This window comes from Pteronotus mesoamericanus, unplaced genomic scaffold, assembly GCF_021234165.1.
Source record: "Pteronotus mesoamericanus isolate MK-2021 breed Mesoamerican mustached bat unplaced genomic scaffold, CSHL_Meso_final contig_50, whole genome shotgun sequence".
Classification (NCBI taxonomy): Eukaryota; Metazoa; Chordata; class Mammalia; order Chiroptera; family Mormoopidae; genus Pteronotus; species Pteronotus mesoamericanus.
In genome coordinates, this window is record NW_026555186.1 from 37449151 (window position 1) to 37593329 (window position 144179).

The 144179-nt window shown below is 35.1% G+C and overlaps 3 protein-coding genes and 1 non-coding gene across 10 annotated transcripts; 2 read left to right on the forward strand and 2 right to left on the reverse strand.

Annotated features, from left to right (window-relative positions):
- Positions 1-1260: 1260 nt before the first annotated feature.
- TMEM161B (transmembrane protein 161B) lies at positions 1261-73153 on the reverse strand. Of its 5 annotated transcripts, none has more exons than XM_054578575.1 (12): positions 73011-73153; positions 52366-52469; positions 39755-39838; positions 37601-37698; positions 33839-33995; positions 13244-13395; positions 12675-12735; positions 12021-12161; positions 9306-9419; positions 4636-4810; positions 3506-3602; positions 1261-2357 (listed from the first exon to the last, which is right to left on the reverse strand). In XM_054578575.1, exons 1-12 carry the CDS (start codon positions 73011-73013, stop codon positions 2080-2082), a joined length of 1464 nt encoding a protein of 487 aa, XP_054434550.1. In that variant the 5' UTR covers positions 73014-73153; the 3' UTR covers positions 1261-2079. The 5 variants fall into 5 exon arrangements, with proteins under 5 accessions (XP_054434550.1, XP_054434551.1, XP_054434553.1 ...); XM_054578576.1 differs by lacking the exon at positions 73011-73153 and adding an exon at positions 48087-48114 and having other exon boundaries at positions 52366-52430; XM_054578578.1 differs by lacking the exon at positions 52366-52469.
- On the forward strand, positions 46754-46863 carry LOC129074772 (U6 spliceosomal RNA). Its single transcript, XR_008529576.1, has one exon. It is a non-coding gene; the product is annotated as a U6 spliceosomal RNA (small nuclear RNA).
- Positions 73154-86372: 13219 nt separating the features above from the next.
- On the reverse strand, positions 86373-86954 carry LOC129074464 (transforming protein RhoA-like). 3 transcript variants are annotated; one of them, XM_054578276.1, is made up of 2 exons: positions 86826-86954; positions 86373-86765 (listed from the first exon to the last, which is right to left on the reverse strand). In XM_054578276.1, exons 1-2 carry the CDS (start codon positions 86952-86954, stop codon positions 86373-86375), a joined length of 522 nt encoding a protein of 173 aa, XP_054434251.1. The 3 variants fall into 3 exon arrangements, with proteins under 3 accessions (XP_054434251.1, XP_054434252.1, XP_054434250.1); XM_054578277.1 differs by having other exon boundaries at positions 86373-86546; positions 86799-86954; XM_054578275.1 differs by having other exon boundaries at positions 86373-86954.
- A 17806-nt stretch (positions 86955-104760) lies between these two features.
- On the forward strand, positions 104761-105489 carry LOC129074465 (chloride intracellular channel protein 1-like). The gene is given in 2 exon segments (XM_054578278.1): positions 104761-105158; positions 105161-105489. Coding segments are annotated over 2 exon segments (723 nt in total). The 5' UTR covers positions 104761-104764.
- Positions 105490-144179: the final 38690 nt, after the last annotated feature.

Below are 144179 nucleotides of genomic sequence, written 5' to 3' on the forward strand. Positions count from 1 at the left end.
CAAAACAACAACAAAAAGAAAACCTCAAAACTAAACCAAACTCATTAAAGTTCAGCTTGTGTAAAATCAATATACTTAGGGAGAATTCAAATTTAAAAAGAATGAATCAACAGTATTTTAAAATTCTATGTCTCTTTCCCCACAACAAATCCACTGTACAATCTTTGAAACTCAAAATAATAACTTTAATAATAATTATTCTAATGTACACAAGTTCTTTAATAAAAATGGTTATACCAGGTGAGATTCTTTTCAAGTTCAACATATAAAAACTTTCACATACAAAATAAATGTTATACTTTGCTGTAATCTCATTATAAGATACTTATTTTACTGATTCTAATGTATTTCAAGATTTATATGGAATGCTCTTTCGGAAAATACACATGGAATATTTTTAGGCTATATCCACAATTCATTTGAACCAAACCCAACTTAAGCACTTATTATTCAGTCTTTTAAAATATCAGATATTTCCAAAATATTTAATCTACACCAAAATACAGAAATTTGCTGTACTGAGATTATTAAAATAAAAGTGAACCACATGCCTTTAAAGTATTTTCAAAAGGAGTTTCAAAATTGCTTTCAATAGTAACAGCACTAAAATATAATATATAACCTCTAAAGACAGTTATATGGAAGACTATTTATTTATAAGTTCTAGTATTTGTTAGAAAAAATAAATCTCTTTATCTAAATTCATTCCCTTTATTACTGTAACCCCTCACTTTGGGTTTTAGATGTAAAAAGCATTAAAAAGAATTTTACTATTTTTTAAATCAAGTTTTTATTAATTTTATTTTTATTTTACATTTTTTCAATCAAATGACCTCAATTTCTGAACTATAAAATACAAACTTAACATTTCTAATTCTGGGCATTACAAATGTAAAACCAGTCCTATGTAACATAATTTTAAATAATACACACAGACTAGTTCAGAGTGGATAAGATTCTGATTCTTTTTTGAAACTGACAAAAAAAAATTTCATTTGGGATAAATCACGTATTTATAAACTATAACTGCTCTCACACAGGCAACACAAATAAATTGCTTGCTCAGATAAACTTTCAAAATGTATTTTAATTTCATTCCAAAAAGAAAGAAAATTTCTAAATCAAAGACATCTCATTTAATAATGTTTTAACATACATTCAGCAACTTAAAACATTAACAAGGATCCAATATTTTCATCTTTTATAATCTCAATATATTATATATTTAATATATAATATATACAATACATACAGGTAGTCAGCAGGATTACAAAGTAATTTTTTAAAAGTCTGATCAATATTGATAAATATTTTTAGATTATTAAAAAGAACTATTTAAGGTCATAAAATAAAATAAAATATGGGAGGCCCACACCTAACAGCAAGATTGCAAATGTTCATCTAGCCAGTCATTTTAAGAGATCCCTCAGGTTGTACAGAATACATTTTAAAACAATATTCTTGCTACTCTCAAGCAGTAGTACTTGTAGATATTAAGCATGTACATCTCCATTAAATTTAAAATTACTATGCAGCTTTCTTTACTGTAATATACAGTAGCTATATTTTCTCTTCTGTTGGATTTTTTTGTTACTGTTGTTTGAAGAGTGACTAATATATTACCAGCAGAAGCAACTTTTAGCTCCTTTAGCTCCTCTAGAACATGGCTCAGTTTAAAGAGTGTTCTACAGGCAGCCACATGAGTATTAACAGTACCTTAATACCATGAAGAGCAATCAATAACTGGAGTCATACGAAAAGCTTCAAAGACTGTTTCAGAGGTTTCTGTAAACCAAGGTAATCAGATGTATTACCCTTCTAGATAGTCCTCTCACATCAGTTAATAAAAGGAGTTAAAATTTCCAATGCCACAGTATAGCGCTTAACAATCCATTCTGTAATTTTACATATTATACCATTAATTCACCCTGAGAACACAGAGGAAGCATTTCAAACAAGATATTCTGGTGTTTCTTTTTTCCTTTGTATTTGCTTTCTTCTGGTTTTTGTCAGCCCCTCAAGGGCACACACGTTTGAATCCAAAGTGTGACTTGGATATCCTTTTTTGTTAACTGAGATTCATGCCACAGTGAGATACTGGTGATAAAAAAGCCCAAAAAGGCTTGTAGAAAAGAGACAAGCAGCAATCCACCAGGTAAGAAAAGACAGAAGTCCGCGAAAGAGCAGAGGAGTGAAAATGTTTTTTAAGCTGCTCAGTGCCACTGTTATTTGTGTAACAGTTACCTTCATCTTCTCATCAGCAGATGGTAATTCAGAATGAACAGAATTGGAGGATAGACTATTATCCACTGGCAAGGGAGAGACAGATTCTGGATAAATGCCCCAGGAATGATTACCTAGAAAATTTAAGACAAATAAACTTGAAAAGTAACTAATTTCAAAGTTTATTAAAAATATTGAATTCTTTAACTTATATTTGAAATTAAGAACAAAAATTTTAGTGGCACAACAAATTGTCCTATGTTAAAAATAAAGTAAAATAATAATCTTTTGACATACTTGGAAAAAATTCATTTACCTCGACCAAACTGTATTGGGCCTCATCAGTAAAAGTACATATAAGAGCTACAAGTCTAATTTACTTTTAATAACTGCACTAAAATATTTTAAAATAATAAAAATGTTTTTCCTTATATAATACATGAATCAACTAGCTCTACTGGAGGGACAGATTCAATAACTTCTTAGAAATCCTTTCTTCCTCTAGAATATCAGAATAAATTTCTTTCTCAGAAACTATGATTTCAAAGTGAGAGACTATTAATAGCTTCTAGAAATTTTTTAATCATATACTTTCCAATGCTGGATAGGATATGAATCACACAATTTACAATTGAGCTACTCCTTTGTTCGACAGATTCCCAAAAATTTTCATCTATAATCAGCTCTGTGGTCTACTAAGCCCACCCAAATAATGCTTTTAGTTCCTTTGGCTTCTTAAACTCCCACATTGGCACCAGGGAAAATGATCAATACACTAATGGATAGTTCTTGAATAACACTACACAGGGACTTGATATTTAGTAAACAGACTTATAGGAGAACTTTTTTCTTCCATGGAGAAATCTTTACTTTTTCAAAGTAAGTTATCTAAGAAGTAGAACTCACTAAAGGATTCTGTAACTCATATAAGTTTACAAGTACATTGTAATAATTTAAATATTAAGCTCTAACAAAACCTTAAGTAGTCCTTTTACAACACATAACTCAGATCAACAGTGCTCACTGAAGCTGTTCAGTACATTTGGGAATTAACCTTTGGTAAATGACTTTTACAAGTAAAGCATAACATAAAACCATATGGACCTGAGTTTTCAGACTCAAAATGACGCATCATCTTTTCAAGCTAGAAGTTTCCCATTCTTTCCTCTTCAAACTTTTAAAGAAACAACTTTAAGAGGTATATTTCTTTTTAGGTAACAAGAAGCATTATCAATTACAGGAGAAAGCCAATCATGTTTCCCAGTGGCCAGGGCATGCCTACCTAGTGTTTTCAACAGCAGAGTTGTGTGAAGCAGCATTATCAGAGGTGCCACATACTGCAATGCAATGACACAAAGGTAATAGAAGACTCGAGCCACCTGCAACCAACAACATTCTTAAGTGTCTAGTATGGCTGACATGTTATGAGTGAATTACACTTTCAAGTAATTGTCAAACTGAGTTGTTTAAAAGATAAATAATCCTTTCGTGGAAAAGAAGCTAAATGGTAATAAGTTTGTACTTCATTATAAATGCCCCCAAACTGACTTCAGAAAAGCTCAGTTTGAAAACAAGCTTTTTAAAATGTAAAAATATTAAAATAATTTCCTTAAAAAAGTTCTTACATAAATCGGAGAAAATGACCACTAAAATTCAAATGGTATATATTCACTTACATTTCAAATATAAAACAAAATGATAAAATCTCAAAAGACAGACACCTGAAAAAATCAAACTAAGTAACAGTAACAAGCAGAGTCATATATGGGCATAAACCCCTCATAAATAAAAGCTAACTCCCTATCCTCTCTGGGCATACTTGACCTAGGTCAAATTATACAGAACAAAAATAGATAAAAAGAAAAACACTCCTGTCTTATAGAGTCAAAAATAGGGGCTCTAACACCAAATCTCTAAAAAAAAAAAAGGACATGACAGATCACAGGTCCAGTTCACTATAATGGTAGATGGGTTCCTAGCACTTTTCTTCTCTGGAATCCCTATTAAGTTAAATATTTACGTGTCATGTTCAATTCTTAGGATAATGTTAAACGGAATAAATTTAGTTGCTAAAATTAGTATTTCCTACTCTTTAATTCATAAAGGCTGGACAACATATGTAATGTCTTTCAAATCAATTAGAGGGTTTCATTTTAACAAGCTAGACATACCACAGCCTTACACCACAAAACTGTGTGACACTTAAAGCACTTAAGGCAGGAAGAGGAATTAACAGCCTTTCTTCACTTAGCAGCAAAATCAGATCAAGGTCTCTTTGATGTCTGTATAAAATCACCCATCTATTTATAATAAAATACTATAAAATGACAATCTAGTAAAGGAAATGAAATTCTTTTCTTCTTATAACATACTATTTGCTATTTTTCATTTTAACTGTAGCATAAAACTTACCATTTTCTGTAGCTCAACTGTGCTTATTCGCCCTGCTTCTTTCTTCATCTGATCCACACACTTCTGGGCTAAGTTTAAGTACGCCTGCAGGTGACTACGCATCATGGCCAACCGCAAAGCACACAGCAGAATTATTAACCAGAGTCGCAGAGTATCGAACGTAGCTTCTGTCATTCTACAGATCAAAAAGTTGACATGGTGATCTCAAAGATCATATTATGCTAGCACGCTAGTTAATGTTCACCATATAACCTATACTTAGCTGCAGTTGGAGATATAAAGCAAAAATATCCCACTCTGCTGCACACTTACCTACATAGTACTTTTACTTGCATAAAACAATCAGATAGACAAATGTATCATGACAGTAAAGTAGTAACAGATATTTAAAAACAAAGAGTAGAGCAGTACTTGGGATCCCTTTCTCTATTTACCCTCCTCCATGGGGGAAAAAAATTGGCTGTGAAATGAAAAGAGAAGTTGGTGCTCTTGAACTGGAGGCTAGGAGAAAGAAGGAAGGAAACCACTGGAGACTGCCTGTGGAACTATCAAGTCAACGACTCATCTACAGGCAAAAGTAGGTTTTCAGTTGTTTGCATGGAAAATAATACGATCAATAAATAATACAAGAATAAACTCTGTGCTTTGTGTACTCAACTGTAAACGTACTTTTCCCCACCCTGTGATATGGATAGGGTTTTCTCTGATCAACTGTATATTTGGATAAGATATTTCATCTGCTGAGTTCCTCTTTGGGATCACTGGAAAAATCAAAGTTCTGATACATCAGAAAGAAATAAGATGCTTCTGACTCCTCTCCAAGACACGCAACCTGCTATCTGCTGAAGCTGGCTCAGTTTCTAAGCAATTTCTCAAGGCTAAAATTAGGACTGTTGGTGAGACGTACCCTTAGGACATTTTTTTCCAGAAACTAGACCACTGGTGAGGGTTCCTTAAAGGACTTTAGAAAGAAGTAGTAATCTCTGATGTTCTTCTGAGGTTTAATGTTCATAAAATACCACGCTTTCTACTTTGGTAAAAGATCATATTGTAATTCGAAAGTAATGACTAGACCATGTCGGGCATCTATTCTAATCTCTAGCACATACTGGATACTTAATATATATATGGCTGTTGAAATGTGTGTAGTGATTTGTCAGGTAGGATCTGGAACATACAAGGGTCTCCCTCATATTTTTAAGACCATGAGGACAGAATGGTTGACTTTAAAAATCCACATGGAAAAAGGTAAAACACCTTACTTTTCCCCCAAACAGGTCCTATTATCACCCCTTCCCTCTGTCTAGTTTAAGCACCTAGAAATGGAATTTAAACTATAACATAGGAGAAGCTGCCTGGGGATATGAAATTGAAGAACAGTACAGGAAACAGAAAAGGCAGGGAAGATGTGAAAGTGTATAGTTTGTTTGAACCATTTATGAAATGGAGGTCAGAAGCGGGGATTGAACAGAGGCTTTACTATGTACGTTCTCTTTTGGTTTCTTTTTTACCAGGTCATAAGTGCGCATGGATATAAAAATCACAGTGGAAAAGCACAGTTAGAAAGGATAAAACTTTTTATCCACATATTTCCATTATACTGGACAATAAGAGTTAGGAGACAGTCATCTGAGACAGAACACAAGACGCAAGAATATCTACAGTGCTACAGACCAGCGGTCTCCAACCTTTTTTGGGACCAGGGACCAGTTTTGTGGAAGACAATTTTTCCACGGGCCAGGGTGTGGGGAGACGGTCTGGGGATGATTCAAATGCATTACATTCAAGCTCACATCCTGCTGTGCAGTCCGGTTCCTAAAAGGCCCAGACCAATATCGATCTATAGCCCAGAGGTTGGGGACCCCTGTTATAGACCATACTGTTTTCCCTGGAGTTGTGCAACAAGGAGGCTTGACTATAGCATCCTGACAACTGCTATTACACAGACTTTGAGGGTAACAAATAATGGGAATGAAGGGAATAGAATAAAGTAGTGAATAAAAAATATTTCTCAGTTTATGAGTTCAGGATTTAGGATGATAGTCATTAAATAGTACCTTCTAATTCAGATTATTTAACTTCATAAAGATTTGATAAATTGATCTAATGGGGTATCTCAGGAAGCTGCCTGAGCCAGGGTAAAACATATAGGTAAAGAACAGGCAGAGACATTTCTCCAAATTCCTGAAGTCATTATAGGCTTCACTGTATATGTTCTCCTTTGGTTTTCTCCTTATGAGATCATGAGTACAAACAGTTTGCCCACATTTTATTTTTTTGATGCTAAATCAGAACACATGGATGAATTTAAATATATTTTTGGGTTGAAACACCATTATAACACTTTTCGCTTCTGGCTACAAATAAAAGACCTTTCCATAACCATTTAGTCCATGTAACAGGTGAAAAACCTGCCACCTGCTTTCTTCTTCATCTGATTTTCTTTGATTGATGGACAGACATTCTTTTTCAAGCTACCAAATGAACTTTGGATTTTAAACGAAAATTAAAAATCACCTGTCTAATCATTTAATGTAATGGTCTGACAAGTAGAAAATAGGATGGAGCAGAGATAAGGCTGTAATTTTGTTTGAATTGCTTATGAAAAGGGTCAGAAATAGGGATGGAACAAAGAAAGCAAAGTTATAGGAAGAGGATCCTTAGTCTTCATGCACAATAAATTTTTCCTATAATTTAATAAACACACAAGGCCTGTATCCCCATTTCCTTTCAGCATAGTTTTTGCTACTAACCTGTACAAAGTTTAGTTAGGTTGAAACTGGGAAATGAATATTGGTATAACCACTAAATGCTTTACATATACCAAATCTGACTGAATAACCTTAGCCAAATTATTTAACTTCTCAGGCTATTACTCTATCTATAAAATGAGATGAGAACAGCAATCACACACAGAATTACTGTAAGAATGAGATAAAATATGTAAAGCATCAATACTCTGCATAATATCTGGTGTATGATGGATACATCATAAATGCTATTTTCCTGTTTTCTTTATTAAACTAAGGCAAATACAAAATTGGAATATATAATAACAAGAGTGTAAAATCCAACTTCTATGATCAAACTTCAAAGAAAGACTGGGGATGCTTTCAGAGCCAAAGATATGAGGTAGAAGTTTCTCTGAGATTTTGGCTAGAACCCTAGGATTCTTAGGATACACTTTTTAATTTTTCTCAAATACAAGCAAAAGCTTATTTAGAAAGTTGCGGAAGTAGAAGTCAGCTGTGGAAGAAGTGAGCCAGCTGGGCTGTGTGGGCTCAGGACACAAGTTACAGGAGCTAAAGCATGGTCTTTGGAGCTTAGGAGATAATATATCTGAGGTGTATCTGAAGACAAAGGTAATATATCTGAGGGAAGAAGAAAGGAGAAAGGTGGGGGCATGCTTCAGAAGGGGTTGGCGGGGAGGAGGGGAGGTGGAGGAGAGAGAGAAGGGGAACTTTTAAATAGTGAATCTGTCAAGTTAAAATTACTATTAAGGCTTACTTGTGTGGGGAAATAACATTACAAGTCTACGGCTACTTCCTTAGTTCAGTAAGATTAACTCTTTTAAGAAAGTTATGGTGGCCACTGATTAAATACTCCAAGACAAATCTGTACCAGGATCTAAAAGAAATACATAATATAAAATGCATAGCATGGAGTCAATGATGAGTCAAGGTTTTCTATTTTAATTTTGATGAGGCAAAGCAGTGAAAAGAACATTTATTAAGCACTTACTTCTAGCTGGTTGCATTACACGTGTTCTTTCATTTAATTCCAATAATAACTTTGTGAGGTAGATACTATTATCTTCATTTTCCAGATGGGGAAACAAGAGGCTCAGCAAAGATTATTTAACTTTGTCCCTCAAGAGACAGCTTCAGTGGAGATGGAACTGGGGTGTAAACCAGCTCTGTATGATTCTTTCTATTATTCTAGCATCACTTCACAAGGCTAATGAGTTAACATATCAAGTACAGTTATTAATGCCTTTTAATAAGTTGTTTCTATGTATTCTTACTTTCTTATGTTAAAATATAGTTGTCTAACTGGGGAAATATGACCTAAGATTAGATAATAAGGTTAAGGCATTATTTTTAAATTTTGATAGGTGTGATGGTAATATTGTTATGTAGGAAAATGTTCTTATTTCTTAGAGGTACATACTAAAGTACTTGGCAGTAACAATGTTGTATCTCTAATTTACTTGAAAAACTACTTCAAAATCAAAACAAAAGAAGGGTGAAGGAAATATGGAAAATGTTAATAACTACTATGCAAGCTTCATATATGAATTTCAATTTATATTATTTCTTCTCTATGATATTCATAATTAAAAAATAAAAGAACTGCACAAAGTATCTTTAAAAAAGATACAATGACAACAGGAAAATGTCAAATAACAACTGGACAATAAGTGAAAAAACAGAAAAACTTACAAGTGTATGAAACAATGTTAATGCAGGGTAATAGTCATTCACATTCATTAATAAATATTACAAAGAATTAAAAAATGGCCTGTAGTTTTAATTTTATAGCACATCTTTTAGTATTTCTATTTTTTTAAAAATGGTGTCCTAATATTCTCCTTAAAAACTTAAATACAATATAAAACATTTTAGATTATATAATGAAACAAAAATTATTCCTCAAATACGCATACTTACAAAGGGACACTTTCTTTACCCAACGGTGGGTTCATAATATAGTCTTTGGTGATTGGTTTTACCCAGAGCAGAACCATAAATAAAGGTGCCAAGAAGTTGATATGAAGTAATGTTCTGAAAGTATGTAAGAAATAAACATAAAAATCCAGAAACAAGATACACTAATAAACTACAGATACTTGGGACTTATAAAATGAAGGTAAAAACTTATTTTCAATATTCTACATATTTAAGGTACTACTGTCACCATTATTTTATATTTATCACTATCACTCAACAATGATTTGAACCATTATAAAACTACTTCATTGTCTTAATTTTTCAGATAAGAACATTTATATCCAGGAAAGTTAAATGACTTGCTCATGGCAATATTACAGGTCAGAGGCAAATCTAGCCCTAAAATCTAAATCTGTTCACTTCTATTCTGGTGTCAACGATCCCCTCCCTGATTTAAGACACAGATATTTAAATGATTCTCTAACTTTACATAGTCAATGAATCCAAAGAATTTTCAGTATCCAGGAGTCCTCTTTTGATACTTTTCAGTGTTGCTGAAACAAAATGCCTCATTATTTACAAGTAAGAGATGGTGATTAGCAAGGTTCGTAATACTGGAAGGCATACAGCAGATAGAACCTATCACAACAACTTATAACGGAAGAATCTCTCAATATGTAATGATCATGTGTATCATTTTAAGTTGTTAAAATCATAAAGCATCCATGTGTTTTTATTTCTTCTTGGCATATTATAAACATAAATGAAATTAATTTCCCTACCCTTTACTAACTAAGTGAGCTCTAACTTCACTGTTTCTGGTAACCGTTGTCCCGAATTTGTTCCCTACAGAGATAGATGACTAGTAGGGAATTTTTCTTATTTTAGAAAAAAGACAAATTCCTCAGATTATTTTATTACTTGGTACTGCTCTACCAACCATGCTGGAGGGCTAAACTGCAAAGTTTTAAATACACACACACTTTAAAATAATCACTACAGTGCAAATGATAGTAACCTATGTGTGGAACAGAGCTGGGTCTGGGAAACACCTGACAGAGAAAGGTGAAACTCTGGTTCTAAGCTCTGGCATTAGAACAAGTACTCGTACTTGGCCATGGGGGTGAGGAGAATGCTGCTCTTTGTGCCAGTCATACTAGTCTCACAACAGAACTATCTCGCCCACACCCCTGTATCAGGCAAAGTGCTACATCGCAAAGGGGGGTGGGGGAGTACAATAAACTGAAAATAAAACTCCAAATCATCAACGTGAAAAATCTTAAAAAGAAGCCATATTTTACAGAAAAGAAAACTAAAATGTGCCACCACCCCCATCCCAAACCACCATTAAATGTTTTAAATGTTTTTATAAAGTGATTCTTTCATCCCACAGGCTGGGTAAACCATCGGGTGTGGGGGAAGAAAGCAGCAGTATTAGGTATGCAGTGTTGCTAGGGAACACTCTAGTATTAAGGAGCAGCCCACAGCGGTTTCAGTAGCTGGTGAAGGACTCCCCTCCACCCACCCTTTCAGCTTATTTAAATCATAACACTGGGGTTAGTGGACTGAAGTGTGAGTGTAGAGAAGGGGGAGAACCAGGTTTTGTTTTTAAAAAAGCCATTAGAGAGACGGATGGTGAGAGAAAGGCAGGACATAGCCAAGAGCACGCTGAGCAGGAGAAGGAAAAAGAGGGATAAAGGAGTATGTACTGGGAGGTGAGAATAAGTACACACACACAATGCATATGTAAAAAAATGGAGGTAAGGAAAAAGCCAAAAACACTGTCAAAATTAAAGTACAGGAAAACGATATAAGTAAAAGGGATGTGCATGTAAAAATACTAGAGAACTGGCATCATTAAGTGTGGGGTTTTAAAGAAAAGAAAGGTTAGGAAATTATCACTCAGAAACTTAATGACTACAAATACATATGTCAAAAAAGGACTATTCTCAACTTGGGCTCCGACTGCAAAACAAAAAGATGAGGTGAGAAGGTGGACGTGCATATGACTGGAGATATAAGCCTGCCACTCTGCCAAGGTGGTGTCTACAGCACCAAAAAAAGTATCTATGATGACCACAAAGAATATAGTAAATAGACTTTGAATGATAAATAATTTTCAAATATGGTTTCTCCATGTGAGAACTAAAATAGAATTTGATAGTTAAAAGTAGTCTATGATATTTGACATTGTACGTTAGTTATAATTCCAAAAATAAAACAATGTATCATTTTAACAAGAGTTGTAACAAGTACCTCTTATGCACAGATTTTACTTTCAAAAATTTCCTATATATTTTAAATAAAAATACTAAATTATTTAAATAAAATAAATTATTTAATAAATAAATCAATAATAAAAATTAAAAAAAATTAGTTTAAATAAAATATTCCATAGATCCTTAGTTGAGTTGTAGAGATTACAATATCATAAACTGACCCGAGTTAAAAGGAATTTAACATAAATAATGACATTTCCATTTTAAGAGGTAAAACATTTTAGCAATTGATGCTTTAATTTTAAACATCAGGACTTAAAATTTGGAAATGAATAAAAGAAACTTGCTTATAGTAGAAAGAGGAAGTAGTGTGACATCAAATAATTATTTATTAATTTTCAATACAATAATTTATTATTTCATCACAATAATATACCTTCATTAAGATGGAAAACATATATTTATCTGCATGTGCTTATGTACATTTTCCGCTTACTGTGTAATTTTTTCTGTTGTCAAATTGAGGGCATCCAGATGCATTTGAGCCAGGCGTAATCCAGGAAATGTCAAAAAGGCCCCAATGAGTGAACAGAAAATAGCCAGGAAAAATTTGAAAGTAAGTTTTGAAACAGGACCCCTAAAAATAAAAAATTTTAAAAGCTGATTAATTTTTTAAAATTAACTTTCTAGAAAGTTTTCTTTCTTCTAATCAATCATTTTTTTTAAAAACCACAGTAACAGTAATAAATAGTAAACTTCTACAAAAAGACTGTGCTTACACTCAATTATCTATAACAGATTTTAGTGAATTATAAAAACTATTAACTAAATCAGGCATCTCTTTAGCCACATTTGTAACAATCCAACCTACATCTCCAACATAGAATTTGATATGTGACTCAGATATAAACTAAAGTTTAATCTCTAGGGGTAGAAGAGTTAAATCAAATCCAAGTAAAAATCTATGAAAGATACTAACTTCATATGAACGTAAAAATTACAAGAAAGAATATTTCTAGAAGTGACAGTCCAATTTAAATAACTCTTTTCACTGATTAAAAACAAAGAACCACTTACAGTAAATCTATTTAACTAAAATCAGAAATATTTACATTTGAATAACGTTTTATTAAAAAAAAAAAAAACTTACTGAGATTCTAAGCCTTGCTTTTCAAGAAACTGCATCGCACTGTCTGAAAAATTTGTAAACCCTGTAGGGAAAGAAATTACTCTTAGGTAAAATACAAAATCTTTCTTTGGAAATAAAATGCTAGAAAACAGAGCATCTTAAATTTTGAAGTGACTACTTTAGCTCTTTCATGTGCTAATTAGTATGCCATAATGCAATAAAATTTGGTTATTAGCAGAAAGTCTTTGAAAAACATCCCTTTGATATTTGCACATTCCATGAGTGTGCATAAAATTTGCATTAAGATTTGCATGTTTATATGAGTAAATTTTAGCATTACAGAAACTCATTTAACTATAAGAAAAAAATGGGGAATGAGCAGCATTTCTGAAGGGTAACAAAAAACTTAGCTAAAGCAAACAAAAAAAGATCTTAAGAATAATAAAGGTTAATTATTTATTACATTACAGAATATGCACCTCTAACCTATTTTTAAAAACATATCTGCTATAAAAGTTACTTGAACATTGAAGTAAAAAAATATTAACACTAGATAAAGCAAAACTGATTTGTAAAATTGTATGCATTACCTGTTTCGAGTCCAAATTCCAGATAGTTTTCTGTTACAATCAAGACTGCCATTGCTTTCACGAAGAAAAAGAATCCAAAGGTAACACAGACTGATCTTTCACCACCATCTTTTACTTTAAAATAGTGTGTAGTTAATGAAAATAGAACTTTGCTGCAGAAGGAAAAGTTCAGGAAAAAACCACAAATAACTCTGTGGGAGTTAAACACAACCATCTTCATAGGACTTGAATTTCAATAAAATCTGACAACATTTATTTTGATTCAACATGCTTATCTGCAAGGTGCTCTTTGGAAAGAAGTGAAAAAACTAATGAAAATCTGAATAGTTTTCTAGAATACAGGACATAAAAACGAAGCAAACCTATGAAGTCCATAACATTTATAACTAATAAAAAGTGCACATACACAGATTAAGTTGTAATTAGGAAAAGAACATATTCTTAGTTTTTCTGACTCAAATTTTACTAGTAATTATTATAGTACTTTTATGACAGCTTATCAGTGACATGAAAAGCCACAATAGAGGTTATATTAAGGAGCTATCTTTTATTGGGCAGCTTTATTAAGTAATTTATATTTAGATTAAACATACAAACACAAATCATTGAAATCATGTGTAAATCATTCAGTAACTCAAAATTTGAGAATTCCTAATAACTACCGGTAAACCGTGATATAAAAACTAAGTATCTGGTTCACCATTTGACAGTATGATCAAACTAAAAACAAGATCCAGATCAGTACTCAAAAACAGCCAAGGTTTAACATGAAGACCTCTTAAAATTTTTAAATATTTTAATTTTACATGAAAATATTAAAGAGATCATTTTATCTGAACTCTCCCTCACTGACTGATCAAATCAAGATCAGATCAGTGGATGATCCAAACTAGAACCCAGATTTCCATTATACCAACTAGTTCTCCTTAAAAGCATAAACCCACCAAAAAAATAAGGTGCTTGAAAAAAATTAAAAAATTAAAAAAAAAATATATATAGAAAAGCATCTTTTACATAAACTAAATGTCAAGCATGGAAAATAATAACTGTCATAATAGCACTTGCTGAGTGCTCAGCATTACCAACTAACTCATTTCATCCTCACATTAGCCAGCTATTATCACCACTTCATAGATTAAAAAGAGAACTCTGGCACAGACAGGTTAAGTAACTTGTCCAAGATCACACAGCTAGATTAGAGGCAGTGGGATTTTAAAGTCTAGCCAGTCTGGATTCAGAATCTGTTCACTTAACAATTTATTATACTACCTCTACCAAACTGTATGCAGCATGTAAGTAACATGGTAGTTTAGCAGTCACACACAAAATCTTTTATAAATAGAGCTACCATGACAGAAGGATTTCAGTCTCACAATCAGAAGAATCCTTACCCAGGAATGGCTGGGCAAGGGCAAGGACTCTTGTTTTTACTTAAAAGGAAGCTGTCCTTTGTTGCACTACTTAAAAAGGGTTAACATAGTTATTCCCATTCTCTATTATTGTATATTACCTAGGAAACTGGACGTAAATCGAGAGTCCCAGCTGCTTCTAGCTATGGCACCTACCCTAAATTAGGCAACTTGGGGGTATGAAAGGCAGATGACTTTTTGGCATCTTTCAAATGGAAATAAATCACTACTAGAATGTACACTCTATGATACCAAAGATTCTTGTCTCTTGGTCACTGATGTAGTCAGAGCACCAAGAAGACTGCCTGCCACACAGTAGGTACTCAAACAGTAGGTGAATAGATTTTGCCATACAAATAATATTTTACACAGTAGTTTAGGTAAACTGAAATAGTACTAATTGTATACTTTAATGGTAAATAGACCTTTTGAAGAACAATATCAAAAACAATACTGTTTCCCCGGGTCAATATACTCAAAGTAGAAACAATATAGGAAAGGTTTTAGTCTAAGATCTGTTTTTATCATGGGTAATACAAAAATACAAAATCTTTTCCACTTATGGTTATAAATTTAAAGGATTTCTGGGCGTTACAAAGGCTAAGGCTTTGGTCGATGGCTTTAAAGGCCTTTAAAATGTCAATTAAAAAAAAAAAACAAAGTACTGCCTTGGCTGGTGTGGCTTGGTTGGCCGGAACATCATCCCATACACCGCAAGGCCACCAGTTTGATTCGCAGTCAGAGTGCACGCCTCGTTAGTGGGTTTGATCCTCGGTCCAGGCACTTATGGAAGCAACCAACCAATGTTTCGCTCTTATATCTGTTTCTCCCCCCGGAAAAAATCAATGATCATGTCCTCTAATAAGAAAAAAAAAAACCTGCAAAAAAAAAAAAATGACAGAGTACAGGAATAGCTCATTTTTACACTATTCCTGGGGCAACCAGGCTCTCAGAACAGTGTATGATGGGAAGTATCTTCATTAACAACCTTTAGTCAAGCACTTCTTTTTTCAGTATCATCCCTTTACCTGCCTTTCACTGTCTTCACCCCAGTTACTTCCACTCTAGCTAAGCTCCCTATCCCACAAATCTCTCTGCTTTTCCCTACATACTGTAAGATAAGTACTTCCTCAAATTATTTCCATAATTACTTATTAACAACAACATTTCCTTGGAAACAGTATGGTCTTGTATGCTACATTATAGACCAAATGAACTTTCATGGGCTAATCTTGCCCTCCTGCACAGAGGGGGTCATTTAGTTTCTCTTAAAAAAAAAATTGTTTTATTTCCAAGCAATTTAGAATACAACCTATATGGAGGTTTGCAGTACTATCTAAAAATTGCTGCACCTGGAAATAGTTTCAATTTTTTAATATATTTATTAATAGAATATTATAATGGTATTACTTACAATGCTAGGTTTTATAAAGTACCTCATTTGCCTCAAAGAGAAGACAAAACCAGGCAATGAAAAACTAGATATAACCTCTGAACTTCTTGATTAAAAAGACCGCTGCATGTTTTCATATTTGCTCTAATAAATAAATACTTTAGAATACATATAACCAAAAAATACAGAGTTTCAGCATATACCTTCTGAAGATATTTACCTAGTATGATACTTTCATTCTAAATGTTTTATTATATTTACCATCACTCAGGGTATATATATACATGTGTCCAATATTTGAACAAATTACTTCTGTAAGAAATGAAACTAATAAACAAACAAATGCCACTGGTTTACAATTACTACCCTTACCAAATATTGAGCACCGTAACACAAGGTTATCTTGCTCAGTTTAACTCTGCAGTACTGTCTATATAAGAGTATAGAAATCTGAAACTCTACTAAAGTAAAAAAGCTAATATCCACATAGTATAAGTTTTCACTGAACATATTTGTGAATCTTTTCCCTATTTTGTCTAATAGCTACTAAATACTTTGTAAGCATAAGAGTATTCCGTCTCACTGCAGAAGTTGGCATGATTTTGTTATACTGAGCTTAAGTAGGACTGTCAAATTAATAGAAGGATATCAATTTCAATTAAAATGATTACTGGGGATTTAGCAAAGCACATTTACTTTCCATGTTATTTTAAGATGTAATGAGAATTTTTAAAAATTTTTCTACAACTTAATCATTGCATACATCCTACTACCATTTTCCTCCTTTTCTATATGAATATGATTTGAGAGTTTCTGTATTTTTGCTCTCACATCAAAAACAAATACTGGTAGTCTGTAGTTGCTTCAAGTAAAAAGACTTTCCAAGGGAAAAAAAATTATGAATACTATATATCTAAGAGAGGACTCTGCCAGCCTTCAAGAGTCTCCAGCTAGGGGAGAGAAAAGCGAGGCCCTGCCCCACCATCCGTGCAAACCCATTCTGTTAACTAGGTGAAAAATACATGGGTTGTAATGACAGGAGCCAGCTGTGCATATAGGCAGAAAAAAAGGGTACAATGCATTAATCTAAACTATCTTACATAATCTAAGCTTTTGTAATAGTTTTCTAGTTAACCAAGATAATAAACACACTGTATTTTAAATTTACATTATGATGTATTTTTTAGCAGTTCAATTAATAAAGAAAAATTACAAAGTTAAGAATTCTCTGCTAAAACTATTCATAGCAAAAAATAAATCTACACAATTATTTTAAAAATTAAGCAATTTAAAAAGTATAACCTCATTTTATTTATGATTAATAAGTGATATTAATCATTTCAGTGAAAGTTGAAGCCAGATAAAGTGTAAAAAACATAAAAGTAACAAATAAAAAAATCTGATTTTTAAATAAATAGGACTATTGGAACTTTTCCCCATGTAAATCGGAGTCCGTTATAATGATGTAGAGAATCTATCTCTGAGCCCTAAGTTTTCTAAGCAAGTTAAGAACAATTTTACATTCTTAAAAGAAACTTCATCTAACTTTCAACATTCAAGATGCAATTTACGAAACAAAACAGTTTAAGAAGAGTGGTGGTAAGAGTCTAGAATAGAGATGCTCAAAATTTTCCCTTCAGGATATTCTAAATCCAATGTTCCTTATTTCTTCTCCAAAACTTAAAAATAAAGAAACAAAGCTGGTAGTCCCTTTTACTAATATCACACAAAAGGCTCATCTCTTTCCTGGCATTGTAAGGGAGAGCTTACATATTGGGAGACTAAGGGGAAAAAAACCCTAAAAAAACAAAATATAAACACTCCAGAACCACAACTGAACTGCTTCTGAGACCTAGCTATGACCTCTTTCATTGCCTGGAGGCCCTAAGCCCAGATTGGAAAAACACTGCTTCATTTTTACTGAAAATGGATACTGGATCTATAACAGCACATCATTTACTTACACTAAAAAGCAAAATAACATCTTAAGCCAAAACTGATATCAAATGGCCAAAATGTAATTTCTCAAATTTTATACCCACTACCAAACACTATTACCATAGAAATAAATTACAAAACATGTCAACACTAAAATTAAAAAAAACCCCTCACATAATTAGATGCAACCTTATCCATGAAGCATAATCTTGTTTACATCATTAATACTTTAACATCCTACACTACAAACGTCTAAATTGTTATAATTCCTGCATCCTCAATTCATATTGAATACTGGATAAATCTTAAAATCAAGTATTTTTTGAATCCCATAAAAGAACAGAACCTTCTCATAATCCACAGTGTAAAACACACATAAAATATTCTGTTATGCAGTACTATCATCTGGTTATGCCCATATGTTTAAGCTTTCACTTAATAGTTCCTAAAACTCCATCTAAACCAGAATGGTGTTATTTACCATCTCCTAAATGTAACAGCTATACTGTCTTGGGTCATAACCTATTATCAGAACAACCCTCTTCCCTTCCATCTACCTAATGAGTTTTAACTCAAGCTCTACATCCTTCATGAAATTTACCTTGACTTCTCCATCCCAGACCATTATCTTCTTCTTCTGAACTCACAGCACTCATTACTATAATCTACTTGCCAAGCACATCATACTGTAGTGTAACAGAGTTGTAAAGAAAGCATTATCTTGATCTAGAGTGCCTGGAGGAATCTTGGTTCTACTCTTACTATGCAATCCTCCATATGAAGTACATTCATCTTTCTTTGTTTCCAGTTTCTTTATTTGTAAAATGCAACTAAATACATCCACCACCTTAGAGGCTGTTTTGAAAATTAGAGATCTTAGTAATTCTCAGCAATAACTTGATATTTTCTATATAATTGGATAAAATACCAAACTTCTGATATCAAAAAGTAACATGGAAATGTACACAAGGACAAAAAAGCTAAGTTAATTTCACTCTGGATATAATTCTTAATTGTGTTTCAATTTTTAACCTTTCCCATGAAAATGTAATCTAAGAGGTACAAGATTCTACAAAATGCAGCAGGGTAGTATAAGCTGAAAACAGGTATGAGTTGTCCTCCTCAGAAGTAGAAACTGGATTCCCAGCTCCCCACTCCTATTACTTTCCTGTGCAGCCAACTCCACTCTGACAAACTCTGGTAACAAACTCCACTCTGACTCCAGCAGAAGTTTAAGACTCAGCCTCTGAAGAAACTGATTCTAAGGTACAGCAGATTTTAGATTAAGGCAGCTGCACTCAAAACAGAAAAATAAAGTGAAAGCCAACATACTCAAAGGTATATTCACATATGAAACACGTTCAACAGGCAGGAGATTAGAGACTCTCCAGACTCTCCTGTACAGAAACTAAAGGTCCAAAGAAAAGGCCAACAGGTAATGACATTATGGGCTACCTAAAACAAAAGCAGCATCAGCATACCAAATCATTCTTCAGTGAAGCTAACCAAGCTCTACTTACATATAGTTTCCAAACTGCTTTTTAGTGTCTGACTCTTAGATATGAAAGACAAGAATCCCCAGACATTAGAGCAGGGATCAGAAAACTTTCTGTAAAGGACCAGACAGTAAATATTTTAGGCTTTGTGGGTCATATAAAGTCTCTGTAGCATATATTCTTCTGTTTTTTAGTTTTCTAACAACACTTAAAATTTTTACAGCCATTCTCACATCAAGAGCTGTACAAAAATAGGGTGCAGCCCAGACACCGAAAGCCATAGTTTACCAACCCCTGCATTCCAGCATATTTTATGTAAAAGACAAAAAGAAGAGCATAGGGCAGGGAGACGCAGTGGGAGGGAAGTAACTTAGAAAGAGATGATGAAGGCAGCAGAAAGTATCTCAAATAGATACACACAGGTTGTTTATACATAGATTATGTATGTATGAGATACATCTATATTTCATAAAGCTCAACAAAGATAAATTCTTCTTCAAGATACTATGGAAAAGCAATGGTTATATATTAAAAAATAAGTTCAGAAAAATTAATAGGACAAATATTTTAAAACTAATTTTGAAAGATAAAATTGATGAAAAGTTCCATCAAGCAGAAAGGGTATTAAACATGGGAGGATCAGTCCAGGAGGTAAACCATCTGACTAACAAAAGATAAAGAAAAACGGGGCGGGGGAGATTACAGAAGGAAAGAAATTTTCACACACAATAAGGAATAATTTCCTAACTCAAAGTTTTTAAGTAAAAGAGCCTACCAAAACGCCAGCACAAAGAATGAAAAAGAAAAAAAATTCCCAAGACACATGACTAATAAACTTTCAGAAACTCGTTAAAAGTAAAAACTTCCTGAGAAGAAAAACAATGCAAAACAAGTCAGATGCAAAAGATTAAGTATCATGACATTGTATTTTTTTAGGAGCCACTTTTGAGGTAGAGGACAATGGAACAATGTCTTCAAAATTATGAAGAAAATATGGACAACTTAGAGAGTACAGCACTTAGGCACTTTCAAAACTCTGAAGTCTAAAACTAGTTAGAATATAGTTGCCTTACATGCACTTTGGCAGAAAGCTCTACCAAAACATTTGAACAAACCAAATCAGAGAAAAACACTGACTCCTGGATACTGGAGACTGAACTTGGGAGAAAGGTAAAGGAGATTCCTACAAGGACAACAACGTAAGTCCCAGGATAACTGTATAGTAGGTCTGAAGAGCAACCAGCACAGGTAAGTCAGACAATGGAGGTGTCCATGAAGAGTATCCATTTAGATTAAAAAAATGAAACTAATACTAGTTATAAGTGACTTTATGCAAAACTATACTGAAAACATAGTGGAATTAATGACAAAGAAAATTAAAAAACTGCAAAAGAAGCTATACCTTATAATGTGCGCGCGCGCGTATATATATATATAAATAAAAGTTTTATATATAAAATAAATAAATAATATAAATATTAAATATTTATGTATTTAAAAATATTTTTATAAAATAAATAATATAAATAAATCATATATATTTTATATATATATATAAATAAAATCACCAAATACTGATTTCAGCAAAAATTGTAAAGTTTAAGAACATAACGGAGAGGAAGCACAGATGATGGCATAGTTTAAAAAAAAATTCCTTATCTAGCACAACTGATGAAACAGTAGTACAAACATTATATTTTAAAATATGAAGATTTTTGAAAGCCAGAATTAACTACTAAAATAGGACTGGAAGAAGTGGTTTTTAATATAACACTTCTAGTACTTTTTGTCTATATAAACTATGTATACATATTACTTGATAAAAAGTTAGCATTTTAGAAAAACCAATCTATATTTTAATAAAGTTTTGATCTACAATTTACTCCTCACTCTAAAAAGGATATTATATCCTAGAGTTTAACAGAACCCAGAGTACATACAAATTCACAATGTAGAAAGCACAGTAGTATGCTTTTACTAATCTTTTCAATCTCATGCACTGAGATTATTTCCACATCCTATGAATTAAAATAAGATTTTAATTCAAGATTAAAATTTCAGTTGGTCTAACTTGGAGCAGTACTAGTTGAAATTGTTTGATTTTCCAAAAGGAGCTCATAAGATAGAGCACTCCCGTTCCCACCATATATACACCACTACCTTCTTTGGATGAAGACCAGCCTTTGGTGTGGTTGGTATTGGTTCATTTCATTTGCCCCATGACCTCTTCTGTTCCACATTAAAGTATCTACTTCTCATTATCAGTCATGATTTGTTTTAAAAATGGAACATTTCGTTATGTTCAAGTAAAGAAATGCACGCAGAAATACAGTCAAGGTTTTTTAAAAAATTGTGTTTTATTGTTTATGCTATTGCAGTTGGCCCAATTTTTCTGTTTGCCCTTCTCCAATCAGCACCCCCAGTCCCTTAGGCAGTCCCCACACCATTGTTCATGTCCAGGGGTCATGAATATAAGTTCTTTGGCTACTCCATTTCCTATACTGTACTTTACATCCTCTTGGCTATTCTGTAATTACCTATATGTATTTAATCCCCTCACCTCTTCACCCATTTTCCCACACTTCCTTCCAATCTGGCAATCATCAAAACATTCTTCATATCCATGATTCTGTCCATTCTTGTTTGCTTAGTTTGTTTTTTAGAGTCAATTGTTGATATGTATTTTTTTGCCATTTTGTTGTTCATGGTTTTGATCTTTTTCTTAAATAAGTCCCTTTAACATTTCATGTAATAATCGTTTGGTGATGATGAACTTCTTTCATTTTTTGTCTGATAAGCTCTTTATCTGCCCTTCCATTCTAAAAAATAGCTTCGGTCGTCGGTCCCTGCTCTTCATGACTTTTAATATTTGCCAATTCCTTCTAGCCTGCAGTTTCTTTTGAGAAATCAGCTGACAGTCTTATGGGAACTCCCCTAAAGGTAACTAACTGCTTTTCCCTTGCTGTTTTTAAGACTCTATCTTTAACCTTTGGCATTTTAATTTTGATGTCTTGGAGTAGGCCTCTTTGCACCCATCTTGTTTGGGGCTCTTTGTGCTTCCTGGACTTGCCTGTCTATTTCCTTCACCAAATTAGGGAAGTTTTCTTTCACTATTTTTTTTCAGATAGAGTTCCAATTTCTTGTTCTTTTCTCTTCTCTTTCTGGCAACCCTATCAAACAAATGTTGGAATGCTTGAGATTTTCCCAGAGGCTACTTACACTATCCTCACTTGTTTGATTCCTTTTCCCCCCTTTTTCTGACTGGTTGTTTTTTTGCTTCCTTATGTTCCAAATCACTGATTTGATTCTTGGCTTCATCCCCTCTACTGCTGTTTCCCTGTAAATTGTTCATTTCAGTTAGGGTATCTTTCGTTTTGCCTGGATCTTTTATGCTGTTGGGGTCCGCCCGAAGTTCCTTGAGCATCCTTATAACCAGTGCTTTCAACTTTGCATCTGATAGATTGCTTATTTCCATTTCATTTAGCCCTTTGTCTAGAGTTTTGATCTGTTCTTTCACTTGGCCATGTTTGTCTCCTCATTTTGGCAGCCTCTCTGTGTTTGTTTCTATTAGGTAGAGCTACTTTGACTCCATGTCTTGGTAGTGTGGCCTAATGTGGCAGGAATTCTGTAGGGTCCAGGCGGCACAGCCTCCCCTATAACCAAGGTGGGTATTTGAGGTGTGCCCTTCATATGGGCTAAATACACCCTCCTCTTGTAGTTGCACCTTGACTGCTTGTTAGCAGGTCAGTGGGAGGAATTTAGCCAGCCCAGTCAGCTGCAAGAACTAGCTGTGACCACTGACACCGACCTTTGACTTCTGTGGAGGATCAGCTGTGCATGAGCAGAGTGGTGGTGCTTCAACGTGGTCTGTAGCTGTCCACTCGGTGTATAGGCTCTGGGGTTTCCCATGTGGTGAAGGCCAAGGTTAGCCCGACTTATATTTTGCCTGGGGCCACCCTGAATGAGCTATAAAGCAATCTGAGATGGCTGTTACTTGTGCTGGACTTGGAGATTACCAAGTGAAGCCAATCTCTGAATCTACGCTGACTGCTGTTAGTTCTGGGCCTGGGATCATCTAGCAAGAGGTACGGAGGCTGGGGACTTACTGAGGCCAGCTGTTGCTTGTTTGAAGGCTTAGGAATTTGTGAAGCATGAGCCAACACCAGTCACCCATATGGAAAAGTCATGGTTAACAGTTTAGATAGGCCCTTAAGTAGGACAGGACAGAGTCTCTGAGCATCTCCAGGGTTGGGCAAACAGTGTTAGCCAGGCTGATGGCATTTTAGATATGGCACCCACCTGCCAGCTCTGTGGCTCTGCGGGGAGAGAGCTCAGAAAAAGGACAATGGCCTCTGTCTGCCCTTCTCTCTGGGAGAAGGCTGTGCCCCAGCTCCCGCCTTCATTTCAAGCACTTAAGTTCCTTCCTATATGCCACTGGTGCCTCAAGCAGCTACCCTGGTGCTAGAGCTCAGAGGGAGGAGACTGAGTAAGTCCCTATATGGGTTCTTTAAGAGGAATTGCTTAGGACTCCAGAAGTTTCTCCCACTCAATCCCCACTTGTTTTTGCAGCCAAAAGTTATGAGAACTTATCTGCCTGGCACTGGAACCCTGGGCTGGGGGCCCTACGTGGGGCTGTTAACTCCTTGCTCCCAAGATATCCCTCCTAAACTTTTATCCACCAAACGTGGGTGTGGTACTAGCCCATTTTGCATCTCCTTATCTCTGCCCTTCCAACCAATCTGGATGGATGTGGTTTCTTTAATGCCGTGGTTGTTGGACTTCCATTCAACTCGATTTCTGATGGTTCTGAGTGATGGTTGTTCTACAGTTTAGTTATAATTTTGATGTCATCGAGTGAGGTGAGCTGTGTTTACCTATGCCACCATCTTGCCTGGAAGTCACAAAGGTTTTTTTCATTTATGTGGAACCCAAACATTAATGCAGTTAACATAATCAAGCTGGTAAAAATAATTGCAACACTTAATTTGGATATTTTGAGTATTTGGTTATCTTCTGCGTGGTATAATGCTATTATCAATTAATGTCTCAATTTGATCGCTATCAACCTCAACTGGTCTACCAAACTGTAGAGCATTGTCCGGCATAAAATCTCCAACACGAAACTTCATAAACCACTTTTGACACATTTAACCAGTCACAGCACCTTCTCCATACACTTGCACAATCTTTTTTTTTGTATTTCAGTTGTGTTTGCCTTTCTTGAAATAACAAGAGCATAACATGCCAAAAAAGTTGCATATTTTCTTTCATCTTTAATATTAAAATGGCTACACAAAACCTCACCAATTTTGATATTTTTTAAATGCATGCTGATATGGCAGCTATACAATCTAATAAAATTGTTTTAAATGAAGTTAAAGACAACTATGTGCTACTAGAGCCATCTTATGGGAAAAAAGGAACAAACTTTTTGGCCAATCCAATGCTATAAGAGTGGATTTAAAATAAAATTTCTCTAAGAGCCATTTCATTTGAGTATGTTTGTTCATAAATTGTCCGCAATTTCCAATTAGACAGACTTATTTTTCACTTTTATAAATACAACCTGATAATGTTTATAAAATTTGATAAAATAAGGCTTGTGTATTTACCGACATGTATAACAAAAAAACACTAGGTAAAATCATGGCATTTATTTATAGTTATGCCTTAGTCGAAATAATGGGCAAGTACCTTCACTGTGAGTAAACTTTCCCCACTATATCCCTCTGTTATTATTTTCGCAGATCATTCTGTAGACTTTCATAAAGAATGTTATTTAGTAAATACTCAAAATTTCATATGCAAATAGTAATTTTCTTTTTATTTAATAATTTCTGCCCCTATTAATGTGTCAATCTTAGATGAATGGACCACCTACCTACTTTAAATGATAACTTATTTTGCTTTATTACAAAATCTCAACCCTTAAATAGAATGTTAGTGGTAAGAAAAACTTTTTTCTGCTACATGGCTGATTTATTTATTTCCTTACCCAATAACGTACTTTTTGATTTTAGAAAGAGGGGAAAGGAGGGAGAAAGAGAGGGAGAGAAACATCGATTGTTTGCCTTTTGCATGCGCCCCAATAACGGACCAAATCTGCAACTTAGGCCTGTGCCCTGACCAGGAATCAGATGTGTGACACCCACCTAACTAAGCCACATGTGCTACGTGGTTGATATTTTTAAAGGTCTAATTTAATATCAACATTTATTGCAACTTGTATTTGGCCACAATTTATCAATGCAAATACAAAAACCACAATAGGAAAGAAAAATCACGGACAGTTAGAAAGATTACTCAGTGGGAAGTATTTTAAATATACTTATCTTCAAGGTGAAATAAGAGTTTTCAAATGATCAACAGGCTTAATATTTAGTTCTAAAATGGCATTTCTCTCAAAACTAGGATAACATAAGTAAAAAATACTTATCAAGTCACTAATATATTTTAACTTAGTTTGTATTTACTTTGCTTTAAAGGCCCTATTCTTGTATTAAGAAAATGTCTTCTATAACATAACATTTTGTAATTCAAGATGCTTTATCAATGCTTTTTTGAAAAGCAAAGAAATAGGACAAGATCATATTCTAAGAAATATTCTGATGCCCACAGACAAATCTAATAGTCTCCTAAGGAATAAACACAGAGGTTTTCAGAAGTTTCTCCGAATTTCACAAAATTAACCATTATCTATTAAAACAGATCACATTTTTACTCAACTAAGTGATCTTCATGTAAACTGAAAGTTTTTCTACACTATTAAAGGTTATATTCTTGTTTTTGCTACAACTAATAATTTAAAAAGACCTGTTTTTTTCCTATTCTGATGGTTAAATCTCCCATATCTATTTTTCCATAAGAAAAGGAAACTAAAATACCCAAAATACATTGCAGTTTCTCTGCAAATAAACCTAGAAACTATTATCAAGAATCTGCTACAGTGTATATATTGAAAACCAACAATAAGTACATACTTGTTTATGACCTAGCAAGTAAAATCCTTTTAAAAACAATTTAATCCTGTCTTCCAGTGTTAAAAAAAAACAAACAAAATAACCCTCACTTGGATAACCTCTAACTGAAATATTTTTCATATTTTCTTTCAGATAATGGTTTAATTGGTATATTTTAGTTAAAAAGAAAAGAAACAGACCTAAGATTTTCTCATATACAAGCTAAAAACTACTATGCATATGTAAAACCCATATCACAAGAAGCTTATATCCACACAGCCTCAACTTAGCCAGATTGTGGCAGAAAATAAAAGCTAAAGAGTTTTGAAAGCATAATACACAGCCTTTATTTAAAAATAAAAGCATGCAAGCAAACAACGCAAAAACCCTATTATCTAATTTCCTGGATTAAAATAAAACAATAAAGATTACCCTTAAATTTTCAGATTCAGAAGGAAAATAATCACTACCAAGCTAAAAAAAGGGCCATACATCATTATAAATTAATAAACAGAATCATAATCCTACCTCCTAAATAAGTTCCCTATGTAACCCTAGGTTTCTGATCTGAAAGGCAAACCAATTTGGGAGCATTAATGTCACAGAAGATGTCCAAAAGTTTATAAAAGAAACAAAGCTTTGACACCACATGCTATGTACAAATTTTCAAGACAAAACAAGTACCTTAGCTCAGATTCAATAGCTTTGACTGTTTCTTTTTCACTAGGAGACTTGATACTTTATGAAATTCACTTTAGGATATAGTGTTTTGCTTTTCTTATTACTCTAAAGCAAAACATTTTTCTAAAGTAAGGATAGAGTAATTTAGAATATTTTAAGGAATTTAGGAAAGGTGATTTACGCATGCTGTAGTTGTATGTTTCCTTCAACAAACCCATATAGCATTTAAGTTACAGACCTTTAATTTACAAATCTACACATAGAACTGAATATTTAACACAGAAAACCTCAGAATTTATTTCAGTTTAAATCATTCACAACTTTTTGCTTTGTATAAAACTTGCATGTCTGGAAACCAAAGCAAATTAAAATTTTAAAACATAGCCCTGAAAACATACATAATAGGGTTTTGTACCTTAAACCATCCACATTGTAAAATACAAGTGCTGTGAAAATGTGACTAATGATCCAGTTCTTTAACCAAATATAATAGAACTACTGAGAAGCTTTATCTATTTGTAGAATAGCTTTCTTCTCACTCAAGTTCACGTAATTGATTCAATATTACTGCGTGATACAGCTTATTCCTAAGAGAAGGGTCTTTATAAAATTGAATGTAGAGTATTTTAATTTTTAAAAGTTCTACTTCCACCAAAAAATGTTTTCTTCAAAATCTACTTTTACCCTTTCACTTATTCTTTACCATAAATTTTTTAAAAATATGCTTCACATTATAATATCAGGAGCACTTCTTCAGTGTCTAAGACTTCGTGGGCCATCATACAAAAATGACAATTACTGCAGCTGCTTAACCCTCACTCTGAGGCTTTCTTTACTCTTTACCTTCCCAATATCATGCAACTTGGCATAAATGGAATTGGAACATAAAGACTTGGTCAACTAGATGGTTAGAATTACAAATGGGTAGGAGAGGGTTAGTTTGGGTTTAGGAGTAAGATTGCAAGCAGGTTTGATAGCTGAGATGCCTGTACCACTCAGTTGAAGCAAAACACAGGGCTGGAGACAAGAGGTGCTATTTTATGTCCCAGGATTTAAGTAGTACACACTTTTTAAAAGTCATTCTCAGACTTTTAGAACTTTTAAGATTCTGTAAAAATTGTGGGTGTTGTCACACAAAAGTATGTCAAATAAAACTCATGGGAAGATAACCATGTAAATAAAACATTTTCTTCTTCACTGTTAAGGTGAAGTTTTATGTGTCTAATTTAGGGACCACTTTAACAAAGGACATTTCATCAGTAACAACAGCAGAGAATTTCTGAATCAACCGATTCATGTGTGACTGCAATTAAGTGAGGCCATTGTCCTACGTAATCAATGGATACATGTGTTTGACTAATAAGTTGGCACAGACAGTAAGAAAGTAAAGAGAAGACACATAGAGGTCACTGCAGCTAGACTCTGCTCACAGGCTATGAAAGGCATACCAGATACGTTATAATAAGATAAAAGATAGGCTATAAACAGGCTCCTCCTTGGAATTAATCTGGGTTTCTAGCATTTAATTCTAGTTCCTGCATGCCGTTGAAGGACGTAGGTCACTTTTTCACATGGTACAAGTTTGAAGGAAAATCACATACCCAAACACACACACACAATTTTACTTTCCTTCTTCCCCACACCTTTTGTTGGAGGGTCAAAATTGGCAGAAAATAGCTTGGATTCTAAAGCCCTTCAGCCCTTTCTGTCCTCTCTGGGACAGACAGACAGCTACTAGATTCTTGCAGGGATGCTATTGTCCGGTGCCTTTCCCAAGTACACTACTTAGGTAACTAAGCAGAGCCAGTTTAGTGCTGAAGACTGCGTGGGACCTTTGCTCTCAGGTTACTAGGCATTACTGAGTGAAATGAAAGATGAAATTTATTCACACAATAATTGGAATAGCTATTAAGCACATTTTTCTAATTTCTCTGGTGAGTATTAAGGGCAATATATATATACGTTAAATAAAACGGAATATCAAGAATATGCATTTTTATGCAAATAGCATAGATACTATTTTAATATTTCTATACACCATGAAGAAATGAAGATAAGAATATTCCATAATAAACAATATTTCAGAACATGAGGAGTCAAAGTATAAAAAAATTAATGACATATCGTACTAATTATCAAGTTAAAATATTTTTAGTGTGATTCACATGATCTAATGTCTAGAGATGGGTCTTTATTCTGACTAAAGAGTATTTTCACATATTTAATACTATAGAACTAAATAGTAATATTTTAAATGCTTGAATTTAACTTGCTCTTGAAATTAGTGTAACACGGCATGTTTCTCTACTGGCACACATGATCAGTATGTCTACCCAGTACAATATACACTTTGTAAAGATGTTGACTCTTCAGGCCTTGTTCCGGCTCTTTTGGTCTAAACTATACCTAAATCGATCCAAAAGAGTCAATAGAGAAATAGAACAGTGGTGTTGAATGTCAAATCATATCACATAATTTAAATAAAATTCTCTTACAGCTTTAAAACCGGGTTAGCAGTCTCTGGTTGAATATAAGATGTAAGATACGCATTTACATTGCTTGCTCACAAACTCTGACTAAATAAACCACATAAGAAGGAAAGTAAAAATCCCCCAAAACAAAAAATAGGAAAAGAATTGAAAGTAGAAAAGATATTTCAACAAAATTTGGATGACACTAAGTCTATGGACAAGCCATAACTGATTTAGGTTTTAGCTTTCTTTGCGATGCTGGGTCTACAATAGGAAGAAACCAGTAAAAAGACAATTCATTAATAATACACCTTGGAAGTCAGGAATTGGAGAGAGCAAGTACCTCTGAAAGCAGGGTTGCAGAATGGATGGAAACAGAATGGTTTGCTGAATGTCTACATGAGTAGTAATTAGACTTCCCAGATCTTCTGTTTTGCCTAATCAAATAGTTTAGGTCCTTCCCCAACTCTGGCAGAACCCAGCAGAATTAAGGTTAAACCAGAAAAGACTGGGCTTGGGAGCAGTAGATAAAACTCAGGGTAACAATGAAGAGCTGAAAACAGGGGGGCAGGGAGAGGCATTAGTACATAGACTAACTCACATTTAAATTACTGCCTGCACACTGAATGCTGAGTCTCTTGAGTCTTTTTCCCCAATCAGCTCCCACAATGCTGGCTCTCAGGCTTATACCCCACAGATGGGAAAATAAACAGTCTTTTTCTGGAGAAAATGATAGGCTCAACAACCTGCAAAAACTGATATTTAGAGGTTCCTCCAGGAACGCTGTCAGGTCTCCACTCATCATCCAGTATAAAGTCTACCTATCAGTAAGCTCCAGTCACTTGCACAAAACTTCCAATTTTTCCTTACCACCTTCATGAATATAAACAAAAACTCAAAACTCATGAGAAATTTGAGAAAATCTTTAACATGACTGTGATTAAAGCAAAAAGAGGGACTCAAGATAAATAATGCAAGGTTTGAATTAAAACTTGAAAGATATTAATATCCTTAGAAATAGAGTATACATATCCATGACACATAAATGCTATAAAAATGTAATATTCAGACAAAAACTGTAAAAATAAAAAAAATAATAGTTGATACAAAAATTGCAACAGAAAGTTTAAAAGAGAAAATTAAGAGAAAAATCAGAATACAGTATAAAATAAATAGAAAAGGGGAGATAAGAAATTAAAAATTCATTCAAAGAAATCAAACACCTCACTAACAAAATTTCCTGAAAAAGACAGACAACAGAATCTTAACCAAAGAGACGATATAAACCTATGGATAAAAATTGCAGATTTAGCATATTTGCTTATTTTCGTCCTCTCCCCAACCACACCAAAATGACTGTAAAAGAACGCTTCTGTTTTGAAGTAAATACAGTAAATGAAAGAAAAACAGTAGTAAAATTGTGGAGGCTACAAAGCAGGTAAACATGTAGTAAATGACCAAACAGAATGAGGAAGCTTCATCAGAAAGCCAAGATGCAGTCTGATTTTACTGCAGAACTCCAAAAGGAATAAAAAACTGGTCAGACAGGGGTTAAAGTGTGAGTGTGTCAGTGGTGGTATTAGGAAAAAAACACTACTAAAAATATATACATATATTTTAAGTAACCATTTAAACCTTTCCCTGCATGAAAGAAGTCTAGAGACGCACGGTTTGGAGAGGGTAATAAACAGGAGCTTTTCTGGCCTATCCAGATGATTCAACAACTTGCCTCACTATTTGCTCAGAGCTTCTAGTCTTTTTGTGCCTCACACTTAAATACAAACAGCCACAAATCACCAGATCTCTCTAAGGAAAGTCTTTAGCATGAGAGACAGCAACTAAACCAAACCAAAACTTAGAGGAAAAAGATACTTGGCATAAAGAAAACCTTGACAAAATTTATGAGTATGTCAAATACACACAAAACAAGGTAATCATAAAACAAGTAGGATTCCATAAAGGTAAGAGGAAAAAAGATAGAAATAAGATCCCTTAAAAATTAGAAATTAGAATAAATTAAAAACTCAACTAAAGGATTGGAGGTGGTTGAGAAAAATCTCCCAGAAAATTAAATATAAAAATAGAAACAAACATAAACATACAAGAAAATGAGTTTTAGAGAACCAATCTAGGAAATCCAATGTCTAAACAATCAACATTATAGAAACAGAGAAAATGAAGAAAAGGAAATAACTCAAAATAATTCAAAAAAATTTTCTAGAAGACCACAAGTTTCCAGACTGGTGAAGTCCCAGCACAATAAATGAAAAGAGATCCTCAACAAGGCACATAATAATAAATTTTAGCACACTGGGTAGCTGAAGAGGAGATGTTAAAGGTTCACAGGAAAAAAATACATGACATACAAAAAAATTTCAGAAATCAGACTGGCAAACTAGAATTCTTACAGAGCAAGAATGGAACTTTTCAAAGACAATTAAAATAGTACCTTCCAAATTATTAAGAGAATTTTAAACCTGGAATTCCATTCTTAATCCAAGTATCAATTAATACTCAGGTAGAACAAAAATATTATCAGGTGTGCAAAGTCACAAAAAATGCATTTCCCATGCAACCTTTCTGATAATAACACTGGAGGATATGATCCACCAAAATAAGAAAATTAACCAAGCAAGAGTCAGATATAAAATATAAAACAAAGAGCACCAATTCAAGAGATGCAAAAAAGAATACCTAAGAAGTAACTGGTGTTTCTTGGGGGATATGTATTAGTTGGGAAGGTTAACCAATGCAGACTAGGGCTCCAGAAGAACGCTCTCCAAGAGATGTAACTGACATACTACTTGATGTTTTTGAACATACTGAGAGATTTATACAACCAGAAAAGTCTGAGGCTGAATTAACAGTATGTACAAAGATTAACAATGCAAATGAAAAATTAAGACAAATATTTATCTGTGAATAGAGTCTACATGATCAGAACATAAACACTAAATATTGTTCTTTTAAATGACATTACTATACTCAGAAGACGAGGAGAGTGAGAAATGATCAGTGGTAAGTGACAACCCAGGGGGAGGTGCAATGTCCTCATTTCCAGAAGAAATAATAATAGTAAAAGCCTGAAACTGAAATTAAGCCGTGGTTTTGTATTCATATGGAAATACAGATGTGAACACCAAAGAGAAAGCGGAGAAGTAGCCTCTGGAGAGGTGGAAATGAAGGAGAGAATATTTAATTTTAATAAAAATAAGAAAAAATAAAATTATTGCCCAGTAGTAAAGAAAATGAGTTTCCATATTTAAAAGCTAAACCTGAAACATTAATGAAACCTCAAAGCACCAAATGGATAAAGAAAAAGGCTTCTAGAGGGTATAAGAGGGCAAGGGCAGCATATGCCAATCGCAAGAGGGCAGTCGATCTCTCATCTTCAAACTCTGAAGATAAACTATTTCTTTCTTAAAAATTGTGCTGAGTCGAACTATTAATTGGCTATGATGCAGCAGGGGTGGGGTGGGGTGGGCAGGAGGTGTTAGGTAATTTCGGGCATGTAACATGTTTTTTAAAAGTGCCCCCCTTTCTAAGGACACTATAGAAGAATACACTCAGCCAAAAGAAGACTAAACTGAGGAAGAGGAGATTATGTGATCCAAAAAGAGGCACAGGGAATTCTTTTGAAGACAGTGAAGAAAACTCCACGATTAAGAGATATGTAGGAAGTTTAGAGAACTGAGGGTTCCAAGTGTTGACATATCCTCTCTAGGAGGTATTTCCATGGAAAAACAAAAATAGAAATGAGGTATATGAACTACTGAGGTATAGAATTCTAAGAATGAGAATAAAAAATTGTTCAAGAAAAGTAATAATAATGCTTAGCTATAAATATTTCCATAGATGTAACTAAAACCAATGACTGATTTAATTTTAAAAAGTCTCTTTACTTTCTTGAAATAGAAAAAGAAAGAAAAAGGAAGGAGATGGAGCAATAATATCTAAAATTAAAGAAATACCATTATCCCGTAACATTTAAATATACAGAAAAAATCCCAAGAGAGGTAAAGGTGGCTCGAAATGAGACTGAGGATAGGAAAGGAAGGCAACTGGCTTCTTTCCTTGCATTTCAGTTTTTAAACTATTTACCTCTACTTTGAAATTTTTTCAATTAAATAAAGAAAAAATTCTCTAATGATCTAAAATCTTTTTCAAATCAGAGATGAGATCTAATGGTAGCTGTAAAATGGAAAACACAAATTCATAAATTAACATTAATAATGTTTTTAAGGATACACTGCAAAAGACAAAACAAGCAGGCACCAGACTAAGCTGATATTCATTTCCTGTGTGGGCTTCATAAAATTGTAGTAGACTTCAGTTACTAGATATACAACTGTAGCAGCCACTGTGAAATCCACCAGCCACTGGTATTCTGGAAAGTAATGCAATGCTGAAAAATAAAGGTTAAAAACAAAGTTTTACTTTCATAAACAGCTTAGAAGATTCAGCTATAATTAACTATAAATATGCTAGATATTAATTCTAGTTGGTGATTTGCAACATAAGGATTAAAGATATGAGAATCTAAAAATGCAGAAAACAGATTAAGAATGTTGGCATTTAAAACTAAATTTTAATACCACATAAATTAAATAATTAAAATAATCCTGCAATGATTAGCAATAATTAAATTGTTGTTAAAATATATGATTGCAAAATGAGCTGGTCTTTTCTTAGTTGATTAGCTATTTTTTACAGACATTATAAATCAAGTTGGTTTTTTTTTTTAAAGAATCTGAGCTGTACTTCAGAACAGTGATTTTCAATCTTTTTAATCTCATGGCACTCATAAGCTAATTACTAAAATTCTGTGGCACACCAAAATATGATTTTGCCCATCTGACCCCCCCCATCAAAAAAAGAATGATTTTTGATTTTGATTCATTCATACCAGATGGCTACTGTTGTTTGTATTAGCTGTTGTCATTTTTTAAAATTTGAAAATTTAAGGGAAAAGGGGACAGGGTCCCTTCCTAAATAGTCAGGTACTGCACGTTTTCAAAATTCTTTCAGCACACTGTTGAAAATTGCTGCTATAGAATACAACCTAATGTAGACTACTACAGTTTTAATTATATTCATTTCTGTGAAGAATGCTAAACTTTGTTAGTTATTTACTGCTCTAATGGAAGGTTAGTAATTTTTGAGTTACTGCAGATTAAAATAATAAATTAAATAAATCTACTCTTTAATAAATTATCTGCTCCTGCAAGAAAAGCTGATGAACTACGTATTTCCAATAAAACCATACCCTTTCAACAAACTATTTCATTCTTAGGGGTTCACATTAAAATTAGCCTTCTCTGAAAATAAATATGACTCCATCTCTCTTTTCAATTCATATATTCTGGTTTACTTCTGCCAGAGTGTAGTCCAAAATATCAACATCATTTTATAGAAGGCTTCCTAAAAATGTGGAAATAAATCACATTATAAACATTAATTTGTATGTTCCCACTGGCACATAATAAAACAATCTACACTGCTTTCAAAAAATTTTAGTTGCAAAATGTAATACCTGAGGCTATTTTAAAATCACACTGAAAAATATTTTTAAAATACCACTCAAAATAAGACTTATTTAAAATATCAAAAATGAACTAACCAAACTTACATCATTTCTATGAGGTGGAGAGCAAAAATTACAAATTTTTTTATGAACGAGTAAATTTTTTATTTCCTTCAAGTTATTTTAATTGCGCGCGCGCGTGCGTGCGTGCGTGTGTGTGTGTGTGTGTGTGTGTCTGTGTGTGAGTATGATGTTCAGGTTCTGAACATCAGTATAAAAAATTTACCCAGAAGTGGTTGGAGGATTCCTATCCTCCCCCCCTCTAAAATCAACTAGTTAAGCCTTCTGAATAACTTTCTGGAAGAAGGGTAGGGAAATGGATGAAACAGACCTACAGGGATCTATGTATCTAAAGGTTTTCAAATTTATTAACTGAAGTAAGTGTTCTAATTCTCCATGTCTGCCCATACTCACAGATTACCTCTGGGGAATTTAACAGCAAACTGCCAAGTGACATTCAAATGTTCTTATGTTCTTTATGAGGAACTTATAATAGCTAATATAAATTGAGATATACTTTTAAGATAGTTATACAAATAAAAATAATATATACCTTCAGCAAAAGTGAAAATTATACATATTCTTCGCTATATATTTAATCCAGGTATTCTTCTTTTTGTATTCAGTAATATAATTATACACCTGACCTTTTTATAGGATATTGGAATTAAAAGAAAACTTAAGCGTTTATCAAGCCTAGTAATTTCCATTAAGCTCCTGAGAGTACCTAGAGTTCAAGCAGAAAATCCTCTACTTTTACCTAAACACACATACACAGCATGGATTCATAAATAAATATACCAATATAAACATAAAGAAACCATCTCCCCCTTATTCTGAAGAACTGAAATGCTCTTGATATTTTGTGGCCAATTGTTAAACTTGTAGCACTGGTAATTAGTTGTCAAAATTGTACAAGTGAAGCAAATATCTGATTAAGCTATGTTCTGAAGCCACAGTACCCTAACTTCAATTTTTAAGTTCATTAACAGTCTAGTTCTTACTGACTGTTTTTACCATGTTTCGTGTATAATCCTGGTCAAGTTATTTAACCTCTATCTAATGAGTTTTGTTTTTTTATAAAGCTTGATAATCGTTATATACCTCATAGAATTGTGAGGGTAAGTTCATACAAGTAAAGCACAGCAACAGCTGATAAAATATGGAATTTTAAGCTATTATTAAAGCTAATTAGCTAATAATTATTCAGTAAAGATTAGTTATTAGTAAAAGTGACAAAAATCTGTACATAGAAATCAGGATATGTGTATGTATCCTTGTATTTATACATGTCTGTGAACATTTTACAGCAAGTAAGCATACATATAGGATAGTGAAACACGTTACAATAAAAAAAGTCACAGTACTTTCAAATTTTGCATGAAAAATAGTTTAAAAGAAAAAAATGACATAACCAATCATAATGATACTAGACAACTGACTTAAGTTGTTTCTCAATGACATTTCTGGGTTCTAGGACACCCTTTCCCCATATAGGCATAAAATCTTTGTAGATGTAGAATCAACTTTCCAATATACTGAAGCCACTCTGAATCACAAAATAATTCTACAGTATACAGATGATATATGAATCTGAAGGTTTTTCTGGGGTGGTATGATTTAACACAAGAAGGGCCAAATTATATAGTGATACTTCATACAACACTACCAAAAGTATGTTTTTAAAAAAATGTTATTTTAACTCCTCGCACAATGTAAACCATTAGTTCTCACACCTCCTCAAAAATCAGAACCACTTTGAACATTTAAAAATATATAAATTCCCAGAACTTACTTAATATTTACTGAATCTCCTAAGTATGAGAATTCTTTATTTTTATAGAGCTGCTCAAGTGATTCTGTTTGAAAACCAGTGTTTTAAATAACATATTAATGCCTTTCTCTTCTAGGATCAAAATAATTTCATTTTAAATTTAAAATCATTAGTTATTATGTAAATTAGTTTATTATTCTACAACCACTTCCTTTTCTACTAAATGTGAGCACAAATTGAATTACTGTAAATATAGGTGATTCAATACAAATATACAAATGTATTTCTGCAAGCCACATTATAAAATAAACAGACTGGGATAGATAGCAAAAAATCTAAAATTCAAAATAATGAAAACTGACTTTGATCTCAGCATAGACAGAGACTGTGTAATAAATGTGTATAAATTAGCCTCCCCTGAAAAATGGAAAAAATCATATTTACTATAAGTTATGTGAATAGAAAGAGAAATACAACTCAAGAAGTCATTTTGAGCTTCAAAGCTCTGACAAAGACTTTACATTCTATCTAATAAACTTAAGGATTAGAAAAACAATCAAAAAGTCTAGCCACAACAGACAAAATGAAAGTATTTTCACTAGTATAATGTAAAGCTGAGATTTACAGAACACTTTACCAAGATTCCCCTTACCAAAAGTATCCACTTCTGTAACTGACTTTGTTTCTAGATGAAGGTCAATGTCCTTTGGAATGGTTAGTGGCTTACTTTCAATGTGACCATTATATTTCCTATAAAAATCAGACAAGTGACACAAATAACAAGTTACCTACATTGTTATCCAACTGCTTATACCAAAGTAATTGCAAATGAGGTTTTAAATTTCAGAGTGAAAAAGAAGCAGAATTTCTAAATTTCATCAAAAAGAAGGTAAGGTACTCAAAAGTAGTTTTTAAAAGGGGGACTACAAAATGTGGATGTAAATTATTATGTGAATATACAGATTACCAGGAAAAGAGTTACATACATTAGTGACAGGAATAAAATCTTAATTGCTAGCTTAGCATTGCACCCATTTCTCCTGTCTCTTCTGTAGACTTAAAGACAGCCTAACATCTCTTTCTTTAGGAACAAGAGTAAAAGTAAATGAAGAAAATGCATTTCTCTTTGAAATTACCATGTGCACATACACGTACATGAACATCTGTCACTATAAACAAGTCAGAGTTAAACAAATATATTAAGATTTACGTGCATGAGAAATTGAGAGAGAAAGGCCAACTTAAAGTTGCTTTTACTAGAAAACACGGATGAAGGAAAACAACAGAATTCTTCAAGTGCACACAGGTGTATCACTCTCAAATTTACTAATTTTTAAAGACATTTTGAAAGCAATACACTAAGATTCAATAACATTAATTACAATACCAGAAAACAATTTTACATTTATTCTTAAATAAAGATAAACTGGGAAAACCTCAGTAAAAATATTAATTTGTTAATAAATCAAGTAATTACTGCTACCAGGAACAAGACTGTCATTTAGTGCATCTTTTCTTAAATACAAAGCATTTTCAAGATATAAAAATTACTGTAAAAGAACAAAATTACTTACTACAAAGCATACAATAAGAATTAAATGTTTGTAGAATAAGTACTATATTATATAACTAAGTGTTAGAAATGTTGAACATGGTAGCTATGACTAGACAAAGCTGGAATAGCTAAAGGAGATGTAGAAACTAAAAACTAATCTGGTTTAAAATCCTGACTCTTAATAGCTACATGAACTTGCTCAACTCATTTAACATCATTGATCAACAACTTCCTCATTAGTAAAATATAAATTAAAATAATAGCCAATATTTGAGGACGTATAAATTAAGTGAAACTATAATATTAAGCAGGAGTATTTTTATAAAGATAACAACTGGAATTCAGAGAAGGAGAGTTTATACTTAATCTTCCAATGAGCTGCAAGATTTATTTGTAATTATGAGTGAAAAAGAGAATGATAGTGAGATCAGAAGACAATCTTTTCAAATTTCCAATTACATACAAAATAATCATTAATGTTTAAAGAAATGTTTAAAATTTGGTGACAGTTTGATCTCATTGACATTTTATAATATATTAGAATAACTGTTTCAGGTCCTGAGAAGTCCTCCTCACTCCCAAATGAAGAATCTAAAACTAAGGCCCATTCAAAAACGCTAATTAACAAGCCCTTTCCTTGAGAATTCAATTTCAATATAGATATAAAAAATTTAAGCTACAAGAACCTTTCAAAATTAATTTGGTCCTTCCATTTCACAAATGAGGCTGCTGTGGTCCACTCATGAGATTAACAGTTTTCTTCATAAACTTTAAACATCAAAATAATATTCAGCAGCTGAATGGGACCCAAGAAGTTATACTGTCCACCCCTTTTACTTAAAAAAAAAATGAGGAGACAGAGGTCAATTTTCCCAATACTACAATAATGAGTCATAGCAAAATGTGGGAAAGAACCCAGGCCAACTGGTATCTTTAAATGACTTGCAGGGTAAAGACATGGATTATTGGTCTCCCCTGATCACTGCCCACTGAATATTAATATGATGGCTCTACATTCTCATGATTGAAACACAGAGAAGAGTATGGTTGACTATTCTTAAGTAAAATAATTACTTTTGTGCTTATATATTAGATTACTACATATGGGGTTTTCTTAAAGGGTGATTCAGTATTATTTTAGATCATGGACTTTGATCTCAAATCTCTCAACTGTTTATGGTGTAATCAGTAAATGTTCCTTTAACCATTGTGTCAAATATTTAACACTAGAAAGCCAACAATATAACTTACCTATCTTTTTTGCTTTTCCCCTTCTGCTGCTTCCCTGCGAGAATTCTTAATTCTTCTTCGGTGGGATGTTGATACCATCTTAAGCTAAGAAAAGAGAAATCCTTTAAAACAAAACAATTAAAATCACCAGAATTATTCACTTATTCTACAACTATTTATTGAGTGTCGTATTTGTGGAGACACTGATGGGAAGAATCGGGTGAAAAACAGATACTGCTTAAACCTTAAAAGGATTTATTTAGATTCAAATCCAACACACACCAAACACTTAGTAAATAGATGCCAGACCCTGAAATGCTGTTTGTAGGTACATTTCTTACAACTAACAATGTATTAATATATATTAAGAGGATATAGGCTTACTACTGAAAGTAAGTAGAATAAACTGCAGGAAAACTGGCAGCTGCACATTAAAATTCTCTACCCATCCCTTCATTTATACAAATGATGTGTGTCTTAAAAAAGAGTCCTTTGAAAGCCCCCCCAAAATACAAGTCGTCTTTGCTTTGCTTTTTGTACTTTCTTTAATTTAGTTGGAGAATTCTCAAATTTTACGTGTATGAGAATTAGAGTAGATCATAGTTTAAAAACCCTTTTACTCTTATCTATATATATATATGTGACCCTCTTCAGTTATGGTTCCAACACAACAGGATGTATTCATTCCACCACCCAGTGAAAACATCCAAGCACATCATTTATTCATTCCCAAGCACTCACGTGTTCAGTCTCAGCTAAACCTATCAGCCAGCCACCTAAATGTGAGATTCAGGTTTTATCTTTAATGTGCCCCCTCTCCACGTTATCATTAATCCCTTTTTTAAATTCTTAAAAGTTCTAAACTTGCCAGCTCTCCTGAAAGAACCTTAGTTCAGACCTTCACATAACATGTGTTCCCCTCTAGCTCTCATTATGGCAAAACTCTGCAAATGGTCTTCTTGCCTTCCTTCTGGACACTCTCCTAAGCACATTCTGATCCCCCCTTTAGTTATTTTTCCATAATGCAAATCTTATTAAGATATATGCCTGTTTAAATCCTTTCCAAGACTCCTCACAAGGTAAAGCAGTGAGTACAGCAGATAGGCAGGAACTCTAAGGTCCTGTTGTCATAAAGGAGAAACATACAGTTGTTAGTATCGCTAGACCTTGCAATTTTTCAATTACAAAAATCTAGATTCTTAAAGTGAAATTAAAAGCCAATTTAAAAAAATATTAGCAACTGATTTGCTGTTTTTTTTATTGTGAATAAATGTTTTTATTTATTTTTTAAATTTTATTTTTTCAAATACATTTGTCTCTGCCAATCCCCCACCACTTTCCCTTGACCCCTCCCTCCTTTCCTCCCTCAGCTCTTCCCCTTTGGTTTTGTCCACGAGTCCTTGCTATATGTTCCTTGACTTTCCCCTTCCCTTCCTTGTCCCGGCCCCCCCTCCCTCCTTCCCTCTTGTCTCTGTTGATTTCACAGGAGAACTGACAATTTGAGAAATGACTGGAAATTTGATGTTAAAATTTTTTTAGCTATAATAATTGTAATTTTTAAAAGCTCATATATTTTAGAGATACACACTGAAATATCTATGAATGAAACAGTATTTGCTACAAATAATATGTTGGAGGGTGGAGAGATGAAGAGGAACAGAGATAAAACAAATCAACAACCAGCTATTAATTGTTGTAAGTGCATAGGAGCTCATGATATTCATTATATATGCACTATATTATTGTCTACTCTTTGTATATATTTGAAAATTTCCATTAAAATTAAAACAATAAAGTCCAAACGCATATGTGGTTTTTGACCTCCTGTTTCCATAGCATTTCTGGATTCCACTGCTATCTACTTCACTGGACTCACCTCTAACAATTCCCCTTTTGAACATGCCATTCTGCCTAGATTAAATGACATTTTATTTCACAACTGTTTCATTCCTTGGTGTTTTGGCATATATTCTCCTCTCTGCTTGTAAACACCTACACCGCTATGTGGCAAATTCCACATTTACCTTTTACTTATAAGGCAGTTTACCTGTGCTATAATAAAGAATGTATCTGGTCATTGTTTATAGTTCCTGGCACACAGCTTCAAAAGCCCTTGGAATTTCCTGAGTAACAGGGGATGTCTTTGTTACGCTGAGTAGATTCATGGTTTGCCTACAGACAGCTCCAGGTTGGAGACTGGTCACCAGAACCATGTGAACAACCATGTGAAGGAGAGGGAGCCAGAGATTAAGTTTAATCATGTGGTCAATTACCCATGTGTCTAATCATACCTCTGTAATGAAATGTCACAAAATCTCTGGTCACTGAGGCTCCTGAGCTTCCTGGTGGGTCAATACACTAATGTGCCCAGAGGGTGAGATACCCTGACTTCACAGGGAAAAACCATGAAAACTCTGTGCTCCTTCTAAAACCTCATCCAATGTGCAATCTTATAATAAAGCTGTAATCATAACACTTTACTAAACTCTAGTCATTTTGGCAAACAAGTAAATCTGAGGGGGTTGTGAAAAATGCCCTAATGTGTAGCGAATAGCTGATTATCCAAGTATGGGTAGCCTGTGTATCCCAAGAACTTGCAGCTAGCATCTGAAGCCTGGGTATTCTTTTGGAGGACTTTGTCCTTAATCGGTGAGGTCTGTGCTAGCTGCAGGTAGTTAGTGTCAATATTTAACTGCAGTTTGTACCAGACCAGTCAGGTTAAAATGGAATAGTCCACTAACGGAAAAATTCTTGGAATAAAGATTTTATGTGTATTTCTTTGTTTTTGTATATTTCCAAACTAGCACAGTTACTGGCAGACAGTAAGTGATCAAAACAAATCTCTGAACCAAAATGAATTCAGTTCTCCTCCCAGTTTAAAGATTTTAAAATAAGCCCTGGCTGGTGTGGCTCAGTGAATTGAACACTGGCCTGCAAACCGAAGGGTCGCCGGTTTGATTCCCAGTCAGGGCACATGCCTGGGTTGTGGGCGAAGTCCCCGGTAGGGGGCGCATAAGAGGCAAACACACGTTGATGTTTCCCTCTCTCCCTCCCTTCCCCTCTGTTTAAAAATAAAAACTTTTAAAAAGATTTTAAAATAAAATATGTATACTAACCAAAAAGTCCCTAAACTATAACTAACATGGGTGAAGAAGAACATCCTGAAATTTCTAGTTAAGTCTAGAATTTTAATTTACAGTCAATTCTCGTTATTTGCGGTAGTTATATTCTATAAAGTTGCTGCAAACACTGAACCATTGCTCCTAGGGGAAATAACAGGTTTAGGTTCCTGAGAGCATCTGGTAGTAACATTTCATCAACCAATCAATACATAATCTTGTTTTATGTGTAGTTTATGTTTCAAGATACCTTATTTAATATATATTGTTGATTCATTAACACTAAATTCAGAGCTAATAGTGCTGTAACTCATACCTGAACAAAGCTTATCTAATAATTGTAATCATAAATATTGGATTTTATTGAGTTCTATGAATATTTGTAGCAAATTTTCTCCATAAGGCACATGATAGCCCTCTTGTGCTTAGGAACACCAGACAGCATTTCAGTACTGTGCTTGCGGGTCATTTTAAACAGTGGAGTTGCCAATGAAAAGCAAAAATGTGAAAACAGTGGCACTGATACTATACCACGAAAAGGACACCTATTTACAATATGAGAGGTGAAACAGTAAGGACTCACTTACTGGGAAAATGGGCACAAGGTCATTCAAATTTCTCCCCATTATGCATGTTTATTAACTACCCAGAAAGTATCACAACTATTGATTTTGTGGTGCTTTAATGAATACACTTTACATATAAATTTTAGCAAGGAGGCAAATCACAAATATAGACTTCACAACCGATGAGAATTGAGTGCATAACACTTAGAAAAACATTTAAATGAGCAATAATTCATTTTATAGACTACAATTAGTTGTTTAGTTTTGAGAAATAATAGTGCAAAAAAACTTTTAGTATAGGAAAACTTAGGTCACATTTAGAGTCCTATAATAATAAAATATTTTAAGACTCTTTTATTTCCCAGGTACCATTTTCTTTTTAAATAAGCCCAAGCTTGCTTACTTATGTTTTGTGAAACCATTTTTAAAAATGCATTGGACTTATTACACTTCTTACAAGTCAGGCCATCTTCATTAGGAATAACTACTGTTCAAAACTGGAATTTAAGGATGCTGGGTGCTCTTAGGGCACTTCCAGTTCATTCGTTTGTTTGTTCATTCGTCCATTCATTCATTTATTCATCAGACATTTATGGAGCCCACATACATACATTCATTCATTCATCAGACATTTATGGAGCCCACTGTGGTCAAGTACTCTACCAGGCAGTGGAGATATAACCATACACAATAAGGTCTAAGCCCCGCTTTCCTGATGCTTATATTTCAGTTGGGGCAGAATTTAACCAATATAAAAAAAAGACAAAAACCATAAATTGGATACCATGCAAAAGAATCAAACAAGTGGTGACAATGAGAGATATAAACCTTAAGTTTCAGTTAGAAAAACCTCTCTGAAAGGACACTTCCCAGCAAGCTAAAGGATGAGAAGAGTGGAAGGGAAGAGCATTCCAGGAGGATAACATGTCCAAAAGCACAAAGGCATGAAAGAACATTCTGAGGCAGGAGATAGTGAGGAAGGAGGAAACTCCAGCGGTGCCCCAGGAGATACAGAACATGGAAAAAGGGTGGATACCCTGTCCTAAGTCTGGTAGTTTCTGCATCTGGAGAAGCATTGAATCCTAGTGAATCAGGACTGCCCCTGCGGAAGATGCTACCTGACCCCTACTTCATTATAATGAATTAGCATTGTGGGACCCTCTTCCCAGCAGCCAATCAAGGAAAGGAAGGACCACCCTAAGGAATAAAAGTCCTCTAGCCCCTGAGTTCCTCGCTCTTTTTTTGCCTGCCCAGCTGCTCCAGCTGCCCCTGCTGCTTGCTGCTGCTGCTGCTGCTGCTGTTAGGCTCTTCTCCTTTCTTCTCTACTCCACTCTGCTCAGAGTTGGCCTGTTCCCATGTTCTGTGTGGCTTAATAAATCTGCTTTTCCTCGCTTTCTGCTATAAACTCTGTGTGTTCGGTTCAATTTTTTGTCCGCGATCACCAAGAACCTGGTTACCTGTGCCCACCTGTGACAGTTTCAGTAACCAAAAGGCCAATGGCACAATAGCACCATGTACAAGAAAAAACATGTGACAGAGTCTAAAGAGAAAAGGGAACAAATCAGGCAAAACCTCCAGGGTCATGGAATGGAGTTTAAATTTTATGCTAAAGTAATGGCCTCAAGGCAGGAGGAAAGACTTGATTTGCATTTTAAGATCTCTACTGCTGCTCTGTGAATTAAGGGGAGGAAAGAATGGCAGAGAGATGTATTTTGGACAATGAATCAACAGGTCTTGCTAATGAACTAAAAGGCAGGAAGTAAAAAAATCGTAAGGAATGAAGGATAATGTCTACATCTCTAATTTAAGGAAGACGATTGTACATTTTCTAAAGTAGAGGAAGAAATCAAGAATTTAAACATGCTGAATTTTTAAGTGGCTATGAGACATCGACTGAAAATTTCGAGAGGTTAACTATATCAGAGTCTACAACTCAGAGATAACTTGAGGTCATTACATAATTGTGGTTTTTAAATCTTAGAAATTAGTAAGATCACCTACAGAAAAAATAAAACATGGTAGAAAGCTAAACAGTTAATAACTGAGAAAGTAGAGTTTATGAAAACAATGCATGAAACATATCTGGCTATAAAGGAAATCAAAGGGGGATTTTGGCTCTTCTTTATTTGTTGTTGTTACTTTTAATGGGAGATATTTAAAAAAAAAGATTTTACTTATTTTACTTTTAGAGAGGGGCAGGGAGGGAGAGAGGGAGAGAAACATCAATGTGTGGTCTTGCTTCTCAAGCCCCCCCTACCAGGGACCTGGCCTGCAACCCAGGCATGTGCCCTGACTGGGAATCAAACTGGCGATCCTTCAGTTTGCAGTCTGGTGCTCAATCCACTGAGCCACACTAGCCAGGATTTTTTGTTTCGTTTTGTTTTCTTTTGTTTTTTAAAGTGTGTGTGCTAACAGAAACAATCCCCCCAAAATGAAGCAGTTGACACATAAGAGAGAAGTAGCCAAAGCAGCAGTTTGTGAGAAGGTTAAGAAAAATGGGGGTACAGAGCACAAGTGCGGGAATTAAGCCCTGACAGACAAGATACTTCCTTCACAGACAAAAATTAAATTACATAAACATAAAAAAAAAAAGGGGTTGTACATGTAACTTTGTGGATTTGATCACCCGAAGATAAGTAATTGGCTCAGATTTCAAGAGCTTAGACTAAGGCTGAGGCAGTCAGGCATAATGTTGGAGGAGAAAGGATTTGGGTTGCAGAAGTCGTCTATGAAATGGAGCATACAAAAACTGCCAGGCAGAATGGAGTGGCCATCTAAGGTCTGAGATCATGAATTCAAACTAAAACTTAGAAGGACAACTGCATAATTTTTATTTCAAGTTAGTAATTTGTACACAGTTTAATTCCATATGAAATGGTTCCCATCTACGCTAAATTCTGGTCTCAATTATGCCTTCCCTTTCCTGTTAGTTGGTATGTCTATCTCAGCAAAATGATTTGCAATATGCTTGAAACTGCTGCACTATGCCTTTCTAATAGGGGATTGGCAGACAGATACAAAAGTTATTACTTTAGATTCTATGTAGCAGTTAATAATGGTTACAAAAATACAATTAGAGAAAAATGCTTTATGTTAATATTAAGCAAAAGGAACACGATGTAAAACTGCACATACAATATAATCACAACCATGAAGGTAAAATATGAAAAGATTAGAGGGAACTATAACAAAATTTACACAGTGATTATCTTTGGTTAATGGGAATATGGTCCATTAACTCTTCTTTCTCTTTTTTATCAATTTACCATCATATTCTACATCACAGACATGTGTTGTTTTTGTAATAAAAAATGTTTTTTAAAAATAAAAATTAAGTGCACACTTCAACAGCACACACATACACTAAAACTTGAGGGATACAGAGAAGAGTAGATGGCCCCTGAACAAGGATGAAACACAAATTCATGAAGTGTTTCATATTTAAAAAAGTATTAATGGGATCTCACTAAAAGAATGAACCTCTAGCATTTTAGCTAAATGTGTATTTTATGATAATTCAGTGGCTTTTTCTCTTAAATTTGGATTGTCAGCAGTGTCTCAGATAATATTATACACCACACAGTTATTAGAATAATTTTTAAATGATTTTCTTGTGTAAACCTCATATAAAATTCAACTAAAACAATAGCACTGTAGACAATAGCACAAGAGACAAATGTATTTGAAAAAATAAATTAAAATAAAATAAAAAAATAAAAATAAAAGCTGAGAGAAAAGAAAAAAAACAATAGCACTATAAAAAATATGTAATGAAGTATAGAACGTACTGGCGCAAACTCTTTAAAAACTTTAAGTAACAATGTCATTTAAAGTAAACCACTTAACATTTTTTCAGAAGCAAAAAATTGAGAAATTTAAAATGGAAATCTGAACATGAACAAATACAGAACAACTTAGTATTCACAGCAACCTAAAAAGCTTTAATACATAAATAATCATACAAAACTCTATTTCAGGGTACACCACATAGGTCACTAAAGACGGCTTTAGTCTCCATTTTAAATCTCCATAATTTTGACAAGAGGAAAAAAAGAGAAAACAAATACTACTTAAAACTTAAGAAAACGTTTCAGTATAAGTAGCTAAAAGACTGTAATACAAATACAGTCTCCTGTTAATAACTGGTATTTTAATAAAACATCGTAACATTCTGGAACTGGAAATTAAGACAGCTAATGCAAGGAGAGCAAGGACTCAGGCATTCCACACACAGGGCAGCAGCTGAAAGTTTAAACCTTTCCCTTAGGTCACAGGTCCCACCTACTGCGCATTTGAATAGTAGGTTTCTCTCACCAAAGGGAACTTGCAGATTGGTGAACCAGGCAACATGCAAAAGAGAACAGGCAGAAAGGGAGCAATTGAATATGAAGGTGTTGTTACACACTCTTTACCCAATATTGAACAAGACAAAAATCAAAATAAATCAGACCATGTCATTTTCAATAAGGGAATATGAAGGGAAGGAGTCGACCAAAGTGAGACCTAGGGAGGCAAAGGGATAGAGAAAAATGCGTAAGGTTTGAGCTAAACAATCAGGAAAACGGAGAGCAGGTTCATCAAAGAAGCTATTAAGTAGAAAAAGCAGAACCCTACTCCTCATGCAAAACCCACTATTCAAATGTACAAAGAATATAACCTATCACTTACCTCTCCATGGAAAGAGGGGCCAAGCAAACTTCAAAACAAAAAGGAACTCTAATTACAATAGAAAGTAGAATACTTTGGCTACAAACCAGTGGTATGCTGAACTCATAAACAGCTAACATGTTTAGGTGATCTAAGCAACTGTTAAAACAAGTGTTCCTTATGTTAGGGAAAGCAGTTCACACTAAAAGTACGTAAACACCAATTTCACAGGAGTTTTCTTCCTTTTGGGGAAGGAGGGAGAAGTAGGGCAATCTGAGAGCACTAGGCTCCTTCACAGTTGAGTTTTTCAAGGTCACAGCTGAGACTTTCATATTCACACATTATGGGCAAAAGAAACCTTAAGTTCTTTTTAAAGCAAGAATCCCTTCAATAATATGACAGTCATATAAAAAGACATGAAAAAAAGAACCAACAATATTTTCTAGTAGAAAAGTATTTCCCTATTTTAAAAAAAAACTGTTACAATGGAAATATAAAATGTTTATAATTTAGTAATGTAGAATTAGGTTAATTTCAAATAGTGAGAGGTACAATTTGAATATATAATACTTCTTAAACTCTACTTCATACTTAGCATGCTTTTGGTAATCAAAATCAATGCTGATATGCCTGTTAATTTAGTTTAGGACTAAAAGTGGCTATGTAGCCCTACAGAATCCATAAAAATACAGTAAGTAAAGAGAAACCATACAGTACTTATAACCTGAAGAGTATCTTCTAAAAGGCCAAGTACAGCTAGGAAAACAGGTAGAAAAAAGAGAATCTTAAATAAATTACTCTGGAATCTGCTGAGAGAAGTTACAGTGGTTGTAGAAAAGTTCACCTTCACCAAATTCAAATCTCTTTTCAAGTATGTGAGTTCCAAGGCAAGGTCTTGAGTGGATGAGCAATCAAAAATCAAATAAACAGTAGACTGTGTCAGACTTCTAGGATAAGAGGCCCGGATCAGTTTCATTTTTCACTATGTAAAGGTGACGAAAGTTAAAACTTTGTTTTCTCATTTGTAAAAATGGAAACAATATTACATACAGCAGAGGACAACTAGATACTCACCAATCCTGCGTTCCAGGTAAAAACGAAAATTGCATTTCCTAGCCTCCTTTGAACTTTGGCCTAAACGACTCACAGGGCGTACAAGCTTATGTAACGTGGGCAGAAACAATACATCTACTTTTAAGCTTGGCTCCTAGAATCTCCAGAAAGATGCACAGTCCCCACCCTCTATCTTGATGTGACAACTGGCACAGCATCTAACACAGGACTTGAAGGTAGCAGGAGGAACAGTGGTGCCACGAGAAAGTTTACAATCCCCAAGTCACCACTTGAAGGATAACTGAATCCTTTAGATGCCATTTTGTGAAGGATCTACCCGGTGAGCCGCCCAACCACTCTCTGATTCCCCCATTCGACCCTTACTCCATCTGAGAAAATGGAATGAGAAGCTTTTACTAAATTCACACATGGAGATTTCTGAGGCCATAACATACCCCAAATACATCTCCTCTCCTACCTAGCTCAGGGTATACAGAGCCAAATGAGAGAGCAGAAACAAAAATTTTATCAGGATGAAGTTTTGTAACATTGTGCAAATAATATTAATGGAATTAAACCAGACTAAAGACTATGCAGTTTTTTAAAAAACTACAGATTTACAGCAGTAATAGCAATATATAAATGTTATTTATCGAGAGCTAGAAAACTAGTTAATTTTTTCATACTAAAAATCACCAGGCTGCTAATTTACAAGCAAAAATGTTTATTCCTTCAAGGTATTTACTTTTTTAGGAAAATGGCGGGTTTATTCATTAAATAAACAAAATAAAGAATCAGGGGCCTCTTCAAACCCCCCATTCCAAAAGAGAAAGAGGTCGATGAGATATGGACAAAAATTAATTTATGGAATAAAAAATGAAGTCATGATCTTAAAGAAAAATACAAAATTTACAATGTGAAGATATTATACTATTGGAATAAATATTAAAATGATATATACAGAAACCAAAAAGAAGTTTCTTCTGTTATACTCATGATTGACCTATGTGGTTAATACACAGAGATTAATGCACATCTACTCACTTAAATAGTTCTATTAAATAGTTCTATTCAATATAATCACTCCCAAGCCATCCTACACTATTCACAATTTAAAAATTCCTCATGATCCTCTTAAATTCCTTCAAGTATTTTAGAGATAAAGAATGCCCTCCGATCTTTCTTTCTACAACTCAGCAGCATGACATGGTTTAAAATGCAAACTGTATTTCTAATCAATAAATGTTTACATAAGCAATTTAAAAGAGATTTTAGATATTCTCAATATTAGAAGTTTCATATCATATCACGAAAGGTTTGTAAAACAGTAATTGTCCCTAAAGGGTAAAATCAATTATCTTATTCAGTGGAGTTAGGAAACAACATTTAGTAATTTGGCTTCATGACCTAAAAATTTCAGGATTAACATTAAAGAAAGGGGATGATCTTAAAAGCACAAAACAAAAGAGAAAGGAAATGTACCTACACAAAAGAGTAAATATTACTAGAAAATTCTGATGGGTACACTTACAACCTGATTTGGCATTGAAAAGGGCATTAATTAACATTAATTTGATCTGTTGACAAAAGCAAATCAGGAATATCTAAAAAGTCAACTTCATGTTTTTTAAAGGTTGAGTTCCCTCTCAAATTGGGGGTATGTATATTTATTACACATACTCATAAAAAAGTAGTGATTTTTAAATACATCATTCTAATATTAACAAAGAGAAGAGAATCAGGTTAAAATCTTTTAGCTTTTACCTGTGAATGTTTTATAGAAACAAGTGAAAAAATCGAACTATGTAACAACACAGACATTACCTATAGGCTTCAATGGGACAATGCTGCAAAGATCTTCACAGCCAAAAGAGATCTAGAAGTCTCACTGGAGACTCCTCATAAACAGAATCTAGAAATGTGATTCTCAGTAGAAAATAAGCTACCTTAATGCATTTTATCAAATTTATTAATTCAGATTCCATTTATTTAGAATGAATAATAATTTACCCAGCTGATGTTTACTCTTTCACAATCTATAGCAAAGGATTTTCCTAAGCAAAAAAAGTAAACAAGATTACACAGGGCATAACCCTACATAGTTAAAAACTAGTTATAGTTGATTGATTTCTTTTACTTAAAAAGAGCTGATAGATGCTTTCAACTTAGTCATTATTCATTGTGCTAATATACATTTTCAAATGACTGTTCTCTCACACTTTCTACACATAGATCAGTGTTCAAAAAATTTTAAAGAATCTGAATAATATTTTTCTATAAATACTGATATAGAAAAAGTATACGCATACAAATATAAATAATTAAAATGACAAAATAAATTCTATGGAGGAAATTTAAGCTTTGTAGATAGCATGGCCCTAAATTAAAGGCTTATTATTTATCTTGCAGTATAAGAAATCATTAGAAATATAAGAGCTCTCCATTGTTTTATAACTTCAAAAGGTCTAAACAAAAGACATAGAAATCAATAACACAATTTGGTTATTTACTGGAGATGAGTAACTGGAATAAAACTATAGTCAAGGTATCAAATCTATAACTTACCTTTCATAATTAAACAGGATTTTGGTATGTATTTCTGTATGCTGAGTTTTCCTGCTTTTGCCTCACTTTATCTCCTGTATTTAACTTTTTTACTTTTCATTTTGTGTTATACTATACACATTTCAGCATGGCAACTTTGCTGCTTTGTGAAGCAGTAGGGATAGTAGTGAACTTATAGCGCAGTAGACAAAAATTAAAATCCTTTAAGGTAACTTCGCCTCCTCCTTCATATATTAAAGTTTAAAATTCTTTGCAGTAGAATAACCCCTTATTCATAGTAAACTCTCAACTGAGTCACTAATAATAGGTCATGTGAGTCATTTTTTCCAACAATTGTGATATAGTTAAGTACTTCAATTCACAGTCTCATCCTTTTGTTGATCAACTTTTTAAAAGGTAACTAGAAAAGTTACGCTATATTTTCAGTGGCCATGGACAAAAGGGGACAGGGAAGGGGAGGGGGAACTGCACTCTTAACCATGACCCTATTACCTTTGTGTTAAACAGATAAATTACTAACACTGAATGAGAAATAAGGAAGTTAAATTTTTCTCATAACTTTCCTTTGTTGTATTTTTTAGAAAATAGGAATTAGCACTTAACTATCTAGGAAGTTAATCAGCTTGGTAAACTAAGTAGAGATCTATAGGTGCCAGTCACAATTAACCTGTACTTGACTTACCTGCCGTTACAGAGTAGCCATCGAGCAAGAGAATAGTGAGGTATAATCTTCTGCATGATACTGGCCATCACCATGGTAACGACCAGCTGTATACCTATTACACCCTGTGTAAAAAAACAAGTTTAACAATAAATGAATTTAGATTTGAGGACACTGCTGGAAAACTTTCTATATATTCTGAAAATGAAATTTTAAGAAAAAGGAGTTATTACTAAACTATTATTCTTGGCATTTAGGCATTCAGGACTACTTATGTTTAAACTTAAAATATGCAATCTCATCTTATAATCCTCTACAAGTTACCCAAGAGTCACATCCCTGTGAACAAAAGTTAAATGAACTAGCATAAACATTCAAAAATCTTATTCCTAAGAAATGTTCTCCATTATGTAAGGGTATCCAAATGAAGAGAAAATTAGTGATTTTTTTAATCCTTCTCCAAATTTACTGTTTTTAACACACATAAAACACTAGCTTGGAAAGCGTTAAAAGCAGTATGTATATTTTTTAATTCTGGGGTGGTAGTGAATGACTAAAGAGTATTAATTAGAGTGTCGCATTGCAGAATTGGCCTGAAAATCAATTTGTAGAAAATGTAATTCAGGCTGCCATCACTGACTTCCAGTGGGTGGGCCCTCAGCAATGTCCAAAACCCCCTTAGGTTTTCCTCATCAATCCCTCTTCTGTGATCCATGACAGCCAAAATTCAGCCATCCTCCTCTCTTCACACCTTCAACTTCCCTCAAAAGGGCAACTCTCCACTCAGTAGAGGATGGCTATTTCACGGAGAAAATACACACCATCAAATACGAACTTTTAGCTGCCACCAAGCTCACAATCACTTGTATAACTACACTAGCCTTTTCCCACACCCTCTAGAAATAGGGCAGTTCTACACAAAGGAAATCCCTCCTTCTGTGCTTCGGGGGCCCTTCCTCTCTTTGATTTTCAGAGACCTTAACTCATGAAGAGCTTCCTTTCTGTTTCTTATTTAATCTTTTCTCTACTTAAATCCTTCCTATTAACACTGCAACACCTCTAAGTCTTCTATTTTTTTTTTTTAAACAAACAACAATTTTCCCTTACTCTACAGCCTTCCTCCCCCCTCATATTCACAGTCACTAGTCAAGATTTATTCTTACTTCCATTTTCTCATACCCCCACACAGCTCCCATCTAGCTTCTGCTCAGCCTATTCCTCTGAACACCTACCATCAAAATCATTTCATCTCCCAAATTATATTTCCTTATCTTAAATCTCAGCAGTTTTCCACAAGGCCTACAACAAGCATTGCTTTACTCCCCACTTAATGATCAATTCTTTATACTCCTCAGGTGGTTCCTCTATCCCAGCAGTCCAAAAATAAGGCTGAATTCCAACCTCAAACCTAATCCAAACAAGTACATAAAAAAAAATTAAATGTTTAAAAAGAAACAGTATAGAATATTGGTTTAAGAGCATAAATTCTGAATCCAAACTACCTGGGATAGAATCCACCATCCACTAGTTGTGTGACTTTGCATGTGTAATTTAAACATTTTGATTCTTGTTAGTGCCCAGATGGGGGATTGACCCCTCAACCCTGGCATATGGGGACGACATTCCAACCAACTGAACTACCTTGTCAGGACGGTAATTTAAACATTTTGTGCCTCCATTTCCTCTTCTATAAAATGAAGTTTAAAATTCAACTACCTTATCAAGCTATGGTTAGGAATTGTGTCTGGTACAGAGTAAGAAGTCAATGGGTTAAGTACTATTTGTTGTTATTGTCATGGTTATCACTATTATTATAGAAAAAAATATTTGGTTTAAATATAAAGAATAAAAGGCTCTCAAAAATATCAGTTTATGAGATAAATAAATCGAAAAAAGTCAAATTTCATTGATTGTAACAAATTGTCAATCAGTTGTTCATAATTTTAACAAATGTACTATTATGGTGTAGGCTATCAATACTGGGGAAGGTTTTGCACATGTAAAGACAGGGGTATATATTGGAATGCCCTATATTTTCCTCTTCATTTTGCTGCAAACCTAAAACGGCTCTAAAAAATAAAGTCTATTATTTAAAAAAAAAATTTCTACATAGAGAAACAATATGAACAATGTCAAAAACTGGGAAAAAGCATTTATAACTCACATCACAAATGGGTATTTTACTTATTAGATATTATAGAGTTCTCATAAATTAATTAGCAAAAGATCAAATATGTACAGGAAGTTTTCAGGAAAACAAAAACAAAAAAACTAAAAATGGTTCTGAAGCAGGACACTTTAAAAAATATCTTCAAAACCTAACTCAACTATGGTTTTATTGTAAATACTTTAATGCCTTAAATTCTACCAATTGTGTTAAGGCTCAGACCACTTTTATATTCACTAACATCAAAGGTTATAATTTCACATTTTTTTCTTTCACATTTTCTATCACTCAAATTTACTATCCCATTTTTTAATGCTGAGAACATGACATTTACTTGCATATTTTTAAATAGTGTAGTGTGCTATTTATTTATTTTTATTGAATTTATTGGAGCAGCATTGGTTAATAAAATCATATAGGTTTCAGGTATAAGATTCTATAATACATCAACTATATATTGTATTGTGTATTCATCACCCCAAGTCAAGTCTCCTTCCATTACCATTTATTTCCTCTAAACTCTCTTCTGCTACCACCTACTCCCCTTCTCCTCTGGTAATCACCATGCTGTTCTCTGTGTTTGCGAGTTTTTTTGTTTTGTTTTATTTTTTGCTTAATCCCTTCACTTTCTCACCAGGCACCACAATCACCACCCAGGACAGCTGTCAGTTTGTTCTATGAGTCTGTTTCTATTTTGGTAGTTTATTTCATTAGATTCCACAGGAATGAAATCATATGGTCCTTTCTTTCTCTGTTTTCACATAGCATAATGCTCTCCAGATCCATCCATGATGTTGCAAAGGATAAGATTTTCTTGTTTTTATGACAGAGTAGTAGTCCATTGTGCAAATGTACCACAGCATTTTTATCTACTTATCTACCGATGGTCACTTGAGTTGCTTCTAAATCTTGGCTATTAATAACACTGCAATGTACATAGGGGTGCATATATTATATCCTTTTGAATTATTGTTTCAGTTTCTTTGGATATATCACCTGGAGTGGAACTGCTGGCTCATAAGGAAGGTCCACTCTTACTTTTTTGAGGTATCTCCATACTGCTTTCCACAGTGGGCTCCAGTGGGTTCCCAACAGTGGGCACGAGGGTTCCATTTTCTCTTGTTTCTTGATATGTTGATGATAGCCATTATGACTGGTGGGAAGTGATACCTCATTATGGTTTTAATTTGCATTTCTCTGATGATTAATGATGTTGAGCATCTTTTCATATATCTTTTAGCCCTCTGTACGTCCTGTTTGGAGAGGTGTCTGTTCAGGTCCTTTGCCCATTTTTTAACTGGATTGTTTCTTTAGTGTTGAGTTTTGTTAAGTTCTTTGTAAATTTGAGATATTAACCCCTTATCAAATGTATCATTGGCAGATATGTTCTCCGATCCAGTGAGTTCCTTTTTCATTTTGTTAATGGTTCCCTTTGTTGTGCAAAGACTTTTTAGTTTGATGTAGTCCCATTTGTTTATTTTTTCTTTTGTTTCCCTGTCCGAGGTGACAGATCAGAAAAAAATACTGCTAGAAATGTCTGTGATTTCACTGCCTACGTTTTCTTCTAGGATTTTTATGGTTTTGAGTCTAAGATTTAAGTCTTTAATCCATTTTGAGTTTACTCTTGAGTATGAAGAAGGTTGTCTACTTTCATATTTCTGCACATATCTGTCCAATTTTCCCAACACCCTTTACTGAATAGACTCTTTACCCCACTGTATGGTTTTTATGTAGTTTGTGATAGAAGTCTGCAATCTCCATACAATGAATGCCATAATAAAGAACTCTTTCAGGCAGGACAAGGCCAAGAAATATATTAGCATGTATGTCAGAAGGTTGGTGTATTTGAGATTAAAGACTTAAAAACAAAAGACATTTTTTAGTTAGAAAAAGTTCTGTGAACAAAGCAAACCTCAGTCTAGCCTTGAAAGAAGTGAGTGTCACAGAATCTCCAAGGTCATCTACTACAGTATCTCACAAATATATGTAACAATTTATTAGTGTGTAAACTCCTTTCAGCAAAAAATCATATCCTAGTTACATGTAGTATTACAGGTATTAAATGGCAGTTTAGAAAGACCAACCTGGAAGACTGATATGACAGAATGTGATGAACTAAGGAAGAGAGATATTTTGCTAAACTTCCCCCTTCTTATTCCATCCAAATCACTAAGTATAATGAGATGGAGCTAATAAACCCAATATTGAACATGTAACCTATATGAAGACAAAACAAGCAAAAATAAGCAAACTGGATTGATTAGAATCAAGAATATCAACTATGTTTATGCAATAATCCAGACCAGAAATGACGAAGCTTTAAATTACAGTGGTTATCTCTGGTACTCAGAGGAGAAGGGTTATAGAGATATTGATGCAAAATTCAGAGACTGACCAAATATGGAGGCAAAGAAAGAATTAAAGAGACCAATGCTGAGAAAGGATAACACCATAATATAGCTCTCTTATTATCAGTGTTGTAGTTGATGTTTGACTAAAAACATTCGATGCAAAAGTGTAACCTCACTCCATTCCTTTACTATGCCATGTCCATGGTTTTAAATAAAGATGAAATACTTTCTCAATACCTCATCAATGAACAGTGCTAAATATACAGTAGTAGTCTTCCCCAAAGTTCTAATATCAGTCAATAAATCTTTCCTAGAACGTATCTTCTGTTAGAAGACTACCTGTACATATGCTATTGAAAAAAATGTCACCTTTATCCCAAAACAGGAATCTCCCTAATCTTTGAGAGGTACTTTTTAAATTATGCGGAAAATATTTCACCAAGGTTATTCCTTTTCACATAAATTTAAGAAAAAATCCTTGGATATACTTCCAAAATGGCAATTGTTTTACAGAAATTATATGTTACCAATTTAATGTATTATTAAAACTAAATTTAAATCAACTTTTGAGATATTACTATGCAATTGACAATTACAGTGTACATGCCAGAGATTAACATTATATAAAATGTAATAAAAATATAAAGTATAAAATTCATTAACTAAGAGAAACAACTATTTGAAATTTTAAAACAAACCATTTTAATAAGATGACTTCACTGCCTAACTTAACATCTATATATAAATTTATACAATACCAGAATTTTTTTAAATGTTTAAAAGTCAAATTTCTGAACCATTTTTCATTATTTTTAATGAAAAGTGAATGCTTAAATAAATCTAACCATAAACAAACAAAAATCTCACAAGAGAGAACTGTTAAACTGAAAAGAGATGCAGTGAAGCTACTGAGTCCATCACAGCTAAAGTCTCATACACACAACCACATAGACCAGTGATTCCAACAGCCTTAACAGTTTTATTAGCGCTTTATAACAATAACTTGACTAAAGAGATAGTTTCTGTTTGGACTAATTGCCCCCAGGCCCTGATTCCTTCATAACTGGAATTGGGGGAAGTCATTTATGAAACAGCTTTATAAGTACCCAAGAAGGGTGCAACACTTAGGGAGGAACTTAGATTTCAACTCTTCCCATATCTATTAACCTAAGGCCATGATGAGAAAAAAATGTTACTTGTCTTTAGTCTCTAGAATGATCACTTCCATTTTTGCCAGTAATCATTTCTAGGTAGGTTAAAAAAATTATTACCAAGGTAAATTAAACAATTCTCCAAGAAATAAAATAGGTCAAATGGCAATATTTTACCTTGCTTGTCAATATTAAAAACAAAATTCCCCAAACTTAAATACAAACAGGCTGCAATTTTAAAATTCAAACTTGGAAATATTGTGTCTTCAGTGGACTTGACATTTTGCTTTGTTTTAGTGATAGCCAGACATGTTGAGACAGACTTCTTAGAGATGCTCAAATAATTTAAAGGTCTAAATTTTGTTATTTCAGCCTAGATTTATGTAAAACTTAGAATTCACACTTTGAGCATTTAGACAAACCACTTCTAAACTATATACAAAAAAGGAAATCAGAATCCAAACCACCAAGATCACAGAACTACTCAGTTCAGACTTACCCAGAACCCAGATCTCTAATTTCCAAACTAATGCCTTTTCCACTAAACTGATTCAGTGCATTCGATGAACATTTATTGAGCGACATACTGCATGTGCTGAGCGTTCAACCACTTGCACGCAATAGGGAGAAACAGCAGTCCCTACCATCAATGAGCATCCAGTTCACTAGGTGAGTAAATGGACCATTACAATGCAAAGTGATGAGAGGATAGGCAGAAAATTTTATGAGAAAACAGAAAAAAAAATTTATTAAGGTCAAAAAACTGTGAACGGACATTTTAGAAGGTAAAGCATGAATCAAGACCCAGTGGACTAAGTTTGGTGAACCATCAGTGACACCGGCTTCAAGTGAGGTGACAGTAGGTTTGGATGAGATACTGAACAGCAAAGCGAACAAGTTTATAATTTAACCTGAAGGCAAAAGGAAACCAATAAAAGGAAATACGACCACCTCAGTATTCAAGAAATATCTTTCTGGATATCATGTAAAGAATAGCTCAGCAGAGTTAAGGCAATTGCCCAGGTACGAGAGGAAGACCTATACTAAAGGTAGGAATGGCAGTGCAGGGAGCAGGGGTGCAGCCTCGCTTACTTTGGTGTTAAGAACTAGAAAACGCTATATATAATGTGACAAATGAATCAAGGCCTCAGTCAAGCAATGTTAAAAATCACTATAAATTCAAATTATGTCACTATAGAAATTATTTATATCTATAAATGATGAAAGCAAATAAAAATTTAATGAACAAATACAGGTTGTCAGATTAACATGCATTCAATATCTTGCTGGCTGTCATTAGGAACTTGGCAAAGACTTTGAGTTTCAATGACTATTATATCCCAAATACTTAGCATGATGACATTTAATGGTCAAAGCACACAGTAGGGCATTTTCTATTTGCTAAGAGCGAATTAATTAATTAACAAATTAATTAATGGCATTACTACAAAAGAATCTGTCTTAACGAAATTAATATGATAATCAAAGAACATCATATTAGGTAACAACAAATATATTAAGACAATACTGCAACCCAATTTCATATGAACAATGGGGTACAGAAATTCAAAAACTTGAGTATGAAACATTCATAGAATAGATTAGCCATAAGATGGAGAATGAAAACACATAGATGGAAGAGTAAAAGGAAAGGGATTCCAGGCTAAGTGACAGATGTGAACATACAGTAACCATGGGACAGCAAAAAGCCTACCTTAACCAAAACACACTTCAGTATGTGACAAAGAATAACAAGAAATAAGATGAGAATTTTAGATTGCTGAGTCTTTAAAACCAAGAGGATGCATTTAGCTGATGTGTTTAAAAAGATTACCTTGAAGACTTTCAAATAGATAGGGGTTGGAGGATGAAACAATGCAAGCAGCACATAAGGAAACTTAAAGCAATATTTTGATCAACAAAAGAGAAAACGTAAGACCTAGATAGGAGTGGCTGAAACTAGGGAGGAAAGAACAAAGATAAAAGTACGCCAAAAGAAAACCAATCAAACTTTGAGTGTGACTCAACATGAAGGAAAATAACTGTAGAATAACTGAGAAATGCCTCAAAATTTATTTCAGGATGTTTTAGTTTGGGTGATTGCTAGAAGAATCCTAGAGCCACTGACAGAACAGTTGCAGACTGAATGAAACTCAAGGAAATGAACTCGCAAGCCTCAGACAGGCCTCCCAAGGACAGGGCCTTGGCTACATCTTCAACTTTTCGGAACACACAGAAAACATGCTTTGCTGGTGGTATAATCAATCTACATGAGACAGACTGGCAATAATCAGGTTAGAGTTTTATTAATTTACAGTAAAACATAAACTACCAAGTGGATCAATGTTCAAATTCACTAAGTGTTCCATTCAATTACTGTCTTTATGATACACTGGAAGTCAAATTAGTAGTAAGGCTATGGGATAAGTAGTGATTTAGAGCAAAAGGCAGCATGGACAGGCATTTCATTCAGGCAGTGCTGAAGTCTAAAGAAATATACACAGTATCACTCTAGAACAGCAATATTCACCTTTCTCATCTCATGGCACACATAAAGTAATTACTAAATTCTGCAGCATTCCCCAAAATATATTTTTTGCTAATCTGACCAAAAAAAAAAAAAGGTATAATTTTAATTCATTCTTACCGGATGGCTATTGTTGTATAAGCTGCTGTCATTTTTTTGACAACCTAACGGAAAAAAGGTTAGTGCGTCTGACTAAGTCAGTCAGGTATTGCATGTTTTAAAAAATCTTGGGGCACACTGGTTGAAAACCACTGCTCTGGAGTATGAAATACTCCCACCCCTAAATAGTTCTAGATAAATATGTTCAATTCTTGCTCTTTAAATTTCTTCTGGACTTTCAACTGATGAAACTACTTTCTAATTGATACACTCTTTAAACAAAAAACTATCTAAGAATGATTCTATGTAAATACCACTGGTATGGCTACAATTTGTCTACCTTAGGCATGGAAATCAATTCATATCTAAGTACAAAATGAGAGGACAATTCATTTCTTCCATCATACCCTGATTTTATCAAACTTTTAAAATGTTAACCACTGACACATACAAATAATACGTGATAAGTGGTATGGGAGAGGTCAGCGCCACTGTTATGGGAGCACTCCAAGAAAGGGAATAATTAAATCTACATAGGCGAGCTGGGAATGACTAGTTCACAAGAGGTGGCATCCGAACTAGGCTTACAAGGTAAAAGAAGTATCCCTCTGTCACACAGAAAACGAAGATAAATTTAAACACATACACTTATCTGTACAAAGAGAGTTAATGGCATGATCCAAAATAATAAGCGGTTCTACATGGCTAGACTTCCATTGGCTTCCACACAATGGACCTTTCTGCAGGTACTTAAAAATAAGTCCAACATCCTAAGCCTGAAAGTGACCAAATCAAGTATATTTTGGAAGGATAACTCTGCCGCCGTGGTAGAAAAATTAAGTGGAGGGGTAAAAGTAATTGGAACAAAGAAATAACTTAGAAATCAACTGAAATGTGCAGCCTGAACTAAAGCAGCTTCAAAAACAAAATAAAAACAAAAAAGAATTAAAAATTTTAGAGAGAAAAGAAAAGAAACTACACATAAGATTAGTAACTGTCTCTGCAAGGAAAGAGTCAGAGGGAAGGATAAAATTTAGATGATTATGTAAAAGAAAGATGGAAATAATGGATGTAATTTCTTGGAGAAACTAAGCAATAAGAGAAAAATCTGACATTATTAGTATGGTTTACATAAAAAATATCTATTTTTTATAAAGAAGGAAATGTACATGCTTAAGCAAAATGGAAGGAACCAATATTGGGGGTGCTGAATATTCTAGAAAGGAGTTAACTGTGGGAATTTAATCACCTAAGAATCAGAAATAGGTGAAACCAAAAGTACAAGTTGAAAGTACAACTTAACAAGGACTTGTCCTACTGAACGGAAGCACAAATATAGAGATGTCTAAAGTTTTAAAACTTGAGTAGTCGAAGTTTGAGAGACCTTAAATATTAACCACACCAAAGTGAGAGTCTTGGCAATGTGACTCAGAAGAGGTCTAGCAACTTGAAAAGATAGGTCTAATGAACTTAAACATGTGGATGATTGACAGATCCAGGCTGGGTATCTAAAAATGCTTAATAGTTCCAAGGGTTCTTCATTATGATTGAGGGCTGTCTAGGTTTAATCTAGAAGAGAGATTCTTCCATATAATGCCAAAATAGCATAAAGTAATCATAAGCAGGCAAGAGTTCCTGCCCATAGACCACCTCTAAAATCCCAGGTTTGATTACATGGGCTATTCTAGCCTTTATCTGGTTTTATAACATAATTCCAGTTCTTACAGATACCATAAACAGGCCTGAAAATAAGAAAAGGAGGTCTTTGTTAGATAAACAAAAGGTTTTGGTAAAAAAACAGCTAGAACATATAAATAAGGTCACCTATTGATATGTCATATACATCTATTGATTTAATCATATGAAGTCACAAATAGTTTTGACCTACAAAGTGTCAATTTCATATAGTTCAAATTCATACTACATACAGAATTTTATATATAGGAAGGTAAATGAGTGAAAGGGAACTGTAAAACAATTATTAAGAGCTATGATTTTGAACTCAAGTACAAAGGTTTTCAAATTTGTTTACACAATTAGGTTGGTTTGCCAGCATCAATGTTTCATAGCATAAAATACATTTTTAATCTTTAAAGTAAAAAATAAAAGCAGACATTTTGCTGCTTTCCAACTCAAGAGTAGAAATTTAATGTACTTTAAGGTCAAAAATGAAAAACTCTCAATAAAATGCTTAGGCATATCCTAAATATCTTAATTAGACCTATAGCACAGTAGAATGCATAAATTTGACCTAACTATATTCAAAAACAGCATCTCCAGGCTTCTACTGAAGGTGATGAGGTAAAGGCATTTCTCAGTTTGATTAAATTTCAAAATAAACTTCAGACATTTTCCTCAATATAAATTGATAAGACAAAGTAGAAGAAAGACCTGGTAACAATAAGTAGAGGGCAAAGATACACACTTTTTCACAAGGAAAAAAGACATTCTAATTAAATTTAATTCACAAACCACTTATATTAGTGTTGAAATTAATAGCTGTTTATTTTAAAAGATGATTTTCCAGATAAAATAAGCTGAATGAATTATTCAATATCTCATATAAAGCAATACCATATAGTCATTAAAATGTTGATGAATAAAATATTTTTAAAGATGTTAACAAACGACTTCGTCTCTAGCCAAAACATGAGTAAATGTTTCATTATAGTGCTGATAGTAACAAATGAAAGGTTCAATTGAAGAAGGCATTCTTAAATTCTGCCATTCTTAACTGTATTTTCTGACATTATAGAAAATCTCCCTACAGATCTATATTCAAGGAAGCTATTACTCAAAACTAATAAATTTATACTTGACATTTACAAATCACCTTGTTCAGATCAATTCCTACTCATTCCTCAACCTTCACCTCCTTTATAAAACCTTCCTTGCTAAAAAACATATTCATAACTCCAAAATAGCTTTTATCATATTCAACTGTGACCACTAATTTAAGGGTCTTGGCCCATTAAAGCTGTATTCATCTGACTTCTTCAGCCCCATTCCCACTACCAGGAAAGTGCCTAGCATGGCAGTTTTCAATACAAGTTGAACATTTTACCTTTTAGATGAAATTAAAGGATAAAGCATAAATTTGCCCACTGTTCTTCACTACATTCAGTTTCCTACTATATGCCAAGCAATAAACTTTACCATAAAAAAGAAAATTATTCACTTCAAGATCAAAAGACAATCTGTTGTGCTTTCTACATGATCTCTGAAGGAAGTGGTATATCTGTTTTTATAAGAGGATCCTCTCAATTTAATGCAATAGTATTTGTGTTACACTACTTTCTTTTAAACAAAAAATTATAACTTTCTTAAGTGTACTAATAAAGCTTCATTAAACACATTTAAACTAAAAATTTTAGCTTAGCTCTAAATTTTAGGCCTTATACAATAGCCAAGAAATTTAATGTGTACCTCTAATGTTAGCTATTTTAAAAAATGCATTCATTATGACTATTTTAATGTGTTGGAAAATTAAACACACTAGGGTCACAGTGCTTCTTTCACTAACTAGCCACACAGCAGTTAGACAAGTCCTTTCTAGGAGTCATTCCTTATCTATAAAATGACAAGATTTGGCAAATGATCGATCACCAGCTCTTAAAAGATCTTAATATTGATGACTGCGGTATTTTAATTAAATACGCAACAGATTGTTAGTCTTCACATATTTACCATTTCTAAACTACCATCAAAGCCTGTAATATGTAGTTATTGCTGACAGGAATGAATAATTAATTATCTTTTCCTCATAAGGATTAAATGAGCTAACATTTATAGGAGACCTGAAAGGAAATCAGAGCTGCAAGCTAATGTAAAGGAGTACACCTAGCCCACCGCCCAGAATTCTCAACTCAATTAGTGGTTTGTGGGAATTTCTCTCAAGAGATTTGTGAATGGCAACAGTTCTACAGTTTTAGTTTTATTATAATTTATCTCAGATACTCAGCCAACTCTCTCATATTAAATGGTTCATTTCTTTACGATCTGAAAACTTTTAGTAACTACCAAGAGAAAGAACTATAGCCTTGTCCAGGTAGTTCAATTGGTTAGAGCACTGACTCAATACGCCACGGTTGTGAGTTTGATCCCTGGTAAGGGCATATAAAGGAATCAACCAATGAATGCATAAGTGGAACAAGAAAGTGATGTATGTGTCTCTCTTTCTCTCTCTCTCTTCCTTTCTTTCTAAAATCAATAAATTAAAAATAAAGAGAAACTATGATGACCATAAATATTTCTGATATGAATGACTGAGAAGCTCTCTATTAAAAGTCAAAAGGATGGTAGTTGAAATCAAGTTAGGAAAGTTTTAGTCTTAAAGAACTACTCCTCAGTTGAAGTTACTTCTCATTTACAATGACCAAAGTTTTCTTAGCTGTCTCTGCTTAGACAACATATTTTTTAGCAATTAATTTTAATTCCAGTTATCCAGATTCTTGTCTAGTTTCTTTTTTGTTTTAAAGATTGGATTAGGGAAAGACTGGTACATTAAATATGAACATCTGCTCTATCCAAAGAACTAAGCTCTCTAGTGATAAATGATACAGCAAGGCTTCGTTGTCCTAATGTTAATTAATTTCACAGGGCAAAGGAAGGGGGGGTAGTGAGCATAAATTTAAACAGAAGTAAACTTCTACAAATGAATTTAACCAGTATTAAACGCAAAACTTTAAGGAAAAAACATGGCTTCTCTTTTGAATAATACTGTGTCCGGAAACTGATTCCAGTCATGAAACTTATACTTGAATACATATGCTCATAAACCATAAAAAATTGGAACCATTTTCTAATCAATCATTTATAGTCATAAAAATGGCCAGCGTCATCTTAAATGAATTAAATACTCAATAAACATTCAAGTAAATGAAGTTCTGGTGAGCAGAATCCTCCAGTATAACTTTTTTAAGGAAAAGAAAGAAGAAAACTACGGCATTGTTTTTCCTGTGTGGATCATAACATTTGGGCAAACACTAGCAATCAACAGGTTAAAGATAACAAAAATCAGCCAGGCAATGTGTAAAAGGCAGACTTAGGTAATAATATAAAAAATAAGCAATTCAGGTTACTTCAAAAGACTTCTACTACTTATCACAAAGTTAAAAATATGAAACTATTAAAGAAAAACAGCCATAGCTTTTGTAACATTAACTGATGGCAGTCTATATAACCAGATATTTATAACATGAAATAGAACAGCTTGTTGAAGTTCCTTTTTCACTAAGTCATTTATACTGATGCAGAAAAGTCTCCCTTTCTCTCTTCAATGACCTTCAGTATTTCAACTCATCTCTTCTTCACAAGCCAAACTTCTCCACTTCCAAGAACGTACTGCAAGGACCCATCATTATCATCTACAGCATCTATTTTTTTCATTAAGGAGCTTTATGATAAATAAAATCAGGTAAAAGAAATCTGAAGGAATCCTTATTGTGACCTACAGAGTGTTGGGCATCTGAGTTAGAAAGGTCAATAAATAGCATTATGTATGATAGTAATCATTTCTCTAACAGTATCTGAGATGTAATATTAGGTATTAATTAGATTGGGAATGATTTTCTAGAAATATAATAATCGGTGACTATAATATTTCTACAAGAAAGTATTTTTTAAATTCAATCTTTTCATAAGTTGAAACATATCAAAGATAAACAATAAGACTGGCACAACAGTAGTGTCCAAACAGCGGGGGTTCAAGTCAAATTCCAAGCTATATGACTTTGATCAGTTATTCTAATTTTGTTGTGCCTCCATTTCTACAATACATCTGTAAAATATGACTCAGAAATTCAACCTCTGGGTATTTAGCAAAGAAATTCAAAACACTAATTTGAAAAGAAATAGGTACCTCTATGTTCATTACAGCATTACTTACAATAGCCAAGATATGGAAACAACCTAAGTGTCCATCAATAGATGATTGGACAAAGAAGGTGTAATACATATGAAAAATGAAATATTACTTAGCTATAAAAAAAGAATGAAATCCTGCCATTTGAGACAACATGGATAGCCTTAGAGAGTATTATGCAAAGTGAAATGAGTCGGACAAAGACAGACAAATACCATATAGTTTCACTTATATGCAGAATCTACATTTTGATGGTTGCCAGATTGGGGGTAGGGAGATTTGGGGGAATGTGTGAGAAAAGGAAGGAACTAAGATGTACAAATTGCCAGTTACAAAAACAGTCACAGGGATGTAAAGTACAGCCTAGGGAATATAGTCAATAATATTATAATAACTAGGTATGGTGCCAAATGCGTACTAGACCTATCAAGGTGAATACTTTCAAAGTTATATAAATGGCTAATCTACTTGATAAAGATTAAAAGCCGTTAATGTAAGTAGAGTAGATAAATATTAATCCCTAAGTACATGTAGCTATTATTGTTATTGAGGGAAAGAAGTAAAATTCAACTTCTAAACCACCATCTGACATACTTCTCTGTACTTACCCTTAAAGGCCTAGTCCAATCAGTCCTTAATGAAATTCTTCTTAAACTTAATACAAGTTGAATATTCCTTCTTTTGCCCCCTAAATGTATATTCAACTAAATGTACATCAATAGTATTCACAAATTCACATATGCAAAATCACAGAACCTTGAGTCAAACTATCAAGGTCATCTAGTTCTAGTTCAAGCAGACTATCTATTCAAGCCATATATTTATTGTACTATCTAGCTCAAGCCTTATTTTTGTTGTACTTTTCCTAAAGTCACTTTTAAAGATATGCTTGTATGAGCAGATTGGTTTTCATAATACCTAAAGATGTTTTATTTTTATTCTCGACACTGTTACATTTGTCCCTGTTTTCCCCCACTTCGCTCACCTCCACCCCACCCCCTGCCTCCCTTCCCTCTAGCCATCACCACACTATCGTAAGTATCTATAGGTCTAAAGATTTTTAAAAAATAAAACATTATAATCAGACATTAAGATCCTGAATTTCAATATCAAAGTATCAAAAGCTGAAACTGTTTCAGGTTTTTCTGAAGCTTCTGTTTATGGCCAAAACATGAAATATACTGACTATTTTAACAACAGAATTACTAAGTCTGTTTTATGTAAGGAAAAAATATGAACGTAACATCAGGATATTTTAAGTGAATGAGCTGTATTCCCTCAAGAACTGTAATTTAAAAAACTAAAAACATGTGGCACAAAAATGCAATTTATTCAATAAAATATGTCACCTACTACGATAGGATTTATTTTTTTAAAAATTCTATTATTTTCCTGTTCACTATTTAGAAGAAATGATAATATACAACTTTAGCAAAAGAATTACTACAATAAATTTTTAGGATGCAGTTCATAAATACATAGTCAGATGCCAGGTATAAGACTGTCCCAATAAAACATAAGTCCCATAAAAGTACTGTTTGTGTTTTACAAAGTTATATCCCTGTCATCAAAAACAATACTTGACTTAGGTTGCTCTTAAATAATGAATGACTGAACAAATACTTTTGAGATAAAAGCATGATTTTTAAATGTTTTGGTAAAATAAAAGGTATAGTCGTTTCAATCAAAACCAAGCAATGTTAATTTCACCAGGATTGGCTATTTACAGACAAGTTTATTTTTTTTAAAGTTTCTTTGGGGCAAGTTGTGTTCATTCCTGATTGTGTAACATGAGCAAACCCATGGCACACATGTACAAAAATAGTAAGTTCTCTATTAGAAATGAATACTTAAGAATATGTTCTGATTTTTCTAAACTCAATTTGCTTTAAGCTTTTATCCCAGAGCATATAAAAAAACATATTATTTAAAAAGTGGACTCAAAATATAAACCGGTCTTACAAATTAACCTCAATCAACCAAAAACTAACCAAGGGAATAGTCTCTACCAATACTTGAACTAAGCCTCTTTTGGAAAGAAGTAGTAAATGAGAGAAGTCAGCAGAAAAGTTAAAGAACTGGAAAGAAACCTTAATCTCAGCCACTATGTGATTAACTAATGAAACCTGACCAGGATCCAGCCTTCACCAAGACAGACCACATTCTGGGCTATAAAACACACCTTAGCAAATTTCAAAGAAGAGAAATCATACAATATCTGCTCTCAGGATAACAGAAAGATAACTGAAAAATCCTAAAATATGTGGAGATTAAACATTTTTAATAACATGGTTTAGAGGAAATCTCAAGAAATTAAAAATATTTTGAACTAAAAGAAAATATAAACACAATTTATCAAAATTGATGGGATGCAGCAAAAGCAGTGCTTAAAGGAAAATTTGTAACATTGAATGTATATGAGTATATTAGAAAATATTTAGAATCAATCGCCTAAGGTTCCACCTTAGGGAGCTAAAAAGAGCAAACTGAATCAAAATTAAGCAGAAGAAAAAGAAATAATAAGAATTAGAGCAAAATTCAATAAAATTGAAATAGCTCAATAGAAAAAAATTAATGAGACCAAAAGATGGTTATGTGAAAGGATCAGTAAAATCAATAAGCCTCTAGACAGAATAATTAAGATAAAAAGGAATAACAGAAATTACTGTATCAGAAATGAAAGAGGGGTCGTCACAGTTACAATGATCATTAAAAGAAACATAAAGAACACTAGGAACTCCATGCCCACAAATTTTATAACCTAGGTAAAACAGTCCAATTCTTTGAAAGACACAATTTGTCAGTACTGACACAAGAAATAGACAATATGAATAGGTCTGTATCTATTAAAGAAATTGAATCAATAATTAATAACCTTCCAAACAGAATGCCCATTCCAGATGGGTTCACTGGTGAATTCTACCAAACATTTAAGGAAATTGTACTAATTCTCCACAATTTCTCTCAGAGGATAGAAGCAGAGAGAATACTTACTAACCAATTTTATGAGGCAAAGACATAATAAGAAAAAAAACCTGTAGAACATCATCTTTCAATAAATACAAGAAATACTAAACAAAATATTAGAAAATCAAATCCAAGAACATATAAAAATAATAATACGCCACAACTAAGTGGGATTTATTACAGGCATACGAGGCTAGTTCAACATTCAGAAATCAGTTAAAGTAATCGACCACATCAACAAACTGAGTATGTCTGATTATCACTAAGAACAAAAACCTCCAATATCTTCATCAAAGTCTCTAATGTCTGCATTACAGTTCTCTCAAAGCATGGTTTAAGGACCAACAGTTTCAGACTTACCAGTAACTGTAAAACTCATTAAACACAAGACTCTGAAACTTAGTTCACCATTAATGGTCCCAAATAAGCATTTTTATCAAGCATTATAGGTGAATCCTAAGCAAACTCAAATTTGAGAACTTGTCCTAACCCACTTTTCAAAACAGCTAAGTCACCTACCACCATGACCCCCTCTCCACAGAATTAATTTCTTTCCTCTGTACTCTGAGCACATTACATGTATTTCCCTTATAACATTTATCACATTCTCTTCCCAATACCCCTCCTCAAGTCCCAAAAGGAAAACTTTCTCATGAACTTTAAAGCAGAGGTTTACGACCTTTTTTCCCCAACAGACCATACCTCAATCCCAGCAGTAACAGTTACCACAGGGTGCTATATAGTTAAAATAAGCCATGAGATACCTTCAATTCCAGGAGCTAGCTCTAATCTACCTTTGTCCCAAAAACTGAAGATCTATTTGATTAAAGTTGGCCTGTAAGTTTCAAAAGAAAAACAAGAAAACATTTAGTTTTATTCCTCTGGTGAATACACAGTATTTTTAGTGTGGATCATAATCATATTGTCACTTGCTCACAAAAGGAGAACCTTATTATACGCACAGGAATTTACTGCATTTTGATATACATAATGTATCAGAATGAGTTTATATCTATTAAAACAAATATAAAATCAAGGTGACCCAAGGCTTTGTTTTCCATTTTGTAGTATTTAAGACAGTAATGAAATACTTGGCCAAACATGTGGACAGATTCCAAGAACTACCTACATGAGATATGAAAAAATGAAAAGAAGAATGATAAAAGAAACCAAACTTGAGAAATCAACACAGGGGAAAAAAGTAAAAATAAGATTAAATCTTATTTAATCAAAAACATATATTTATTCTGAAAAAAAAAGTCCTGAGTGAAGTCATAGAATCATAAATACAAGTTAGGTGTTTTAATTCCCATTAAGTCCCATTTCTCTAAGAGGAAAATGGAACTCTTATCTAGTTGGGTAATCTTGCCAAATTCACGTAATAATGGGCAGAACCTGGGTCTTCTGAATTCAATTATTGCATCATTGTCATATTATCATTAGGCCAAGCAGTGCAAAAGTTTTCAATTCAACCAAGCTGAATCCTAAATAAATTCAACCCTTGTTAACTTCATTTAATGGCTAAACCCTTTCTTTTGAAGGATTCCAAGTACTGACTAAACTTACATATACTCACGTTATCAATTTCATAGCTGGGAAAGCTAAACTGAAGTTAAGTAAATTAATTTAGAAAGGTAAACAATACCAGAATGGAGAAAGTCAACTACCTGGTCCCTGGTGACATTCTCCAGGTGACATTTTGAGAAACAGCATGAGTTTGTTTAAAACAAAACTACCTTTTTTTAAAGAGGATTTCTACTTCTAGCATTTCAAAATGCTGGAAATAAATTCACGTTCAGCTTCTCTGTGATTATTATGAATTCAAGGATTTTAATTACATTGTATCTTAACCTTTTTAAGATCAAGGAGTCAAAAGCAGCTTAAATTTAAGAAGTCATGATCTCACTTTTACTCCAGACTACGCCAACTGTTGTTACTTTAGGCAAATCACTACCTATTTCTAGACCTCAGATTCTTTCCTTCTGTAAAACTCGTGGTGGGGGTAGGGGTGGGGATTGGACCAATATCTTTGGTTCCCTCTGGTTTTACAGTTCCCTGTGTCTAATTTCACTGATACTTAAGAAAAAAAATACATACTGTATTTATTATTCACTGAGGTGCTCTCTCTCTCTCTCTCTCCCCCCCTCCCTTCCTCCCTCCCTCCCTCCCTCCCTCCTCCCAAAAAGAGTCAGAGATTCGTATTCATAGCATAGTAGAGGCCACCAAGAACCACATAACTTGAAGGTTCTTGTGTTTCACGTTCAGTTAAGTTTCTGAAAGTCATTCCAAAGTCAATCACTACACGCAATAGCTGAGCAATGTCAATATTTGGTTCTGAAAAAGGCAAACTAAAGCTACATTTCAAGAAAGAATCTCCTCCAGATTAGGATTTGAAACCTTTTAATATACTCAAGTAACTTACAATATTGAATTTTACCTGATCCATGTGATCTTGGAAAACAACAAAAGTTAAGATTTTCCCTCACCCCACCATTCTCTGTTCTGGAAAAGGCTTACTGCCAAAAACCTCTGGTCCTCATAGGACTTGGGTAAAGCTCAAGGATGACCCTCTTGTTTATCTATGACAAGGCCAGACACAACCCTGCAAATTCATCTTTGCTTCATAAAGGACTAGTTTAACTGTTTGTCCGTGTAGATCAACCGGAATAAAATGTCTGTTACCCAAATTCTGTTTAAGATCCTCTTCAACTGGGTCCCTGAACGTTGGCCCACCCACAGTCTGCAACAGCATACAACTCCTTAGCAGCTCCTTTAGAGAATAGGCTAATATGAAGGTAAAACAATCTCTGATCTATCAGACCATACTACCTTTTCATCTCACTTGCCCACACCTGGTTCATTTTAGCTTTGCTTACTCCTCTCTACAAAAGGAAAACCCCTTTTGCCTAACCTTTGAGACTGTTGCAGAACTTTTATGGTCAGGGCATTGTCCCTATTTTAACAGTCCCTTCCCCCACGCCCTTGCAATATTCCTTCCGAATAAAGTATTTCCTTCCTAAGTCTGGATTTTTTTATTTGATACTCTTTCCAACTTCAAAAAGATTGAGTTTGAAAGATAAACTGACCTTGCCGTTTCTTTAGGTAAGTGACAGGTGTTCATCCTGGAAAGGCTAAAGGCATTTCTAAAATCTGAAGTTTTGGGCCTCGGCCCTGCAGCTAAAGACGGAGATGATCAACCAGACAAGCTCAACTCTGGGACCACCTGAGACGGGCAACAGAGCAAGGTCAACTCTGGGACCACGCGCCGTACGCTGTGAATGGGCTGCGAACATTTTGGCTACCTACTCCGAACTCCTGGACAGAACTCGCGATCGGGCAAAACAGTAGTTCAGATGTTGCCTCCTCAGAGGCCCAGGCACTTCCGGCGCTGCAGGGCAGGTGGTAGGTCCTGTCCTGAGACTCATCCCACTGCTCCCGCCCGCTCCATCCTCAGCGGGGAACTCAACCGGCTCCCTTTACAGGACTGACCTCCAGGCCCCTCCTCCCCAGTTGTTACTCCAGCCCTCACAGAAAGACTCACCATGGCGCCAAGCACAGGTAATGGACCAGACGCCCTGCAGTCACCGTAACCGTCCCAGACCTCCCCACCACACCGTGCAGCCGGTAATCTCTTGACACTGCCAGGGATAGGGTCTTCCTGCTCTTCCGGAAGTTCTGCACGCGCGGGACAGGAAGTCCCGCCCCTCTCCTGTACGGCGGCGACCCCACGCCACGCAGAGGTGAGGTACGCAAGACGTCCTCTACCGTCTCTTCAATGGGTGCTAGGTTAGAGGCAGGGGGCGGTGCTGACCTTGAGAGAGCGCGGGGGAGGCGCAAGCGCAGCCTAGGTATGTGGGCGGGCGGCTCCCCATTGTGGCGCCTGCGAGATCCGGAGGTAGGTTGGGGGGTTTGGACGTCAGCGCATCCTCGCTTTGGGAGGTGATGGAGGCTCAGGATGGTGAATGGGGTAGGAGTCGACCCCAGACCCAGCGGATTTAGGGAGGATAAAACCTCAGGCCGTGCTCGGGCTGAGACGATACAGTAATTGCCTCAGTTCAGTCACGCCCTTTTTCTTTGTACCTTCTCCTGGGTTTTTTTTTTTTTTTTTTTTTTTTGGCTGATCCTTTTTGGAGACTACGGATCGCCAGAGACCTGTGTCTCTGTCATCTTCGCTCCCTGCTTTAGTGGGTCCCCAGCTCTACCCTTCTTCAGGGCAGTGGAATTTGATCATGACAAGTTGCTTCACTATTCACAGATACCAGCTGAAGCCAGAAGAACATCTACCAACAGCAGAGAAACCAGGAAGAGAATTCTGCCTATTTAATACATTACAATATGGACATTTTCCTTTTAGTTTAAATTACGTATCATCAGCTTGGGGAAAGTGAAACTCCTATATACCTCTTAATTTTGTGTTTTCCACCCCAAATCTGTACCTATCAACTCTGCTTTTACAACATTTGGTTCTAATGAGACAGTACTGGAGGCAGGTTTGAAATGGATATCCAGAGTGCCTTTATCCCAGGAATTATCCCAGGAACTTGGAGATCCTTGCTTAGGTAGAGACTGTATCTGCAGTTTCATTTATGGGATCTCTTTTTTTGCCATAGTGCCTAGTGTTGCCATTGATTTGGAATTAAGGAGGGAAAGTAGGACGCTTCAGCTTCAGAAGTTAACACGGTTGGGCAAGAAGAGGTGGCTATAGATGTTACATTTCACCCTCCTTAACAAACTCTTCGGAAAGCATCATATCCAAGCTATAAATAAATGGTCAAAAGACCCTGGAAATGAGCTCCGAGCCATCCAAAACCGCATGCACAGGGCAGTTGCTTTATACTAGAAAGGAGGCTAGAGACTGAGTGTATTGCTTTGGTTTAGGGTTTTGTTTTGTGGGTAGATGAATAGCATAGCAATGAGAACATACAGGAATTGTAAGCACTAACATTGGAAACAGCTAGAGGTGGGTGGGGCTGTGAAATTGTGAAACCGATCCTGCTGTGGATGAATCCAGAACTTCACAGAGGGTACCACTTCTGCTGTAGAGGGACAAGGTTGTAAATAGACAAGCCCCAGGGCATCTGCAGATGGTAAGTGTGGTAGAGAGGGATTGGAGTGGTCTGCTGGTGTGTCTGTGGGAGGCAGCTGCTATCCTTAAGGAAGAAAAACGTGGGGAAGGAAAATGGTTATCGGTCAGTGACAACACATCTTGTGAAGTCTCACTCTTTCTTTTCTGACACTGTGGTCCTTACATATGTCCCAAATCTGGCAGCTTCACTGAGGTTCACAAAGCATGTCCTATGTGACAGTAAGACTAGAATTATTATCAAGGTGGAATCCATCCCTGCTACAGTACAACCATGAATGGAAATCACAGTATTCGTTATTTGCTTATTATTTTTTATAGATCAGGGGTTTATGTTTCTTATTTAGTGTATGGCAAGTTGATAACCCTTGGTTAATATTCTTTAATGATGTTATTTCTATTACTTTTTTAAAGATTAAAATGTATACAATATATGTTTTAAGACAGCATTTCCCAGGTTTGTTTGTTTTTTTTAGTATTCTACAGAATAATTACAATGTTTTGTATTGGTTACATGCCTTGAAGTAGAGGGATTTACGTATTTCCATTACTTAAAATAAGGAAGAGTCTGACAAAGACATAAATTATGAAAAGGAAATTAAAGACAAAGAATTATGAAAGGGAAAAAAGATGTGGATGATGGAGATTAAAAAGAAATTTGGTAGTTTTTGTCAGGGGACTTAGGAGTCCAATCTTTGATGTAAGTCTTGTTTGCTTACTATTACTGTGGTAAGGGCTTCCTGAGTGAGAAAACACCAACAAAAAGTTAACTCCTCCTTCAACACCCACACTGACCTGGAACATTTTCAACTATTAAGACCTGTCATTTTTCCAAGTGCAGCTCCATATTCTTTGTAAAATATTTTTCTGGTGAGCCCCTCCTTAGAAGAAATTTCCACTACTTTTTCTTGCATTTAATAAATATAATTATTACATGCTTTTTTTATATAGTGCTTTTGTAATTCCCCCTCCCATGTATATTTTCCTAATTAGACAAACCCCTAGTAAGCTGGGATCTTTTTGTATTGTCTGCCCCCCTTCCCTTAAGAAATAACAAATATTATGGACAAATGTTAGTTGTAGCAATAATTTGGTAAAAATTAGGAACAATCTTTAGCAATTAGAGATTGAAAAAGCCATTAGACTACTCTTTCAAATGGAAAATGTTTATTTTCTAAATTAAATGAGCAGGATGCAAAATTGTGACCAGTATGATTGCTTTGATGTGAAAATAATCCTAAGCATGGAACAAAGAGTGAAAAAGGAAGTTACCAAAATATACCAATCACCACTCCTGGAATTACCACTCTAAACATTTCTGTAAGGGGGTAATATTTAAAAAAATTATTTTCTTTTCCTTAAGAACAGGTGAAAGCTTTTTAAGTGTGTTATAACGTATACCTCATCATCCTAATTTGGGACAAAAATGTTCTTCAGAAGCATATTGCAACCCTTTAATAGTTCAGTGGTATAGTGCCCCTCCAAACCTTTCCTTTTTTCCATGTTATCATAGTTATATCTAGGATGACACCACAAATTTGATTAATTGATGGAATAACTCCTGCAGTTTTTACACAAATTAAACAGTGCACATTATCAAGGGTCAGTAGCATACATAAATGGAACCTTGATATTGTTTTGATACCAGGAAAGTCTGAGCAACCATCACCAAAGCAGTAAACATACAAAACCATAAGAAAGTACCTGTTTAAAAGGTAAATTAACTTTATTCATTCATAAAATTTTTATTGAGTATTTTCCCAACCACTGTACTAGACTTGGGGAAACTGGTAAATAGAGTAAATGTGATTCCAACTAACAGGGAATCTACATTTTAGTGGTAATAGGTCATAAATAAATAAAATATAAGACAGTAATAGTACTAAACAGAAAATTAAAATAGATAACTTTTCTATTAGATGACTAAGGAAAGCTTCTAAGAAAGTGCCATTTAAGCTGCTATTTGATAGGAGAATCCAGCTTTTCAAAAATTGAATAAACCATTACTTGCAGAGGGGACAATAATACAAAACCTTAAGGCAAGAACTAGCTTGATTCAGGAACCAAAAGAAGGCCTGCCTAGTTGGAACATAGGGACTGAGAAGAATAAATTTGGGAGTCAGAAAGAGCTAAATTATTTTGACATTGAAAGCCAGAAAAGTGTTTGGATTTTATTCTAAATGCAATGGAAAAAACATTAACCTGAGACTGGTAAAATACTTTTACATCTATTCTGATATATTTTAATTGTAATGTTTCATCTGTTTACATGTAACACAATTACTAATACACTTGGATTTAAATCTACTATCATATTTTTTCATATTATTTGTCTTTTGTCCCATCTCCTATGTTGATTTTCTCCTTTTATGCTTTCTTTTTTTAAAAAGGATTTTATTTATTTATTTTTAGAGAGGGGGGAAGGAGGGAGGAAGAGATGAAGAGAAACATCGATGTGAGAGAGATACATCAATTGGTTGCCTCTTGCACACCCCCAACTGGAGAACCAGCTGCAACCCAAGTATGTGCCCTGACCTGGAATTGAACCAGCAACCTTTTGGTTCATAGGTCAGCATCCAATCCACTAAGCCATACAAGCCAGGGCGTTATGCCTTCTTTTACATTGGTTATTTTTACTTATTCCATATTCCCATGGGGGTGGGGAGAAATGGAATAAGTAAAAATAATTTGTCTTGTACCTCTTCCTGGGCAATGCAAGGACCTGAGAACATATCAACTTAATTTACCACCTCAGCCTGAAGTATATTATGTATACTTCATGTATATTTTCTAGATTCTTTAAAAACATTTTTATACAGTTAATGTGCTTTATATTTACTCAAACATTTACTTTATCTATTATACTTTATGACTCTGAGTTTGAGCATCCATCTGGGATTATATTTCTTCTTAAAGAACGTGCTTCAGTACTCCCTTTTGTAAATGTCTGCTGGTGACAAATTTAGATTTTCTCTCCTGAAACTATTTATTTCACCTTTATTTTCAAAGAACACCTTTACCGAATTAACTGTTACTTCATCATTTTGAAGATACATTCTATTGTTTCTGGTTGCCATTACTTTTTTTTGAGAAACAATGTCTTTTATTTTTGCCCCTTTAATCTGTTTTTTCTTCTGATTGCTTTTAAGGTGTTCTCTTAAATTTGAAGCAGTTTTATTATATAACTAAATGCTATTTTCTTGTGTTTGTTTTCTTTTTGAGATTTGTAATGCTTGAATCTAGGATCTGATGTCATTATGTTTTGGAAAATTCTCAATTCTTTGTCTTATCAGGTATTGCTTCTGTCCCTCTTCCCTGCTGGAACTCCACTTGAATGTATGTTAGATCATTTCACTTTGCTCCTTATATTTCCATTCATATGTCTCTCTATGGTTAAGTCCGGATAATTCTTACACTTTTTTCAGTTCATTTTTTTCATTTATTTTTAAAAATATGTATTTATTTAAAAGATTTTATTTATTTTTAGAGAGAAGAGAAGGGAGGGAGAAAGGAAGGGAAGCATCAAAGTGCAAGAGATACATTGATCCATTGTTTCTTGCTTGTGCCTAACTGGGGATCTCACCTACAACCCAGGCATGTACCCTGACTGGGAATTGAACCTGCAACCTTTTGGTTTGCAGGCTGGCACTCAGTCCACTGAGTCACACCAGCCAGGGCTATTTATTTTTGGAGGAAGGGGAACAGAGGAAAAAAGAGAGAGAAACATCAATGTAAGAGAGAAATATCGATTGGTTGCCTCTCATATGTGCTTGCAACCCAGGCATGTGCCCTGACTGGGAACTGAATCAGTTATCTATTTCAATCTGGTCTTTCGTTTTCTCAAACATATTGAACATAATTATATTATAGCCCATGTCTAGTATTGGGTTGGCCAAAAAGTCCGTTTAGCTTTTTTCCATAAAATGAAAGACACATTTTTCATTTTCACCGATAATTTTATCGATTTGGATATTTTGAGTATGTTGGCTATCTCTTGCTATTGCCTTTTAGTGGGTAAAGGCCAGGGGTGCTGCTAAACATCTTCTAATGCATAAGACAGCCCCACAGCAAATAATTATTTGGCCAAAATGTCAATAGTACCAAGAAACTTCACAAACCATTTCTGACATGTTTCATCAGTCACAGCATCTCTCTATATACTGCACAAGTATCTTTGTATTTCAGTTGTGTTTTTACTCGTCTTGAATTAATAAAACCTAATATACCAAAGTGTTGCTTATTTTCTTCCATCTTCAATATTAGAGTGGCTGCACAAAAATTCATCAATTTTGATTTTTTTTTCAAATTCATGCTGATATGAGAGCTGTCACAATACAATCTAACAATTATCTCAAATGAAGTTCAAGGCAACTAAGCACTACTAGAGCCCTTGCACACAAAAAATAAATAAATAAACTTGTTGGGCAACCCAGTAACAGGTCTGCTGTTGTCTGAAGCTTTTTTGTTTCTTTGTCATGGTTGCTGTTTATGTCATATTGTCTATTTTATGTCATATTTATATTATGTTTTTATTTTTTATTTATAAAACTTTGTTAATTTATCTTATTTTATGTCACGTTTTTTATTGAATTCCAGAAATTATACTTTGGGGTCTAAAATGGATGATATTTTCTGCAGAAAGGATTTATGTCTCACAGAGACTTAGGGTACTGATATCTTAAAATTAATCTAGTCAGTGAGAGAGGCAATTGAAATCTGAGCAAGTATACTTCTAGTTTATACCTTCCCCCAGAGCATATATCTTTAAGATCTCAACTTGAAGCCTATAGAGTTGACCAGAGTAGGCTCTGAACTCCAATTTTTGGTTTTTTAACTCCAAGAGTTGGTTAGAAATTCTGTTCAGCTTCTCAGCAACCTTCTCAGAAATCAGCAGATGTACTGCAGGAAAAGTTATCATAGGTGCTGGGTTCAACAACTCTTTTTCTCCTGGGTTTTCCATTGCCTCATTAATTTTCTAATGCCTTCAAATGTTTGTTTTATATTTTGTCTATCCTTTTGAGTTCTGAGAAGGACTAGTCTCAATGACCAAGTCTGTCATTACTACATAGAAGTAAAAATAAGTACACTTGAATGATTTGTAAAATTTAACCATTTAGATCACATTTTATAATTGCAGTATAATTAAGTTAGAAATCAGTAACAACAGAAATCCAGAAAACCTCATATATTTGGAAAATAAATTCATTTCCACGTAAGATGGGTCTAATTCAAATAAGGATTCTCAAAGAAAAATAGAAAATACATACTTTAAACAATGACAAAAATACTACATATCAACATCTATAGAATACAGCTAAAACTACTTACAAGGAAATTGAAAACTAAATATTTAAATAAAAACTGAAAATTGAAGAACACTGTTCTAAACCTAAGGGATTAGGAAAAGAATAATGGAAATAAAATCAAGTAATGAATGAATGAAGCAGGAAACAAATATTCAATACAAAGTGGCACAAAGTCAGAAATTGCATCTTGTACTAATTTCCAGATATAAAAAGTCAGAGGGGATGTAAAATACAGCATAGGGAATATATTCTAATACCTATATATGGTGTCAAATGGGTACTAGACTTCAGTGATTATTTAGAAAGTTATATAAATATAACGAAGTTACACACCTGAAACTAATATAATATTGTATGTCATCTGCAACTGAAAAAGAAAGTTGTATCTTTAAATAATAACAAATCTTAGACAAAGTTACCAAAGAAAGAAAGAGACAAAGGATATTAGAAATGAAAATGGGGACAGTACTACAAATTCTGTAGAGATTGAGGAGATATCATTAACAATTTTGTTACAATAAATAGAAAAGTAAAAGTGAAAGTTTCCAGAAAGTATAACCTTTCAAAAGTCATGTAAGAAGAAACAGGAAATATAAATGATCTGATTACTATGTAAGAGATAGAATCATCATAAATTTTCCAAAAATTAAAACATGTTGCCCTGAGAGTTTTGCTAAGCATTCAGAGAACAAATGTCAATCTTAAACAAACCATTGCTGAATATATAAAAGAGGAAACATGCTTGTGTTCGTTTATTAGGCTTCTGTAATCTTTACATTAAAACTATAAGAACAGTGAGAGAATCCAATCATATTCATGAAGATAGATGCAAAAATCCTAAATAACATAGCAGCAAGCCGAACCCAGAAAATGTGTAAAAAAAAAAAAACATCAAGTTGAGTTTAATACAGGAACGTACTTTAGCATGTTAAAAGACTAAGAGAAAAGTCATAAGCTTTAGAAAAAGTTAACATAACCATGGATAAAACCTTTTGCCCAAGTAGAATCATGCAGAACTTCCTTAAGTCAATAAAACCTACAATGAACACTTAAAGATGAAATTTTTTAAGCAGTCCCTTAGAATCAGGAAAGAGAACCACATTGGAGATACTGGCCCAGCCAGCATTGAAGACAAAAGCACATAAAGGATATAAAGATTGGAAATAAAGAAACATAATTTACAGATTATTAAAATAAGAGCTTTGCAAGGATTCTGGATGTATCAATATAAAAAAAGAAAATTGTATTTCTCTTGCAAAAAGGAACTTAGAAAATGATTTTTAAATGATACCATTTACTACTATTTCATTTTAAAAATATGAATTACATATGAGTAAATTTAAAAATATAGAAGACATTTAAGGGGAAAAATCAAAATGTTATTGAAAGGCATTAAAGAATATCTAATCAAAAGAAAGGTATACCATGGTCAAGTATTGAGAGACTAGAATTAAGGTGACAATTCTTTCCTACACAATAAAAGCAATTATAGTAAAAATTCCAAACAAATTTTTCTAGAAACTTGAAAGCTGATTCTGCAAAGGTCAAGAATTTCAAGATACTCCAGCAGCAGATTTAAGATAAAGAGAATAGACTTGTCAAATAGCAAGAATTATTTTTAACTTGTATTAATTGAGTGTTAATAATAGCCTAAAGGTGAAAACAACACAAATGTCTATCAGCTAATCAAAGAATAAATATATATATATATATATTTATATATATGAGTGGAATAATATATAGCTGACTAAAGTACTGATAACTTGCTGTAATGTAGATGAATCTTGAAACTATGCTAAGTGGAAGAAGCCAGTCACCAAAAATCATATTACCCAGGTCTATTCATGTGAAATATTCACTAAAGGAGCTTTATAGAGATAGTAGATTAATGGTTGCTTAGGGATGGTGAGGTTTACAAAGATAAGGACATAAAGCTGATAGCTAAAGGATATGGGTTTCCTTTTTGAGGTGGTGAGAATGTTCTAAAATTTTGGTAGGGTTACATATAAATAAACACACTAAAGACTATTGATCACACACTTTAAATGCATGGATTTTATAGTATGTGAATTATGCCACAATAAATCTGTTAAAGCTACATAGTAATTAGCATAGTGTAGTATTGTCTTACAGATGGAAGAACATTTATACTGGAATACAAGGCTAGAAATAAATGTGCTCTTATGAGGGATCTTGATTTAAGATAGATGACATTGCAAGCCAGTTTGGAAAATAAGAGCATTTTGAATTGTGCTCGACATCCATATGGAAGAAAATGAAATTATACCTCCTTCATACCATACAGAAAAATCAGTTTTAGGTGAATTAACTGTGAAACAAAAACCTATTAAACCTCTAAAAGAAAAGATAGAAAGACATTTTTATGACCTTATGCATCTATACCTGGTTTTTGCATCTATGTTAAAAATATATATAACAATATAGAAATATATTCAACGACAATTTAAATCAACAATATAAAAAATGTATATATTCAAATGCATGAAAAGTCTTTGGTCCTCAAGCCCTTGGAGAAGTAGTTGATTTCATTTAGGCACAGGAATTGTATTGAGCTTGGGACATTTTGTGCAACATATCAAAGAAGCTATTAGGATCTTGTCAGATGGACTTGAGAGAACTGAAAAGCTTCCCACTGGCCAAAGTTAGGACAATTTGAGTATCAGTAAGGACACACAAGTTCACTGAAATTCTGAAATTAATTGAGCACAGGTTGGAACATATCAAATTTAATAATTTAATAATGCCTTTAAGTCCATGAGTTCATAATGATAGTAAAGCTAACGAGTACCTAGTGCTCAACAAAGGAGGATGCAATGGAATCAATTCATTATTTTGAAAGCCAGTAAAATAAATAAGCATTTGCCCTGCCTTTCCTATAAGAATTGTACTGAAGTTAAACAAATAGTAAATGAGAAGACATTTACTATATACATGTACTAATAAATGAAGGAATGATAGAAAATTGCCATCGTGAGATTCATAATGAATAAACTAATTTATTCATTTTACATTAACATGACAAACAAGGAAACTATGCCTCTTAATGGAAAAACATGCTATCATCTATTTAAAAATCTTGCCAAAAAAATTAAACCTGACTAGGGAATATAGAGAACATGTTAAATAGCATGGCTATGCAATCAGGAATATTCAATCTATGGAAAAATCATGGGACAAATTAACTTCAACCAATAGATAGCAGAAGAGGGAGAAAGAAGGTGGAGAAAAGTATAGGTTGAAAGAGGCTTACTTAAAAGACATATGAAGCAATGTGAGAACTTATTAGTTTTCTGTTGCTGTATAACAAATTAGCGTAACACTAAAGATATTTATCTCAAAGTGTCTGAGTGTCAGGAATCCAGGCTTGGCTTAGCTAGATATTCTGGTCCAGGGTCATAGGAGTTTGCAGTCAAGCTGTTGGCTGGGTTGCTGTCTTCTGAAGGTGATAGAGGATGGGTGATAAAACACCCAGTTCCAAGACGGCTCACTCACAGGGCTTCTTGAGAGTGTCTACAACATGGCACTTAGCTTTCCCCAGAGCAAGTGATCCAAGAGAAACAAGTTAAAATCACTGAAACTGATATATCCTTCTGTATTCTATTAGTCCCACAGATGATCCCTGACACAGTGTGGCAAAGAGGTACACAAAAGCATAAACAGTAGGAGGCTGGCTACCACAATTTTACCTTCAAAGATTCACATCCTTCCCATATGCAAAACAGTCATTCTCTCCCAAAATTCTCCAAAACACTCATTACTTTACACCATTAGCTAAAAGTACAGAAATGGAAAACAAAAACCAGATACAGATGCAGCTTTTCAGATGTACTTCCTTATGCACAACTCCTTAAGTAGAGTTAATAAGAAGACTTGTAAACAAAGACAACATAGTATTTGCTCCCACACACCTAATATAAAATGGGTAGGATAACCATGTGCATTTAAAAAGGGGGGATGAGGCACACAAGTTTACAAAAACTTTGAAATCCACCTGAGCAACCTGATTGGCAGTTCTTTGATTAAAATCCAAAACATGAGAGTAATTTTCCATGGCTCTTAACTCTGCCTTGTAGTCTGTTGGATCCCACTCACTGAAACATCCTTCCTTTTCCATGTTTACAGCTGTGTAGTTCTCTGCCTGTAGCAGCTTGGATGCCCAAGGCCTGTTTCTATTTGGTTCTCTGTCCCTTCTAATCCAGGCTGGCAAAGAGCCTGTTAATATGATCCTTTTAAAACATCTCTTAAAAATTATACACTGCTAATATAATTCTCTTATAAACTTTGTGGGTCTCCTGTGAATTTTATTTGAGTTCACACCATTAAACAAAGCAACACCCATAAATCTCTTCCATATAAACACTTTTCTACCTCAGGCTTTTCATACACCACACCCTTAATTTACACCAAGCCCTATAATTTGATTAAGAGGTTGTGAGGCACACTTTTCATATCTAAATGAAAGGACTGAGTTACCACATTAGATCTTTTTGAGATCTTAAAGGGCTTTACAACTATACTCTCAGTTCCTTATCTTCCTGTTGGTGCTCTGGATTTGTTCTTCGATTTGAGCCATTTCCTGATTTTATATCTGTCGCCTGGATAGGCTGGGAATCTTCAAATCTCACAAGTTCTGGCTCCTTTGAAACAGTCCTTTAACTTATCTCTCTCCTTATGCTTTACCATAAGTAACAAGAAGAAACCAGGTGACATTGAGCATTCGAGTTGGAAATCTCCTTGGCTAGATCACCCAGTTTGTTAGGCATATTTTCCATTGTACTATGCGCATAACTGCAGGTGACAAAGTTGCTAAACTCCCTGCCGCTTTTCTCCAATTTCAGTAATATTATTTTAATCTGTTAAGACCTCATCTGCAGCCTCCTCAGTGTTATGCACCTACAATTTCTTTATTGCTGTCCTCCAAGGCCTTCCATCTTCTGCCCTCTGCCACTTCCAAAGCCACTCTTACATTTTAAGCTTCCATGTCACCATGCCACTTTTAAGTACCAAAAACTGTTTCCTATTGCTTTATAACAAATACAACAGTGGGGGTGAAATACTGTAAATCCATGGACATGGATGAATCTAACAATGATAAGCAACAAACCAATTCACAAAATACTATCACAGGATTCCACTTCTATAAAGAATCAAAAAAATAAAAAAGTCTGGTTTAAGGGTGCAAACATGAATAAATCTATAAATTCAAGCAAAAGTGATAATCACAAAATCAAGACAGTGATTTTCTTTGGCTACTGAAGGTAGGGAATAGGTTAAGGAAGGAACACATAAGGAATGTAACACTGGTATAATTTTACATGTTGGGTTAGCTGGAACAGTCCTGGTTTGCCTATTTTCCTGGTATAGTAATAGCACTCTTTTCACTCTCAAAGTTGCCCTGGTTTGGGTAATAATTATATATTTATCCTTTTTAAAGTAACTTTTCCCCTTTAATCTGGATAGAAGCATATGGATCTTCATTGTACAATTTTTCCTTATATAATGCAGGTATTTTACAAACATTTAAAACTAGAAAATATTTAATATAATTTAAATTTTTAGTCAGCAACAACAGAGTTAAAAAAAAGTAAATCCGTATGTAGGATAAATGTAATAAAATCCTCATCTGGGTAGACGTGAGCTAGGTAACATACTACATGTCTGGCATTATGTTAGCCCTTTACAGATAGTACTTCATCTTCATAGCAAGATTTTTAGATAGGTAATAACTCCATTTTACACATGAAGAATCTGAGGCACAAAAAAGAGTATATGTAATTTAACCAAAGTCATACAGTGATGAAGCAGAATCTGAACCCAAGCAATGTGACACCAGACTACATGCTCTAAATGTAAGCAGGAAATCCAATTATACAAAAAATATTACATCCAGTCAGGGGTAGATATATTAATTAATTTATTTATTTTTGGTAACATACATTAAGTGGCACTTTAATTACACAGTAACTATTGGGTAACTAACATGAAACAACAAAACTTAACTTCACCACAGCTGCATGGGCTTGGGCCTTTCCCGCTGGGGACATTTTGAAAAAATCGGATATTCATTCCAGAGCTATGCCAATGAAATCTGTTCTGGAGGGAAGTTCTGAAGTGGCAACTCCTCAGAGTACATTGCGGCTGACAGATGACAGTCGAGTCGTGTTAGTTATGAAGTAGTTGCAGATTAATTCACAAACGTTACCGTTTCTCTTTCTAGAAAGAAATTAAGCAATTCCTTGAATTAGCATCTGGTATGTCAGGTGGGGGTGCAGAGGAGGGCTGTTAGAGCTGTGTCAGAAAGCCTGGGGCAGGTCAGGTGGGTAGGACATCATTAATAATCATGGTTGGCTTCTGAATACTGGTAGCAAGATGACTTCAGAGTTGTAGTCTCAGGTAAATTATAGATAACTGAAAAAGGCCAGTAATCATACTCCAAGATTAATCAACAACCCTTCAAAATTAGCCGCATGAGTGTTGTACTTGCATCAGGGTTTCACAGGATAAGGCACCCACATTTTTTCCCTACACGTCTGGCTTGCAGAGCAGCTCTTGTGGCCATTTCAAAAACCTCTCTCACTCCATCTTTGGTCTTCGCTGAACACTCCGTGTACCCCAAAGCACCAATCCTGTCTGCCATGTCTCTGCCTTCTTCCGGTTGTACTGGCTCCTGATTCATCCTGGCTAGCTTGTGCCTTGTGCGCGTGCTATACCGAAGATCCTTCTTGTTCCCCACCAAGATGATGGGGACGTTGGGACAAAAATGCTTGACTTCCGGAGTCCACATTTCTGGGATGTTTTCTAAACTATCTGGGCTATCAATGGAGAAACACATCAGTATAACATCGGTGTTGGGGTAGGAGAGGGACCTCAAACGATCATAATCTTCCTGCCCTGCTGTGTCCCACAAGGCCAACTCTACCCACTGTCCATCCACTTCAATACCTGCTACAGAGTTCTCAAACACCGTAGGAACATACTCCTCTGGGAACTCGCCCTTGCTGAAAACGATGAGCAAGCAAGTCTTGCCACAGGCTCCATCACCAACAATCACCAGTTTCTTCCGTATGGCAGCCATTGCTTACGAATGTGCTGCAAGACCCGCGGCCTGTGTGGCAGAAGTTCTACAAAGTGGCTTGAACGTCTCAAACGAAACGCACTCGGGCGACGGCTCCGACTCGGGCCTCTCTGCGCAGAGTACGCCCGTGCGCGAGTCGCCAGCTCAATGACCAGGGCGGGTGTCTGTCGCGGCGGCGGCCTAACGAAAGAACCGACGGTAGGACGGCGTGCGGTGGGCCTGGAGCGCCAGCGAGCAAGGGCGGTGGGCCACGGGAGGGCAGGGAACGACGTCTTAATTCAGACTTTCTGACATTTGTTCTACTCCAGAGAGATCATATTCTTTCCCGCCCCCTGCCTTTCTGGTTTGGAATTACACTCAAAATGAGATACACGAATAACTTCGTTTATTAGAAATAAATATGTCTCTATGTGGTGCATGTAGGTGGGGGATGAGAAAAAGGAGCTGTTACGATGAAGAGGTATGTGTGTAGATGATTGGAAGCTTGGAACTGCTTTAGATGTTTATTTGGTTCCAAACACATTGTACATGAAATTATTCATAAAATTATTGATACCACTGTGCCTTGCAGTTATTTTATTTGTCAATACTTGTAGCAATGCAACAATCAAAAAAAAGGAAAAAAAAATAGATTGACACTTTTTAAAAGTTTTATTGGGTTAAAAGAAAAACATGGGACAAATTTTTGATTTGCCTTTCTCATGATTTGATGTCCCAGCAGTGCAACTGGGGAACCTAATTCTAACCAACAAGGAGAAATTGCTTGGCTAATTGGAAGTGACAGAAACCTTGGGAGAAAACAACCACATACCAAGGATAATTATAAGAAGGTAACATGGGCCCTAAAGGATAGTGTCAAGAAATCTGAAGCCCCCAAATGAGGGGAGACTTGCAAAAAATGCTAAGACAGGACAAAGAAGGGGCCTTTTAAAATTCTGTTCAGAGCAAGAGGATGATCAAGGAAAAGAAAAACCCACTTGCAGTTTCTGGTGTAAGGTTAGCACTGACAGAGAAAGCAGGGCTCCCGAAATATTATTTTGCTTCATTCTCAATAAAGGACCCTTAAGTGGGTTGACATAATAGAAAGAATTATGTGTATTTGTGGGGTCAGGCAGACCTGGGTTTAATTCTCTTTTTCAACACTTAGTAGTTATATTACCATGAATCTCCTTTTTCTCATCTGTAAAATGGAAATAACTATCTTTCTCATAGGATTGTTTTGAGTAATGGAAGTAACACATCCAAAATACTGAGCCAGGCTCACAGTAGTGTCTCAGTAAATAGCAACTTATTAATATTACTGAAAAGAGTAGTATAAACATTGACAAGAAGAAATACTCTTCCCAAATAAGAGAAAACATTTTAAGAAACCTAATAGTTTCAGTTTAGATTATATCATCTGATATCAGTGGCTTATATTGAAGGCTTTGGGGGTGGGAGGTGGAGAGTAGGAATGAGACCTGAGAACAGATGTTCTCTTCTTCGAGAAATTATGAGAAACAGAATAGGTACTAAACCACCAAATGTGGGCAAATGTCTGCCTTCAGGGTGAAAAGTGGAAATCTAAAACCTGGAATCATTTGCCTTTTGATTCAGTGATATTTTCTCCCACTGGTGTAGTATTCATTTGCCCAGGGAATGGGGAATGCCAAAAAAAAAAAAAAAAAAAAAAAAAAAAAAGAAAGAAAGAAAGAAAGAAAAAAAGAAAAGAAAGAAAAAAAAAAGAAAAGAAAGAAAAAAAGCAACTGAGGCAAGGGAATATTCAATTTCCCAAAGACGTGTTTAAAGTGAAGATATGAGTCTTGGAAGCTAAGATGTTGAAAATAGAATAGGTTTCTTGAATTTCTTCAAAGCTTTGAGAGAAAAAGGGAAAACTTGTATCCTAAAGCAAGATGAAGTAGGTTGAATGGTAGCACCCAAAAAGATAAGTTCATGTCCTAATTCCTGAAACCTGTGAATATTACCTGATTCAGAAAAAGGGTCTTTGCAGATATAAATAAGTTAAGAATCTTGAGATGAAATCAGGCACCCTGGATTGTCTTCTGGGCCAAAAATCTAATGTCAAGTACCCTTATGTGACAGAAGAGGAGACATAGAGAAGGCAATGTGACCACGGAGGCTAAGGTTGGAGCAATGTGGCAGTAAATGAAGGAATGCTGACAGCTACCAAAAGCTGGAAGAGGTAAAAAAATAGATTCTCCACTACATCCTTTAGAGAAAGTGCAGCCCTGATAACATCTTGATTTTGGACTTCTCGTCTCAAAACTAATATAAGAGAATAAATTTCTGTTGTTCTAAGCCACCGTTTTATGATATTTTATTACAGCAGCCCTATGAAGTCACTACATAGAACTTAAAGGGAATCTGGTAATCTCTCTAGTAGATTGTTTTCTTGGGTTGGAAGGAATGGGGTTGTGAAATGGGTGGTGGAGGGTGCAGAAGGTCTGAGGGTCTCTTGGAAAGAATATGTGAACCAGAGTGGAGTTAGAAATTTACAGGGGCTTTTTCAGAAATTGTCAGCTTCAGAGAGACCTGACAGGGTTACCATGCATTGCCAGAACCAGGAAGTCATGTGGCAGGCAGCTCATCAATATTTGAAGTCCCCCCCCAAAGTAATTCATGTCATCAGAGAAAGTTTCTCTTTGATTGACAAATACTTTCTACTCCCCACCACCTTGAGCTGTAACAGAAGTAACAGCTGTCTATCTATATGCTGATACTTTTTACTCAATCCTATCTAAACTTCTCATAGGAAAAAAAAGTATCTTTTCAATATTCTCTGGCAGTCTCAAACACTTAGAATAAAGACAGGATCATGCACAACTGAACGGGTTCCAGTGATACTGAATGGAATACATATCACTTGGAAAACCTTCCTTCAATCTTTATTTGTCAGAGACTTTATCTGTTCAGTTGAGAGTCCCACTTCTACTCCCCAAGCAGGACGACATTGATCCTAGGCAAGAATCTAAAGGGAATTATTAAAAGGTTGATCTGAGAACATCTATGAGAGAAAATGGTGCCCTAGACAGGTACCTCAGTTGGTTAGGGCATTGTCCCAATATGCCAAGGTTATGGTTTGATCCCTGGTCAGGGCACATACAGGAATCAACTAATGAAAGCGTAAATAAATGAAATAGTAAGTCAAGGTCTGTCTGTCTGTCTCTCTCAAAATCAATAAATACTTTTTTTTTTTCAAAAAGAGAAAGCAATTTGGGTTTACCAACCAGAATTAATTTGTTCTATTTAATTTTCTTCCTCACAGGAGTACTAGACTAGGACACCAATGAAATGTAGTAGACAATATTTATTGTATCTGTGCCCAACAGGCATGGACATTTTTTTTAATCATATACTCATGAGTCAGTTGGGGACGAAATGGGGCTGGGTGACAGACTGATTCCTGGGTGGCAGTCAGCCTCTGCAGAGGTTTTTAGTATAGAACACAGTCCCTCGCTAAGTTAACACTGTATTTTTATTGACTTGAGAAAATATCCTTGTATAAAATTAATATTTATCAAAACTTTACCTGATTCAAAGATGGAAAGGATACGGTGTTTTGCAAACCTTAGGACAGCTTGATGTTGACTCAGGGCAAAAGTCTAGATAGCCATATTTAGAATCATTATATTTTGGGATTCTAACCATGTAAGCAGAGTCCAGCAAACTACTATGGATTTCTAAGTTTATTCACTCATTTAGGTGTCACAAATTAATGGAAAATCTACTCTGTGTAAATATCTATGTTGGGCTTTAGAAAAATGATTAAGGTATGGTCCTTGGAATGCAGGAGTTTAAAATCTCATGAGTGAAGCAGACTTGTAAAGAGATAAAGTATATTACAAATAAATAAAATAAATATTCATTGTAAGGGTTTCTATTTAGTAAAAATTAAAAATAAACTGCATTCAGCCCCAGCCAGTGTGGCTCAGTTTGTTGGGCATTACCCACCAACCCAAAAGGTTGCCAGCCAGGACACATGCCTATATTGCAGGTTCAGTTCCCAGCTGGGCTTGTATGGAAGGTAACTAATTGATGTTTCTTGCTCACATCAATGTTTTTCTCCTTCTTCTTCTTCCTACCTGCCCCTTTCTCTAAAATCAAAAATAAAAATAAAATTTATCAAAAAATAAATGAAAAACAACTACACTTAATTGTTTGGGATAGACTGACACAAGCATATGAACACCTTAAAGAAGGGGAAAAAATATTTGCCAAGAATATGACACTGGGCTGATTTTCTAAAAATTAACAAGAGTTTAAAGGAGAAAACACAAATAGTCAGTAAAGATATAAAAATGTTTTTAAAATTTATTTTATTTATGAGAAAATCAAGACAACAAATTTGAAAAACAAATAGTATTCCAAGCTTGCAAAGTTGTGGTGAGATGGATTATAAAAAAAAAAAAAATCACTTTTTATTTTTCAATTACAGTTGACATTCAATAATATATTAGTTTCAGGTACATACCCCGTGATTACACATTATACGACTTGCTAAGTGATCATCCCAATAAATCTTATACCCACTTTACCCCATACATAGTTAGTAGAATGTCATTGACTGTATTCCCTATGTTACACTTTACATCACCATGACTATTCTATAACAACCAATTTGTACTTCTTAATCCCTTTACTTTTTTCACCCATCCCTTCAACCTTCCTCTCATATGGCAACTGTCAAAATGTTGTCTTTATCTATGAGCCTATTTCTGTTCTGCTTGTTCATTTATTTTGTGTTTTTAGGTTCAATTGTTGATAGATATATATTTATTGCCATTTTATTGTTCATTTTTTCATTTTCTTTCTCTCTCTCTCTTTTTCTTCCTTCCTCGCTTCCTCCCTCCCTTCCTTCCTTCCTTTCTTTTTTTCTTCTTTTCTTCTTAAGGATGACCCTTTAACATTTCTTGTAATACTGGTTTGGTGGTCATAAATTCCACTAGCTTTTTCTTGTCCAGGAAGCTCTTTATATGTCCTTCAAGTCTAAATGATAGCTTTGCTGGATAGAGAAATTTTGGTTTTAGGCCCTTGCTTTTTATCACTGTGATATTTCCTGCCACCCACTTCTGGCTTGCAAAGTTTCTGTTGAGAAATCAGCTGACAGTCTTTTGGAAGCTCCTTTGTGGGTAATTAACTGCTTTTCTCTTGCTGCTTTTAAGAGTCTCTGTCTTTATCCTTTTGCATTTTAATTGTGATGTGTCTTATGAGCCTCCTTGGGTTTATGTCGTTTGGGACTCCCTGCACTTCCTGAACTTTTATGTCTATTTCCTTCACCAGGTTAGGAAAGTTTTCTGACAATATATTTTCAAACAAGTTTTTAATTTCTTGCTCTCTCTCTTCTCCTTCCCCATCACCACACCTATGATGCAATGTTGGCACAATAGAAGTGTTTCTTACACTAACATCATTTTTTTTGGATTCTTTTTTCTTTTTGTTGTTCTTTTTTTTTAAGTTGGAGAAATACTTTATTCATTAGATGAATTTTTTTTATTAATTAATTAATTTATTTTTCCAAACGCATTTGTCTCTGCCTTCCCCCCACCACTTTCTCCTGCTCCCTCTTTTTCTCCCTCCCTCAATCCTTCCCCATTTTGGTTTTGTCCCTGAGTCCTTGCTATATGTTCCTCGACTGACCCCTTCCCTTCCTTTTCCCTCGCCCACCCGTTCCTCCTTCCCTCTTGTCCCTGTTGATTTCTTTTCCTTTCAGTGTTGCTGGTCTTATTTTCCTTGCATTTTGTTTTGTTGGTTAGGTTCCGCTTATAGGTAAGGTCATATGGTATTTGTCTTTCACCCCCGGCTTATTTCGCTTAGCATAATGCTCTCTAGTTCCATCCATGCTGTCGTGAAGTTTAGTAGTTTTTTTTTTCTTTCTGCTGCATAATATTCCATTGTGTAAATGTACCATAATTTTTTGATCCAACATACTCAATGGGCAAAAACTGAAAGCTTTCCCACTAAGATGGGGAACACGACAAGGATGTCCGCTTTCACCACTTCTTTTCAACATCGTATTGGAAGTCCTAGCCACAGCCGTCAGACAAGAAAAAGAAATAAAAGGCATCCAAATAGAAAAGGAGGAAGTAAAGCTATCATTGTTTGCAGATGACATGATAGTGTACATAGAAAACCCTGTAGACTCTACCAAAAAACTCCTCGACCTAATAAGCGAATTTGGCAAAACAGCAGGATACAAAAATCAATATTCAGAAATCAAAGGCATTTTTGTACACCAGCAGTGAAATAGAAGAAGAAGAAATCAGAAAAAAGATACCATTTGAAATAGCAAAAAGAAAAATAAAGTACCTAGGAATAAATTTAACCAAGGAGGTTAAAGAACTGTACGCAGAAAACTATACAACATTGAAGAAAGAAATTAAGGAATAAATGGAAGCATATACCATGCTCATGGATTGGAAGAATTAACATCATCAAAATGTCCATACTACCCAGAGCAATTTATAGATTCAATGCAATCCCTATTAAGATACCAATGACATATTTCACAGAAATAGAACAGACATTTCAAAAATTTATATGGAACCATAAACGACCCCGAATAGCCACAGCAATTTTAAGAAAGAAAAACAAAGTTGGAGGGATCTCAATACCGGACATCAAACTATATTACAAAGCCACTATCCTCAAAACAATCTGGTACTGGCACAAGAACAGACCCATAGACCAGTGGAACAGAATAGAAAACCCAGAAATAAGCCCAGATCTATATGAGCAACTAATATTTGACAAAGGGGGCAGAAGCATAAAATGGAGTAATAATAGCCTCTTCAACAAATGCTGTTGGGAGAGCTAGACAGCTACATTAGATGAATTCTGGCAGCAGTCAGAAAAATTCAGAAAGTACCAGGCACATGCACATTCCCATGATACACTAGATTCTTCCTCCCTCCCCCTAACCAGGCCTAAAACTTTTATTTGGTTATAAATTGGCTACATTTTCATTTCCACTTGGCTCTGATCTGTTTTTTTTTTTTTTTATTCCCCTCCACCCTGCACGGCCCTTCCCCCCAGAATACCCCCCCCCTTAGTGCATATCTATGGGTCATACATACAAGTTTTTTGGCTTCTCCATTTCCTATACTATTCTTAGCTTCCCCCTACCTATTTTGTACCTCTTATTTATTCCCTTTACCTTTCCCCCCATTCTTCCCCCTCCCCCTCCCCTCTGATCTACATTTCTATGATTCTGTTCCTGTTCTAGTTGTTTCCTTAGTTTGTTTTTGTTTTTGTTTTTTTAGGTTCAGTTGTTGATAGTTGTGAGTTTGTTGTCATTTCACTGTACATAATTTTTTATCTTATTCTTTTTATTATATAAGCCCCTTTAACATTTCATATAATAAGGGTTTGGTGATGATGAACCCCTTTAACTTAAACCTTAACTGGGAAGCACTTAATCTGTCCTTCCATTCTAAATGATAGCTTTGCTGGACAGAGTAATCTTGGATATAGGTCCTTGTCTTTCATCACTTTGAATACTTCTTGCCAGCCCCTTCTTGCCTGCAAGGTTTTTCTTGAGAAATCAGCTGATAGTCTTATGGGAACTCCTTTGTAGGTAACTGTCTCCTTTTCTCTTGCTGTTTTTAAGATTCTCTTTTTATCTTTCATCTTGGGTAATGTAACTATGATGTGCCTTGGTATGTGCTTCCTTGGTTCCAACTTCTTTGGGACTCTGAGCTTCCTGGATCTCCTGGAAGTCTATTTCCTTGGCCAGATTGGGGAAGTTCTCCTTAATTATTTTTTACAATAAATTTTTAACTTCTTGCTCTTCCTCTTCTCCTTCTGGGACCCCTATGATTCGGATGTTGGAACATTTAAAGTTGTCCCAGAGGTTCCTCAGTCTCTCCTCATTTTTTTTTTAATTCTTTTTTCTTAATTCTGTTCTGGTCGAATGTTTATCTCTTCCTTCTGCTCCCAATCGTTGATTTAAGTCCCGATTTCCTTCCCTTTACTGTTGGTTCCCTGCATATTTTTCTTTATTTCAGTTTGTATAGCCTCCACTTTTTCCTCCGTTTTGTGACCATACTCAACCAATTCAGTGAGCGTCCCGATTACCAGTGTTTTGAACTGTGCATCTGATAGGTTGGCTATCTGTTCATCGCTTAGTTCTATATTGGGCCTTTGATCTGTTCTTTCCTTTGGGCCATATTTCCTTGTCTCAGCTGTGTGAGGGAGGGGTTCAAGAGGGAACAATGCCACTTGCTTAGCTCTTTGCCAGGTTTCAGTCACTTCCCCTGCTACTCACAAGCAAATTGGGCCCTTCTGGTGCTGATTCCCAGGTGAGTGGGTTTGCAAACGTTCTAGGATCCTGTTGGTCTCTCCAGTGGACTCTCCTGTGAGGCAGGGAGTTTCTGCTGCTGCCATAACCCACACAGATTTTCCTCTAGAGGTTTTGAGGCTTCCTTTTCCTGCACTGAAACACTGGGTTGTGCAGTCTATCTCCATCCCCAGCTGTTCCTCCCAGTTAATCTGCATGCGAATGTGGGACCACCCGGTCCACCAGCTGCAGCCTCACCTGCCTGCCGCTGTTTTGCTGTGTGTCCTCTCCACCCCAGCTGCCCATCTCCGTCCCTCCTACCAGTTTGGATGAATATTTCTTCTTTAGCTTCTTGGTTGTTGGACTTCCATACAGTTTGATTTTCTGGCACTTCTGGCTACTTTTTGATTTTAAATTTGTTGTTGCCCTTCTTTTAGTTGTGCCAGGAGGCAAAGTATATCTACCTACACCTCCATCTTGGCCAGAAGTCTTTTTGCTGTTCTGATTGGGTATTTTATGCTTCCTTATATTTGAAATCACTGATTTGGTTCTCAGCTTCATCTACTCTACTGTTGATTTCCTGTAAATTATTCTTCATTTTATTAAATGTTTCCTTCATCTCTGACTCATTCTTCTTTATGGTTCCCATGTCCTTTTTTATGCTGTTAAAGTTCTTACTAAGTTCATTGAACATCCTTATAACCAATGTTTTGAACTCTTCATCTAGTAGATTTTGTGTCTCTGTTTTGTTTAGTTCTTTTTCTGGGGTTTTGTTTTGTTCTTTCATTTGGGCCATGTTTCTTCATCTCCTCATTTTGACAGCCTCCCTGTGTTTGCTTCTATGTATTAGGTGAGTGGGGTAGGGTCTCAGGGAGTCACCAGAGTGGGACTAACAGTGTGAGCCAGGTTGATGGAGACTCAGACATGGTTTCTGCCTGCCAGCTCTATCACAGGAGTCTCAGAAAAAGAACAAAGGTCTCTGCCAGAACTTTTGTCTGACAGGAAGCTACCCCTCTGGCTCTCTTTCTGATGCCAGACAGTTCAGATCCTTCCTGTATTTCTCTGGCCAATTTTGAGCTGCTGCCCCAGTGCTGGAACTCAGAGAAAGTGAGTTCAAGTAAGTTTGTGCATTGACCCTTTAAAAGGAGCTGCCTGGGACTCTCTCATAGAACTCTGTCTTATTCAGCCAAAATTCCAGGTGGTTTTTACAGCCCTACATTATGAGCACATTTTTTCCTTGGCAATGGAACCTGGGCAAGGTGTTTGGTGTGAGGCTGGGAGCCCTAGCTCCTCAAAGAGACATCTGCAGGAAGATATCCCTCCCAATTTTAAACTTCTACACATGGATGTTGGACCCTCCCATCTGTGCCTTTGCCGCTCTTACTAGTCTTAATGTGAATGTTTCTTTAAATCTCTTGTAGGACTTCCATTCAGCTAGGTTTCAGGTAGTTCTGAATGATGATTGCTCTGTTGTTTAGTTGTAATTTTGATGTGGTTGTGGGAGGATGTGAATACTCTGTTTACCTACACTGCCATCTTGACTGGAAGCCTCAAAACGGACACTTACATACTGCTGGTGCAAACATAAAATGGTAATTTTGTGGAAAGTTATTATATACAAGTCATATTATGCAATGCAGCTTTTTTAAATAGGAATCTACTATAAATAATAATCTAAAACATATACATAGGGAAGTCTATTACAACATTATTTATGAGAGCAGAAAATTTTAAGATTAATGATTAAAAAGATAAGTATAGTCAAATGATGGAGTGTTATAATTATAATCAGAATTGTATCTTTAAAAGAGGTTGCCTGCTAAATTATATATTATATTAATTATAGTGTATTCAACTATAAGGGTAGGGATAATGACTTTTACTGTAAACCTGCTTGGATATTTTGAATTTTGGACCATGTAAATGTAACACATCCAAAAAATAAACACAATTTAAAAATATTCAGCGTAAAATTTAAAAAAACACTTACAAGTATTTTTTAATTATGTTAAGGAATATGCTACACAAGGAAATTTTATTAATTTCTGCAGTGACTCTGTATAGTTAGAAAATGTATGTACTGTGGCTATGTTACCAGAAATATTTTGTTAAGTATTTAGCACCATAAGAAACCTGCGATTAGTTTATATATAAACAAGAAGAATGGTAAAGAAGCTCCACTAAGGAAGTGCTGGAGGAGAATATGATAGTTCAGCCTGGGGTATATTTTGAGAGCACGGTGGCTGTCCTTAAGTATCTAATGTACTGTCAAGTAGAAAAAGGACCACACTTCCTCAGGAAAGCCTCCGAGGATGAAACTAGACCCATTGGTAAGACCTATTGTAAGCCATTTCAGTTCAATGTCAAAACACTTACAGACTTGTTTACTTGCTTATAGGTCATTTCAGTTCAATGTCAAGAAACACTTCCTAATAGAACTGCACAGAGAGTGAGTAAATTCCCAGTCAGTTGAAGGAATCAAGCTTAAATTGTTACCTACGTGATTGGACATTGTATAAGAGGTACAAGCATTGGAAGGGTGGGTTTTGGTATGATTCCAGCTGTGTGAGAAGTTATTTTGCCTCTTTGGGATTCAGTTCTCTGGCAAACCAGGAAGTTTGACTAAATTGCTGCCCTGTTCATTTTGAGTTTTATACTGCTTTGGTTCTGCAGTAGTGTAATTACATTTTGCTTTCTTTTTCAGATTTACATAATATTGTCTTTTTATCATTTGAAATACATCTCACTATACTTGTGAGAATTACTTGAGATTTTTAAAAAATATTTGTAAAAAGCAAAACACTATGTAACTGTAAGACATTATTGTAGTTCAACATCATTGGCCATTAGGAAAATGCAAATTACTGCCACAATGAGATACCACTATATACCTATTAGACTGGCTAAAATGAAAAAAAAATGCTGATGATACTAAGTGCTGACAAGATGCAGAGCAACTATGTCTCTCATACTTTGCTGATGGGAATAAAAATTAGCACAGACACTCCAGCAAACATGATGGCAGTTTGTTTTTTTTTCACAAAGTTAAACATACCCTTAACATAAGAGACTCTGTAATACAACTGTTGGATATTTACTCTGGAGAAATAAAACATGTGTTTACAGAAAAATCTCTACATAAATGATCATATCAACTTTATTTGTGATAGATAAATTTTATACAACCAAGATATTCTTCAATGAGTGAATGAATGACCTGTGGTACATCCATATCATAAGATACTTCTCAGTAATAAAAAGGAGCAAACTTGATACACACAGCAACTTGAATGGCTCTCAAGACTATTATGCTAATTGAAAAGCCAATCTCAAAAGATTACATATAATCTGATTGCACATATATAACATTAAAATGGCAAAATTATAGTGATGGAGAACACATCAATGGTGTTAGGTGTTAGACTTGGGGGAGGGTGTGACTATAAAAGGGTTACTTTGGAGTGATGGAATAATTCTATATCCTAGTTGTGATCACTACATGAATCCATTACATATGATAAAATTGTATAGATCAATGCACCAAAAAATTCTATTTATCTTTAAGGTTTTGGAAAGCACATAAATTTAAATCTCTATTCACTTTTTGTTTTCACTAACTTTTTTATGTTTAGCTATAAACTGTCTTATAATCAATAATATGGAATTTCTTTATATGGAACATTTTCCTTCCTGAAGAATACCATAGAAATAAGGGTGTGAGGTATAATTATCTGATGATAATTTAATCCTTTTCTATAAAGGAGTGAATGGTCAAATGTTATAGTAAATTCTGGCAAAGCTCACTTTTATTTATATTTTATTCTTGTTTTTAAATTTTACAATCACATTTTCAAGGAGTCCTGTGGAAAAAGATCTTTACATAAATTTTCACAGCTCACTCAAATGTGATCTATTCTTTACTATTTATGAAGAGGCTCTCAGCTTTGCCAGGTTCTGTGGTAGTTATTAATTCTGTTTATACTTAACTAAATTTACTTCCATTCATATTGCATAAAAAACACAGGAGCTTAAAGTTAATTCTTGTTGTAGGATAAGATCTATACTGGGAGTTTTCACCAAGAGTGAAATTCTCTTAGAAGATGATCAGTAAAATATTAGCCTCAAACAGATAATGTCAGAGTGTCCTTGTGGCTGACATTCCAATGCTCAATAATAGTTTCAATCTTTTCCTTTTTCTGGGTATGTATAATAGACCTATCTTATCTGCAGTTTCTCTATATGGTTTCAGTTACCCATGGTCAACTGAGGTCCAAAACAGTGAATGAAAAATCCCGGAGATAAACAAGTCAAAAGTTTTAAATTATGTGCTATTTTAAGTAGCTCCTTCCCATCCTGGATGTGAATCATCTTTTGTCCAGTGTCTCCACACTGTATATACTACCTGCCCATCAGTCACTTAGCCATCTGGGTTATCAGATTGATTGACTGCTGAAGTATTGCAGTGCTTATGTTCAAGTAACCCTTATTTTCCTTAATAATTACCCCCAAAGCATCAGAGTAGTGATGCCAGCATTTTGGTTATGTTAAAGAGAATCCATAAAGTGAAGTGCTTCCTTTAAATGAAAGGTGAGAACAGTACAATTAGATACTGTGAGAGAGAAAATACATTCACATAACTTTTATTCTAGTACAATATTATAATTGTCCTATTTTATTGTTGTTTTCAGTCACTTACTGTGCCTAGTTTATAATTTAAGCTTTATCATGGGTATGTATGTACAGTATAAAAAACAGTATATATAGGATTTGGTACTGTCTGTGGTTGCAAAGACTCTCTGAGGGTCTTGAAACATCCCCTATAGGTAAGTGAGGACTACTGTAAAAGGTTACATTTCTTCTGTTCTATTAGTTATGCTATTACAATTTTCCCAATTTTCCCCCTTGGCCCCCATCCACCCAGTACCCCTACTCTCTCAGGCAATCCTCACACCTTTATTCATGTCCATTGGTCATGCCCATAAGTTCTTTGGCCACTCCATTTCTTATACTGTACTTTACATCCTGATGGCTATTCTGTGACAACCTGTTTGTACTTCTTAATCCCCTCACCTCTTCACCCAAAAGGTTACATTTCTTAGTTCTGCAATTAGAGAGGGCCACATGACTAGTTCTACCTATGGACAGTGACCAGGGGTCATGTGTTATTTCCAGGCCAAAGGATTTAAGTAAGAGTCAGTAAGTGAATCACCATTCTGTTCTTCCTAGCACTGAGAACCCTCAGGCATCACGTTGAGATGGAGATTCCAGAAGGAAGCAGTTTGAAATGTTGAGCTGCTACATGAAGGGCTCTCGTGGAGAAACTCCTGGACTCTTCACTGATTTGCCTGAATAAGAAATGTTTATATGATGAATCTCTGATATTTTGGTATAGTTTATTATTGCACTACTATCTACCCTATCCTGACAAAAATCTGTGTACTAACTTTGTCTATATTAAAAGTTTTCGTGGCCTTTTGTGCTTCCTATATATCAGGTTAATAGTTATATATAAGTTGTCAGTTTTTCCAGTAAGAAAACATTAAATACGGTAAATATTTCAGTTAACTTATTTTAGTAGTCTCCACTGCCAAACTTAAGATCTGAAATTTTTAATCTAAATGAACAATACTTTGAAGTATATATACGTTTATCTCAAACATTTATATTTTATGTTAATCATAACCAACCAGTGAAAAGGATACTCTTTTATGCAGTATTTTAATTCACTAAACAACCATTGATGTTTCTGGTCGTGTTCCCTGGGAAGAAGACCCTGAAGTAGATACTTGCATACAGGTAGATTTGGTAGGGAATTCTTGTGGATCAACACTTGTAGTGAAATAGAGGATTAGACAGAGGAAGAAGTTGGGCTGTGATGTAATTATAACAAAACCTAAGTCAACTTTATGGTTGGCTCTTAAGCTAAGCTGGCAATTCACACGTGTTCCATGTTGAGGCAAGGGGGCTGGGCCTTTTATATCCACCAATGTGAAGCCATAGGATAAAGACTGCCCCCAGTAAGTGGAAATGGCATTGGGTAAGGCAATTCCTGGATGGAGCTGACATCTCAAAAGTTATGAGCCAACATCATTCCCAGCAGTTATACAGACAAGTTCTTCAGCCATGAAGAGAAATCTGGTGGCAGTGTAATCTACTGCAGTGTCCAGTACAACTGATAATCATAAAGAGGCATGCGTCTATCTGAAGCTGTAAGATGATTACCACCACCATTATTACTATCATCATCACCATTAGCACTACCATCACCGACAGCACGTTTACTTGCAACTTTACTACGTGCCCAGCCTTTGTTCTAAGTGCTTTGAAATTGTTAACTCGTGTAATTCGCAAAATAAAATAACCCTGTAATATAATCTTAAATGCTTCATCTTCAAAAATAAAAAAATCAATACAGCTGCTTTCTGCTGCATACTCTAATGCCAGAAATCCTTCGCTAATGGTCATTCTGTAATTTTTATTGTAAATGACTCTATCCAGTCTGAGCAGCCTCATTTGGCAATTGTCATTAGCCAGGATAGTTACTTTTTTCATGGGTTACATCTTCTAAGTCATGGAAGGTATTATGATGTTTGTAATTTATTTTAAAATAACGGAGTATAGATAACATGATATTGTGTGGGAATATGTGTGTGTTAATTTAGGCTACAGCATAAGTGCTGTTGCTTGACATAATTAGGAATTCATACTCTCAGGTATGGTCAGCTAATATTTAATCCAAAGGCCACACACTCCAGAGGAAGCTATGACAGTGATTTGGTCATATTTGTCTTGAACAATGCCAGAAATTGGCTAATTAACATACGAATATTAGCAATGGGTTTTCACTGGTGAAATTAGTGTTGTTTAAGGTATGTGGATTGGCTAATATGTTTTAGACATTCCACTTTTCCAGAATAGGATGTAAAGGCCTAGCAAACATCATAATCTCTATCTTTATGAAAGGCACCAAGGTTTGATTCCTAAAATGTTCTGTATCTAGCTATTGACTCACTGGATTCTGGTTGCTTGAATCCTGCCTCAAATATTGCTGCATCTGCCGCAAGTGAACTTTTCGTGCATATTGCCATCCTGTGGCAACCAGTCTTCAAATTGCCCTCAATGACCTTAATACCAATGATTCTTGCTACTCACCCCTTTGCATAGGTCCATCCAACATTAAATAGGGATTACCTTTGTAAGCAATAAGATTCTGGAAGTGGAGATCATGATTTCCAAGGCTGTCTTCAAAGAGATTGCAGACTCTGCCTTCTTGTTCTCTCTTGGATTATCTATTCTGGAGGAAGATAGCCACCATGTTGTGAAGCTTTTCAAGCAACCTTACAGAGGTCAATATAGGGAAAAACTCAGATCTCCTGTTGGTATTCAGTACTAACTCACCAGCCCTGTAACGAGCCATTTTGGAAGCAGGTCCTCTAGCCCCACTCAAGCCTTCATGTAGTAGTAACACCAGCCAACATCTTGATTCATTAGAGACCATGAACAAAAACTACCCAGACAACTTTATCTACCTCTTATCTACAGAAACTGTGAAATAATGTTTGTTATTGTTTTAAGCCAATGAGTTTTGAGGTAATTTGTTATGCAGAACTAGATAACTATAATAGTACATCGTAATACATAAAAGAAAAGAGAACTGGAACTTAATTTGGCTTATTAGAAGAGATCGTATGAACTATTGTATATAATCCTCCTTGCTTAATAACTCTTTACTTTTAAAAATGTTTGTTTAGCCCTGGCTGGTGTGGTTCAGTGGATTGAGTGCTGGCCTGAAAACCAAAGGATCACCAGTTTGATTCCTAGTCAGGGCAGGTACCCGGGTTGCAGGCCAGGTCCCCAGTAGGGGGTGAGTGAGAAGACACCACACATTGATGTTTCTCTCCAGTTCTTTCTCCCTCCTTTCACCTTTCTCTAAACATAAATAAACAAAATCTTTAAAACACAATAAAATGTTTGTTTATATGACAGAATTTATCTGAGACTTGATTTCATTTTACCTTAGTAACAAGGCCGTGTCTAAGTGACTACCTCTTTCACAAATTGGTGGCTATTTTTATCTGTCAAAAAGAACACAGTAGTTGTACATGACCAAATTGGTTGAGATCATTTTGTAAGAGAGTCCTATTGGATTTTTTTCCTACCATAGCTTATTTTATCCAATTCTCTTTATCACCATTATCAATGCAGTCCAGGCTACCTTCATCTCTCACTTGGACCACTATCACAATCTTCTCACTTATTTATTCTTATCTATTGGCCTTGTTCTATCCCATTGTCAATATTAAAGTTATTTTTATTTATCTCTTTATCCTCACCCGAGGACATTTTTTCATTGCTTTCAGAGAGAGAGGAAGAGGGAGGAAGAGGAGGGGAAGAGAGAGAGAGACAGAGAAAGAAAGAGAGAGAGAAAGAGAAAGAGAGAGAGAGAAAAAGAGAGAGAGAGAGAGAGTGGTGTGGGAAAGAAACATTGATCCTTCTCAAACATGCCTTGACCCCGGATTGAATTCACAACCTAGATGTGTGCCTTGACTGGGAATCAAACCTGCAACCTTTTAGTCTATGGGACAGTGCCCTACCCACTGGGCCACATTGGCCAGGGCAGTATTAAAGTCAAAGTCATCCTTTTAGATCAACCAATCCAGGAGCTGGTTCTTTGAAAAGATAATTAAAATTGATAAGCCTTTAATCATACTCATCAAGAAAAAAAGGGAGAGGACCCAAATTAATAATATCAGAAATGAAAGAGGAGAAATAACAACTGATACCACAGAAATACAAAGGATTGTCAGAAACTACTATGAACAATTATATGCCAAGAAATTTGAAAACCTTGATGAAATGGACAAATTTCTAGAAAAGTATAATCTTCCAACACTAAAGGAGGAAGAAACAGAAAGCTTGAACAGACCGACAACAGCTGGGGAAATGAAGCAGTAATCAAGAAACTCCTGGCACACAAAAGCCCAGGGCCGGATGGTTTCACAGGAGAATTTTACAAAACGTTTAAGGAAGAGCTAACCCCAGTCCTTCTCAGACTATTCCAAAAAATCCAAGAGGAGGGAAGACTCCCAGACTCTTTTTATGAGGTCAGCATCACCCAAATCCCAAAACCAGATAAAGACCTTACAAAGAAAGAAAACTACAGGCCAATTTCACTGATGAACATAGATGCTAAAATCCTCAACAAAATATTGGCAAACCGCATCCAGCAATACATTAAAAGATTATCCACCATGATCAAGTGGGATTCATCCCAAGGATGAAGGGATGGTTCAATACACACAAGTCAATAAACGTAATATATCACATAAATTAAAGAAAAGACAAAAACCACATGATCATCTCGATAGATGCAGAAAAGCATTCGATAAGGTCCAGCACCCATTTATGATCAAAACTTCCTACACGCAAAAAATTGAAATTGGATCATCAGCTGACACCATACACGAAAATAAACTCAAGATGGATAAAAGACTTAAATATACACAGCAGCTTCCTGGTCCCTGTCGTCGCAACCATGGCTGAAGAACAACCACAGGTCGAACTGTTTGTGAAGGCTGGCAGTGATGGGGCCAAGATTGGGAACTGCCCCTTCTTCCAGAGACTATTCATGGTGCTCTGGTTCAAGGGAGTCACTTTCAACGTCACCACCATTGACACCAAGAGGCGAACCGAGACGGTGCAGAAGCTGTGCCCAGGGGGGCAGCTCCCATTTCTGCTGTATGGCACCGAAGTGCACACAGACACCAACAAGACTGAGGAATTTCTAGAGGCAGAGCTGTGCCCTCCCAGGTATCCCAAGCTGGCAGCTCTGAACCCTGAATCAAACACAGCTGGCCTGGACATATTTGCCAAATTTTCTGCCTACATCAAGAATTCAAACCCAGCACTCAATGATAATATGGAGAAGGGGTCTTGAAAGCCCTGAAAGTTTTAGACAATTATTTGACATCCCCCCTCCCAGAAGAAGTGGATGAGACCAGTGCTGAGGATGAGGGCATCTCTCAGAGGAAGTTTTTGGATGGAAATGAGTTCACTCTTGCTGACTGCAACCTGTTGCCAAAGCTGCACATAATACAGGTGGTATGTAAGAAGTACCGTGGATTCTCCATCCCTGAGGTGTTCCGGGGGGTGCATCGATATTTACGCAATGCCTATGCTAGGGAAGAGTTTGCCTCCACCTGTCCGGATGATGAGGAAATAGAGCTGGCCTACGAGCAAGTAACCAAGGCTCTCAAATAAGCTTATCCTGGGGCTCCATCATGCCCCCTCCAGTTTTCTCCACAAAGACCCCCAAGTGGTTTCCACTTGGCTATCCAGTGGACACACTCCAAAATGTCCAGTGAGAAGTGAATTCTAGAGCACTTGTGCAGGACTGCCTGGGGGATGAGGGGAAGGAATGGGGGATCTGGGTGAGATTTTTATTGTGGGTGGGATGGGTAGAACAATGTATTTCAGTAATAAAACACAGAATGAAAATCTAAAAAAAAAAAAAAAGACTTAAATATAAGTCGCAACACCATAAAAGTCCTAGAGGAGAACATTGGCAGGAGACTCTCAGATATCCCACGCAGCAATTTTTTCACTGATATGTCTCCTAAAGCAAGGGACATAAAGGAAAGAATAAACAAGTGGGACCTCATCAAAATAAGAAGCTTCTGCACAGCTAAAGAAAACATTAGCAAAATGAAAAGGAAGCCAACTCTATGGGAAAATATATTCGCTAATGATACATCAGATAGAGGTTTGATCTCCAAAATATATAAAGAACTCACTCGACTCCACTCCAAGAAGACAAACGATCCAATCAAAAAATGGGCAAAACACCTGGGCAGACGGTTTTCCAAGGAAGAGATACAGAGGGCCCAGAGGCATTTGAAAGGATGCTCAGCATCACTAGCCATCAGAGAAATGCAAATCAAAACCGCAATGAAGTACCACCTCACACCAGTCAGAATGGCCATCATAAACAGATCACCAAACAACAGGTGCTGGCGAGGCTGTGGAGAAAAGGGAACACTAGTGCACTGTTGGTGCGAATGCAGACTGGTGCAGCCACTATGGAAAGCAGTGTGGAATTTCCTCAAAAAGCTGAAAATGGAACTGCCTTTTGATCCAGTGATTGCCCTGCTGGGACTATACGCTACGAATCCCAAAACACCAATTCAAAAGAACCTATGCACCCCAACGTTCATAGCAGCACAATTTACAATAGCCAAGTGTTGGAAGCAACCTAAATGCCCATCAGTAGATGATTGGATCAAAAAATTATTGTACATTTACACAATGGAATATTATGCAGCAGAAAGAAGGAAAGAACTACTAAACTTCGTGACAGCATGGATGGAACTCAAGAGCATTATGCTAAGTGACATAAGCCAGGGGGCGAAGGACAAATACCATATGATCTCACCTATAAGTGGAACCTAACCAACAATGCAAAGATGCAAGGAAAATAAGACCAGCAACACTGAAAGGAAAAGAAATCAACAGAGACAAGAGGGAAGGAGGGAGGCGGGGGGCGGGGAAAAGGAAGGGAAGGGGAAAGTCAAGGAACATATAGCAAGGACTCATGGACAAAACCAAAGGGGAAGAGCTGAGGGAGGGAAAGTGGGAGGGGGCAAGGGAAAGTGGTGGGGGGAAGGCAGAGACAAATGTATTTGAAAAAATAAATAAATTAATTAAAAAATAAAAACAAACAAGCAAAAAATAAAGCCAGAGTCATCCTTTTAAACCATATCTACTTATTTAATTTCACCATCACTCCTGCCCCCAGAAGACAGAAATTGAGGGCAGAGTTTAAAAGTTTTTTGGGACTATCTAGTTTTGACTAAGATGTAAGATGCTAATGTTAACCCCCATATCACTGGTGTTTACTTGGTAATTTACTATTGATACAAAAACACTAAGAAAGCTGGGTTTGAATTAAACGAGGCTATCAAAGGATTCTATACCTATCTTTTATTAAGGCACAGTTTATGCACCAAAAAGACTGAGACTTCTCTCTCTCTCTCTCCTTTTTTGCATTGGTTATTTACTTGTATTTCAAAGAATGGCAACACAGTAACATAATATATACTGTAATATTACTGATCTCTTTGGATTATGGACTTTCCATACTCTGAAGCATTGACTTGAAACTGACTTTAACTGCAGTTAAAGCTGCAGTTTTGTAACTTTTGGACACCATATGTTATAAATCATTGAAATGATATCTCCTTTTATTTGACAGTGGAAATATTCATGCTCAGTGCAAAGGCAGCAGTGACTGGACCTTGTTTAGCTGCCTGTTCTTTTTACAGAAATTGTGAATGCTGGCATTTTATTTTGTTTCAGGTCCCTCCACAGACAGGTCCATAAAATGACATTAATTTGGGCAATAAGCCATAAACTGAAAAGGTTGCTATCAATAAATGCTGTTAATGATGCATTCTGTTCTTTGTTTACTTCCAAACACTAAAAAACAACACTTTTTACTTTCCAGAGAAACTGAGATCACCCAGTCCTTGCAACTTGGGTCATTTCAGTCTGGGAGAAAAAAAAGAAGAACTCTTTTCAACTCTTTGCCAGTTCCTTCTGGCTTTTTGAGAAGGAGAAACCTCTAAGAGAAAATAGATCAAAGTTACATGGGACTAAGGGCAGTTCAGATAGCTACACTTTGTAGTCTGCTGAAAACAGAACTAGCTTTACTGGGAAAGAGATCATGTGGTATAGTTATAAGGAGCAGAGAAAAGGTTAGAGAGAAGGTTACTAGCCCAAAAAACCAATCTCAGTTCCTCTACTTGTTTGTCAGAACATAAAACTCCACCATTAGAAAATAATTTGTTTGCATTTAAAAATATTATTTCCTAAAGCAGTTACCTTTGTGTGCGTGGAGGGGGGGAATGTAAATTCTCTATCAATTTCTTTTCCTGAAAATGAATTTTGAAAGCAGTAAGAACAAGAGGTAACACCAACTTCTGAAAGCTCTGATTTGACTGTAGGAGTGCTATCCAGAGAAAAGCTTGGAAGACCGCAGACTATATTTGAAAAAGGCTAGAGAGAAATCTCCCTGGCCATAGAAAACAGTGATATCAATTTGTGATCACTATGACTAGCAAAAGGGAAAAAAAGTGGAATTTGTTAAAGAAAATTTTCTGCTCTGGGCATCTACAACAGAAGAAAAAAAATACATTATTATATGATGAAATAGAAGAAAGTGACAGACAAAATAGGTAAGTCATTCCCCTGTCATGCTCAGAATGTGAGAGCAACTTCACTTTCTTAAATATCCTGGTCATTAGTTTTTTTCTAACCATAATCACACTAAATTCATTTCTAACTTATAAAGTAATGCAAAGCACCTTGGGAGTAATACAAATTTTGTTTTCTGTCTTTGAGGAGCTCTCCTATCTGTCCTTTCTCCTAGTAAATCATTCATCAATGCACAAATTGTTTACTTGTTAAATTGAATATTATAAATTAGGGTTCCACCATTAATGAGTAAGGAAACACAGGTCTCTTCGTCTTATATTGGGTTGGCCAAAAAGTCAGTTTGGTTTTTTCTGTAAGATGACTCTAGTAGCACTTAGTTGTCTTTAACTTCATTCAAAAACAGTTTTGTTAGATTGTATTGTGACAGCTGTCATATCAACATGCATTTAAAAAACTTATCAAAATTGGTGAATTTCTGTGTAGCCATTTTAATATTGAAAATGGAAGATAATACATGACATTTTTGGCATATAATGCTTTATTATTTCAAGAAAGGTAAAAACACAACTGAAATGTAAGAAAAGACTTGTGTTGTGTATGGAGAAGGTACTACGACTGACTGAATGTTTCAAAAGTGGTTTGCAAAGTTTTTGCTGAAGATTTCTCGCTGGACGATGCTCCATGGTTTGGTGGACCAGTTGAAGTTGTTAGCCATCAAATCGAGACATTGAGAACAATCAATGTTATACCATGCAGGAGATAGTCAACATACTCAAAATATCCAAATCAGTAAAGTTATTGGTGAAAATGAAAACGTGTCTTTTATTTTATGGAAAAAACTAAATGGACTTTTTAGCCAACCAAATAATAAAGAACAAAGAAACATACAAAAAGTAAAGGTATGATGAATAGATGAGGAAGGAGACTGGTACAGGTTTATATACTTAAATGTGGTTATGTGTTTGACATTTGCCAGTTAAACTAGGAAAAAAAATTGTGTAGAAAAATATCTTGTGATAAACAAAGGAAATTTGTGTCAGGATAAGAATTTGCTAGTGTTTGTAAGGGACATAGAAAAAGTAGGAGCAAAGGGCTTGTATCAATATACCCCATCAGCAATGTGTAAAAGTAGTAATGTATGATTTTGAAAACTTGAGTGTAGCAGTATCTGACATGGTTTTAATGTGCATTTCCTTCATAAATAATGATATTGGATCCTTTTTCTTATGTTTGTTGAACATTTAGATATCTACATTTTGAAGTGTCTATTCAATTCTTTTGCCCATTTTTTAAAACATTGAGTTGTTTCTTTTTATTATTGTTTTATAGCAGTGTCTTATGTTTGATGTTAAGTTCTTTGTAAACAGTTGTTTTACATTTTTCTTCTCCAACTCTGTAGATTGCTTTCTCATTTTCTTAACACTGTCTTTTGAAAAACAAAAGTTCTTAATCTTAATGAAGTTTATTTTACCTGTCTCTTCTTTCATGGGTAGTGTTTTTGTATTTTTGCCTTCCTTAGGTCAAGAACATATTCTATTTATTTCCAGAAGTTTCCTTGTTTAACACTTCACATTAGCTCTTTGATGAATTTTGAGTTAATTTTGTGTATAATATTGAATATGAAAAAGGGCCAGATTTTATTTTCTTTTCATACAGATGTTCAATTCAACCATTTATTCAAAAGATCATCCTTACCTCCACTGACTTAGACCTTTCTCATAAATTACATAAGTATATATGTGAAATCACTTCCCCAAAACATTTTATGACACATTAATTATTTGAGTGAATAATTCAATTGATATTGTATAATCAATAAACAATTTTTCAGTTGGTAAAAAAAAATCAAAAACAAAGAAAGGGAAAAACCAAGTTGGAAAGGACAGAAAATGCAACAGATGAAGAGTAGAAAGAAGTAAATGTACTTTCCACTCTGTTTCTCAGCACTCCATTTTTTTTCCTGTAGAAGCAATCACAAGTGTTACTGTCCAGATATGCCAAATATCTCTGCTTAACTGCTTAGGATCCTAAAAAAATAAGCCCTTAAAAAAGATTTTATTTATTTATTTGTAGAGAGAGGGGATGGGAGGGAGAAAGAGAGGGAGAAAATCATCAGTGTGTGAGAGAAACATCAATTAGTTGCCCCTTGCACATGCCCCAACTGGGGACTGGCCTGCATCCCAGGCATGTGACCTGACTAGGAATCAAACCAGTGACCTTTTCACTTTGTGGGACGATGCCCGACCAACTGAGCCACACAGGTCAGGGCAAAGAATATGCTTTTTATTCCAAAGTCTAACCCCTGATTCTAATGTAGTGACTTCCCTAGTTGATTCTGAAAAGTTTCCAGGTGGTTCTGATACTGTGTTCCAACATAACTTAAAAGTCCATTTGCCTCCACTCTTTTAAAAAGTGTGTAGCTGGGTTTTTTAAAAGCTTAATTATTTTACTAGGAGGCATTTTACTTATTTATATTTATTGTGATTATATTGTTCTTGCCATATCATTTTATATTCTTCTAGCTCTGTGTATGCTTAGCACCCTCACTATCTGCATAACCTCCAGTGCTGGGTACCATGGGGCAGAGTTGCATCAGGATACAACCCTAAGCTCCGCGGCTTTCCTGGGTGAGTCAGCACAGTGGAAAAGGGGGTTCCTAAAACCGTTCCTTTATCAGGTGGCACTAGCAAGATCGTTAACTATTTTCAAATTGCCTGTGAACCACCTAAATATATTCCCCTAAATCCAAATTAAGTGATTTCTTCAACACAACTGCCCTGTAGTCAAATCCCCAAGATACTCATAATTACCCAAGCCACTTGTCTTAAGAAGTATAACAGAGGAATTCGGAGAGGAACCAAAGTGATCAAATGATGGCTTTAATAAGTAAAATATTTTAAAATTTTCAACAATTTTACACTTTAAAGAAGTTTCATAAAAGGATAGGCATATATATTAATACACATAAATATATACTTGTGTATGTGTGCAGAAGATATCACTGTAAAGCCTAAAAAGAAATTGAAAACTTGTTGCCTCTCGGAAAAGGAAATGGAGACTAGAGGATTGTAGGTGAAGCAGGGGAATATTTTCCTTTCCCTGTCCACACTCATGTAACTGTTGAAGCTATTATTATTTTTGTTTGTTTTACGACACACATGTATCACTTACTCAACTTGATAAACATAAAAAATATTAAAGTTAACTTTTAAATTCTAAAAGAAAAACAAAATACTAAACCATGTGGCTAGCTCTCCTTGTACCTTTCCTGATTTTTATTTATAAACTAGAAATGACACTAGTATGGCCTGAATGTCTGTGTCTCTCCCGATCCCCAAATTCGTATGTAGAAGTTCTAGCCCCCATGGATGATAGCACTAGGAGATGGAGCTGTGGGCAGTGCTTAAGTCATGAAGGTTGAGTCCTCATGAATGGGATGAGTGTTCTTATAAACACCTCACAGAGATCTTTGCCCCTTCCAGCAGGTGAGGGTGCAGTGAGAAGGCACCCTCTGGCTATCAGTTGGGAAGAGGGCCTTCACCAGAATGCCTCCATTCTGGTGCTCTGATCTTGGGATTTTCCAGGCCTCAGAACTGTGAGAAATTTTTATTATAAGCTACCCAGTCTTCGATATTTTATTATAGCAGCCTGAATGGACTAAGACAGATACCTTTTTGCTTTGTTATATGCTCAAATGTTAATGCTTTCTCAGTTTAAAATTATATTACCCTGCTTTTAAAATAGCTAAGATTTATTTTATTTATTGGGAAGTCCTCCTTCCTGCTACTTTTTCTAAAAAGTTTGTGTCTGAAAGGTGTCATTTCTTTTTTAAGTGTTTGATAAGATTCACCAATGAAAGCATCTGAGCCTAGAGCTTTCTCTGTAGGAAGGTTTTTCATTAGAAATTGAATTTTTCCAATTGAAAGGCTGTTAACATTTTTGGGTGCTTTTTTTTTTTTTTTGGTCAGTAGAATGTTATATTTTTCAAAGAATTTGTCTATGTCATACAAGTCGTTGAATGTATTGGCATAAAGATATTCATAATAGTCCCTTATTATTTATATAATGCCTTTAAGATCAGTGCTGATACACTTTTTATTCTTCACTCTGATCACTTGTGTTGTCTTTTTGTTTTCCCTGATGTAGTTTAGCTGGGAGTTTTACACTTTTGCTAATCTTTCCAAAGAGCTGCTGGGGTTTTTTTTCTTTGTTAATTTTCTATTATTAGTTTTTCCATTTCACTGCTTTTTGCTCTTATTTTTATTGTTTCCCTTTTCAGTTGAATTACTTTTCTTTAGCTAGCTTGTTAACTTAGAAACTTCAGTTATTAATTTTTATAACTTCTTTTCTAACATATACATTTAGAACTGTAACTTTTCCTCCAAGCACTGTTTTAGCTGCATCCCACAACTTTGGTATGTTGTATTTCCATTATCATTCAGCTTGAAATTTTCTAATTTCCAATACAGTTTCTTTCTGACCTCCTGGATTAATTAAACATGTAATGTTAACCTCAAATATTTGAGTTTTTGGGAAAATATTTTATTAATGATTTTTAATTTAATTTCATTATGATAAGAGAACATGCTTTGCAATTCTCATAAAATTTCTTAAGATTTGTTTTATGTCTCAACAAATGATCTATATTGCTGAACATAAAATGTGTACTTGAAAATAATGGATATTCCTTAAATCTAACCAAGGATGTAAAAGACCTGTACACAGAAAATTATAAGACACTGAAGAAAGAAATTGAAGAAGATACAAATAAGTGGAAGTACATACCATGTTCATGGGTAGGAAGAATTAACACCATTAAAATGTCCATACTACCCAAAGTGATCTATAAATTCAATGGAATTCCTATCAAGATTCCCATGACATATTTCACATAACTGAAACAAATATTTCAAACATTTATATGGGACCACAAAAGGCCCAGTATACCAGCAGTGATCCTGAGAAAGAAGAACAAAGTTGGAGGAATAACACTACTTAATATCAAACTACACTACAAGGCCATAGTAATCAAAATAGCCTGGTACTGGCATAAAAACAGACACATAGATCAATGTCACAGAGCTAAGAGCCCAGAAATACCCACATGTTTATAGTCAGTTCATATTTGACAGAGGAAACAAACACATACAATGGGCTAAAGATAGTTTATTCAATAAATAGTGTTGGAAGAATTGGACAGTTACGTGCAGAAGAATGTAACTAAACCACCTTCTTACATCACCCAGAAAAATAAATTCAAAATGGATCAGACTTAAACGTTAGACCCAAAACCATAAACATCCTAGAAGAAAACATAGGCAACAAAATTTTGGACATTGCTTGTAGCAATTTTTTGTCAGATATATCTTCCTAGGCAAGGGAAACAAAAGAAAAAATAAACAGATGGAACTTCATCAGACTAAAAAGTTTTTGCACAGCAAATGAAAAAGTCAACAAAATTAAAAGACAGCTCACAGAATGGGAGAACATATTTACTAATATATATGAAAGGGGGTTAATATCCAAAATTTATAAAGTACTTACAAAACTCAATACCAAAAAAACAAAAAAACCCAATTAAAAAATGGGCAAAGGACTTGAATAGATATTTCTCCAAAAAGGACATACAGATGGCCAACAGAAATATGAAAAGATGCTTAACGTCACTGATCATCAGAGAAATGCAAATTAAAACCACCATGAAATATCATCTCACACTTATCAGAATGGCTGTCATCAATAAATCAACAAACAACAAGTGCTGGTGAGGATGTGGAGAAAGGGGAACCCTTTTGCACTGTTAGTAGGAATGAAGACTGTTACAGCCACTGTGGAAAGCAGTGTGGAGATGCCTCAAAAAATTAAAAATGAGTTTGTCTTTCGACCCAGCAATCCCACTTCTGGGAATATATCCGAAGGAATTTAAAACACTAATTTGAAAGAACATAGCGCCCCGGTGTTCACTGCAGAGTTATGTACAGTCACCAAGATAAGAAAGCAGCCCAAGTGTCCATCAATAAATGAGCGGATAAAACAACTATGGAACATTTACACGACGGAATGATACTCGGCTGTAATAAGAAAAATTTTATCCTTTGCAACAGTATTAAATAAGCCAGTTAGAGAAAGACAAATACCATATGATTTCAATCATATGTGGAATCTAATGAACAAACTGAACTAACAGGCATAATAAAAACAGACATAGATAGAGCAGTTTGATAGCTAAGGCATGGAGGGAGGTTAGGGGTAGGGGGATTGATCAAAAAGACAAAAGGACTTGGACAAGAGTGTGGTGATTGCTGGAGACAGGGGTATAGGAGGACTAAATGGTAATGGATAAAATACAATACAGATTAAACACAAAAAATGTAGTTGTGCTCTACTTCTCTAATACATATAATTTTTAAAGTAATAGTCTGGATTATGAACTAGAAAGCCAGGTTTTACTATGTAATGGTTTTATGTAATGGCATCTAATTGTTTACTAATTGTTCCCTGTTCTCTCATCTCCCTCCCTCCCTCCCTCCCTCCCTCCCTCCCTCTCTCCCTTCCTTCCTTCCTTCCTTCCTTCCCTTTCTTAGTTAGATTTTCAGTAGCTCCAGGGCTGGATAAATATCATGTATTACTAAACTCTGAGGGTTGATAAAACAGGTGAGATTCCTACTATCTTATCTGTGTGGCCTTGAGCAAATGATTAACATCTCTAAGCTTCAGTTTCTTCATGTATAAATGGAATAATTAGAATACCTTCCTCATGGGATTGTACTGAGGAATAAATAATGCAAAGTGAGTAAAACATGGGGAAATAAAACATTTCCATTTTGTGACAAATAGCACAGTATTTAAGTTTGCTAATATTGAAAATAAGACATGTCTATAGTCTTTTCCTTCTATCACATATGCCTTTAGCTCTGTTGTTCACAGCATATTGTATAAAATGTATTTCATTTGTCTGTTACCATATCCTGTGAAAAGTTCAGGACTGATTTTTACCAAATTTGAGGTTATGTTTGGGATAGCCTGACTGAAACTAAAGATTAAAAAATGTGGTAACATTGACCGGTGTGGCTCAGCTGGTTGGAGAGTCATCCCATAACCAAAAGGTTGTGGGTTCGATTACCTATCAGGTATGTGGGTGCATACCTGGGTTGTGGATTCCATCCTGGTCCAGGCCTGTATGGGAGGCAAATGACCGATGCTTCTCTCTTACATCAATGCTTCTCTTTCTCCCTCCCTCCCTCCCTCCCTAAAGGCAATGAAGGAATGTTCTTGGGTGAGGATTAAAACACTCACACGCACACACACAAACCCCACAAAAATGTCATAAACCCTCAGGGCAACTAAAACAAAGGCACAATAAAGGGTCCCTGTGACTACTCAGTGAGAGAAGTAAGCCACTGGCAGCAAGATGGAGTAGCAGTTGATTTGCAATTAGCCACTTCCCACATGGGCAATTCTAAGTATATATATAAAGAAAGCAGCAGCAACAGATTATTTATTTCTTTTAATGACAATACATTTATAGGAGGATATGAGCATGGGAAAGATAAGTCACTATGTTAACAAATGAAAAATTTACATTACCTCAGATAATTGCAAATCCAAATCCAAGGAGAACTGGATTGGATTATCATGCTTTAAAGAAACTATTAGACCCAGCCACGGAACTTCCTCACCATTTTCTGTGCTTCCAGAACCTCTGCACCTCTCCAAGTCTGCCACTTCTCCAAATCTGGATAAGTAATGCAAAGGCAGTGCCAGTTTTTAAGTTCATCTGTGATTAGTATAGCAAATTTATATAATACAGTGATTTTCAACCTTTCTTATCTCATGACACACAAAAACTAATTACCAAAATTCTGTGGCACACCAAAAAAAAAAATTCTTTTGATGATCTGACAAAAAAAGGTATAATTTTTTTTGTCAGGTACAAAAAAATAATAGTATTAGTAATTACTTACCCCGTTTGCTCCAAAGTGACTTTTAAAAAAATCAGGTGCCTATTCTTGTATATAAGGATTTCTGGTACCAAAATTAACCAATCAGACACAGTCTTATGTGACATGACCAATAAGATGGAACTGTATTATATGACCTATATATTTATGGTTCAAGACAGGGCATTCACGATGGATGGCTATTGTTGTGTTGGCTATTGCCATTTCCCCCCAACTAAATGAACAGGTATTGCATGTTTTAAAAATTCTTGTGGCACGCCAGTTGAATATCACTGATATAATAAATTGAAAAGAACCATTCAAGGACAAAGAAAAACATATACTGTAATCAAAGACACATAACATTCACTTAATCTATGATTTCTAAAAATGATATATAAGCATTTATATAAAACATATAAATATAGATATAAAATGCATAAATATAGTCACTAAGCAATCATCAGAAAGTATATTAAGGTAAATTGCATACACTGTCAACATCTGTCATATATTATATTTCTATTTAATGCATCCAAATATCCTAATGATTACTAAGTGGAAGCAAGCTGATAAGCTGCAAAATATGTTTAGAAAATTGGTCACTAAGATTATATTAGAAATCTTTCAAGAATAGAAGTAAACAGAAAACAAGTAAGTCTAATTGTTTGCATAGTTGTTGTAAATATTAAAATGTACCTCATAGTTTTTAAACTTTTGAATCAAAATTTTCGGCTTTAAATGTGAAGAATGCATCCTCTAAAGTATTCCTAAAATGAAACAGAATACTTAATAGCAAAAATAACTGTGATAGAGCTCTGTGTTTTATTCCCTTATTTTATGTGTCTAGACTGTAAATAAAGGATTTCTACCCTTCATTTGGCATCTTTTAGAAGTAGCAAGTTCACACTTATAAAAAGTAATCATACTTTATTTTCTTGGGTGATTTCAGGAAATAAATAAACTGGTGGTTTTAGTAAGCAATTATTAACCTTGTTACTATGCCTAGACTAATGCTAGGTAGATTGCTTGTTTGTCTTGAGAAATATTTTTTAGATGGCGAGGAAATAGGCCGTCTTTTGAAAGACAGAAGAAATACAGAACTATGAAATATGCATTTTCATTTAAAATTTAAGCAGCATTTTTTTCTAGAGAGAGAAGAAAAATACGTAAAACATTTTTTCCCTCCATCAGAGTTGTTAGAAGATTAGTTACTTGGGGCTAACAATGAACAACAGCAGAGATTTGGTTGCTTGATACTGTTTCTATGAGATTTAATTCAACACAACACATGTGAGACATTGCCCTGGCCCTTCAGGTCCACTGCACTCCAAGGCACATAGACGTATGCAGTCCAAGATTGTTTCGGTGCCATGTGATTGAGGGCTTCAAATGCCAGAATATAGAGGTTGCCCATAATTAGGTAAGGAGTGAAGAACAAGTGGAGATTAAAGGGAAGGGAGGCGGTAAATGTTATGCATAGACAAATCGATTCTTAAGAAAGGAACTCAATAATTTGCTTAGTGCAAAGAACTGGTAACTAAAAGAATTTGAAATGAAGAATTTGAATGACAGTGTCTAACTCAGGCATGTACTTATACAATATAACCTATAACTGGACTTCAAAAATGAGATCCCAACTGATATTTCAGAGATTCTTTAGATACAAGTGAAATCTTATACAGAGGTGAGTGGAGGTGGTGCTAAATCTAATCAGTGGTTTTCAAATGTTTTTAATAGTGAGCACTTAAAATTAAAAAAATAAGCAATTTTATACAACATTTCATTAAGACCAATGAAAGCAAAGCTGCTCTGGTTGACGTGGGAAGGGGGAGGGAGATTCTTACTATGTCTCAGTATATCCTGGAGCCTTCTCTGCACAGTTTTAGGGCGTTGCCCAACTTAAGTAAAGAGGCGCAGACTAATAATGGCTTTTCCAGTCCTCTGTAATCCTCCATCAATGATAAACTAGCCTTGCTTTGTAAAGATGTAAGTTACTCAATACCACCAAAGTACATAATTATTTTTGTCCCCCCTGACTAATATAGCGCAATTTTATCAAAATAACTGCACATACAATACGCAGAAAACTACAGAACCATTCTGAAATGACAGTGCTGGGTAATTCCCTAGGCTCACTTGTTACCTACGTGACTTGTTTCCTCACATCCACCTTGCGTAATAATGTAACTGTTCAGATACAGCCTTTGCATAGGCCTTTATATAATCCCATTTTTGGTTTAATGTTGGGCTTAGTATTTCACTCTTAAGAATGCATAAGCTAAATAGAAACTAAATACAAACCTCAATTTCATTCTTAAGTTTAGAAATTATGATGGAAACATAGTGAATGATTTTGTGAAGTTCAGGGTTCAATTCTATCTGTCCTGTTAAGGTATGATTATATTCTTGAATCAATGAACTATCAAAATTGAAGAAGCTAAGGATATCCACTGATAAAAAGACACATACACTTATATACATAAACATAACAAACATAAAGACTTTTAAGGAATTAAAAATGTTTCACATATGATTTTTTATCATTCATGTTAATGAATGGCAGATGACCTTCATTTTAGCTAATGGGTTCGATTTTCTACTGTGGCAAATTTTTTTTACTAATCCCACTGCTAGAAAATTTGAGCTTAATGTCCTCTTTTCTCTTTACATCATCATATTTTGTGGGGAAAGCTAGTAAATAATAAAACACAATTGAACAACAGGTCTAGAAAGGGCAAAAAAGAAATTCTGAATGGCTTATAACTTATATAGTCAATAGGTGACTACCTCATTTAATCTCATAATTCTCTTGTGAGCTAGACTGGGAAAATGCAATTTGCTAATAAGGAAATGGCCAAAGAGAATATATTCACCATGCAAATTCCACATGATTTATCCAATGTCACCCTGAGCTACGGCTCAGCATAGAATTGAGTGATTATGGAGATAATCCACATAGGGCATTGCATTAGTACAAAAGTACATGGATCTCCTTCACAGAAAATGTAAAAATACAATTGGTGCTCAGGTTAGCTTTGTATAATTTTGCCGAAAGATGCAATTATTAACTTTAAGGAAAATACTCTTTGAAAAATAGCATTAGCTATTTCAGTTCAAATTAAAAATTTTGTTGTTTTTCCTCTCAGACGCAGGACACTGTGTGGTGCTACATAGGTGCTCAAGGACAGCAGCATACAGACCTTACCTTCAAGGGACTTTCAATCTAGGATAGAGTATAAAATGTATGCCAAAGGTTATAAAATGCTCACAGCAACTCTAAGATGCTGCAAGAAAATACACAGAGGAAAGGGTGATCATATTCAAGTTGAGTAGTGGGTAAAGATACAAATGAAACAAGACTGAGCATGAACTGATAATTACTGAAGTTGTAAATGGGTACATAGGGGTTCATTACATTATTTTGTTCATTTAACTTTTTTTGTATTAAAAAATGTTTCTTAAAAAGGCTTCATGGGGGTTCCAAGATGGCTGCGGAGTACCTGGAAGCTTCATTCATTTGCTCCCAGCCTGGACTGGTCTTGCAGCTAAACTACAGAACAATGAACTTGAAAAATTCAGTTGAGTGTTTGTGAGAGCATGTGTGAGTATGTGTGTGGGCGAACGTGCATGTGAGTGTGCAAGCACCTGTCCTTCTGTGCAGGAGCTCGGAGGGTGGGTGGTCTGGGCTCTACTGGTGGAGCTGCTGCCGCCGCCACTGCCCGACCTGTACTTCTGGCTGCACAGTTTTGGAGCACAGCACCATTTTGTGAAATTTATAAAACCCTCCTCTGGAAGAAGCCACTGGAGTGGTCACACCCTCTGCGCCAGGCTGGGCTGCATGTCCTGACACTGGGAGCCAGGGCTGGGGGCTGCGCTACTTGCTGGGGAGGGGGTTGTCACCTCCCCAGCGCCGGGCACCCCTGGAACCTTGTGTTGCTCCTCTCTAGGGTGGGCAGGCCCACTCGGAGCTCAGGTAGACGGGAGAAGATGCGTGGAGCCTTGGGGATGCTTGACATGCCTTTATTCCGGAGAGTCACACAGGCACAAGCCGGGGTCTGGGGAAATCACACAGGCCACAAAGCCTATGTCTGTGTCGCACATAGATCATGAGCCCATGTGGAGGGAGGCACACAGGCCACAAGCCCATCTCTAAGTTGGCGCCCAACTCTCCACCTCATCCGAAGCTTCTATCCCTTAAGTACTAGCCCTAAACAAAGCAGGCAATAGGCTAGGAAGGTGAAGTAACTAATTAGCTGCGCGTGTGAGCCTACTCAAGGCTGCAGGGCAGTTTATCACACTGGGGGTTCAAGGTCATGAGAACCGGGCTCAAGGCTGTGGGAACGCTGCTTTATCAGACTCCTTCAAGGTTGTGAGGAGCTGCTCCCTCTGGTTATCCACGCACCTGGGTGAGGGAGCCAGACCGCCTTCACATACCCTGCAAACCTCCAGCAGGATGAGTCTGACTTGAGGAGGCTGAGGAGCCAGGAACACTGGCGGGGGAAAGAGGCAGCTGGGTAGGGCTGACAGCAGAAGCTGTGGTGGGAGTGTAGCGGCAGGAACTCAAGGCTGGGACTTACTGGAGAGAGGGCATGAGCGCCCCGCCATCCTCTGGCGTTACAGTTTTGCTGCTGGACTCTTCCCTCCCTTCCCCTAGGCCATCAGGCTGATAGGAAGCTTAAAAGAAGACAATGCATTCGGGATATATTCTGTTGGTTTGGCGGGGAGAGAGAGAGAGAAACATTGATAGGTGCCTCCTGTATGGCCCAAACTGCGGATCCCACCACACCTAGAAGCCCTCTCAAGGCAGCAATGGACGTGGTAGAGGTTGAACCCCGCGCCCTGTAGTCAGCCAACAGGAGGGGAGTTCCCACCAATGGATTGGCCAATAACAACCAGAACCCAAAAACAACAGGCAAGTCCACATAACCTACACAAAGGATATCCTAGAGCTCCCGGATCAGGAGATCAGAGTCTGCACCATGGGGGTTCTCTCTGCTAGGGAGGGAAGAAAACTGCTGGAGACAATCCCACCATCCTTTTTTTTTTTTTTCTTAAAGGGGCAAAGCACAAATTTTATATTTACAGCTACTCACCTTGGGCCCCAGCAAAGAGGGCAGCATGGACTGGAGTCACGTGAGGGGAGTTTGGAGTGGGAGGCACTGGGGAGAGAATGAAGAGAGAGGCTATGGGATTTTCGGGGCAAGTACATACCTGGACTTCACAACAGCCATCTTTCCTGAGAAGAGCTAGACCTTCTCAGGGTAAAATCAATCGCCTTATCCTGTGGGATACCACTCCCCCAAAAGCCGGAATTCCCCTCCTCACACACTTTGAAATATGTTAGTTCCACCCTGTACATTTTCTTGTTCTTTTTTTCAGTTTTGCTCTATCTTGGGGTTTTGTTTTGTTTGTTCTCTTTCTTTTCTACCATCCTGTATCTTACCCCTTGCTGACAACACAGCAACGTTAACAGACTCAGGTGTTCTCAGAGACTGGCTATATGGCACAGCAAATCTACACACTTTCCTGGAAAACAGACTGGTCCCCCTCATGGGAGAGCCACAAAAACACCCTGCTGGGATCCTTCAGACCCAAAATCTGGGCTCTGGAGACCTACTGGGGCCCCAGCCTTCTGAATCCAGGAAAATAATCCCAGACAGACTCGGACTAAAGGTGCAGGGGAGGGGGAACACACCCAACATCTTCCCTGAAGCCTGAAAGGCACCTGCCATGTGGTATCCAGGAGTCACAGCCCCCTGTTACCACTAGAAGCTCTCTCAGAAAGTCAGGTTTGTGATTGGTCTAAGACTGATAGCAAGCCAGCAGGTAGAGACAGGCAGAGGTGGATCTGTGGTGACTTGTGACTTGTGACTTGCGGCACTCCTTGGCCCAGTGCCAATTAAGCCAGATTTGCAAAGCAGTTTGGCCCATCCTGGGAACAGCCAAGCCAAGAGGAATCAGTTACAAACTGTTGATCACTTGTAGCTTTGAAAAGGCTGCCAAGGGCCACACATGGATAGCACCTGAGACTGGCTTACACCAGACTCAGACATTGGAGCAGTTTCCAAAGGGAGAAACCAGCAGGCAAGATCTAAACTTCGTTGAGATGAATCCACTTAGGGTTTTTTTTTCATTATTTTTGCTATTTTTCTTTCATAGCTTTCTTTATTTATTTTATCTTTTTTCTTTTATTTTTGCTGCTCTAATTTTTCTTTCATATTGCTTACTCTATTCTTATCTTTGATTATTCCATTGTTCTCTTCTTCTCTCCTTTTATATTTTTGTTACTTTTTCTGAGTTTGTTTTCCTCTTTCAGTTCATTACTAGTATTTGTTCTCTTCCTCTTCCTCCTCTCATAATCACTTTTCTCTCCTTTGGTCTTCTCATATTCTTTTTCCTTTCCCCCTTTCACTATTATTCCATTTCTCTTTCCTCTTTTATTACTCTTTGCCTCTTGTCATTGATATAACTGTTGTGGTTAAGGGGGCTGCTTGTTTTGGTGTCTTTTTCATATTTATTTGTTTTGTTCTACCAGAACCTATACAACATGTGTTGGGGCCTGAGCCTCTTGTTCAGCCAGCTGGAAGGGAGTTCCCACCAATGAATGGACTAGTAACAATCAGGGCCCAAATATAACAAGAGAGTCCACATAACCTATACAAAGGACATTCCTAGAGCATTCAGATCAGGAAATCAAGGAGTCTACACCACTGGGTCCCATAGGACCCCTACCACATAATGCTACTCCACAAGGCAGAGAGTCAAAGCAGATCAATCTAATACATAGAAACAAAGAGACGACTAAAATGTGGAGACAAAGAAACACCCCCAAAATGAAAGGAAAAGAGCAAACTCCAGAAAGAGAGCTAAATGAAATCAAGGCAAGCAATTTATCAGACATAGAGTTCAAAGTAATAGTTACAAGGATGCTAAAGGAATTTAATAAGAGCTACAAAGAACTTAGCTAACTACATTAGCATAAAAAATGACACAGAAACCTTGAATAAGAACCAGTTGGAAATGAAGAATGCAGTATCTGATATGAAGAACACACTAGAAGGAATTAAAAGCAGGATAGGTAAAGCAGAGGATGGAATCAGTAAGTTGGAAGACAAGGTAGAAAAAACAGTCAGAGCAACAAAATGAAAAAAGACTAAAAAAGAATGAAGATAGTTTAAGAGAACTTTGGGACAACATAAAGCATAACAATATTTGCATCAGAGGGATACCAAAAGTAGAAAAAAGGGAGAAAGGGATAGAAAAACCTGTTTGAAAATAATAATAACAGAAAACTTTCCTAACTTGGTGAGGGAAAAAAGTTCCACAAGTTCAGTAAGCACAGAGGGCCCTAATCAAGATGAAACCAAAGAGACCCACTCCAAGACATATTACAATCAAAATTTAAAGACAAAGAGAAAATCTTAAAGGCAGCAAGGGAGAAACGGCAAGTGACATACAGGAGAGCTCTGATAAGGCTATCAGCTGATTCCTCAACAGAAACACTATAAGCCAGAAGGGTTTGGCATGAAATATTCCAAGTAGTGAAAAGCGAGGACCTGCAACCAAGACTGTTCTATCCAGTAAGGCTCTCATTTAAAATAGAAGGTGAAATAAAGAGCTTCCTAGTCCAAAAAAGGCTAAAAGCGTACCTGTATACAAAGCCAGCTTTGCAAGAGATGCTAAATGGACTGCTTTAAGAAAAAAAAGTATATATATATAAAGTATTTATATATATATCGAGAGAGAGAGAAAGAGAGAGAGGGAAACACAGGTACAAAGGGAAAAATGGCAATGAAAAAGTACCTATCAATAATAACCTTAAATGTAAATGGATTAAATGCTCCAATAAAAAGACAAAACATAGCTGAGTGGATAAGAAAACACAACTCACAAATATGCTATCTAAAAAGACACACCTCATAACGAAAGATATACACAGGCTGAAAGTGAAGGGATGGAAAAAAAATATTCCATGCAAATGTACATTAAAAAAAAAGCTGGGGTAGCAGTCCTCATATCAGATAAAATACTCTTCAAAACTAAGGCCATAACAAGAGACAAAGAAGGTCACTACATAATACTTAAGGGAGTAGTCCAGCAAGAGAATATAACTCTTGTAAACATATATGCACATAGTATAGGACCACTTAAATACAAAGTCCAGCACAAATAATATCCCTATTTTATTACATAAAAATTTTTTATTACAAAATCATAAGCACATAACTCTGTAACATAACAATATCACATTCAAGCACAGCATATGACTTTTTAGGTAGACTGTTCAAATTGCTGTCCATCTTGTATGAGATGTTCACCTACCCTACCAACTATACTCAATGGCTTTAATTCTGCCATACCAGGTATATAAAGATAACTTTGGAGGACTTTTAAGAAAGAAATAGACAGCAATACAGTCATTGCAGGGGATTTTAACACCCCACTGTCAACAATGGGTTGGTCATCCAAACAAAAAATCAACAAGGATATTGCAGAATTTAACGGCACACTAGATCCAATGGACTTAATTTATATTTACAGAACATTTCACCCCAAAGGAGCAAAATATACATTCTTCTCAAATGTATATGGATCATTTTCAAACATAGGAAACAAAATGCCCTTAACAAATTCAAGAAAAATGAAATCACATCAAGCATCTTCTTGGATCACAATGGCTTGAAACTAGAAATCAACCTGAAGAAAAAACCTCAAAAACACTTAAATACATGGAGGATGAACGACATGTTTTTAAATAAAAATGGCTTAACAATGAGATCAAGGAAGAAATAAAAAATATTTGGAAACAAACGAAAATGAACACACAATAGCCCAAAACCTATGGGACACTGAGAAGGTAGTCCTGAGGGGGGAGGTCATAGCAATAAAGACTTATCTGAAGAAGACAGAAAAATTTCAGATAAACAACCTAATCCTATATCTAAAAGAACTAGAGGAAGAACAACAAACAAAGCCCAGAGTGAGCAGAAGAAAGGAAATAATCAATATCAGAGCATAATTAAATGACATAGAGACTAAAAAAAATTCAAAGATCAATGAACCCAGGAACTTGTTCTTTAAAAAGATAAACAAAGTGGAAAAACTGTTAACCACACTTATCACAAAAAAGAGAGAGAACCTGAGAAAATAAAATCAGAAATGAAAGAAGAGAAGCAATAGCTGTTAACACAGAAATACAAAGGATTGTAAGAAATTACTATGAATAACTACATTACAAGAAATTGGACAATCCAGGTGAAATGGATAAATTTCTAGAAACATACAATCTTCCAAAACTGAATCAGGAAGAAGCAGAAAACCTGAATAGACTGATAACAACTGGTGAAATTAAAGCAGTAATCAGGAAACTCCCAGTATACAAAAGCCCTGAACTGAATGGTTTCACAGGTGAATTCTAATAAACATTCAAAGAACTAACACCTATTCTTCCTAAACTATTCCAAAAAATCAAGAAGAGGAAAGACTCCCAGACTTGTTTTATGAGGCCAGTATTATCCTAATTCCAAAATGAAGTAAGGACACAACAAAGAAGGAAACCTCAAGCTGATATCTCTGATGAACACAGACGTTAAAATCCTCAAGAAAATACTAGCAAATCAGATCTAGCAATACATTAGAAAGAATATACACTGTGAAGTAGGATTTATCCCAGGGATGCAAGGATGGTACAATATTCACAAATCAATAAATGTTATACATCACATATACAAAATGAAAGACAAAAATCAGATGATCATATCAATAGATGCAGAAAAAGCATTTGATAAAATCCAGCACCCATTTGTGATAAAAACATTCAGCAAAGTGAGAATAGAGGGGGCATACCTCAACATAATAAAGGCCATATACAAAATACCTATTTTCAAAATCATACTAAATGGGCAAAAACTAAAAGTGCCTTCCTTAAGATCAGGAATAAGGCAAGTGTCCGCTTTCACCACTCTTATTCAAGATAGTCCTGAAAGTCCTAGCCACACCAATCAGATAAGAAGAAGAAGTAAAAGGCATCCATATTGTAAAGGAGGAAATAAAACTGTCATTATCCACCCATGACATGATACTGTGCATAGAAAACCCTATATGCTCCACCAAAAAACTACCTGACCTAATAAATGAATTCAGCAAAGTAGTAAGATACCAAGTCAATATTCAGAAATTGATGGCATTTTTGTACACCAACAATCTATCACAAAAAGAAACTGCAAAAAAAAAATCCCATATACTATAGCAACAAAAAAAATATAAAGTACCTAGGAATAAATTTAAGCAAGGAGGAAAAGGCCTGTACTCAGAAAACCAGAGACCACTAAAGAAAGAATTTAAGGAAGATACAAGTAAATGGAAGTATGTACCATGTTCATAGATCGGAAAAATTGACATCTTTAAAATGTCCATACTACCCAAAACAACCTATAGATTCAATGCAATTCCTATTAAAATACCAATGGCGTATTTCACAGATATAGAACAAATATTCCAAAAATTTATATGGAATGAAAAAAAAAAAAAACCCTCGAATAGCCTCAGCAATCTTGAGAAAGAAGAACAAAGTTGGAAGAATCACAATACCTTATATCAAACTATATTACAAGGCCACTGTAATCAAAACAGTCTGATACTGTCATTAGAACAGCCACATTGATCAATGGAACAGAATAGAGAGCCCAGAAACAAACACGTCTCTATGGTCAGTTAATATTTAACAAAGTGGGCATGAGCTTTCAATGTAGTAAAAATAGTCTCTTCAATAAATGACGTTGGGAGAACTGGACTGGTACATGCAAAAAAAAAAAAAAAAAGAAAGTAGATCAACTTATACCACACACTAGATAAACTCAAAATGGATAAAAGACAAATATAAGTCAGGATACCATAAAAATCCTACTGGAAAATATAAGCAATAAAATTTCAGATATCTTATGTAGCAATATTTTTGCTGATACATCTCCTAGGGCAGGGGAAATGAAGGAAAAAAAAAATAAATGGGACTACATCAAATTAAAAAGCTTCTGCATGGCTAAAGAAATCATCATCAAAATGAAAAGGGAGCCAACGGTATGGGAGAATATATTTGCCAATGATACATCAGGCAAGGGTTTAACCTCCAAAACATATAAAAAACCCTTTAGACTCAACAATAGGAAGACAAACAATCCAATTAAAAAATTGGCAAAAGACCTGAAAAGACACTTCTCCAAGGAGGACATACAGATGGCCCATAGATATATGAAAAAATGTTCAACATCACTAGCTATCACAGAGATTTAAATTAAAACCACAATAAGACATCACCACACACCTGCCAAAATGGCTATCATTAATAAATCAACAAACAACTAGTGATGGCAAGGATGTGAGGAAAAGGTAACTCTGGCGCACTGTTGGTGAGAATGCAGACTGGTGCAGCCACTGTGGAAAACAGTATGGAATTTCCTCAGAAAATTAAAAATGAAACTGCCTTTTGATGCAGCCATTCAATTTCTAGGAATATACTCTAAGAATCAGAAAACACCAATTCAAAAGAATTTATGTACCCCTGTGTTCATAGCAGCACTATTTATAAGTAGTCAAGATTTGGGAACAGCCTAAGTGCCCATCATTAGATGAGTGGATCAAAAAATTGTGGTACATTTACACAATGAAATACTATGTGGTAGAAAAAAAGACTTCCTGCCTTTTGCAACAGCATGGGTGGAACTGGAGACAATTATGTTAAGTGAAATAAGTCAGTCGGTGAAAGACAAATATCATCTCACTTATAAGAGGAATCTAATGAACACCATTAACTAATGAGTCAACTAGAACCAGAGGCATAGAATCAGGGGATAGGCTGACAGCTATAAGAGGGGAAGAAGGTGGGGACTGATTGAGAGGATTAGTCAAAGAACATGTATGAAAGACCCATATACATGGACAATGGTGTGGGGATTGACTATGGAAATGAGGGGGCATCCAAGGAGTAGGGGAGCGAAGGGGGAAAAACGGGACATATGTAGTAGCATAAAGAATAAAACATCAAAAATTTAAAAAATATAAATAAATAAAAATAAAAATCAATCAATGAAATATAAAAACATTTTACCATTCTAAAAAATAAAATAAAAAGGCTTTATGGATGAAATGGCAGTTGAGATAGACTTTGATAAATGGGCACTATTTGATATACCAAGAAGTGCAGGTAGAAACAGCAAGATCCTCACATGTAGTTAACAAAGCCCTGGCCTGTTGAAATTCAGTTTTACTGCCTACCTAGAGCATAAGATACATATTGGAGTATAGGAGAATGAGATAAAACTAAAAAGTATTTTCATTATTATTGTTTCACTGACTTTGAATATTAAATTGTGATATTTAAAATTATCACAGCAGTTAATAGCCATTGGTGACTTTAGCATGACTTGATGACAACTTTGATGATGAGAAAAAGAGACTGAAGTGAAGCAGAGCTGAATTCAATTCCACTTAAGAGGACATGGCAAAGTTCAGGTGACTCTATGCCATCCAGAAAAGACGGTGACAGCTCACATGGAAAAGGAAAGCCAAAGCAGTAGAGGAAGAGTATTAGGACAATTCATTGAATTGGGAGGAAAGAGACAGAGGACCGGGAAAGTCAAAGATAAGTTTGAGATTTTGCTCCCAGTCTGGGTGTACAGAAGCAGTGATGGCAGTATCAAAACTGGTGAAGACAAGGTAGGTTTTAACCATGACTAGTGTGAAGGGCTAGGAGGAGGGCGTCCATGTAGAGATGACCGAAACTCACCCTCTCCAACAGAGAGGAATGGGAGAAGAGGGAAACTTGTTCATATGGAGCTAAACACTGAAGCACAAAATTGCTGAGCATGTGAGTGAGTAAAGAGAATGAAAGACTAGAGGGCCGAGGACAAAATCTTGGGGAATTAAGAGCTTGGATTGATACGAGAAAATAAAAATAGCTACAGATAAGAGAACTAAGATGGTAATACTACAAATAACGTATTTATTCAAGATTGGCTAACTATAAACAATGACAAATTTAACTGGCATAAAACCAGAGTTTATTTCTCACTCAAGCAAGAGTCCAATAAGGGTGTTTCTGCTTAGGGAGCTCTTCACTGAGCAGCAATGCAGGGATTCAGGCTCCTTCCACCTCAGGGCTTTGCCCTCCTCAGGGTCCTTGAAGTCTTTCCTACTGATCCAAAGCCTGGGGAAAGCAAATGGAAAATCGTGGTGGGAAGGTTTTATGGCTCATCTCTGGAAGTGATGTGTATCATTTCTGCCCATATACGATTAGCTGAACCTCAACCCACCCTGCTGCATACAGTTTTTAGAGAACTTACTTATACTTCGTTATAGAGTACAATTTCATGAAAGGCAATAAAGCACAGTGGTTAAAGCATGAACTCTAGAGTTAAAATCACTTGGATTTGTTTTCTGGCAGCACTATTTGCAGCACAGGTGTCACTTAGGGTAAATTAATTCACCTTTCTGTATCTCGTCTGTAAAATGGTGATACTAACAAAAATCTAACCGAGAGGATTGTTAGACAGGTTAAATGAGTTTGATAAATGTAAAGTGTTTAAATAGTGTCTTGCCTGTGCCTGGCATGCAGCAAGTACTCAATAAGAATTAGCCATTATTATTGTATTAAAACTATTATATTAGGACTATAGCAATTTAATGGCAGATGGGCATATGAAATGAAGAGAGGCAGCAGCAGAGGTCATAGGAGAAAAGGCCATAAATTTGTCCATTAAGGTATATAAATAATTGCAGAAAGTTTTGCTTTGTTATAGTTGTTTAGTTCCAGCCAAATAAAAGGTGAGAGAGGCAGGATTCCAGGATCACAGCAATTTGTTTAGAACTGCAAAATAAATGACCTCTGAGCAAATTGGATGGCACTGCAGTTAAGTTATATCCTAGAAGGATGAGATGGGTTCTTATGCTGAAGGTCTCAAGCTGAGGCAAGTAAGCCATGCTTTAGAGAAACAATGCTTATCAATTTGAGATTCATGTTCTATCCCTTTTCGCAAAACAAAAACTTTTAGTAGGTCGCAACTGGAGGACCTGAGTCAATTCATTTCACTTGAGCAAGTACTCGACTGTCCTTTATATATAGTAGTTTAAGCGTGAATATTGCCCACTAGTATTTATTTTTGGAAAGTTCACTTCCCTCTCCATCTTCTGTTGCTCCCTCTCCACCCCTGTCACATAACTTTTTCATTTTATCACTTTCGTGGCTTCTTGGTAAGTGCTCAAATACTGTTTTAAAAATTCTATTTTAAAATAAAACCTTTTTGCTTTGACACAATCATAGATTCACATGCAGTTATAAGTAATAATACAGAGATCTAGTGCACCTTTTTCTATTCAGTTTCCCCCCCAGAGGTAGCATGGTACTAGTAAATATAGTACAGTATAGTATAATATCATAATTGGAATATTGGCAATGATATAGTCAACATACAGAACATTTCCCTCATTACAAAGAACCCCCTTTTTGCCCTTTCATTACAACACCAACTTCCCACTCACTCCCCTCCTTGAACCCTTAGCAACCACTAATCTGTTTTCCATTTTTATAATTTTGTCATTTCAAGAATGTTATATAAATAAAATCACATAGTGTATAACCTTTTTGTCTTTGGCTTTTTTAAAATCACTCAACATAATTCTCGGTCATATTACTCCAGGTTGTTAAGTGTATTAATAATTTGCTCTTTTTTATTGATGAGTAGCATTTTATGTACAGGATTTTGTGTGAATTTATCTCTTCATTTCTCTGAAATAAATGCCCAAAGTTCAATTGCTGGACTGGAAAATATTTGTGTTTACTTTTTAAGAAACTCTTGAACTATTTTCCAGAGTGGCTGTACTGCTAATTAACACTTTATATTCCCACCAAAAATGTATGTGTGATCCAGATTCTCCTCATTTTCACCAACATTTGGTGTTGTCATTATTTTTTGAAAGGCATTCTGGTAGGTGTTTAGTGACATCTCATTGTGGTTTTTTGCATTCATCTAATGGTTAACGTTTCTAAACATCTTTTTGTGTGTTTATCTGGCACTTGTATATCTTCTTTGGCAAAATATCTTTTCATGTATTTTGTCATTCCCATGTCCTAATTGGATTGTTCACATTTTTACTGTTAAATTTTAAAAGGTCTTCATATATTCTGCATACAGAATATCCTTTTGTCAAGTATGCACATATTTTTTTTGTCAGATATGTATTTTCAAATATTTTCTCTCACTCTAGCTTTTCTTGTCATCTTCTTAACAGAGTCTTTGCTGACCAAAAGTTTGTAATTTTTATCAAATCAATTTATCAGTTTTTTTTAATGGATCATAGTTTTGGTATTCAATCTGATACTTCTTTGCCTAGTCCTTAAATCCCAGATTATTCTCCAATGTTTTTGGTAAAAGTTTGATAGATTTGCATTTTGCATTTGATTTTGTAACCCATTTTGAATTAATTTTTGGTAAGTTGTGATATGATCATCTATGTAGAAAACCCCAAATAACTGACGAAAAAATCCTGAAATTAATAAATGATTGTATGGTGAGGTTGCAAGATACATGGTTAAGAGGTACAAAATTCAATCATTTTTCTATATGCCAGTAATGAACAAATGGAATTTGAAATAAAAAATACAATGTCACATTAACGCCCCTCCAACATACTTAGGTATAAATCTAACAGAACATATACAAGATCTACATAAGGAAAATTATAAAACTCTGATGAGTGAAATTAAAAAGTAAGTAAATGAACAGGCTGATCCAATATTGTCAAGGTATCAGTTATACCCAATTTGATCTATAGATCAAAATCCCAGAAAGCCATTTTGCAGATATTGACTGATTATAAAGTTTATATGGAGAAGCACAAGACCCAGAATAGGCAACACAATATTGAAGGAGAAGAACAAAATTAAAGGACTGGCCTTTCTTGACTTCAAGATTTACTATAAAGCTACAGGATTCAATACATTTTGATATTGGCAAGAGAATAGATAAATAGATCAATGGAATAGAATAGAGAGCCCAGAAATAGACCTAATGAATATAGTCAACTGATCTTTGACAAAGGAGCAAAGGCAATAATGGAACGAAAGTATTCTTTTTAACAAATGGCACTGGGACAATAGGTCATCCAGAGACCAAAAATAATGAATCTAGACATAGACTTTATCCTTTTTACAAAAAATTAACTGCAATTATTACAGATCTAAATGTATAGTTAAAAACTATTAAGCTCCTAGAAAATATCATAGGATAAAATCTAGACGGCGAGGGTTTACAATGACATTTTAGATATAACACTAAAGCCACTATCTATGAAAAAGAATTGATTAATTGGACTGCATTGTAATTAAAATTTTATATTCTGCTAAAGACACTGTCAAGAAAATGAAAAGACAGTTCACAGACTGGAGAGAATATCTGTAGAAGACATACCTGATAAAGGATGGTTACCATAAAATTAAACTTAAAAAACTCAGAATAAGAAAACAACCTGACTAATTAATAGACCAAAGACCTTAACAGACATCTCACCAAGGAAGATAAACAGATAGTAAATAAGCATAGAAAAAGATGTTCCACATGATATGTAAACAGGGGAATGCAAATTAAGACAATGAGATACTGTTACATACCTATTAGAATGGCCAAAAACCAGGACCCTGACAACACCAGATGCCAGTGAACACGTGGAGCAACAGAAATTCTCTTTCATGGCTAGGAGGAATAAAAAATGGTACAACTGCTTTGGAAGACAGTTTCTCATCTTCTTATAAAATTAAACATACTCTTACCATACGATACAACCATTGTGCTCCTTGGAATTTGTCCAAAGAAGTTGGAAGCTTATCTTCACACAAAGGCATGTCCATAGGTATTTGTAGCAGCTTTATTCATAATTTCTAAATCTTGGAAGTAACCAAAATGTCTTTCAGTAGGTGAATGGATAAATAAATCCTGGTTGGTATATCCAAAGGATTTTTAGAGCAGTGAAAATACTCTATATGATACTTTAATGGTGGATACATCTCATTATACATTGGTACAAATCCACAGAATGTACAACATAGAGTAAATTCTAATGTTGTGTCAATGTAGTTTCATCAATTGTAACAAATGTACCACTCTGGTGGGGGATGTTGATAGTGAGGAAACCTATGTGTGGGGAAGGGGTATATGGGAAATCTTTGTACCTTCCACTCAATCTTGTTATGAATCTAAAACTGTTCTAAAAATAAAGTTTATTTAAAATGAGTTTATCAAACAATTAACTTAAGTAACAAGGTTACAAAAAACAGTATATAGCATGTTATTTTGTTTTGGTAATTACTTTAACCCCTCTCCACTACAGAAAACTCTGGTCAAGTATAGCTTTTTAGTAATGTCACTACTAATTTTCTGTCAATCTGTTTTCTTGTCTTCTGATTTTGAGTCAAATGTAGATTCCTCTATTTTGTTTCTATTAATGTATATCCTACACTAGATAGTGTTTGAATAGTAACTACATTGGATGTAGGCTGATACTTAGTACAAAGAAATCTATGTGTTGCAATTGTTCAAAATTCAGATATCTGAATATTAAATAATATCTTCCTCAAAAGACTTTATAAGTATTTTTTTCTAGTCTTTCACTTTTCTCTACCATTCCTTTAAAATACAAATAAAGAGATGTGATGTTCCAGGCATGAAAGCTGGAAGTCTTCATCGAAGATATGTCAGTCATCATAAGGGCATTTCGCTTCCCAGAGTTTGGGTGCAGGATGCTGTAGTCAGTCTCTGTGTGAAAAATAGTGGAATATTTACAGCTACCCATATATGGTGTGTTTCCCTACCATAAAGACAAGGCTCTCAATCAACCACCTCCACAATGAGCAGATGATATTTTCTATGGAGGACAGTCTTATTGCAACCTCCTCCTTCTCCAGCTCTTCCTACACTCATCCTTGAAATTTCATCTCTCTATTTAACTAGACTGGAACTCCATAAGAAGAGCTGGGAGGTCTCAGAAGTTTAAAGTGGGTTGTCAGTTTACATCTGGATATGGAAAAGATAAATCAAGAAGGTCTATGTCAAGAGAATAACTCATAATTGCCTCCTATTACTCAAGCATGAACCACATGTGTCATACTAATATGCTCCGGCAGCAAAATCAAGAATCAAGTTTTTCCTTTTTTTAACCAGCAGATCCACACTAGCTAGGAGACTTTAAATATAAATATCCAGAATGTTGGATAGAAAAAAATCATACCAACCAGACTTCCATTTTAATATCTAAAGCAATGGATCAAAGAACAGCTTTGAGGGGAAGACTGGATTAGATAGATTTTTCCTAGCTCATAAATGTATAGGGAAAAAAGAAACGCAATATGAGGCCTCTGAAAGTATTCTGTTGTATCAAATTCAAACACCACTTTTACGATATAAATGAGCAGTACAGTTTTAAAGAACATTTACCACAGGAAATTTTAGAAAGCTTTTCCTTGTATTCCCCCAAATACAGGAAAATTTAGGTATTATGAATCAGGAACTAAAAGATGAAACAACAGACTGGGGTAAAAAAAAGGGGTAGCCTAGAAACCAGGTGAACTGAGTTATGTAAAGAAAGATAAGAATAAAACAAAAAAAATCATTTGCAGAATTGAAAACACTGTCATAAGTAATAAATTACAGATATAGAAAACTGTTTTGTTGATAAGAAAGATACACTAGGGTAACTGTTACAATAGAAAAGATAAAATTATGAAAGAGAAGATTATAGGAAGAGAAGGCAGAGAATAGAGAACCAATAAATGAAAGTAAAGTTAAACTTAAGACCTAACAGAAGGAAAATTCTTGTCTGAAGAAAGGCTGATACATACAGATTGAACAGGCTCATCTTGTAGGTAGCAAAATTAATGAAAAGACATCACTCTGAAAGAGATTACTATGTAAGTATACTCCCATGTCTTTAGGGAATTCCAAACGAAAGGAAAGATCCTAGAGGCATCGTGGAAAAAACAGATTTCTCATTCTAGAATAAGAGTTGGGCCTTAGACATCTTATAATAAACAAAACAAACATTTCACAATAAACTAGAAGAAAATAGAGCAATATATACAGTTTTGAGGGGGAAAAGGGATTCAAACTCAAGAATTCCATACAAAAACAAATTTGTTATTTATTTGTGAAGGCAGCAGAAATGAGTCTCAGTTATAAAAGGCCTTAGAACATGTTGTAATACTCATGTATTCTCTTTAAATAAAATGCAATGACACATTTCAACTAAATGAGAGAAAAAACAAATATAAAAGTCAATAATGTCATTAAAGGATTAGTTGTAAACATTAAAGACAATGAAATAGAATTAAATTAATAAAAATATTTAAAAATGATTTTAAAACAAAAAGACAATCTATTTTTTAAAAATGGTACATAATAGAAACATTGAACAATAATCTAGAAATTGGGTCAATGGGCATATTTTCTTTGTAATATTTATTTTATTTATTTTATTCAGTGTATTAATGATTAAGGAAGTGGATTATTTATTCAATATGATGATAATCAGTAGAGTGAGAAAACTGGATACTATCAACGTCACTAGGCTAAGTAGGCAAAACATTAAATCAATAGAACTATCAAAGAAACAAAAACACAAAATTAAAATGGCACAGCTATTAGATGTCAGCTATGACAATAACTATTAGTGAGTTCAAATTTTAAATTGAAATACATAAATATTTTGTGATTCAAACTACAAAGTCAATTATATGCTTTTTATGAGTCACATTGTCAAACAAAATAAGAATATTTTAAAGTAAAATAGTTAGACTGTTCTGACAAAGTGAAAACAAAGGACAAAAGAAAAGAAGAGCAGATATTTGATTAATGCTGGTCAAGTAGAACCCAAGGTAAAGAAAGAGCAGTAAATAGGACAAAGATGATGATTATTTTATTTTTATAGAGGGTAACTGTGTAATGGACATAAGTGAATGTGCACATAACATATAAAAATATATAGAATAAAGGTAATAGGCAATAACAATTCTATTAATATTTGATATGGTAAAATATTAATAAATTCATATGGTACCTAGACAGCATAATTTTTAAATTTGTTAGAAATAGTTGTGTACACTTTGTACCCCATGAACAGAGGATAAATTTTCTTTCAAGAATCCTTAGAACTTTGAAGGAATTAATCATGTTAGATCACAAAGAAAACACTGATAAGTTTTTTTGGTTTTTTATGCCGATTGATTTTATTTATTTATTTTTTGAAATGTCAAAATCCATTATAAAATATTTAAAATTTTAAAGCCATTATAAAATCTCAGCAATTAAAACAACATGGCACCAGCACAGAAATAATCAAGTAGATCAATGAAGTAAAATGAGCACTCTAGAAACAAACAGATATATATCTGTCTAACAATGTAATACATGATTCAACTGATATTTCAAATCAATGGTGGAAATAAGGCTTATTCAACAAATAAGGTGCATGGACCAATATTACTTGAGATAGCAAATATAGAGCCCTATTTCACACATTATACAAAAAATATTCAGGTAAGTTAAAAATCAATATGTAAAACTTAAGGAGTTTTAGGAGAAAAAACAAAATAATATTTTTCTTACCCTGAAGTAAAATATTCAAACCCAGAAACTAAAAAATAAAACATTGACAATATGACTATATTAAACATTTAAGACTATATAGTAATATACATATAAAAAATTTAAAGGACAAGTAAAGGGAAAGTATTTGCAACACATCTAAAAAAGGGTTAATAGGTTTTTTTTTCCTTTTAGGGAAAAAATTCTACAAACCTTTAATAAAAAAATGGATAAAGAATACCAAAAAGTCATTGAAAGTTTTTTAAAAATAATAGAAAGAGGCAAGAAATATACAAAAACAGGTTTAGTGTCAACAAATAATAAAGTAACAATTAACACATCATTGTCACAATCAGATTAACACATATTAAAAATATTGGTAATATCAAACATTGGTGATGGTGAAAGGAACTGGGTATTCATAGACTCTTTTTCTTCATCTTCTTAAAGCAGTCCCTTTAGCATAACTTGCAGTACTGGTTTGGTGGAGGTGTATTCTTTTAGCCTTCTTTTCTCTGGGAAACTCCTTATTTCACCTTCCATTTTAATCGAGAGCTTTGCTGGGTAGAGCAGTCTTGGTTGCAGGCCTTTGCTTTTTCATGACTTGGAATATTTCTTGCCACTCCATTCTGGCTTGCAGTGTTTCTATTGAGAAGTCAGCTGCTAGACGTACTGGGGCTCCCTTATATGTTATTACCTTTTTCCCTTGTTGCCTTTAGGACTCTCTGTTTGTCTTTGATATTTGCCATTTTAATGATGATGTGTCTTGGAGTGGGCCTCATGGGTTCCCCTTGAATGGGATCCCCTGTGCTTCCTGGACTTGTGTGACTTTTTCTCTCCTCCAATTAGGGAAGTTTTCCATCATGACTTTTTCATACAGGTTCTCTATCCCTTGCTCCTCTCCTCCTTCTGGTATCCCTGTTATACAGATATTATTACATTTCACGTTGTCCTGCATTTCCCTAAATGCTTCTTCGTTCTGAGTCTTTTTTAATTTTCTTGCTATTTCTGGGAGTTTTTTTTTTTTAACCTTATCCTCCAGCTCCCTGATTCAGTCCTCAGCTTCATCCAGCCTGCTTTTGATTCCTTCTACTGTGTTCTTCAATTCAGAAATTGTATTCTTCATTTCCTCTTGTCTCTTATTGATAGTTCTTTGTCCTTTTTCATGCTGATATAGTTTAGAGTAAGTTCCTCATAGTTTCCCTGTAGTTCTTTGTAATTCTCTCTGAGCTCGCTGAGCTCATCAAACATCCTTAAAGCTGTTGTTTGGAACTCTGTATCTAATAGTTTACTTGCCTCTATTTCATTTATTCTCTTTCTGGGGGTTCCTCCTTTCCCTTGAACTGGTGGGGGTTTCTTTGTCTTCCCATTATTTGTGAGACTCTTATTTTTTGCTTCTGCTTCTTAAATGGATCTGCTTTGATTTCCTGACTTTGTGGTGTGAACTTCTTTGGTAGGAGACTGCTGTTTTTCCTTTCTGGATCTGCCTCTGATGATATCAGATGTTGACTCTGTCTAACCTTAGGCAGTCTGTTCAAGACTTCTGAAAACACTGATAATTTTAAAAAGTGAAAATTATACAGATATCATTGTTTTATTATAAAGCATAAAATTTAAAAGGAACAGAAGATTAAATGAACATTTGAATATATGAAGTCTTATGAGTAATTATTGGATTAAACGTATATCAAAAGTACAATTTCAAAACATCTTAAAAGTTAATATGTAGAAGCTGTTCTTTAGATTTTTGTGTAGGTTGGAAAATTTTTCTTAATAAAGTTTGAAAAACAGCAATGTGGGAACTTTGTAAGTTTGAGCACTCTCATTCTGCCCTCTGCTCTGCACTGGTGAAGGGGAGAAGTTTCATGGAAGACTTTGGAATCAGTCACGTTGAGCCCAACTTTCATGGTGAATACTACTTGTAGGAAGTTTGTGCTTTAAAATAAGTTTGGAAGATCTCCCTGGCAGCACTTGAAGATTTATTTTTTAATGAAGTCATATTCACAAGATATGACCTTCAAGGATATGTGGCCATTCAAACCACTGTATACTTTATCTTTTTAAGTATATTTTATTGATTATGTTATTACAGTTGTCTCAATTTTTCCTCCCTTTATCCCCCTCCTCCCTGCACCTCCCCACCCTCCAGCAACTCCCCCATCTTCGTTCATGTCCATGGGTTGTACATATAAGTTTTCAGCTTCTCCATTTCCTATACTATTCTTAACCTCTCCCTGTCTATTTTGTGCCTACGGACTTGGCTTCTTATTCCCTGTACCTTTTCCCCTCATTCACTCCCTCTCCCTCCACTGATAACCCTCCACGTGATCTCCATTTCTGTGATTCTTTTCCTGTTCTAGTTGTTTGCTTAGTTTTTGTTTTTGTGTTCAGTTGTTGATAGTTGTGAGTTTGTTGTAATTTTACTGCTCATAGTTTTGATCTTCTTTTTCATAGATAAACCCCTTTAACATTTCATGTAATAAGGGCTTGGTGATGATGAACTCCTTTAACTTTACCTTATCTGGGAAGCTCTTTATCTGCCTTTCCATTCTAAATGATAGTTTTGCTGGGATGAAGTAATCTTGGATGTACACTCTTGCCTTTCATGACCTGGAATACTTCTTTCCAGCCCCTTCTTGCTTGTAAGGTTTCTTTTGAGAAATCAGCTCATAGTCCTATGGGAACACTTTTGTAGGTAACTGTCTCCTTTTTTCTTGCTGCCTTTAAGATTCTCTCCTTATCTTTACTCTTGGGTAATTTAATTATGATGTGTCTTGGTGTGTTCCTCCTTGGGTCCAACTTCTTCAGGACTCTCTGAGCTTCCTGGACTTGCACATCTAGTTCCTTCACCAGATTGGGGAAGTTATCCTTCATTACTTGCTCAAATAAGTTTTCAACTGTTTGCTCTTCCTCTTCTCCTTCTGGCACCCCTATGATTTGGATGTCGGAACGTTTAAAGTCGTCCCAGGAGTTCCTAAGCCTCTCCTCATTTTTTTGAATTCCTGTTTCTTCATTCTGTTCTGGTTGACATTTATTTCTTCCTTCTGTTCCAGATCATTGATTTGAGTCCCAGTTTCCTTCCTTTCACTGTTGGTTCCCTGTATATTTTCCTTTATTTCCCCTTGAATAGCCTTCACTTCTTCCCTTATTTTGCATCCATACTCAATCATTTGTGTGAGCACCCTGATTACCAGCGTTTTGAACTCTGCATCTGATGTGTTGGCTATCTCCTTATTGATTAATTCTTTTTCTGGAGTTTTGATCCGTTCTTTCTTTTGGACCATATTTCTTTGTGTCAGTGCACTTGTTACATTGTAAAGGGTGGAGCATTAGATATTTGCCAGAGCTGTGCAGTCCACGTCACTACATTTTGATGCTATATGTCGGGGAGAGGTCAGAGAGGGAACAATGCTCCTTGCTAGCTTGCTTGGCTCTTGCCCCACTTTCCGTCACTTTCTTTCTTCCCACAAGTGGATTGTGCCCTTTCTTGTGCTGGTTCCCTAGTAGGTGGGCTTGTGTATGTTCTGTGACCCAGTGGGTCCCTCCAGTGGACTCTACTGTAAGGTTGGGAGTTTCTCCTGCCACCACAACCCCCATAAGTTTTTACAGCCAGAAGTTTTGAGGCTTTAGTTTCCTGAGTTGCATGGTTTGTCTAGCTCCCCAGTTCCTCCTGGCTTATGTGCAGGCAAATGTGAGAAATCCCATCTGCCAGCCCCCACCTCTCCCACCTGGTCCTCCAGCTGCTGCCTTGCCACGTGTTGTCTCTGTCCTGGCTTCCCATCTCCACCCCTCTTAAGAGTCTGGATGAATGTTTCTTCTTTAACTCATTGGTTGTCAGACTTTCATGCAGTTTTATTTTCTGGCAGCTCTGGTTGTTTTTTGTTTTCAAATTGGTTGTTGTCCTTCTTTTCGTTGTGCAAAATAGCAAAGTGTTTCTACCTATGCCTTTGTCTTGGCTGTACTCCCAAAGTACTATATACTTTAATACAATCTTTTTAATAGAGTTATCCATGTGCATATTTGAAATTTGGTGATGTATTCCTCTGGTATGATAACATGTTTTTGTAAGTTAGAAGCCAAATTAAAAACCTTATGGAGTTAACTTAGGTTCTGTACAATTCATCATCTTGCATATCAATGCAGACTATGCTGTTGGAAGGGGGAGGGTTATGGAGGAAAAAGAATGCCAGAGCTGTCCTTTTAGACAGAAAAGAATCTTAAACTTTAGGATTATTCTGCTTGGAAGAACATGTACCCTTTGGTGGCAATTCAGGCTTTAAATGCTGAATTCAAAAGATCAGGACAACTTGACTTTTTTTACTTTTAGATGTGAGAATAAATGGTCTACATTGGGATATTAAAAGGCAAGTGCTCTCACAATTCAAAATGGCACATTGTTACCGGTAGTGATTCAAACAAATAAATGTTTTTCGCTTGGACTTCAATCTCATATCTGTTCCTTGAGTTGGTCAGTGTTTAAATGCAGTTCCCAAATATTTGATGTGTTTTGCTTTCTTCTTTCCAAATTTTGGTAGCAGATACCACTTAATTTTCTTTTTTCACTTTGTTTTTCTTATCCTTCCTATTTTAACCAAGTAACTTCATTATGCAATTAACAAATTAACAGTTTTAAGTGGTTGACTAAGGAAGAATTCAAGAATATCTTTTAGAATTTAAAAATATGATCATATTAAATATTGCCACCAAAAATTATTTTTCAAAGAGTATATTATTTTATTTTTTTATTGTTGTTCAATTACAGTTGTCCCCATTTTCCACCATTACTCTCCCTTGCCCTACCCACCCCCACCTCCCACATTCAATCCTCCTCCTCATTCTTTGTCCGTGGGTCCTTTATACATGTTCCTTGATGATCCTTCCCCCTCTTTCACTCTAAAATTGAGTTTACAAGGGTCATTCAACATTTACTAGCCTTTGGTTTCACTAGGAACATGAAGATAATGAGAGTTAATCATAGACATGCTAAATTTCTCACTTTATAGTTTTCTTTTCTTTTTTTTTTTTGCTTTGTGTCACTTATTTAATTTGTAGGCAGATGTCTAAGTTCAGTGGTTGAGATCACAAGTCTAATGAACTATATCTTTCAGAAGTGTTTTTCCTCTGGTGAAGTTCAGTACATTGTAGAAATATTACTGCTTCTAAGAATTAACATTTTCTATCCTAACAATTAAAGTAACTTGCTAATAGAATAGTTAGCTATACAGTAGTCCCCCCTTATCCACTGTTTTGTTTTTTTCAGTTGCAGTTAGCTGCAGTCAACCTCAGCCCAAAAATATTAAATGAAAAATTCTAGAAACAAGAAATTCATTAAGTTTTCATTGTGTACCATTCTGAGTAGCATGATGAATTTTTAAAAAATGTTTCTTGATTTTAGGGAGAAAGAAAAACATTGATTGTCTCCCATAGACACCCTGACTGGGGATGAACATGCAAAATAAGTAAGTGACCTTACCAGGAGTCAAACCCCAACCTTTTGTTATATAAGACAATGCTCAACCCAACCAAGCCACATGGACCGGGGCTGAAATCTTTTGATTTCCTGCTCTGTCCTTCCAAGGATGTGAATCATTCTTGTGTTCAGTGTATCCACCCTGTATTTGCTCCCTTCCTGTTAGTTACTTAGTACCATCTCAGTTTTCAAATAAGTTATCAGAAAGAAAGAGAGATGCTACATCCACAAAATTTTTATTATAGTATATTGTTATAATTGTTTTATTTGATTATTGTTAATCTTAATGATTTATAAATTAAATTTTATTATAAGTATGTATGTATAAGAAAAATATAGTATATATAGGGTTTGGTACTATCTGTGATTTCAGAGATCCAATGGGGGGTCTTTTATTGTATCCTCAGTGGGTAAGGTAGGACTACTGTAGGTGTGTCTACAAGGTTCATCTCTCAGGACAAGAAGGAAAGAATAAAATTTCTTTTTTAGTGCCCTTTGTCAACCCTCATAGATTTGAAAAGAGAAAAGTGTACTTTGGAAAAGCCGACATTAAATATTTCACTGCTCATTTATAATTTGTTAATCTTTATGTTGCAAGATTTAAAGAGATAAAATACTGCAAGTAAATATTCAATAAAACTATTTGCCACCTTTTCAAGTTAACAAATCCCTTTCCATCCCCCATAATCTTATTTTTATTTTTAGTTTTACAGTGCTTCCTTTTAAAAAAGAATACATTATATGCATTTATTTAGGATGATGGCTCAGATTTCATCTTCAGAAAAAAATTAGGAGAAAAAATTGACCAACAGGATTTTGATAACAAAACATATTTTCCTTAAACTTAATTCCAATTCTATTAAAATTTAACAAAATTTTACAAAGGATTTATATCTCACAAAACTATGTTTACACATTTCAGGTGAAAGTAGAAGAAATTTGTGGACATAAGAAAAATAAAAAGCATTCTGAGTCTGAAAGACTGTCTCACATTAGAACAATTAAAACTATAATGTGTTTTATATTTTGACACAAGGAAACCTTTTTTTTCTTTTTTATCTTTATTGTACTTTTTTCCATTATCTTTTTTGTTCCCTTATATCCCTCTCCTCCCAGCAATCATCTCACTGTTGACCATGTCCATGAGTTCTTATTCTTTTTTGCTCAATCCCTCCCCTCCCCACTAGCTGTCTTCCTGCTCTCCATCTATGAATCTGTCCCCATCTTTCTTGTCAGTTCAGTTTGTTTACTACATTCCACACATGAATGAAATCATATGGCATTTTTCTTTCCTTGACTGACTTATTTCACTTAACAAAAATCGTCTAGAACTCCCAACTTTACACATAAAAACTTCATTATGTTAGTCTCTTTCTTTCTTTACTTTAGTCACTACAATTGAGGTAGAATACCTATTAAAACAAACAATCCATTCACTTGCTTTGAACACTTCATTCTTGTGTCAGCCAAGAATTACCTGTGCTATGATGTCTCTAGATCAGTGATTAGCAGCCTCTTAGTTTTTGCTAATTATATTTTATTTCTCTGTACCTTGCATTGATCAACAGATTTTATATGTAAGTTGAATTTTTACCTTATGTCCTTAGGAAAATGAGAAAAAAATAGCCCACAGAATGCCCCAGAAAATAGATAAAATAGACTCATACTTGCACATATCATTTTGAAAGTTTAGTACACTGG

Excerpts from the sequence above, each read along its gene's own strand:
- TMEM161B (XM_054578575.1), bottom strand. Across the intron at positions 12,162-12,674 it reads AAGCAAGGCTTAGAATCTCA|GGGTCCTGTTTCAAAACTTA; the intron begins GTAAGTTTTTTT and ends TTTTATTTTTAG. Across the intron at positions 2,358-3,505 it reads TCTGCTGTTGAAAACACTAG|GTAATCATTCCTGGGGCATT; the intron begins GTAGGCATGCCC and ends TAAATTTTCTAG.
- LOC129074464 (XM_054578275.1), bottom strand. The coding sequence starts at position 86,954 with ATGGCTGCCATACGGAAGAAACTGGTGATTGTTGGTGATGGAGCCTGT.